Here is a 144,179-nt window from a genome sequence, read left to right as displayed (position 1 = left end):
AAAAGTTTCCATAGTTCTATATGTTTTACTTTTGATGTTAAGTCTTGCCAATACTTACGTTCAAATCTGTCTTACAAAATTTAAATATGTACTCTTCTCTTCCCAAGATACTTATTTTTTTTTTAATTTCATACTTATTTTAATATACCCCTCAGTCTTAAGTCATACTGGTATTGGACAGATAGCTCAAATTATATCATAGGAAAACTCTGTCCAGGATATAATGAATTGTTGAGGATAAAGGTTGATCCTCTTCTGTGTGTTAAATAAAAGTGTTGAGAAGAATCTAGCGGTCAGGCTACTTTTGAAAGAGGTCTCTGCTGCTATGATATATTCAATTCTGTTGTTTTACATTGCTCCTCAAGACCTACCCTTTAAATCTATAGATGAACCAGAAAGGAGTCTCTGTATACTCCTTATAATAATCACTTAACAGGGGTATAGTACTGAAATTTATATAGGAAAAGGTGTACGCCCATCAGGATTTAAAAAAAAATTAGAGCCCATTGTTGTACCATGTACTCTAGCCAGATAGAACTATGCTTTGTTTTTTAAACAAGAATTCTATATGAGGTAGCAGTATATTTCATAATTTTTAATCCCTTCTATATAATAACTAGGACATAGTTGTCATATAGGGCTTATCTATTCTAGGTATTCTATTCTAGGTATTCTTGTAGAATAATACATAGAAGGCTTCCTTAGAGTCTGTGCTTCATCATAAAGTGATATCAGAATATTCTTTGACTCCTCTCTCTCACACACCAAATCCAGTCCATCAGCAGAGACTGTTGGTTCACCTTGAAATGATATCCTCAATCTTTTCACCACCTCCCCCAGTCTCACTGTATTGAGGCTATCTCATCTAGATTATTCCAACAGCTTCTTTACAGATCCACCTACTTCTGCTCTAGACTGTCTCTTTTCCATAGCAACCAGAATAATTCATTTAAAATGATAGTAAGATTATGCCATTTCTCTGCTCAAAACTTGCCAATGGCTTTTGTTTGCACAAAGAATAAAATTCAGAGTCTTTTCCTATTACAACCCCAAGGCCCCTTCATCTCACACCTGGTCGCCTCCCTGATCCCATTTCTTACAACCCCCTCTTGCTTACTTTCCTCCAGCCCTGCCAGCTCCCTGGCCGCTCCCAGGACACACGGTTTCTATTCTACCGGCTGGACCTTGGCAATGCTATTCTGCCTGAAACGCTCTTTTCCCCGACAATGGCATGGCTTTTTCTCTCAATCCCTTTGGGTTTCTGCTTCCATGTTACTTTGTCATAGAGGTCTTACCTGACCACTCTACCTCAGGCAGCACTCCTGTCCTCTCTGTCCCCACAATCTCTCTCTATATAAAATATGCACTTGGGGCTTCCCTGATGGTCCAGTGGTTGAGACTCCACACTTCCACTGCAGGGGCTCAGGTTTGATCCCTAGTCCGGGAACTAAGATTTGGCATGCCACACAGTACAGCCAAAAAATTGAAAAATAAAAATAAAATAAAAAGTATTAAAAATGAAAAAAGTATGCACTTAATCACAGTCTGGACATACTCTGCTGATTGTCTTTCTGGCCACAGTCAAATGTAAATTCTGTGAGAGCAGGGAGTGCACTGTTTTTTGTTCATTGCTTTGTCCCAAGACCTATAATGGTGTAAACACATGATGGATGACTAAACAACAATATTAACTAAGAATGATCTTATGACCTCCCTAAGGCTCTGTAGTGACTGACTTGTTCAGTCACCAGGTCATGTCTGACTCTCTCAGACCCTATGGACTGCAGCACACCAGGCTTCCCTGTCCTTCACTATCTCCCGGAGTTTGCTCAAACTCATGTCCATTGAGTCAGTGATACCATCCAACCATCTCATCCTCTGTCACCCCCTTCCCCTCTTGCCCTCAATCATTTCCAGCATCAGGGTCTTTTCCATTGTGTGTTGGCTCTTTGCATCAGGTGGCCAAAGTTTTGGAGCTTCAGTTTTAGCATTGGTCCTTCCAATGAATATTCAGGGTTGATATCCTTTAGGGTTGACTGGTTTGATCTCCTTGCAGTCTAAGGGACTCTCAAGAGTCTTCTTCAGCCCCACAGTTTGAAAGCATCAATTCTTTGGCACTCAGACTTCTTTATGGTCCAACTCTCAAATCCATACATGACTACTGGAAAAAACCGTAGCTTTGACTATATGGACTAACAGCTAGAATTTACTGTGAACAAAGGACCAGAGTGTGTCCTCATGTCACTGATTCCTTTTCACCTTCAGGGCCATGTTATTAAGTCCCAGTCCTTGCTCATATTTTCATACTAAGTAGTCTTTACTTTGGTGCTAAGGATCACTGACGTTATGTTGAATCTCGTTTCCTCTCTAATGTAAGCTTATTTTATTTTGTTATTATTAGATTGTAGTAATCCCCTTTGGTGGCATTATCATCTCTGTTTGGAAGATAGCATTTTTTTTTCTGCATGTTGTGATAAGTTTTTTTCTTTTTAAGAATAGTATTTGTTGTGAGTTTTTTCCGGAGGCATTACAAAATACACGATATTCTAGAAAATTTGAAAAACCTAAAAATATGTTAAAAAATATTAACTACTATCCTTGTGATGTAGTAGCTACCTAGGATTTTTAGCCAGTCCTGGGCATATGGAAGGATTTCACTTGCCTGCCCTCTTTGAAGTTGATTTTGGCCACGTGATTTGCTTTCCCAGTGAGCTGTAAGTGGTAGGGACAGGTGTCAGTTCCAGGTAGAAGTTTTCATAGCTGTGCTCAATTCGCCACCGTCCTCCTTGTGGTCCCAGTGATCAGGGAAGGGCAAGGCTGCAATCAGTCTGTGTCCCTGATTGACTCTGAGAGCAGAGCATCCCTGACTATGTAAATAAATAGCTGCGAATAAACGTCTCTTAGGTAAAGCCTCTAAGATCATGGGATTATTTGTTACCGCAGTGTAAGGCAGTTTGTGCTGATTGATATAATTGAATATAAAAGAAAAATATGGACATTAAAAAATTGGAAAATGCAGAAGTATATAAAAATGAAAATATGTCAACTGGTGTTAATATCTTAGTATATGTCCCTTGGAATTTTATAAACTTTTGCGTGCTGTTGTTTGCATAACTTTGAAAAATAGGGGCTGTGTTCGAAATAGTCTTCTGTGATCTGTTTTTTTCCCCACTCACTAGTAATAAAGCATATTCTCTGTTATAGGAGATCACAGAGCAGCGCAAGGTTGATCAGAAAGCTGTAGACTCACAAATTCTGCGAAGAATCAAAGCTGTCCCTCAGTTCCAGGGCTACCTCTGCTCTGTGTTTGCTCTCACAAATGGAATTTACCCTCACAAAGTAGTATTCTGAACTTCTTGCAAAGAACCTAATTAAATAACTTGTCCATTAAAAACAAAATCCTATCAATCAAGATTGATTATTGTTATTTATTGTTATTGAAACAAATGTAATAGTTCTATATGTTCAAACTTAAAAGGATGTGCCAGAAATAAAATTTAACAGGAAAAAATAAATAAATAAATTTTCTTTTATGAGTAGACTTTTAAAAAAATTTATTGGACTAGAGTTGGTTCACAGTGTTGTGTTAGTTTCAGGTGTACAGCAAAGCGATCCAATTATACATAAACATACATTCATTCCCTGCTAGATTCTTTTCTCATATAGGTTGTCACAGGGTATTGAGTAGAGTTCCCTCTGCCGTACAGTAGGTCCTCGCTGGTCACTTATACATGCAGCAGTGTATATATGTTCATCCCAAGTTCCTGATGTATTCCTACCCCACCTGTTTCCCCTTTGGTAATCATATGAGCAGACTTTAATGGCTCCATAGTAGTATATTATTCATTCTTCCTTGTGGATCAATTCACTTTGTGTGCTGTGCTTATGGGAAGATTTTTATGGCCATTTGATAGGTAAAGACATCTATGTCTAAAGATATTATTGAAAAGGAATCTCCTGTTTGTACTGCCCAATGATACTGCTTAAGCAAACCTATTAAATGTTCTCTAGGTGACAGTAGCCCAAAGATCACTATTGAATCATTTTCTGCTTAATATTATATAGGTTATATAAAACAATTAAAAATACTCTGTAATAGATCATTTCTGAAGGCAAGGAGTGCTTTGTTAATATTAATAAGCAGGCTAAATTCTTTATAAATAAAGTTTTTAAAAAATGTATTAGATTTTCTTACAGTGGGCCAGAATTGTTGTAACCAATATCCATATATTACTTAAAGCTTCTGTAACTTAATGCTACTATTAATAATAAAAATAATGCTTTGCCATTTAAAGCTGAAAGTAATAAATGGAAAATGCCAAGTTGAATGTAAGAGTTACTTGTACTTTAGCCCTTGGGAATTCATTTCAAGAGCTTCAACAGAGTGAAGCCATACAAAATTTATTTATTGTATTTTTATTTTAAAATTACTTTAAAAAAAATTCTGTTTTTACCATTGCAAAAGGCTGATTTTTGACATTTAAGATTTTGGCCTAGATTCAGTTTAAAGCTTTTGTTTTCAGCATGCCATGCTGAATAAAACTTCCAACTAATTGTTTATATTTCAGATTTGTGCTAGTTATTTGTCTTTGACATGTGGGACTTCAAAATGTAGAATTCCGTTTTAAGAGACTGGTTCCTTCAAATTCTTCTACTTTTGATTTGGAACAGGGAATCTGATGGGCAGTGGATAAAATTCCTTATATCTGAAATGGAGTTCCAGCCTCTTCTTATCTCACAAAGGACTTTTGAGTGTATACAGGTTTTGCTTGTATATTGTAAATTGTTCCTTTACTTTTGTTTCTGTGGCTCCAGGTGCAGCATGTCCTCATCACCAGCCTTCAAAGTGTCAAGTCAGGTTTTGAAAGGAGAATGGATCCTTTGGTTCCCTCTATGCCACTTTTTTTGTTACATAATTGCCTTTTGTGGAAAAGGATGGTGTGTGTGTGTGTGTGTGTGTGTGCATATATTTGTGTGTGTAGGGGGAGAAGGTAGCAGAAAATTTTTAGATGAAGGTGGAGACTCCATGGTAGCAGATAGTGATAACTGGGGCATAGAGTAATCTGACCAAATCCTCATAAAAATGTGGTCTATTTGATTTGTCTAAAAAAGGAAAAGGAAAAATTTTGAAATTCTGAGCAGTGACCTTTCTGTTTTTACTGTATACAGTTTTTCATTCATCAACATTCTAATACAGGATATGGAAGTTTCATTGTACTGTGCTTATGTTATTTTCATGCCTGGGATGTGTAGTTTGTCAGTCTTATGTAAGTAATAAGAAGAGTGTTGTGAGAACCGTGAATTTCCTGGTAATTATCATTAGAAGACTGTGATTTGCTATCCTTTGCTATCTCCAACTTAAGATATATGCACTCCTCCAAGACATGTGTGTATGTGAATTAGGCATGGATTCTAATAGAAGAAACAGTCCATCACCAAAGGGACGGAATGAATTCTGAAAAGAAAATATAGGTTTAGATGTCTGTGACAATGCCTCTTCCTTCTCAGTGGTGTAGAAAAATCCCAGAATCTTCTAAAGAAGCTTAGGAGTAACAGTGATACTCTAAAGGGGGGTAGTTTTTTTGGAATTACCTCTTAAGCAGTTCATTCTGATTCTAAACTTCCAATCTGGACTGTCTGACCTGAAAGAACTCTGTACTCTTTATCTCTGCCAGATCCTAACCCGTACTGAGGAGAGTCCTGTGTGCCTTCAATTCTAGTTTGAATCATGGTTTCCCAGTGGGGAGCATGTCATCTTCTGGCATTCTGATTAATCATTAGTAGTAGTGATGTTGAAAGTGAGTTTTATGATATAGCATCTTTTTTTCCTGGGAGATTGCTGAGAATTGTATACTCTGTATACCCTTTCTGATCTAGGCTGCAGCCTGACTATAAAAATCTGAATCTACCCAGGGCATTGCTATGCATGTGAATGTACATTTGTGTTCCCTCGGGTCCTTTGAAAAGTAAACATTAAGATGGGATTAGACTTGCTAGAGGTTTATTGGGTGAAATGCCTGTGAAGGTTGAAGGTGAAGGATCAGAAAAAGGCAAGAATTCTCAGGATGCAATGCATCTGCTGTCTGTGAAAAGAGAGAAGAAATGATTAAGTACGAGCCTCAGACCCCAGCACGGTTCTGAGGAAGTTTCAACTTCTCTAATGGCAAGTCCCTGAGCTAAAAGTGCCTCTTAGAGGAATCCTATGTTCACAGAAACTGCCTGGTTCACATACCTCTGTGTGCATTCATTGCCTGGGAGCAGCTGGGGGAGGTACAGGGTGAATCTGCAGTGGCTCCAACGAGGTGGCAGATAGGGGTTGTAAATCATGTACATGCCATGCAGCAGGGTCTCCTGAAGGGAGAGGAAGTACCTCCATGACCCGACAACACTCAGACAGAACCTGTGGAGAGCCCCAGGCAGAGCCTGGGGTTAAGGAAGAAGTTCCATGTGGGGCCACTGTGATGAGTTGAACATCTGGTTCCATCATTTGTTAGTTGTTAACAAGTAACTGTACCTCTTGGGTAGCATGGCTCTTCTCATTAAGACAATAATGGTCACAGAGCAGGTTGTATTGATGAAATGAGTCTAAGTTCCTAGTAGGCAATGTTTGTTGCCATGTCATTCTTCTCTTACTCCTCTCCTACTCTTCCAACCCTCTCTGCTGCTTTCTTGTCTGTCTGTCTTCCTGTTAGATGTCCCCTCCCTTCTTCCCTCTCTCTCTCTCCCTTCTTTTTTTCCCTCTTTCCTTTCTTTCCATGGTGAAAGATTGATTTAGGCCAATTAGTTGAATACAGGAGAAACTCATCAGAGTCACAAAATATATTTTGTAGTCTTCTTGCATATGTGTGATCAGGAGCTAGCTGATCAAGTTGACATTTTCTTTACCACTAAATATCATCAAAAAGTTGTCTCATATTTCTACTGCTATATGTGTGTGCGCGTGTGTGTACACGTTACCCAGTTGTGTCTGACTCTTTGCGGCCCCTTGGGCTGTAGCTCCAGTCTCCTCTGTCCATGGGATTTTCCTGGCAATAATACTGGAGGGGGTTGCCACTTCCTCCTCCAGGGGATCTTCCCGACCCAGGGATTGAACACATGTGTGTGTGTATGTGTATGTGTGTGTATGTATATATTCAGTTCAGTTCAGTCTCTCAGTTGTGTCCGACTCTTTGCAACCCCATGGACCACAGCACGCCAGGCCTCCCTGTCCATCACCAGCTCCCAAAGTTTACCCAAACTCATGTCCATTGAGTCAGTGATGCCATCCAACAAACTCATCCTCTGTCGTCCCCTTCTCCTCCTGCTTTCATTCCTTCCCAGCATCAGGGTCTTTTCAAGTGAGTCAGCTCTTCGCATCAGGTGGACAAAGTATTGGAGTTTCAGTTTCAGTATCAGTCCTTCCAATGAACACTCAGGACTGATCTCCTTTAGGATGGACTGGTTGGATCTCCTTGCAGTCCCTGCAAGGGACTCGCAAGAGTCTTCTCCAACACCACAGTTCAAAAGCATCAGTTCTTTGGTGATCAGTTTTCTTTACAGTCCAACACTCACATCCATATATGACTACTGGAAAAACCATAGCCTTGACTAGATGAACATTTGTTGACAAAGTAATGTCTCTGCTTTTTAACATGCTGTCTAGGTTGGTCATAACTTCCCTTCCAAGGAGTAAGCATCTTTTAATTTCATGGCTGCAGTCACCATCTGCAGTGATTTTGGAGCCCCCCAAAATAAAGTCAGCCACAGTTTCCACTGTTTCTCCATCTATTTGCCATGAAGTGATGGGACCAGATGCCATGGTCTTAGTTTTCTGAATGTTGAGCTTCAAGCCAACCTTTTCAGTCTCCTCTTTCACTTTCATCAAGAGGATTTTTAGTTCTTCACTTTCTGCCATAAGGGTGGTGTCATCGGCATATCTAAAGTTATTGATATTTCTCTCAGTGATCTTGATTCCAGCTTGTGCCTCATCCAGCCCAGCATTTCTCATGATGTACTCTGCATATAAGTTAAATAAGCATGGTAACAATATACAGCCTTGATGTACTCCTTTCCCTATTTGGAATTAGTCTGTTGTTCCATGTCCAGTTCTAACTGTTGTTTCCTGACCTGCATACAGGTTTCTCAAGAGGCTCATCAGGTGGTCTGGTATTCCCATCTCTTTCAGAATTTTCCAGTTTGTTGTGATCCCCAGAGTCAAAGGCTTTGGCATAATCAAGAAATAAAATAGAAGCATCCAGAAATAGATGTTTTTTGGAACTCTTGCTTTTTGACCATCCAGCGGATGTTGGCAATTTGGTCATGATCCTTGTCTCCTGTACAATGTCACGAACCTCTGTCCATAGTTCATCAGGCACTCTGTCTATCACATCTAGTCCCTTAAATCAATTTCTCACTTCTACTGTATAATCGTAAGGGATTTGATTTAGGTCATACCTGAATGGCCTAGTGGTTTTCCCTGCTTTCTTCAATTTAAGTCTGAATTTGGCAATAAGGGGTTCATGATCTGAGCCATAGTCAACTCTCGGTCTTGTTTTTGCTGACTGTATAGAGCTTCTCTATCTTAATCGTATGTTTATCATAGACTTACTTATTATATTTTTAAAAAGTATTTATAAAACACATTTTCCCACATCTATACTTTAAAAAAATTATAAGCTCAAAGAAAATACCCAGTGACTTGCTGAATATTAATCCTATCTTTTAAGATTTAGCAAATATGTTTTTGAAGGTGATGATAGTTAGATGGTATTTTATTCCAGATTTCAACAATTTCATTGACATAGAACATTTTGAGTTATTTAAAATGGGTGCCATTAACTGAATTTAAAATTCTGTTTCCTATTATTTTCTCATAGACTAGATGTTTAAATGTGAGTCATTTAAACATCACTGTTTTCTTTTTTGCATCAAATTCAACCTTCTCATTCTGAATTTTAGGACCACCTACAGATCCACCCCTGCTGTCATTTAAAGCATCTTTTCTACTAACTTCATTTGTACTCATCAAGCAGATCATTTTAGCAATTGGTGCCTATTTACACTGAATTATATATTCCATTACTTCCAAAATCCTGACACCCATCTGCAAATGAGAGATTTCTTCTTCCACCCTGTTTTTGTATCCTATTTAATGCCCATGTTATACAAAGTGCTAACTTTTAAGGTCTAGCGTGGGTGAAAAAACTGCTTTCCTTTCATCTATTCTCAGAATTGTTTTCACCCAGCTGTCCTATTCACTGACAAGAAAAAGCCATAAAAGAAGAAATAAAATTTCTATTAACATGCTCCTAGATTGTAAAAGCTTGATATTAAAAGAGAATGAATAAACTACTCTGGAATACATACTAAGGAAGAAGAAAAATTTATAATTTCTGCTTCACATTTCTGGAAAGAAATTTAAAGCATTTTTTCTACCTAATTATTTAATACGACCCTTACCACTCTTTATAGTTTGTGCATATAAACATATATATGTATTAATATTTACCATAACCAGAATCTGGTGGTGCAGAAAGGAAGTAGAGTCACAAGACATGTCTTTTCTTTGCTCTTGATGATGGTTTAGTCCTGGTTAGATATACCCTTGCAGCAAGGTAGATTCTTGGGACCCTTTCTAGGTTAAAGGTATGGAGCTAGCTTAATACCCAGGAAATGGTTCACATGATATTATGAAGGGTCCAGAAAGCCTGGACAATAAATAAAGTATAATAAAAATAATCCTCAACATGTTTTCAGAAAAGTCAAGTTCCAAATCTGGGCATGCTTTAAGTTAGATGTTACTAGTCACCTGGTTTCTCGAAGCTTTAGTTCTTCATTGATGAAATGGTTACAGCTTCCCCTGCCCCACCTTATTGAGAAGGAAGACGTGTCACTCTATGATCTATGGATCATTGATCAATCAGTGAAGTAATCACTCAACAAATTAACCATCCCACAGTTGTCAGTGAGACATCTCTTGTGTGTCATTTATAAACCAGGAATAACAAGTTTCTCCTCTCTTTCTCTTAATGGAACAGTGGGGACTTCTTATGTGCAAAATAATGTTTACACTTTAAATCCTAAACACGTGGCAGATGTTGTTGTGATTAATAATGAAGACACATCTTTTTCCTTGTTCATCCTGATTCTGTTGAGTTGGCCAAAAAGGTTGTTTGGATGATCTCAGGGAAAAACCCAAATGATCCTTTTGGCCAACCCAATACATTTAAAGCCTCTCTAACTTTGTGCTAAGCGGCTGGGATCATCAGGCTATGAGCGTTCACACTGCAGCTTGACACCTCACTCTCTTTGCATGGTATTTGCCGGTCTTGGCTCCTGACCTCTGCCTGGCCTTCATGTTTCCGAACACACGAGGGTGTCTTGGGACACCTAATGCTATTATAATGGCAGCATTCCAGGTAGCTCGGCTCCTCAGCTGCCGTGTGAAATCAACTCATCCCTTAGATCCATCTGTCTTCCAGGCGCTCAAGTCACAACTCAGCCCAGCCCTCCACCCCTCTCGGATTCTGCCTTGGCTCCAGTCTCAGTGCCCAGGAATCAGAACAGTCCCCCCAATATTTTCCAACAGTCAACAATCCCCCAGTGACTACAGTTCCCTCAGTACTCTGGATCCCCTTTAAAATGCAGCGTTGTCTGAAAGGAGTGACTCAGGAAACCATCATCAAATTTCAACACTAGAGCTATCAGCCAAATCATGCCAGATTATTCAGCCAGCATCTTGAAGGAACGTGAGGAAAGCGGGCAGGCAGAAAATGAGTCTGGAGAGGGTGGCAAGAAGAGGTGGTGGGGGAAGGCCTGTCAGAAAATCGTCTGGCCTAGGGCAGATGTGAGTAGGGACCCATGGGGGCACTTCTTGAGGGTGATGCAATGAGAGCGAAGGAGGAAAATGGAAAGGAGATGGAGAGTAACAGAGAAATGGAAGTGTAGAAGGGCTGTGGGGGAGCCTGTAGTCAAAGAGCTCCTTCAACACGCTACTCCTGCCTCTGGTACAGCCTGCATCTCTCTGGGTGTGGATTAGCTGGGCATGGCTTCATGTTTATTCTAGAATGATGGATTCCTTGAGGTCAGGCACTCTGCCTCAGACACCTTTATTCTCAGTACCTGGTAGAGGCCCTGGCAGTATTTTACTTTCTCAGTGCTGCACGAGGAGGAAAACAAGAATGTTGCTGATGACCAGTTCCACCTCAGAGCCCTAATCTTCCCCAGAGAAAGCTCCTCACAGATACGGAGTTCTCGCTTCATGGTAAACTATTTCACCTTTGATACTTGGTTTAGGGTTTTAGTTGTACAAGAAATCAAGTTTCTGCCTGATGATCTGAGGGAGAGTCGTGAGATAAGCCCATCAAGAGAGACTGGGGCCGTGCTAGGGAGAACATTAAACTTGCAACTAGTTTACAAGGATTGAGGCATTACAAAAGGCTTTGCACAAGGAGGTGACAATAGAGGAGTGTAATTTAGAAACATCAGTGTATCAGTGGTTCAGAGGCTGAAGTGGAGTCGTGCCAGCTGGTCTGAATCAGGGCAGAAAAAGTGAAGAAAATAAAGGAAATTGAGGAATGTCAAGCAATGTAATGGGCTTTATATATAGAATTGAAAGCTTTATATATAGAATTTAAAGGAGAAACAAGGGAAAGACATATTCAAAATGTCATGGGGGACTGGCGATATTAGCAGCAATAGAGAAATCAGTAGTATGGACGTTCAGGGGAGGAAGTTTTGTCAGCTAGGGAAAGAAGCACAAAAAAGGAGGCTGTGGATTAGACATCCTGGGTTTGAATTCTTGCTTTGACCTTGGTCAAGTTACCTTTCAGGTTCTAAGCTTCTACAATTCTTAGAAAAACTATGGGTTTTGGACCAGAGGTGCCTTGACCTTCTAGTTCATCACTTTTCCCTCTCCCAAGAAATGGGAGACCAGGCCTATTTCTTCAGGTGTTCTGTGTATTGGGTACTGGAAGGAAGCAGAGAGGACAGATATGAGATGACTTCTGAGTTGAGTATGAGGCTCTGGCAATTGATGGCTTTTTCTAGTCCCAGCATCAGGGGGTGTAGTACCTTGATGTGTGGGCTGCCTACTGTGAGAATTAGTCTCATACTAACTGATGATTCCATGCCTTGAGACTTATTCTTTTTCAGTAGATTTATTGACCTGTGTAAGTGTTTTGCTTGACTCTGACATTGATCCCCTGTGTGACATGTAATGATGGGGATTCCTGTCCTACTTGGCAATCTTGGGAGGATAAAGAGCCTCTGAAGGAGAGATGGATATGAGGAGACTGTCAGGATGTTGACAATACAGGGAATGTATCCAGACCTCAAAATAGGGAGAATCATGGCAGCTAATGAAAGTAAGAAAATCCTGTGAAAAGAAAATAGGTGGGAGGACAAGGAAGAACATAAATGAATGGTAGGGCAGTTTTTTTCTAGCACTGTCTAGGACGAGAAGATGGAGGGCAGAGTGAATTGACTGGAGGGTGGGAGCAGGATTGATTAGGAGGCAGGATAGCAACTTTGCTGGGCAGAAAGGATGGTTTATTTACAGGGAGATACTAGGAAGAGGAAACTCCAATACTTTGGCCACCTGATGCGAAGAGCTGACTCATTTGAAAAGACCCTGATGCTGGGAGGGATTGGGGGCAGGAGGAGAAGGGGACGACAGAGGATGAGATGGCTGGATGGCATCACCAACTCGATGGACATGGGTTTGGGTAGACTCTGGGAGTTGGTGATGGACAGGGAGGCCTGGCGTGCTGCGGTTCATGGTATCGCAAAGAGTCGGATGCGACTGAGTGACTGAACTGAACTGAACTGAACTAGGAAGAGGCAGATGGTGCTGGCAGGATTGCAGAGATACTGCATCAGGACTTTAGCCCTGGAGACTGGGACACTATCTGCAGTGAGGGTCAGAGTGGGGCAATAACAAGAACTCCATCAGTTCCAATCTGGTGCTGACATTAACCTAATTTTCTAGAAAAGTTGTATCTTCCTATTTCTTGACATGGTGCCACCAAGTGGGAAAATGGAGGCTTTCCTCTTACCTTCTCTTGGGAAGTGAGTTTTACTGTAATTGCTTTCTATTTTCATCACTGAGGCAAATACTTGGTGCCTCTAACTTCCTGTCAGTGCCCCAGGCTTTCATGTGGGCAACTTCTTTTAATTCAAATCAATAGGCGAATAAGCCCTGAGGAGTGTGTAGTTAAGGTTTTGAACTGATTGCATCCCCAAATCAAGCAAAGGGCTTCCAGATGCTGCAGTGTGCTGCATAAGTTCAATAAAAATTGCCATGCACATTAGCATCACTGCCTATTGTTATGGGCACAAGCAAATTCCATCTTTCATTGCCCATTTTGCTTCAGTTCTTTGACTTAATGATCCCCATCCCAGAGAGAAACTCTATTAGCATTTGCAGATGTCATTGTAAATGTAGGAGGAAAATGCTTTAGGACAAGAAATAATCAGGCAAAACCCTGGACATTTTGCTGCTTGTTAAAAAAAAAAGTTTCCATTGAATGGGTATAAAGTCCTAGGAAAGTACCAATTAAAGCTTTAGTTACTCATTATATTTTATTCATTCATTCACTCATTCTCTACCTCGTTCTGCCAAGAATTTGAGGAGGCATATAACAAATGCTGATGTGATGAAATAATAAAAAGTAGAAGCGAGAAAGAGAAAATTAGGAGCAGAAAAAATAGAATAATGTAGTTATGACAACAATAGTAAGGCTTCTGAATTGTCTCTGAGCTTCCTAGTAGCCAGAAACAAATGAGGTATATAATCACTGATAGAGCTCTTGTTATTGAAAAGCTGTAAGAATTTTAGTGTCTTAAGGAAAACAAAAGTTTTCCTATCACTGTATTAATTAAAGAAAAAATCCTCATATGGAACTTTAAAATGGTCATTGAATAATGTAGTGTGTGATGGCCTTTATATATTGATTGTAGTTACAAATATCATATGTATACTTCTGGCAATAAACTTTGATAGGATCCAAGAGAATATTAATAATTTTAATGTGGCATAAAAGCAATGCTCAAGGGACTCAATTTTGTGGGAATGAATGCCAGACTTTAGAAGTCCAACTTTATTCAGGCACATCAACTTTGAGGAATGTACAGGCCTCTAAATTATGAATACTTGTATGGGATACTCTGGTTCTGGGCAGGATGGAGAAAGCACATGCTACTCTGTCTCTCCCAGTGAAACGCAGCTACATGCGTGGGATTCATGGAGCAGGTATTTGGAAGCTGTAAAGAGTAAATAGCATTGAGAAAAAGAAGAATTGGGACAAAAAGCAGAATTCAAAAATACCACCTAATTGACAGTATGTTTGCCATTTAGTTTAAGTATCTCCTGAGCTGCACTTAATGCAGCCAAAATCCTAGACATGGGCATTACTCTGGGCAGAGAAAATTCTAGAGAAGCCCTCTAATTCTGGCTAACGAAGTAATAAAGGGTTTTTCTAAAGCCAACAAAGAGCACGGGAACCTCTTTCTGTTATTTATTTATATGTTTATTTATTTATCTACCTTTTCTCTGTTTTATGCACCTTGGCCCTCAAGCAGTCCTGTGGTAGTGGCTTGGTAGAGCTAATAGAAACCTACAGGAGCCAGAATACTAGAGCTAGTATCTCAGTTCAAGCTACTGTAGACTTAAACAGTATTTATATGTTAGAGTTCTGGAGGCTGGAAAGTCTAAGTTCAAGGTGTTGATAGATTTGGTGTCTGATGATGGTACCTGGTTTGCACATGGCTGCCTTCTTACTGACAGAGAGAAAGAGAGCTTTAGTTTCTTTCTTTTCTTCCACAGACACTAATCTGATCATGGGGCCTCCACCCTTATGACCTTGCATGTATGTGTGTGTGCTAAGTTGCTTTTAAGTTTGACTCTCTGTGACCCTGGACTGTAGCCCACTAGGCTCCTCTGTCCATGGGGATTCTCTAGGCAAGAACACTGGGGTGAGTTGCCATGTTCCACTCCAGGGATTCTTCCTGACTCAAGGGTGGTTCATGACCTTTCCTAAATTTAATTACCTCCCAAACACCCTACCTCCTAATAGTATCACATTAAGGGTTAGAGTTTCAACATAGGAGTTTTGTTTGGGGAGATTCAAACATCCAGTCTTGAAAGGAAGAATATTTGGAAATGAAATGACTGACAAGGGATTAATCTCCAAAATATACAAGCAGCTCATGCAGCTCATTATCAAAAACAGCCCAATCAAAAGATGGGCAGAAGACCTAAATAGACATTTCTTCAAAGAAGACATGCTGATGGCCAACAACTTGAAAAGATGCCCAACATCACTAATTATCAGAGAAATGAAAATCAAAACTACAATGGAGTACTATAAGGTACAAGTACTACCTTGTACCTCACAGTACAAGGCCGGTCAGAATGGCCATCATCACAAAATCTACAAACAATAAATTCTGGAGTGGGTGCGGGGAAAATGGAACCCTCTTGCACTGTTTGTGGGAATGTAAATTGATGTCGCCACTACGGAGAAGAATATGGAGGTCCCTTAAAAAACTAAAAATAGAGCTGCCATATGATCTAGCAGTCCTACTCCTGGGCATTTACCTGGAGAAAACCATAATTCAAAAAGGTCCATGCACCCTGATATTCATTGCTGCACTTTTTACAATAGCTAGGACATGAAAGCAACCTGAATGAATGTTCATCAACAGAGGAATGGATAAAGAAGATGTGGTACATGTATACAATGGAATATTATTCAGCTATAAAAAGGAATGAAATTTGCCATGTGTAGAAACATGGATGGGCCTACAGGTTGCCATACAAAGTGAAGTAGGTTAGAAAGAGAAAAACAAATATTATATAATATTGCTTATATGTAGAATCTAGAAAAACTATACAGATGCACTTATTTGCAAAGCAGAAATAGAGACACAGACTTAAAGAGTACAAAAGTATGGATACCAAGGGGGAAGGTGGAGTGGGATGAATTGGGAGGTTGGGGTTGACATGTATACACTGCAATGTATAAAACAGTTGACTAATGAGAACCTACAGTATATCCTACAGAACCTACTCGGTGCTTTGGGGTGGCTAAATGGGAAGGAAATACAAAAGGAGGGAATACATGTATTTGTATAACAGATCCACTTTTCTGTACAACATTGTAAAGCAGCTATACTCCAATAAAAATAAAAAAAATTATTTAATAGCCTGTCACATAAGCAGTAAAACTAAATACCTGTTATTACATCACTGTTTAAATTCAACCATGGCATATTCAGTATGGAAAAGCATAAACCCCCTAAAGATATTCAGGGTGATTTATGGGTAAAATTATGACATGAAAAATGTTATTGTTAAAAAAGAATAAGTTGTTGAAGAAAAAATATAAAAGATGTTCATCATCATTAGCCATCAGGGAAATGGAAATTAAAACCACATGATATCATTATACAACCTGTTAGAATGGCTAAAATAAAAATATCAAAGCTGCTGAGGATGCAGAGAGACTGGAAATCCCATACATTACTGGAAGATATATGCAGTAATGCAAAATGCAAAATAATACAGACAATCTGGAAAACAATTGGCAGGTTTACTTTTTTTAAATGTAAAAGTATAGATACCATATGACTCAGCCATGCCATTCCTGCTTAGCTTTTGATAATTCATCTTCATACAACAACCTAGATATCAAAGTTCATATCTTCTTTGCTCATGATCTCCAAAAACGAGGAGCAACCTAAGGCGATGAGTGAACAGATCAACAAACTGAGGTCCAGCTCTTCAATGTGTGTGCGTGGTAAGTTGCTTCAGTCCTGTCCAACTCTGTGCGACCCTATGGACTGCAGCCTGCCAGGCTCCTCTGTCCATGGGATTCTCCAGGCACGAATGCTGGAGTGGGTTGCCAAGCCCAACTATTTTGTATTAAAATGGATTAGATTATTAACATGCAACAACTTGGCATTTTTCTGAGGGAAAGAAGTCAGTCTCAAAGGTTATATACTATATGATTCCCTTGGGGGGGGGGTGACCTCAAAAAGACAAAGCTGTAGTAGTGATAAAAGATCCACAGTTGCTGGAAGTTAAAGGTTGGGGAGAGTGGGACTACAAAATTGTATCACAAGGGAGTCTTTTAAGGTGATGGAACAGTTGCATCTTGGTTATGGTGATGGTTGAACAAATTTATACATGTGTAAACTTTATAGAACTGTACACAAATGTCAATTTTAGTGTATGTTAATTAAATAAAATTTAGAGGAGTGTAAAAATAATTTTTGTGTCCCCCTTACTAGTGTGGATTTACATTTCCTTGATTAAATATGTAACAGTCTAAGATAGTTGTGTTTTGTACTTACAGCTCCTATGGAACTGAAAAGCAAAAATATACTTGCAAAATAAATACAAATTCCAAAATGGATAAAGTTCAAATCACCATTAATTTAATATGACAGAAAATATTTGGCTGAAACTTACCCTTCTCTCTGAATACAAATCTTACCTGACCATCCAAGCACAGACTCTTTTGAGTTCGGCATGTTTATATTATTTAATGATTCAGTTATTTTACATTTCTATTCTAAGCAGAGCAAATGCTTTATTTATATGGTGAATTGTGAAGTCTTATGACTTTCACTTTGCAAACTGCATCATTGTGTTTCATATTTGCCTAAGGCAATTAAAGTAGCCTTACTTCACACTGATGTGATTGTCAACATAAATGCAGCTGTAGATAGTGAAATCACAAGGCAGAAAAAGCTCATTGTTGCAGGATGACCCTCAGATGATCCAGAATATATTTGTGTCTGTATATGGGAGTGTGTGTGTTTGTATATAAAAGTTGTTGAGAAAATTGAAAATGTTAAATTACAATGTTTTGTGTAGAACTCATGATCACTAATAATATATTGATATTCAGATATATGGAGAAACATTCAACTGAAGCCTTTGAGGGGTTAGGTATAGAAGAGTGATAGTCATTTTCTACATTTCTGAGTTTTAAAGCAATAATTATCTATGTAATATTTACAAGACTATAACCTGGACGCTGTTTGAAGTTGAGGTATTTTCCTCTGGGGTGTTTCTATGGCTTTTTCAGTCTGCTTCTCTTGGTCTCTCCTTCAATCATTGTTGATACCTCCCTGCCATCCTGGTGCTTGCTGTTCCAAGTTCAATGACTCCCTGGTCAGGAGGGTAGGAGAAGGGGACGACAGAGGATCAAATGGTTAGATAGCATCACCAACTCAATGGACATGAGTCTGAACAAACTGTGGGAGACAGTGAAGGACAGGGAAGCCTATGCTTCCTGGGAAGATGTGCTGCAGTCTATGGGGTGCAGGGTTGGATACAACTGAGCGACTGAACAGCAACTGGCCCTTCTACAGAAATTGTTTTATCTTTATCCTTCTCTTTCTTGATTTTATTCTGCAAAGGTTTCTCTTTCCTGGAGTTTTTATGAATGGAATCATAGTTTTGTCTTTTGTGGCTTTCTTCTGCTCCTCATAATGTTTTTGAAATTCATTGTTTGTTTTTTTTTTTTTTGCATGTATTGGTAATTTCTGACTTCTGTTACTGAATAGTATGCCACTTAATAACTATGCCATAGTTTGTTTGCCTAATCAACTTTGGGTTGTTTCTAGGTTTTTACTATTATGACTAAAGCTGTTTTGAACATTTATGTGTATTTATATGTGTAGACATGTATTTTAGTTTTTCTTGAGTGAATACTCAGGAGTACATTTTCTGTGTTGTTTAGTAAGTTTATGTTTAGCTTTGTAAGATATAGCCAGACTGATTTCCAAAGTGGAATACTATTTTACATTCTTTCCAGTATTGTTCAAACACTCCAGTTGCTTCATATCCTTGCCAAAATTGGATATTGTTGGGCTTATCATTTTAGTCATCCTAAAATGAATGTGTGTGTGTATTGGTATTTAATTTTGGCCTTATAGTACTTTTCCATTATAAGCAATGATTTATGAATTGTGTGTTCGATTCTGATGTTTTTCCAAATGGGAAGTTTATCTTGTGATTACTGAATTGTAAAAGATCTTTGGATAGAAGTTCTTTGTCAGATAAATGTATCATGTATGATTTTCCACATCTATGGTTTGCCTTTTCATTCTCTTAACAGCATCCTTTGAAGAACATAAATTTTTTTATTTTCATAGAGGTCAGTTTATAAATGTTTTCTTTTATGGTTTGTGCTTTTTATGTTCTAGCTGAAAAATTGTTGCCTACTATAAATGCATGAGGATTTTTCTTCTCTTTTTCTTCCTTAGACTTTAAAGGTTTCAGCTTTTGAATAATAATTCTATTCAGGTGTATTTGTAGGATGTCCCTCTATTGGAATTTGCTATTTTTTTCCACAATTAGGCTGGGGTTATGGATCTCTGGGAAGGAGATCACTGATGTAGAATGCGTTTTTATCACATCATATCAAGGGTACATACATGCTACCAATAAGGTTTATCAGTATTGATGCTGCCCTTGCGCACCTCTTTTTTCCCCTTTTCCATATTGTACTCTTTTCAAGAGAGTCACTATGGATAGGCTGTACTTAGAGAGAGGAGCTATTCATTTCCTTCAGGTGGAGTATCTACATTGTTTATTGGGATTTTTTTCTGCATGGGAGATTTGTCTTCTCTCCATTGTTGATTTATTAAATCACTTATTTATAATCAATATGGACTCATGAATACTTACTTTATATGTTGGTTTATAATTCATAACTACTTTATTTGTTTTGATGTTCAAAAGTTCAAGGTTTGGCCATTGGGAACTCCTCTGATATACTTTCAGTGTGTGTGTGTGTGTGTGTGTGTGTGTGTGTGTGTTTGTGTCTGTGTGTCTGTGCTTAAACACTTACTTTATGGCAGTACAAGATACCATGAGCTCATCTTTTACAGTTGCCTCAGTCCTAAAATCAGCCCTGGTCATGTTTCATGGAAAGTGGTATTAGAAACAAAGATCTGGGTGTTAGATTTTCTTATTTCTATAGGAGTTTTGTTTCTTTTAGATGACAGAAAAGCAAAAATAAAATTGTGTGTATACCAAGCACTTTATCACATGTGCCTGTAAATATTTCTTTAAATACTAGCTATAGCCATATTAAGCTAACCTTTGGGTTAATTTAATATCACATAACTCTAGTCTGTTCCCCTGTGTGTTTATACCTACCTTCTCCAACAAAGGGAGATATTTATCTTTACGGATCTTGAATGCACATATGAATTCCCGGGGCAGAGCAGGTTGTTACTTGCTGTAAAGTAGATGATGATCACCCTTGTGGTTCTCCTCTGCTCCACTTCTCACCTCTGGAGCAACACTGTGAGAAGTGGATGGACAAACCTCCATGCACAATCTGTGTTGTAGGTGAGGAAACCTCCCCCCCCCCCCAGAATGAATCTGGGTGCTTACATATTTGCTGTCTCCCTCTCTTCCTATAATGAAGTAGAAAAAAACCTTTGCTTCTCCAGGACTCTGAGTTCTTTCCTTCTTCAGAATGTAAAGAAATCTCTCTAAGGAAAAGTTAACTATTGTTTCCAACTTTACAATCAAGGATGTCTCCCTGGTTCCAGACCTTGGCTTCTCTTGAAGCATAAATGCATACCTCTGAGAGGTAGATCTCCCTGGAGTTTTCCGTAGCAGATCAATCATAAATTACCTTCCAGTGCTTGCTTTTAGCCCAAGTTCCAAGTTCAATAAAATTTGTTCAGACATTCCTAAATCTGCAGAAAAATATTTTTTTTTTATAGTCTCACTTACCGATGAGGAAAATGAAGGTCAGATAGGTTAAAACTTGTCAAATATATGGGTGCTAAAGATGGGATGTAAACTGATATATCTGAGTGCAAAGCCCATGTCTTTTCAATAAGTGGCTTTGTTCTAGAAAAGAGGTGTTTCAAGAACACAGTTTAGTCCTTTGCCCTTCCTCTGTTCATATCCCTTTCTCCTCCTGCCCACTTCATATTTCTTCATTAGTTGGCCCCTGCAGAGTTTTGTTTTCCAATATTTATTTGTAGTGATTTGCATTTTTAGTATTTTGGCGCATTTCTTAAAAGTAGTTTTAAATACACTTCGCTTTCTAGAACTCGACATGGTATAGAATGTCTTTTAAAATCCTAGAGACTTTAGAAAAGATTAGATGATAGCAGAACGACGCTTTGATAAGCCAAACCATTATGTCTCTGGGAGTAGATTCCTGGTTTAATGTGAATAGATAGCTCATATTCAGTTTTAAGCATACCAGAATCTTTCCCTGTATCTTTCCTCCTTGGTACTCCAGTGCATTTCGTGCTTATTCGAACCTCATATTTTGTTATTCCTGTTCCCTGAATGATTTGTACTAACACAATAGTAATGCTCAAGGTCAGAGTGTGAGCTGTAAATAGTTATTCAGAAGAGTGTAAAAGCCCCGATGGTATTTTCAGTTAATGAGGTACAAGACAAACTCTATAATTGACATTTTTGCTGCATTCTCTTCAATCCTACTGCAATAGAGAGGGCTCAGGACAACTCTGCAATGTCATGAAGTTTTTCACATTGCTTTAGAGGATTCTGTGCATTTCAATTACAGACTTGTGTTCAGAACCACTATTTAATTCCTGACAATTGCTTGGGTGTGACAATTCCTGGCTTAGCTGTTATCTATTTCCCTGTCCTTTTGAGGATGGTATGATAATGCAGACTCCTTTTATATAATATAAAAGGGCTCTGGACAGTTCTTATAAACGTTCACCTGCAAACTTAATTTCCTGCTGTTGTAGCATTCAAATAAAAGTCCTGGAGTGAGTTTTGTCACAGGATATGAATGTAGACCTATAACTGGAGGACTTTCCTGTCCTGCAGGTGAGAACTAACTGGCTAACTGGCTATAGTGAAATGGCAGGTCTTTTCAAGAAGCACAGCCAGGCTCCCTGAGGTGACACAGCCATCTGCTTAGCTGCAGTGGCCGTGATGCCTGTAGTTAACACAGTTTTGCTGTTGGTGCTCAGACGTTTAGAGCTGTGTGAAGCCTTTACTCAAAGCCATCTGCAGTCATCACTGAACACTGTATGATGGTGTGTCTGCCTCTGATGCTCTTTCCAGCAGCTGCCATGCTGATGGGCATCTGCCTGTCCCATAGTCAGTAGACTACCCCCAGCACTATTTTGACAGTAAGTGACTTCTTGGTTGGTTTCTTAGTGTTCTGTCTTCATTCTCCTAAAAGTCTGACTATACTTCATGGCCATCTGACTGAATGCTGATTGTCAAAGATAACTGTTAATTTCAGATACATTTCTATCAACTTACCCACTGCTACCTTGTTTGAAAATCTCACACTTGTTGAAGGTGCATGAAGCATATGGCTTGAAATCATACTGAGAGGTAAAGTAAATGGTTCTTTTGAAATAAAATATTACAATATTAAATATATCCTTTGCATAGTATAGAAAAAGGGGTTCCTTGGGTGACAAAACTCTATCCCTTCTCTCTACAAGTTAAGCATAAACTATCTACAAGTTAGCATAAACTATCACTTACCTGTCTGAAAAAAACTGTTTCAGAGTTTAGAAATGGTTTTCCCTGTTTACAAATCAACAATGACTCAATTTTAACTTATCCTAACAGTTTGGAAGAGCACCTCCAGCATGTCCTTTTCGTTAGGGAAAGGATAAAACTATCTCCCTTATTGTTCATGTTTTTGTTGGTTCATTCATTCAGTCATCAGTCTACAAGTTCTAAATGAAAATGCACTTGGCAGGAACTCTGTCTTCCCCTACAGAGAAGATGAAGACATGATCTTTGCATTTAAGCAAACCTCAATGTTTGTGGAATGAATGAATGAATGAATAACTTTTTTTTTTTTCTGGTTATGGAGAGTTTGAATATTGGGGGAGGAGGAATGTTGGATATTCTTTTAGCATAAGCTGATCAGAGCTTCTACATAGGATAATAGCAAATTCTACATTATATCTCCATCTGGGTTTGTCCATCCACATAATCAGAAATAATGATAATAACAGCAATAGTAAACAGTAGAAATGGTCTTACAAGACAGGGATCTGTATAGGTAAACACTTTTGTCAGAACTGCAAACTCTTATACTTCGAAAGTTGAAGCTATCACTTACCTGTCCAGAGAAGCAAAGCATTACTCTTATTGTCTTTATGATTTTTATATTCTGATTTTGATCTAGTATAACTGTTGCTGCTAAGTCACTTTAGTTGTGTCCAGCTCTTTGCGACACTATGGACTGTAGCCCTCTGTCCATGGATTCTCTAGGCAAGGATACTGGAATGAGTTGCTATGCCCTTCTCCAGGGGATCTTGCTGACCCAGGGTTTGAATGCGAGTCTCCTGCAGCTCCTGCATTGAAGGCAGATTCTTTACCTCTGAGCCACAGGGAAAGACCCTAGTGTAACTAGGAGGAGCTAATGTTTTTCAGTTGTCCAAGAGGTTTATACATTTAGCAGGCAAGTCGATTGTGTACATTTCAATTCTCAAACATTTTTTGACAATGTCTTATGGACAATGCACTCTGCTATGTTTTCTGAGGAATACAAAAATGGGCAAGGAGGTCAAATGGGGGGAATAAGAATGTGTGTACAGATATCCATAATACAAGATAATATGATAAATCCTTTGAGAGAAGGGAAAAACAATACTTATTGTCACATGGTGGGCAGGAGACCTATTTGGGGGCTTATCAGAGAAGGATTTAAGAAGAAATATTAGCCTTGAAACTGAGGCTTTTTAGGGTTCATTCAGTTAGAAATAAAAGTGGAGGCGATTCAAGACAGAGTAAACCTTAACATCAAAGGTCATTTGTTCCTTTATTGATCAAACATTTATCAAGCACTTACAGTGTGGGGTTGCAGTCCACAGTAACTTGCAGTCTAGCTAAGAAGAAAGACACTTACCTAATAAGCCTGATGAGATGTGATAAATTTGGGGAAAGTAGTATGTACTGAGTATAATGAGAACAGAGAGAAAGAAGCAATGTATTCTGACTAGGAGGGGAAGGAGGTTACATTTGACTGGGGCCTTGGAGAATAACTAGGAATTTTATGGTAGAGGAGAGGGAGAATGGCATTTCAGAGAGAGGAAAGATCATATGCAAATTGTTCAACCTGGGGTTTCTCATAATGTGCTTCCTTGAAGCTCTTCTACCAAAGGAACAAACTGGCTTGCTTATAACATCTACAGGTTCCTAGTCCCTCCTCAGATCTACAATCCCTAATTACAATCTCTCTGAAAGAAACCCAGAATTTACCTTCTAAGCATATTTCTGAGTTTGATAAAAGTTAAAAATTGCTAGTCCAAATGAAGTGCTGTGACTACCGTGGGGAAAAAAAAGAATAGTTTGTTACAATGCACGCTTAAGGCATGTATGAGATGGAATGGCAGAGAGGTGGGAGAGGAAAGGTGTGTTTGGCAACAGACTGTTTATTTGCAGTGTAGTAGGAGCTGTGAGAGAAAACTAGGAGAGTGGTTGGTGCAAAATCACAGAGAGAATTGAATAACGCGTTAATTTTGTTCCTCTGGTAACTGGGAGCAGTTGAAGTTTTTGAGGTAGGTGAGTGGGGTGTGTAAGATGTCACACACACAAAAACACAAAAGGTTTCCGAAGCTATCATCATGCCTTTTAGTTCAGCTCAGTTCAGTCACTCAGTCCTGTCCAACTCTTTGTGACCCCATGGACTGCAGCACGCCAGGCCTCCCTGTCCATCACCAACTCCTGGAGTTTACTCAAACTCATGTCCATTGAGTCGGTGATGCCATCCAATCATCTCATCCTCTGCCATCCCCTTCTCCTCCTGCCCTCAATCTTTCCCAGCATCAGAGTCTTTTCAAATGAGTCAGTTCTTCGCATCAGGTGGCCAAAGTATTGGAGTTTCAGCTTCAACATCAGTCCTTCCAATGAGCACCCAGGACTGATCTCCTTTAGGATGGACTGGTTGGATCTCCTTGCAGTCCAAGGGACTCTAAAGAGTCTTCTCCAACACCACAGTTCAAAACCATCAATTCTTCAGCACTCAGCTTTCTTTACAGTCCAATTGTCACATCCATACATAACTACTGGAAAAACCAAAGCCATGACTAGACGGACCATTGTTGGCAAAGTAATATTTCTTCTTTTTAATATGCTGTCTAGGTTGGTCATAACTTTTCTTTCAAGGAGTAAGTGATTTATTTTGGAGCCCCCCAAAATAAATTATCTTACTGTTTCTACTGTTTTCCCATATATTCGCCATGAAGTGATGGGACCAGATTCCATGATCTTAGTTTTCTGAATGTTGAGCTTGAAGCCAACTTTTTCACTCTCCTCTTTCACTTTCCTCAAGAGGCTCTTTAGTTCCTCTTCACTTTCTGCCATAAGGGTGATATCATCTGCATATCTGAGGTTATTGATATTTCTCCCAGCAATCTTGATTCCAGCTTGGGCTTCATCCAGACCAGCGTTTCTCATGATGTACTCTGCATATAAATTAAATAAGCATGGTGACAATATACAGCCTTGATGTACTCTTTTCACTATTTGGGACCAGTCTGTTGTTCCATGTCCAGTTCTAACTGTTGCTTCCTGACCTGCATACAGATTTCTCAATAGGCAGGTCAGGTGATCTGGTATTCCCATCTCTTTCAGAATATTCCAGTTTGTTGTGATCCACAGAGTCAAAGGCTTTGGCATAGTCAATAAAGCAGAAGTAGATGTTTTTCTAGAACTCTCTTGCTGTTTCAATGATCCAGTGGATGATGGCAGTTTGATCTCTGGTTCCTTGGTGGCTGTGCGTGCTGGAGCAGCCGCTGTGCAGCACTGGAACGATGGCTGTGCTTTGCTGGAGGCAGTGAGGAGATACCTCATGTTCAAAGTCAGAGAAACCCCAGTAAGACGGTAGGTGCTGGAGTGGAGATAATTAATACATGGTTGTTAAACAGATTGCTTTTTTTCCTACAAAGATACATAGATTTTACAGAACTTTAAAAAAATAACCCAAATTTAATGTTTTATATTTTTTGGTTATTTTGGATATTTTCAATAAACATGTCGTAGGTCTTCTTTGTAATGTGCATTTAATGATTGCCATTTTGACTACTGTTTATAGCACAACCTGAATATGCATGAGTTGTCTATTTAATGAGGTCATTTTCAGTTGCTTGAGCCATCAAGTAGAGATGGTGGGCAGGGTGAACTGGCCTATAAATCTGTTGAGGGACCCACCCAGCACTGCAGCAGGCTTGTGTGAGCCTAAGAAAGACCCTCTGTTTTTTGTTGTACGACAGATAGCATCTGCTACACTGGCAGTCTCAAACTTGGGAACTTTAGCATGTTGTAGCTCTGAGGCAGAGAGGGACATAATCTTAGAATGTTCTACAAGCTTCATCTTGTGAATTCTGTGTCATCTCCCCCTTGAAGATCATTTGAAAATGTGACCTAAGGGCTCCTTTTGTTCTCTGAATGTCTGGAGCCATTGTCACTGTGCTCCCATCATGGCCCCTACATTCCTATTTGGAGAATGTCCCTCACCTTTGGCAGAGAGGGTCTGTTTCTTACTTGAAACCTGCCAAGGACGGGTCCTGTCTTGTGGATCAGGGACAATGGCCAGTGGCCTGAATATCATGGTGCCCACCCTTTAGCTTGTACATTTAGGGCAACTGTGCACCTTTCCACGTCTCAACCACAGGAGGCTTAATCTCTGCATAACCTAAAGAGCGACAGAGACTCTGCAAAGCTCTCTAAGTCTGTGCTGAGGGCTGAGAAAGCAATGTAGGGCTCTCTTAGCCAGTCTCAAGAAATTCAAGTTTTCAGAGTATGCCTTAAGCATTTTGATAAAAATTTTAATACTCTATTCTCTGTCCTATTCTTCTCTTCAAAAAGGAAGAAAAGGGTGGTGGGGTGGGGGTGGGGGGTGGGTGGTTGATAAGTGTCCACTAACTGCCATGCAACAAAGCTGATGACCAATTCTCAAGCTTTTCATTGAAGGGTTGGCTGCACACATGTGTCATGGCTGAATACATATGTCGACTTGGCCACACAGTGCCTGATTTCCAAAGTGAAGTGAGTCCCTTTGTTGGCCTTGTGCAGCGTGAGGCACTCTGAGTACCTTCCAGAAACTCTTCCCTTCTAATGAAGATTGGCTCCAAAAAACACAAAGAACATGCCCAACCCCAAGCACACCCCAGAGAAAATAAGGAAACTTCCCAGGGCTTGGCAGGAGGTAGAGGGTGGGGTGGGATTAAAACATGCCAGGATAATCCACATGGATGATTGATCTTTGGCTGGAATTGCAAAATTTTGTCCCTTGTTATGGTCCCTGATGCGGCCGTGGGAGAGGTAGGCCAACCAGCAGGCCCCTGTGAAGGTGGAAAGCTGGGCTCTGATCCTGATGCAGAAGCACTTCTGTTGAATTGCCCTGAAGAACAAGGCTCATTTTACAATACCTGTAATGGAAATATATCAACTTGAAATGAAAATAGTAGGTATTTGGAGTATATGAATCTCTAATAAAATTCTCTAATAAAAAGACCCAAACCTTTCAGGAAGTTCTCTCATGTTTGCAAAACCATTGATGTTGAGAGTAGCTTTTTATGATTTAAACTTCCCAAATGCTGTGTATGTACAACAGAAAATAAATAAGAAAACAGCTGTTGGGATAACTTATTCATACATATCATATATTATACATCACATATACAGTAAACTTGTGATTTGTTTTAGCATTATGGATATTTCCCCCTCCCTATCTCGAGCAGACATCCCTTGCTAGTTGTCCTCCTCGACACCCGGGGCCCTCGTGTGGCCTGGTGGAATCTGTCATTCCTGACAGGTTCTTGCTGGTGGAACCTTGGCTGGTCAAAGAGCCATTGTTGCTAGGAAGTCTTCATGGGTGAGAAACTGGAGGAAGATAAGCTAGAGTAAGGAGGTCAGGTTGAGGGCAGGTACATTCCCAGGGGCGTTCATAGATGCCTTTCTGTAGACAAAAGCCAGTCTGTGCATGAAAATGCATGGGATGGGGGCTTGCTTGCCTCCAGATGAAGGTGGAAGGGAGGGGCTGGTGAGGACCTATTGCACAAGCACCTTACCCCTGAACCCAATGGGGTCCAGGAGCTGCCCACCCCCTGCAGGTTATTCAGGCCAGAGCAATGGTTATTTCTGGAGTAGCTGATGGTGTGCAGAGAGCCCTTCTATGAATATTTTGTGACCCCTGATATCATTGTGGAATTCTGGGAAGGAGTATGGCAGTGATGGAACTCCAATAACAACAGGAGTCACCACATTTCCTCACTGCTTGGCAGGTTGCAATTTAGAGATTAAATGTGATTTAGGAACCTTAAGGAACAGGGTATTTTTTGCACCTATGTTTGTGGAATTCATACACACCACGAATAGCTATAGCACACAGCAGTTTATAGCCGTGATTCACCAAGAGCCAAAAGGGCATTCGTCCCATCTTAAAGCTGAGGGAAGAGAAATTCAGAGAAGTTAAGTTACTTTCCTGGGTCATACCCGTAATAAGTAAAAGTTGAGGCCTGGGACTCACAAAGTCTGACTCTAGATCCAGATTTTTTCTGTCACATGGGGTTGATGCTAATCTAGCACATTGTCGCAAAAGAGTGCTTTCAAATGTGAGAAAAAACAGTCTCTGTGCTAGTAACTCCTGGTCCTTATCAGAGTCATCAGCCCTCAAGGGACATTTCATTTGGTCTCAAAAAGATCACTGTGATCTGAGAATGTTAGATTTGAAAGGAACCAGGGAGATCGCCTGCATATTTCTCAGTTTAGAGATGAGCAAAGTGGAGCCCAGAAGGCTGGTTTGAGACAGAACCAGTGCAGGAACCCAGATGTCGTGTCTCCTAACTCAGGGGTCTCTCCCCGTCACCACGGAGTCTCCCACCACAAGACACAGTGTGATGTCATTTTTTATTAACAACAATAAAGACAAATAGCAGGGCCTCCGAGTGTGTCTGTGAGAAAGTCTGTGGTACTCCTCAGTCACCAGCAAGCTTTCACAGTCAGTTATTTCATCCTAGAGGCTCCTGGCTATTTATAAAACAGACACCCGTGTAGCCACTTGCTTTGTTGATGACAATAGCTGTGACACCCTAAACAGTGAGTGTGGTCTCTGTAGATTGGCAGGCTGAGCTGACTAATTCTTGATTTGTTTCAAGAAAAATACAATACTAATTGGGGCCCTATCCTACCACATACTGCACTAGGACACGCCAGAAAAAAAGAACACTAAAGGAGGAGACAAAAGATCCAGGGTCAGATTCTGGTCCTGTCACTTACTCCTCTGTGACTTTAGGCAAGTTGTTGCTGTCTGAAACCCCCTCTTTTTTAAAAATTTATTTATTTTTCACCTGGAGGATAATTGCTTTACAATGTTGCATTGGCTTCTGCCATACAGCAATAAGAAACAGCCATAAGTAAATATATGTTGCTTCTCTCTTAAACCTTCCTCCCACCTCCCACCCCACCCCACCCCTCTAGGCTCTCACAGAGCGCCAGGTTGATCTCCTAGCATCATACAGCAAATTCCCACTGGCTATCTGTTTTATATCTGGTTATGTGTTTGCTTCAATGCTACTCTCTCAATTTGTCTACCCTTTCCTTTCCTCATTGTGTCCACAAGTCTGTTTTCTATATCTGCGTCTCTATCCCTGCCCTGCAATAGGTTCATCAGTACCATCCTTCTAGATTCCATATATATTTGTATTAATATAGGCTATTTGTTTTTCTCTTTCTGACATACTTCAGTCTGTATAACAGGCTCCAGGCTCATCCTTCTCACTAGAACTGGGGAAGCCTCCTCTTATGACAAGTCAGGGAGATGCCACAGCTGCCCTGCCCACCTTGCAAGGTCACCTTGAAGAGTGCATACTGTATTATATATTGTGATGCATAGGGAAGGACTTTGTGAACCCCATAACATTGTTCATTCAGATGAATAGAAAAAAAGCTGTCTGGGAAGGATCTGCTATGAAGCTTCTCGTCCAAGTTTAAGGTTCTGTGTTAAAGTGTGTTATACATTTTGCATATAATTTCTGCAGCAACTCTGTGAAGTACGTGTCATTAATTTTACAGACAGAATTTGAGGTTCAGTTTACTCAGTTGGCCAGGTGACCACCTGGTAAGAAAAAGAGTTGATTTGAATCCAGTTATTCTGAGGATTAGAACCCTGCTTCATAGCAGATCCTTCCCAGACAGCTTTTTTCTATTCATCTGAATGAACAGAACCCTGATCTTAAGCGAGTGGCTGTCCCACTCTCTGAAGAACCTGGGGGCCTCATTTGCCGTTGGTGGGCCGCTGGCGGCATTCTTCTCCCATAGGATGGAGAACCCACTGGAGAATGGCTGTCGTGGTTGACTGGGCAGAGATGCTGGGTTGCAGTCACAGTGCCTGGGCCCAGTCAGGTCCTTGCTCTGGACGTTTTGACTCACTGTTGCAGATAGTGCTTGTGTTTTTCCATTGTTTATCACAGAAACGTGGTGTAAAAAGCCTCCCCTTTATAGGCCTTGTGAAATAAACTGAAGCGTGGTGTTTGCAAAGATATTGCAATTGATCAGTATGCTGCTGCAGCCTTATGGGAGCTCTGCCCCTGTAGACAGCACTTATTTTTTTTTTTAATGGCCCGAAAGAAACCACCTTTTAAGAAGATCAAATGAGTCACCTGAAAGGAAATCTGCCTTCTTAGTCCCATGGGTATGAAAAGTAGCTTTTAGGTTATGATGTAAATTTTGAGAATTGTTTGCCTGTTAAGACTCCAGGGAAAAGCAATCGATCTATATTGGAATCCCGCCTGGAGAGTAGATTGCATACCGCTGAGTTAGCTTACTTATTGTGGAGAGTAGGGCTGCCTGGTCACGTGAAATTTGGAAAGACCTGGGTTCACACACGGGTGCTGTCACTCACCAGCTGTGTGACTTTGGAAAAGTGAACCAACCTCCCTGAACTTGTCCCCTTGGTGTAAAATACAGACTATCACGTCTACTACAATGACTTTTGAAGGATAGATTAAGTATTCAAAGAAAACAAATTCAGTTGGTTCATAGTAGGCTATCCGTCAGTTCACAGTAGGCTGTTTATTCTCCCAGCCCTGTGGATAGTCAGATCCCTTGACTGTAGTTTTCATTCCGTGAACTGGCGTGTGATTTTTGGGCCAGTCACCTCGTTCTCAAGTTCTTTGTTTTTTAATTGGAAAGAAGGAAGAACATGGACCAGAATTTTTCTAAAGTTCATGCCAGCCCAAATATCTACATGTCTATAACTGATTACTTTTAACCCTACAGCCACAAGAATTTTGGTAGTTACTACTTGAACTACTTCAAAGAGAACTCTTTTCTATGTCTATGACATTTTCCTGAGAATAAAACATAAAGATTCTTTGCAGATAAAACAGGAAAAGGAATACCTTTAATCTAATATCTCGGTATTTCGGATGTTGCTATTAACTTGCTTGGCAACATGTATTTGTCTCACCACTAGACTGTGTGTAACTTGAAGGTAGGTATGTGTATTTTGTGACACAGAACAGAATTCTTAAACCCCAGCAATTTCTCAAAGTGTATTAACTGATTGACTTTTTTTCAGTTTTTCTTTTTGTTTTTTTAAACATGTATGGGTGCCAGGGCTATAGACTTGCTTGGACTGATAAAGAAGTGGTTTTTGGCATTTCCCTAAATATTTATATTTCTATGAACTCTAATTTATGTGTTACGGACTAATTTTGCAAGCAATACAAGGGCTAGGCCATGTAGAACACACACCATTCTTTTTCAGAATTTCTCGGCAGAGATCAAACCTAAATCTATACATTTGACAGGTAAGACATGGGCATCATGTTTCCCGTCCCTCCTTGTATCCTTGTGTTTCCTTGGTCCAAATCCTTCATAGCGTCCTTTTTATTAGGGCATCAAATTTAACTATCACCTGGCTTTAACTCTCTATTTTGTATCAAGTTGGCCTCGATCTTTATTGCAGAGAGCTCTTTCTGACACTACATTTTCTCCTCTGTGTACAGTTAGAAAACCCAACAGACTTGAGAACCCTGGTTATTTTGAGGTTATCATTTCAGTAATTGAGAACTGCCTGAAAGCCTAAGGGGAGTTGGAGAAATTACAGGCCTATAATATCAGGGTTTTTTTTTTTTTTTTTTGAAACAAAAGAGCAGCATTCAGGAAACTTCCAATGCACTACCAGAGACAACATTTAGAGTGATAAAGGTTTAGCGTTTCACTGAAATGGTCTCTGGTTATTTTTATGAAGTCCCCAAACTGAGAACAGATGGTAGTATTTTAAATCCATGCAGACCTTGACATTACAAAGGATGAGAAAGCACTTGACAAAGTCTTTGTGGTCACCATGCTACAGACTGTCCAATTGGGAGATAAAAGAATTGCATGGGCCATTAGCACTTGAGAAATTGAACAACTGTGTAGAGAAGAAAAATGTTGACTAGCGACCCTGGGAGGGATTCTACTTTCCTCAAAAGGAACTTGAGAGAGATAAGATTAAAGAACAGACTAGATTTTGATGTTAAATACTTCTGTTCTCTTTCACGGAACAATTTTTTTGAGCATCCACTATGTGCTTGGCATCATTCTAGCACTGTGGGGAACACTAAGGTGGATAAGACAGACTATCTACTTTTGTGTTTAAAAGAACAGAAAATAACACTCCTTTCTTCCCCTTTTATGTTTTATCTTTGAAACCAATTGAAAATAAGACACTCATCATCTGGCAGTCGAAATAGTAGTTTTATTATTTATGAAGCTGGCTGGAGGACACAGACAAATGGACTTGCTAATGGTAGACCTCAGGGCAGCCCAGTCTGAGAAGAGTTTGTGTTGGCAGAGTGGACATGCTGACTTAGAATCATTATTGTCCAGTCTGTCTTGGCTTTTGGGCCCAGATTGGTAGCTTTTTAATATTACCTCTACTTTGTGAGATTCATAACCCCTACTAATCAGATAATTTATGTCTTCTTTTATTAGGAAAAATGAGTAGAAGCAAAATAGAGTTAGACCTAGAATGTTATATCAGTGGAAGGAACCTCATGGAACTTTTGAGAATGGGGAATGAAGATCTTCACTTAACACTCTCCAACTTTTTTCTCCTAACTCACGAGCCTGAACTCTTAAGTTTATGGTGAAATGACAGTGGATTTGTCCCTCTCACTGGAAGATATCCTCAGTACAGCAGAGATGCCACAGTATAGCACAAAGCCATGCTTTGTGGTGCAGCTCCCCCCACACTTCATTTGGGATATCTTCCTGGGACCATGATGAAAAGTGTAGTTGGGTCATTAAATGGCCTTTGAAGAGGGTTAGAGTAGTAACTTAGGCTAACATATGCTTCCTGTTTAAATATCTTTTTAAATTGTATTCTATAATTTTGTCCATGGTTGTGATATAAACCCTAACAAACAAAACTGACATATGGAGATGCCCCCAATTGGAATGCAATCTATTTTCACTACTGAGTTCCTAGGGGAAAAACACACACACACACACACACACACACACACACACACACAAATAAAGTTCTCTTGTTTTTAAAATCAAGTTCAAATTCACTGAAGACAAAAATGGGCTTAAGGACTTCAGTGGATAAGACTTGACAGTTTTGAACTTGATATAGGGATGATCTGGGCTTGTACTTGCCTGTAGAGACATCTTTATACACCACACTTCATCTCCATGATGTGGTCAGTTTGTAACTTTTTTCCATAAGCAGAGTGCAAGTCAAGGTAGCTAATATTTGCCAAGCACTTCCATGTTCAGGGCATTATGGGTAATACAGACATGACTTAAGATGTAGCTCCTTTCCCCCAGGGGTTTGCAATCAAGCAAACTAGGTAAAATCATTGACATACAAGGTGCCTCTCTATCTGATTCAACCTAAATTATGAACATGATTTTTTGTTTTCTTCTCAGTTCCAGCCACACTGAGACTTCATGTGCTCCTAAAACACAACACCTAATATCATCCCTGCATCATTACACTGCTGTCTTCCATAAATGACTCCTCTTCTGCCTTTTCAGATAGGCGATAGCTAAAAACCAGTTGAAATATCACTTCTTTGGTTAAAACTTTGTTGGTTTTCTGGAAAGAGATATTCAGATTGTCCACTGAGCTCCTCCTGTATTTTTTCCTACCTCTATTGTAGAACTTACTGTCTTTAGATTGAGTGCCTTAGAATAACAATATTTTCTTGTTTATTTGTTCTTCTGTGGTGGATTGTAATGGCGGCTTTGATTCTTTACCTCTCCTTCTATTTTATGCCCTTTACCATATGACTTTAAGAGTCCTCTCACCAAGAAGCAGAGTCTATTTCCTTGCTCTTTGAGTCTGAATTCGGTTGCATGACTTGCTTTGGCTAACAGTTATGGCACAGAATCTAGGAAAAGTATCTGAGTATTTCCTCTGTTCTTATGCTTGTTCCATTCCTTGGAGGATGGGCAACACATGGAGCATGCCAATTTGTCCCAGTTATACTAGCCAAAACCAGCCTAGATCAGCCAACACCTGCTGATCATCAGGCGTGAGCAAGCCAAGTCAAGTAAGAATGCCTCATGTACAGTCCAGACCTGCAGGCTTATTTCTTTACTAAATAGATACTTGTTGCTTTATGACACCGTGTTTTTGGATTAGATGTCAGGTAGCCATTTTGTTGAAATAAATAATATCCTTTCTTTTCCTCCATTAAATAATTGAGTTTTCTAAGAATATGGATTAGGTAACATTCTTCCTTTCTCTTCCCTGGTAGTTAGCATAGAGAAGATGTATTTGCTTGCTGCATGAAAAATATTTCAGATACATAAGTTTAATATACTTATTATATTTATCTTATTGAGATTACTTCAAAGTTGATTAAATTTGATGTTGAAATATACAATAATTTTTTTTTGGTTGTAGCCCATTTCTTTTCCTAATGTTTTCCTTAGGCTAACTTTTATGATGTTTATATATCATATACCAAAATTTGAAGAAGAACAGACATCTAGGAAATAAAGAGCCAAGAGGAAACAAGTTAAGGATGAAATGAAAATGTCGTTGTTAATAAGCTGGTTGACAATGTGGAATAAATAATCTTGCAACCTTCATGTAGCTATCAACCATGATCTGAAAAATATTCCCAGCTACCATATTTATCCTATCAAAATTGCTTTTGTCTGACACTGAACTAGTTCAGGTTATCATTAGGGTAAACCCAAATCTTTAATTCCTCCTTGCTTGTATACACTTTAATAAGCACAGAATTCCGAGTTAAAGAAGCAGAATCAGATGTTTTTATATTTTTCTGCCTGTCTCCTAGTGAAAGTAGCTCAAATTGCTGAGAGTTGGACTTTAGGTAAAATTGATCAGTTTTTGATAAAAGCTGAAACATAATTAGGGTGTTAATTGGAAAGTTGAGAGAGCACTGTGGATAGGAATGGGTTCTGAAAAATGGGTGCAGGGAGTCATGCAAGAGTCTGCAGTTCTCAGCATTGTGGGGCTGCCTATGGGTCACAGCCTTCCCTCTGCTCTTGCACACTGCACTCGATGAATGATACACCCATTCTGAACCTGCAATAAAAACATATACTGCAGGTTTGCGGAAAATAATCAAGAAGGATCTGTCCCTTCAGGTGATTATTACATTTTTTTTTTCCCATTTGACAAACAGCAAGTGAACCTTGCAGAATTAAGTTACTTTTAGAGTCTCTTAGATGTAGGGAAAAACAAAGAAAGCAGCCATTGTGGTATGAATAGAAAATTTAGCTTGTAAGTTTCTTGTTGTCATGCTGGCTGGACATGTTCTGATCTGATAAAAATGAGCTCAGAGAAATGGTTTGCACATCACTGGAAAGAAGCCCCGTGAAGGTCCTCCTCCAGATCTTTGCGACCTCATTCTTGATTCCTGTCTGGTAGCCAGTGCATCATAGTATGGGTTCACGTTGTTTTTTTGTTTTCCATCTGTCTTTTTCTCACTCCAGGATCATTTATAGTGAGATAGTACCCTCTACCCTAACCCATTTGTCAGACCAGAAAGTGAATTCTGTGATTCTTACAGAAAAGCTAAGTTTACTTCAAGGTTTTGTTGGAGGACACTGAAATGGTCATCCTTTATTTATGCTCAGACCCAGTTAGGGCTGTTGATTTTAATTCTCAGCTAGACAGCAGTCACATACAAAGGCGGCTTCTGGGAAGAGACCTGGTATCATAAAAAGAGCATTGGTTTTAATATAAGAAAGATCTGTGTTACAATCTTCACTCTGTCACTTGCTAGTTATGCAGTCTTGGCTGGTTACACAGCCTAGCTGACTCAGTTTCCTTTTGTAAAATAGGGTTAAAATAAGCTTTATGGGTTACTACAAGTCAAGCATTTATAACAGTCATTCAAACCTGTTTGGAGTTCTTCCCTTATTCTCTAGTTCTTTTCGTGTCCTCATGACTAAGTCATATAAACTGAGTTGATCACTGGTTGTGAATGAAGAAATGAAAGCCCACTGCCCAGAATTAGCACCAGATTTGTCAGTATATTTGGTGTTGGAGAAGACTCTTGAGAGTCCCTTGGACTGCAAGGAGATCCAACCAGTCCATCCTAAAGGAGATCAGTCCTGAGTATTCATTGGAAGGACTGATGCTGAAGCTGAAACTCCAGTACTTTGGCACCTCATGCAAAGAACTGACTCTTTTGAAAAGATCCTGATGCTGGGAAAGATTGAAGTTGGGAGGAGAAGGGGACGACAGAGGATGAGATGATTGGATGGCATCACCCATTCAATGGACATGAGTTTGAGTAAACTCCAGGAGCTGGTGATGGACAGGGAGGCCTGGCGTGCTGCAGTCCATGGGATCACAAAGAATCGGACACGACTGAGTGACTGAACAGAACTGAACTTGTCAGTATAATTCTGCACTGAACTGGAGCACCCATCTACCTCAACTTAAGTCTAGATTCTGATTCCTGGGGTACTAGGGTTGGGTTAAAGTTGGTTGGTGAGAAAGAAACCCAGAGATACTAATTCATTAGTATTCTCAGACAATCAAGTCTTCCACATCACTGCTTTCCCCTCTTCAGGCTCAAGAGGTTAATAACATTTTTTAAAAAATGAATTTTCAAGTGCTTGATGATTTCAGTGCAGTTGGTTGTATAATCTGCTTCACCTTTGACCTGATGAGAAATAAAATGCAGAAGTGTAACAGGATTTAACCCCGACTTTCTTAGAGAAATTTGCTAAAACACGTATACACACACACACACACACACACACACACGTGCGCGCGCGCGCACGCATGCTTTTGTTATTTACATTCAGAAGAACAATTCTATTTTCAGTCTGAGAGAAGTGTTTTTAAAGGTAAACTTTATTACCCATTCCATTTCTACTGAACATTGAATTCCAGAGAAAGTGTGCAGGGACACAGTAAAATCTCTGTGATTTGAAAAAGAAAATACGCCAACAGTGAAAGCTATAGGAAGGAGTCCTCACAGATGGGAGACAAAGAATTCTTTACCTATCAAATATTATAGGATGAGATGCAGATCTAATTTCTAGCTAATGCCAATCGTGAGACTAAAACTATTAATATATGGGATGCTGTACTTTCTTCTCTGTCTTGCATTCACACAAACAGTTGACCTGGTTTCTGGGAAGCCACATCTGTGTTGACTGTCATCACCTGCTGTCTGCAGAGTTCCAGGCAGGTAACCTGATCGTCTTGCTCTCCCGCATCTCATGATGGAGTGCAGTGAGACCTAAGAAGGGGATTATGGCAGAAGGAAAGGAACGAAGACAGGAAATTTTTTTGTGTGTGTGGAGGATTTTTTGTAAATTGTAAATTGTAAGAAAACCAGTAAGGGGTCAGGAAAGAGTATTCAGAGAGAAGGATGGAACTTACTGTGAAGGTGTGATTCTTTTGTACAATGGCACAGGTATGTCAAAATGAATGAACTATTAAATCCAGTACAAACTGATTTTTCCAGCTGAAATTCTCTTGGAAAAAAGCAAGAAAGCCTCAGGGAAAGGATTTAAAATGGAAAAAGAAGCCCTTATCTGCCATATATTCTCTGTTTTTAGAGTTATGTCACATTAACTTTAATGAGGCAAAATGTCTATCAAGCTTTAGAACTATATGAGAAATTTTAAGGGGAATGATTAGAGATTCAATTCAAAAAAGATACTCTGGATAGTCAGTTAAATCTTTTCTTTTCCTTCTTATGAAAGCTGCCTTTTTAAAAATAGGAGCTTTTGTATTTTGTGCTATGTGACATAACCTAAGAAAAACTTAGAAAATCCTGTGGTAAAATTTTAAAGTGAAGTGTTTTGAGAGCTAAAAAGAATATGATGTGAGAAATCTTTTGACAGAAAAATGACAGGCAGGTAGATAGAAAAGACTTATGCATGCTGAAGAAAAAAAAAAAAAACTTCCCCCCTAAAATGATACATCATATAACAATGGCCTGGGATGAGTCATTTTCTTTTTATTTCTTAGGCAAAATCTATGTAATGACTTTAACATTTATCCATTAATTTTTTTTCTGCCTGAAGTGTAGTTCAAAACTCTGTATCAATCCTCTGAAGGTTAAGGCAGGTATTTATTAAAAAATGAAAAAGGATTAAAGATTTCAACAACATGTCACAATATAGAAGAGATGTGCAGTTGGAGACTTTCTGAGGAAATAATTTTTCCTGTGACTCTTCTTGGTGAAGGCTTGTAATGATGATAAGCCTGTAATAAGGAAGGAAAGCATTTCAGAACAAACGTAAAAATTTCCTTCCCAGGTAAAAGCAACCAGTTTTGTAATTTAATTCTATTTTGAGCCAATGTCTGGAATTTCAGGAGAAGGGTGAAAAAAAAATTTTCATGGAATTCAGTAAATTGGTTTTGAAATTTGCTTCTTGGGGGCAAAGGACATGTTCCCCTGAGGGAATGTATAGATTACCTTTCTTACTACCCAGCTTGGCTAAATTTGTGACAGCAAAACATGGCATATGAAGGAGCAAGATGGTTTCAAGTGTTTCTTGACAGTTATGATGTCAGAACTGCATATTTTTAGAAAAATTCTCCCCAAAGGAAATATTTAGTTATATGTCATGTTGCTCATCAAGTTATATTACTATGTTACATATAATGGGCTTATATATAATACCTTGTTTCTTTCCATAATCATAGGACATGTGCAAACTCAATGGCTATTCAAAATATTATGAACTGGCTAAGGCATTAGGACTTAGAGACTGTAATTTTCTAATCTCACTTGGGCCATAGCACATTTTCCTGATTAAAGGTTAGAGCTTGGAATACAGCCTTTGTATATAAAATGTGTTAAGGAGTCTTAGAATGTTAAGTTGATTAAATGCGCAGCCCGTTAGGTGGAAATAGATTGATATTTTAAGAACTATAAATAATCCCAAAGCCATGCAGTTGAATGACCGTTGGTTCTTTCCAGAGTGATTACCATGTTACCAATTAGTAGAAACTCATCACAACACTGCCATTTATTGACCAACTACTAGATATTCTAAAAGGCTCAATTTAATTACATTATCTACAGATGAGAAAACAGATGCTCAGAGATATTTAGGACATTTTCCAAAGTCATACCATAGAGTCAGGTTTGAATCCAGATCTACAGTTTTTCAGTATTCCATGATGTTTCACTACATCATATTGCCTGCTAAACTGAGAGGAAAGAGAGCAATTGAACTATTCCAAAACACTCCAAGCTATAGTGATTAGTGTTTATTTCTGTCTCTTGTCCCTGCTGAGATTGACTTGCCAGGGTATGTATGGCAGCTCCACAGTAATGTAGACTTGGGCTCTTTCTATGGGGTTGCTCTGCCATTACAGAGATATGTTGTCTTTGTCCATATATTCAAGAGGACTCAAGACCTTGTCTGCCTTTAGCCCATAGGGGAAAGTGGGCAGGGACATGGAGGAGGGGAGGGAGGGCTTGCTACTTCCCTGTAAGGGCTCAATCGCTTTGACTCATGCCACTGATTTGAGATTACCTACATGATTACGCTTAATGGCAAAGGAAGATGTAAATGAAGGTTTATTCTGAATAACCAAGAGAACTCATTAATCTAGGAGGCTCTATTATGAAAAACAAGGAAAGAGGACTTACACTGGAGTCTACCTGCCTCATTTTGGTGAAGATTCTAAAGTTCCAGAGAGACTATGTACATTAGCCAAGATTACACACAACTTGGTGGCACAGAAAGTCTAGAAACCAGTTCACCTGACCTCCAAGTCTGTGTTCTTTCTAGTTCATCAAATTGGTCAACAGCGTCACTGCTACTGGTAAAAAAAATATTGACCAAATTGGACCACTGGTATGCCAATTATGTTTATTAACACACAAAACATTCCCAAAGAATCTCAAAGATGTTTTATCCTCTTCTTCTATGAGTTAACTTGAGAGTACACAAACATTTGTATGTAATTATACTTCCCTGAATGATGATTTTTTGAAAAGGGTTTTTTTTTTTTTTAAAGCATTTCTGCATAGTGGTATAAATTTAGTATGAAGGATTTTAGTTCCATTTTCTAATGGAGAGAGAGAATATGTTTTGGAATTTATTACACTGTGCATTTCACTTGTATCACCTGACAAATTGTTGGAATTTAATTTTAATTAAAAAATATTGTGTATCATAGCCAATAATCTATAGCTTCATACTGCCATGTAATTTTTTGGAAAGAAATAGAAAATTGAAATGATTCTTGGGTATTGAAAATGTTTATGTGTTTAGTCTACGGGCCAATTCACAATTTAATTCTGATTTTTGAAAGACCCATGCTTTGTGAGCGCAATGGTTAAGAAAAAATTGTATTTATTGTGGTACATTAGCAGCTTAGTGCAAAGCAACCCCCCAAAAGGAATGGCTGAATAGACAATAGATTGTACAGGCAGGCACAGTGAGAAAAAAACAAAAACCGAAGTCAGACAGGGGACTGTTTCAGCAACAACTATCAGCTCTCCACTGTCATCATCTTCTCTTCACTGAAGCATGACTTGTTTTGTATTGCTTGAATGACTTGTGTAAATGTTCATCAATATCAGTGATAACATTTGCTGTGCATACTGTGCTTTATGCCTTATAAAGGCTTTTCCTTTATGAAATGTAATGTCACATGAAAAACCATCCAGTGAGATAAATGGGGAGAAACAATGGCTTCCATTTTTATAGGAAAGGACATCAGTTAAAGAAAAGTTAATGTGAAATATGTTGATTGTCACAAAAGGAGATGCATATTTGACTATGAGTTTAACGTTTGCCACTTGGAGACAAGGTGTTTTGTGTACATAATTGTGTGTTCCTAGAGTGGAGGGGCAGATAACAAAGGTAGAGTTATGACATGACTGTGTCTATGAAGCAACCTCCAGTCTAGTGTTTGAATCATTTCCATTGCTAGACTTTTGGTTCTGTGAGTTCTATTTTTTTTTTTTTTAGTATGAGTAATTTTGAGAATTTTAACTCTAGGAGGCTGGATATCCATGTTGAATTTTACTTTTCTACCCTTTCTTTTACCATGCCCAGAGCTCCTGCCATCTACTGTTTCTTGTAGTATTTGTCTCTGTACTCTTGATTATTGATCTATTTTTTTGTTTAGTTTAAGAACCCTACTTTGTCGTGTATCTCTTCTTTGAAAACCTACCCGTGATCAGGAGATGCAGATGGAAATACAGACAGACACAGGCTTCCCAGGTGGCTCAGTAGTAAAGAATCCACCCACCAACGCAGGAGACATTGGTTCAATCCTTATGTCAGGAAGATCCCCTGGAGAAGGAAATGGCAATCTACTCCAGTATTCTTGCCTGAAAAACCCCATGGACAGAGGAGCATGCAGGGCCACAGTCCATGGGGGCTGCAAAGAATTGGACATGACTGCACACACAGGCATAGACAGAAGCCAGCGTAGATGTGAACTTTGGAATGCCTGGTTGATTACTACTCTTTATTGGAAAACTAAAGTCTGTGTGGTCATGTGGCTAATACAAGATTTTCCCCGTGTGATATGGTTAAAAAAAAGAGGAAATTTTCTTTTTTTCTTTGGATCCATTTGTTTTGACCTCTCAAGAGATCAAATTTAGCCAGGCCAGTGGAAATGACCAAATTCTATGACAAACACTCTGAGAATTAATTTGTTAATACTTTAGCTTCTTAGTTACCGATGCTACCACTAACATTTTTGACTTTTTTTTTGCAAGCTGAATGCTTACACAGACTTAGCTTTGCTTTGGGTCTTATTTGTTCTCTTTGGCAGCTCTCTCAAGACAATTTGCTCTCAGATGATAAGGCTCAAGAAGTAAGAACTATTGATTAAATTTTAGTTGCAGGCTTGGATGAAATAACTAACTTCCTATACTCTCTATCCACCATTTTCTCCATGCTCACCTCTTTTCAAGCAAGGATTAGAAGACAAAATCATTTTGTCATCTTTATCAGAGAACTGCCATGGTAGAATATAATAGGTATTCCCCTAGCTTTAGGTTTGTTAGGTAGTGGAAATCAGCCTTCACAGAGGTCTTTCAGATCTCCACAGACTCTAAGGATCTAACTAGTCATGTCCTTGTTTTCCTAGTCAAGATGGCAGATTCCCTAAAACTATCCATGGATTTGCTGGCAAGTTGGCTCAGATGGCAAAGCGTCTGCCTACAGTGCGGGAGACCCAGGTTCAATCCCTGGGTTGGGAAGTTCTCCTGGAGAAGGAAATGGCAACCCACTTCAGTATTCTTGCCTGGAAAATCCCATGGATGGAGGAGCCTGGTAGGCTACAGTCCATGGGGTCGCAAAGAGTCGGATATGACTGAGTGACTTCACTTTCTTTCTTTCTAGTATAGCTGTCCATGTTCTCTGGGTGACTCTGGGGTAGCTGTCAATGCTTTCAGCTTTTTGATAGGAGGTGCTTGAATATCTGAGCCTGGCTTATAAATGGGCTTCCTGGGGTCATGGCTGAATTTTTGGAATTGGTAAGTTTGTAAGATTTAGCACGCATCCATGCACTCTGCCCTAAATCTATTTTCTGAAGAACTTATTAAAAATGACATACTCCTGGGACCCATTAAAGAGATTTTGATTTGTGAAGGTTTGGGCTGAGGTTTAGTAACCTTCATATTCAGCAAACACTCAGATGGGCGTGATAATTTTGGGAACAACTGCCTCAAAGGCTCTACAGCTATGAATGGAACAGATAAGCACCCTGAAGCTACCAGTTGAAAAGATATGTTTCTCCACAAGTGTCCAGAAACTTGGCAGATTCTGAGCTTAGTAATTAGTTGAATTTCTGCTGGGTGTCCTTTCGGATGAGGTTTAGCTCCAGGCAGAGGGCCTGAGAGGCTATTTAGCTCTTGTTAAGGGCGAATGGTCTGGTGATTTCCTTTAGACACCTGGCTCTGTAAGTGATGTGAGACTGGCAATCTTCCCATGGAAGCATCTTATCTATTAGAAAGGTGGTATAAAACATTTTCCATAATGTTGTTACAATAAATATATAAGACAATGCATACAAAGCAATGAGCAATGTGCCTGGAAACAGTATTGCTCAATAAATGTTATTGTTGAAGGCAACAGATGAAGCTTAGTAACTAGTTTTTAGTAATACTTTACCTTAAAGTTTTTAATATAGTCTTCGGGCATCTATTAATAATTATTTGTGTGCTATGAACAAAGTACTCTGATGTGGCCGATGTTACCTGAATAGAAGAGGTGTATATAAAGATGACCTCAAAGAGAGGTACAGGCCAGCTTTGGTAGGACATTGGCTAAGATGAGGGTTTGGAAACTATGGTTAAGGTTAAGGAGGAATTCAGCATCCTTGATTCTGTGAGTGACTAGTCTCAATTCCAAACTAGGGCTGACGAATCCTCCCAGGTCTGAATAAACCCTAGTCCAGGGTTATAAAAAGGGCAAACTGTGGTTCTCTTATAAATTCTAAGTTTTAATAGTTTTCATAATTTGTTATGATTTTCATTAAGGGTTGGATAACCAACAAAAATGTTTTGAAAATAAAATTGAAGGATGATCCTTCTTCCTTTATTAATTTAGAATTTTGTTAACCAAACATTTGAACAGTTAGGAATAAAAATGCAAGACAAATTCTTAACAAAACTAGGTAGTGTTATAGAGTTGATCCTTGAACAGTACGGCTTTGAACAGCATGTGTCCACTTACATGCAGATTTTTTCAATAAATAAATACTACAGTACTACACAGTCCATGGTTGGTTGAATCCATGGGTGCAGAACCACTAGTATAGAGGGTTGACTATAAAGTTACATGTGGATTTTTGACTGTACAGGGACCATTGCCCTAAACCTCTGAGTTGTTCAAGGGTCAGATGTACTAATACAATTCCTGGTCTGTGAATGTGGAGCTAAGTTTATGGAGGGCAGACAATGGGACTTGGGCATCCATGGATTTCGGTACCTTTGGCAGGTTCTGAAACCAATCCCCCTGCAGATACAAAGGGACCACTGTGTATTTTCCTTGCTGGTGTATGGGGGTGAAAAGGATTTCTTTGAGTTTGATGAATCTTATTGAGGTCTCTCTGACAAGTCTTCCTAATGAGAGAACACTTCCTTTGACAGACTAATCAAAACATACAGGAGTCACTGCCTGAGTTAGAGATGGATACTACATAGATTATTCTTCCTAAAAGAAAGAATTTTTTCCCCTGTCTTTCAGAAGTCAGTGGTGGAGGAGGAAAAACGTTAAAATAAGGTTAACTAAATCTGAATTCTATGGTGCCTGAGAAATCTGCAACCCAGAGATAAAGAATTCACATTTTATTGTAAAGAGACACAATACTGGCTGAAGGGTAAACACAGTTACTTCTGCTTGAAACAGGGTCCTGAGAGAGGAAAGAGGGGTCTTGGAACCAGTTCTATTTCCTAACTGCTCTGAAGCTCCTGCCTGCTTCATTAGTAATGGGCAAGGTAGTGTGTTTAATTAAGAAGTCATTTAAAATAATTTGCAAAGAGCAGGGATGTGTCAAATGCACAAAGTTCCTCATAGAGAAGCACTTCAGGGCTAAAATGATGAGACTGATGGCAGTTTGGGACCTCAGAATCTTGCTTTGGCAGCTTGAAAGAGCACCTAATTAGCACCTGTGGTTCTGTTAAAAATAAAATACAGGCACCAATGTATAGTCTTGGGCCAGGTAATATTCAGTGGCGAAACCCCTTCATGTGCTTCAGGAATCCTGCTCTTCTAAATAAACTAATCAAAATGAGGGTAAGTTCCCTTTACAGGGAAATGAATATCTCAAGTGAAATTGCAAAGAAAAATAGCTCGGCAAGTGAAAGAAGCTGCCAGATTTCGGGGGAGTAATGTCAATGAATAGCAGGTATTCTCTATCAATTTGGTTCTGTCTATTTTAGCTTGTAAAAGATTTTACCCTGGTACCTATAATGTACTGTCTTTCATGATTAAAGAAGGTGATAGTGGCCTATCACTTCAGAGTAGTTTCATTGAAGGGATTTGTGAATCAGAGGGTCCTCTGTTCAAATTTTTAATTTGCCACTCACTAAATGAATGATACTGACTCTTAAAATTCTTATTTTAAATAATGATAAGCTTAGCTTTCATTTTTTTCTTTAACAACATGTAATAGTTTATTCTAGAATTGCTTCATATTATACTGATTCTTTATTATGACTTAAATAAAATTATTATATATTCAGCATATTTTATGTGATACAAAATATCCAGGAAATCTTTTTTTATTGAAGTATTATCGATGTACAACATTATATAAGTTATAGGTATACATATGATTCATGGTTTTTAAAGGTTATCCTCCATTTCTAGTTACTGTAAAATATTGGCTGTATTCTCTGTATAGTACAGTGTATTCTAATAGCTTACTTTACACATAATAGTTTGTACCTCTTAAACTCCTCTCCCTATATTGCTCTTCCCCTCTTCCCTTTCCCTACAGGTAACCACTAATTTATTCTCTTATCTGTTTTTTTGTTATGTTAACTAGTTTATTTTTTTTAGATTCTATACATAGCGATATCATACAGTATTTGTCTTTCTCTGTCTGACTTATTTCACTTAGCATACTACCCTTCTAGTCTATCCATGTTGCTGCAAATGGCAAAATTTTATTTCTTATGGCTAAGGAGTAGTCCATAGCATTTACGTTCCACATTTTCTTTATTCTTTCATTTAATGATGAAGTCTAAATTTGCCTCTGTATCCTCACAATTGTAAATAATACTGCTATGAACATTGGGGTGCATGTATCATTCCAAATTAGTGTATTTGTTCCTTCTGTATATATAACCAGGAGTGGAATCAGGGAGTCAGTCACATGGTAGTTCTATTTTATTTTTTGAGAAGTCTACATTCTGTTTCCCACAATGACTACACCAATTTACATTCCCAGCAACAATGTATGAGGGTCCCCTTTTCTCCACATCCTTTCCAACATTTGTTATTTGTGTTCTTCTTGAGGATAGCCTTTCCAACAGGTAGGAGGTGATATCTCAGTATGGTTTTAATTTGCATTTCCCCGATGATTAATGATATTGAGTCTTTTTTTCACGTGCCTGTTGGCCATCTGTATAACTTCTTTGGAAAAATCTCTATTTTTTTAGCCTACTTTTACATTGGGTTGCTTTTATTCTTTTTTTGTTGAGTTGTATGAGCTATTTTTATATTTGGAGATTAAACCCTTATCAGTCATATCATTTGCAAATATTTTCTCCCCCTCAGTAGGCTGTCTTTTTGTATTGTTGATGGTTTCCATTGCTGTATGAAAGCTTTTAAATTTAGTTATGTGTTTGTTTATGTTTTCTTTTATTTCTCTTGCTTTAGGAGACAGATCGCAAAAGATATTGGTACAATTTACATCAAATAATATCCTGTCTATGTTTTCTTCTAGGAGTTTTATGTTTTCTGATCTTACATCTAGATCTTTAATCCATTTTTTAGTTTATTTTTATATATGGTATTAGAGAATGTTCCAACTTCAGTCTTTGACATGTAGCTGTCCAGTTTTCCCAGCACACTTACTGAAGAGACTCTCATTTCTTCTTTGTATATCCTGGTCAACTTTGGACCACAGTTAACTTCTGGAGGCCCTGTTCTTTTCTGTTGATCTTTGTGTCTGTTCTTGTGCCAGTGCCGTGCTATTTTGATCACTGCCGTTCTGTTTTGGCCTGCAGTTCCTGCTAAAAAGTGAGCTAATAACATTATGGGAATTCCTTTGTATGTTATTTTTTGCTTTTCCCTTGCTGCTGTTAATATTCCTCTCTTTAATTTTTGCCAGTTTAATGAAAATATCTTCCTCTTAAATTAATCCTCTATGGCAGTAGTCCCAACCTTTTTGGCACAAGAGACCAATTTCATGGAAGACAATTTTTCCCATGGACTGTGGTGCAGGGTATGGTTTCAGGATGATTCAAGCTCATTACGTTCATTGTACTTTATTTCTGTTATTATTACCTTGTGATATGTAATGAAATAATTATGTAGCTCACCACAATAAAGCATCAGATCATCAAGCGTTAGATTCTTGTAAGGGGCACGCAGCCTAGATCCCTTACATGTACAGTTCACAGTAGGTTTCCACTCCCATGAGAATCTAATGTCACCACTGATCTGACCGGAGGCAGTGCTCAGGAGTTAATGCCAGCAATGGGGAGTGGCTGCACATACAGACGAAGCTTTGCTCACTTGCCCACTGGTCACTTCCTGCTGTGCCATGGCCTAGGGGTTGGGGACCCCTGCTCTATGGGACTCTGTACTTCCTTGGTCTTGCTATAATAAAGTGTTTATAAACCTTTTCTTATACAGAGTTGCAATTTTCTGACTTACTCAAAGTTTTGTGTACTTTTGCCGTTTTGTTTCTGGTTGAAAAGCTTTCAACATTTCTTATGAGGCAGGTCTAGTGTCCCTCGTACTTCAGCCAGTAAAGAATCTGCCTGCAATGCAGGAGATATGGGTTCGATTCCTGGGTTGGGAAGATTCTCTGGAGAAAGAAATAACCCATTCCAATATTCTCGCCTGGAGAATCCCATGGACAAAGGAGGCTACAGTCCATAGGATCTCAAGAGTCGGACACGATCTAGCACCTAAACCACCACCATTGTTGATGAACTCTCTCAGGTTTTGTTTGTCTGGGAAAGTTTTAATTTCTCCATATGTGAGTGATAACTTTGCCAGATAGAGTACTTTTGGCTGACGGTTCTTGTCTTTCAGGCTTTTGAGAATGGCATTCCACTTCCTCCTGGCCTGTAGAGAGTCTGCTGAGGAATCTGCTGATAGTCTAATGGCGAGCCTTTTTCTCTGGTTACCTTTAAAATTCTTTATTACTGATGTTTGACAATTTTAACATGTGTCTTGGAGAAAATCTTTTTGCACTGAGGTGATTAGGTGTTCTCGTAGTTTCATGGACTTAAATATCCAGTTTATTTCCCAGATTTGAAAAGTTTTCAACTACTATTTCTTTAAATAAACACCCCACTCCATCTCTTCTCCTTCTGGGATACCCATTTTCCTAATATTGCCATTTCTAAAAGAATCAAATAATTCTTGCAGAATGTCCTCATTTTAAAAAAATCTTATTTTTCCGCTTTTCTACAGGTATCATTTCTGTATTTCTATCTTCAAGCTCACTAATTCTCTACTCCTTATGGTCTGCTCTATTTTCAGTGCTTTTCATGCATTCTTCATCTTGTTTATTGAGTTCTTCAGCTCTAGTATTTCTGTTTGGTTCTTTTTTAGAGTTTCAATCTCTTTGGTAAAGTTAAAGTATCCTTTCTGTTCATTACTTTTATTCCTAATCTCATTGAATTGCCTTTCTGAACTTTCTTATAGCTCACTGAGTTACTTTATGATGGCTATTTTGTATTCTCTGTTAATTACATTGAATATTCCATGAATTTAAATTTGGTTTCTGGAGAATCATCTTTTTGGGATAAGGTGTCACTCTGCTTCTTCATGTGCTTGATGAGGTGTTCCTCTGCTGGTGCATTTGAAGTAGCAAACACCTTTAAAAAAAAATTATTCTAATGGTTTAACAGGTTAGAAATTAGAGACCCTTCTTTTTTTTTTATATTATTTTCTAAGAGGTGATTTTATGTACAAGTTTTGGTTTCTCTTAGCTGAACCTCTGGTTATATTATATATATATGTAAGTATATATTTCCACACTTCACTGCCTCCTCAGAGGTATCATCTGGAGGCCCTCATTGCTGTTTGAACCTGGTGTCCCTGGCATCATTGCCTGAGGTACTGAATGGTGCTCACTTCTGCAGCATCCAGCATCTCCTGTTGCTGTGGGTGGGAGGTGGGAGGGGCCGGAGTCATGGGTGCCTCCATGGTTGGAGGTATTGGTTCCCAGGCCCCACTGTACCTGCTGCCCAGTTACCTGTGTCTACATGAGCTGCAGTGCCTGGGAAGCCAAAGTCCCATGTGCTATGTCCCCTGCTGCTCCTGGCTTCTCTGGGGTTTGGGGCTCAGCAGCTATAGCTTGAGGGCTGGAAATGCAAGTACAGCCTCCATTGTTTGCCCCCTTCTGCCTCCTCTCTGGTGTCTAGTCAACTTGTCTTGAGAGGTACAGATGTGTGGAATTCTCTGGCATCCTGGTGTGTTGAGCAGAGACATCTTCATTGAGCTGTGGATGTTTAACTGGTTGTGGATTTAAGGGAAGAGACAAAGGGAGTATTTCACTTCACTGTGGTGCTTATTTTAAAACTTATCTAAGTTTCTTTTTAAAACTTATCTAAGTCTCTGTTTCTTCATTCTTTAATGATAAATACATTCATGCTCACTTCACAGAGCTATTGTGAGAATTGATTATGATATATGGAAGGTACTAAAACTTGTAGCTATTATTACTCATGTTGTCTAACTTTGGGGATTTGTTCACTCCACAAACTTTTTTTTTTTTTAAGAAAGTAAAGTGAAAGTTTATTTAAGCGAGAATATACTCCCAGAGGGGGCTTCCCAGGTGGCACAGTGGTAAAGAATCCACTGCCAATGCAGGAGACACAGGAAATATGGGTTTGATCCCTGGTTTGGGAAGATGACTTTGGACTAAATAAAAATGTGATTAATATTCATTAGGACTTTTGCTAACTTTCCTGGGCAATTAAAAAAACTGGTTATATTCTGCTTTACTTTTCTCATTGGGGAATCTCTATCTTTTACCTACTAGGATTCATGTTGTCTTTTGTGCTGTGCTTAGTCGCTCAGTTGTGTCTGACTCCTTGTGACCCCATGGACTGCAGCCCACCAGGCTCCTCTGTCCATGGGGATTCTCCAAGCAAGAATACTGGAGTGGGTTGCCATGCCCTCCTCCAGGGGATCTTCCCAACCCAGGGACTGAACTCAGGTCTCCCGCATTGCAGGCAGATTCTTTACCATCTGAGCAACAGGAAAGTCCAAGAATACTGGAGTGGGTAAGCCTATCCCTTTTCCAGAGGATCTTCCCAACCCAGGAATTGAACCAGGTCTCCTGCATTGCAGGCAGATTCCTTTCCAGCTGAGCTATCAGGAAGGCACATGTTATGTTTTAATCTTATATAGGTAACACCAAGCAATGGCTGTGAAAGTTCAATCACATTATGTGTGTGTGCATGCTAAGTCACTTTAGTCGTGTCTGACCCTTTGCCACCTCATGGACTGTAGCCCACCCAGCAACTCTGTTCATGGGATTCTCCAGGCAGGTATACTGAAGTGGATTGCCATGCCCTCCTCCAGGGGATCTTCCCAACCCAGGGACTGAACACTTGTTTCAGACATCTCCTGCATTGGCAGGCAGGTTCTTTACCTTTAGAGCCACGTAGGAAGCTCCAGTTGCATCACAGTCATTTGGAAAGCTTGTTGAAACATAGATTTCTGGGCCCGACCCTCCAGAGATTCTAATTCATTGGATCTGAGGGTGTGTGGGCAAGAATGTGTGTTTTGAACAGATTTCCAGATGATGCTGATGCTAATTTGGAGGCCATACTGTGAGAACCACTGGATAAGAGTAATCCAGCCTAATTTTTGTCAGGTGCTACAATTACACTAGCCCTAACTAGTACTTGTATAATACTTGAGGACAAATAAAGTCTCATTTTATCCTCTGGTAACCTTGGGAGGTAGGCATTATTAGATCTGATTTATAGATGAAGACCGCTAACAATTTCTGGTTTTTCTTTTTTAAGAGGCTGTGAGTTCTTTGAGGTCAGATTCCATATCATACTCAATTTTCTATCCTCAACACATAGCAGGGTTCTGGGAATAAATGTTTGCAGAAAGAATAGCAGGATTGGCTCCGGAGTCACACAAGAGTTCATGGCAGAGCTCAATTTTAAATCTGGACTCAATCTAGTGCTTTTCTACTCTTGGGTATACAAATCAAAAAGCAAATTTACTCTCATACTTGAGAAAATGTAGTAGTTTTTCTGTTTTTTTCCCCTGAAATCCTGGGTTTACAAAATGAGGTAGTCAATGTGCCAATGTAATTAAAATTTGTTTTGAACTGTAATGTGCTGGAGAAGACTCTTGAGAGTCCCTTGGACAGCAAGGAGATCAAACCAGTCAATCCTAAAGGAAATCAATCCTGAATATCCATTGGAAGGACTGATGCTGAAGCTAAAGCTCCAATACTTTGGCCACCTGATGCAAAGAGTCAACTCATTGGAAAAGACCCTGATGCTGGGAAAGATTGAGGGCAGGAGGAGAAGGGGATGACAGAGGATGAGATGATTGGAAGTCATCACTGACTCAGTGGACAGAAGTTTGAGCAAATTCTGGGAGATAGTAAAGGAGAGGGAAGCCTGGCGTGTTGCAGTGCATGGGGTCACAAAGAGTTGGACAGAGCTTAGTGACTGAACAAAAACATTAATGTTAACCACTGATGAACAACAGATCAGCGATGTTGTACACATTTATTCTGTTCTCTTTCATTATGATTTCTTTGCCAAATGCTTTGTGCAGTAGTTCAGAACAGTAGAAATGATTTTTCAAGCTGAAACCATAAAAAGTGATCATAATAATCAGTAGGGAAAATTACACATCAGACATTAAGTATTCTCTTACTATCAATTATGAATGTATAAGAAAACTTAAAAATGACTAATATTCACTTAATACATTGTAACTTGGAACATGAGAAATACTTGAAATTATTTGATTGAGAATTGTTTTACTTCTTTGTAAATAACTTATCAGACATAGTTTGAACAGTCTTTGCTTTCTCATCATGTAACTTAATATATGGAGTGAGCATCTTTCAATGTCTTGGAAAATCATCATACTCCTTTCTCAGTTTAGGCTGGTTTCCAACATTTTATCCTTTGTACTTCGGCCTTGTAAAATAACCCTGAGAGTTCTTTTAATGTGAAATTTGTTTGGCTGGTGTTACCTCTTCTGGATTATCTTCATCCTTCATTTCAACCATTTCCTAACTTATATTGATAAATTCTCCTTCATTAAGTTTCTCTGGCCACACAGCCAGAGTCTTTTAAATGGTGGCAGTGTCAACCTTCCCATGGTCAGTTATTTCTTCTATATCTCATTGGAATCTGGGTATATATTTTGCAAAAGCATCTTTATCTGAGCTAATACTTCAACATATGGCTTAAGATTAATCAATTCATGCTGACATAAAACCAGCCTTTACTGGCAGCTAAAGGTCTTTCTTTAGGCTCCTAGTAATTATGGTTTCTTTTGATGTGGCAACTGGGTTCCTTGCTCTGGCCTGAATGGTAGCCAAGCTGATTGGGATTTGTTTTTAATTATAGTCTTCAAGCCAAAGTAGAAGTAAATGTCTCACTTCAATGACATAAAGGAGGTTTTCTGTTTCTAATGCAGTTTAACTTAAAAAATGTCAAAATGAGTTTACCTTGCATTCTGTATTCATTGGACCATTTCAGTGTGGGTTATACTTTATCTTCTTGCAGGCCTAGGTCTCAGCATATCTTTGTCAGCATTTTCTAATCATGTGTAATTTTACTTTACTTTATGTTTGCTGCACTTTCATCTTTGTCTGCCAATTCCTTCTTTTGAGTATCCATTTTTATAAAATATCATGTGGGTTTATTGCTTGTCAATAAGGAGGCAACACAACTACATGCTTTACTGTCTGTGTATGACCTGATGACAGATATAGTTTGATGAATAATTGATGGAATGTGGAAGAAGTGATGTTGTGAATCATTGATCATGATTCCCATTGGTTTCTATGTAGTGGTTTGTAGACTGAAAATCTAGTACTGAAGTTTGGACTTTATACAATTACTATACTCACAGTTTTTGTATTGTGTCTGGAATTTGGGCCATGCTATTAATATTATTTAACTGAACTATGATAAATAAATTTCATGCTTATTGAAACTGTGCAGTGTGAGAATTCCCTAAAGTAGAGAATGTTTATCTGCATATTGGATGGAAAATATAATTTTGAAGCCATCCATTGTAAAATGGTTCTCTCCAATATTCTCTTAGTTGTTTAAAGAAACAAGCTTCTTTCTTTGGCCTCCAGAATGACTGATTAAATTACAAAAATCTGACCCACATATTCTGGTATAGCTTAAATATACATTGTATTAGAGCAAGGGAGGGAGAGAGAGAGAAAGAGATCTATAAACTCCATTTGTAATTTAAATTCAGTGTAACATAAATCATTTAAAAGTTGGATGGGATATACAAGGATTGTAGAGATCATTTAAAAGTTGGATATATATGGGGACTATGTTAACATTTGAGTAGTTAAGATTTGTGCTATTCTAGCCTTCTTCTACAAAAAAAATTTTCACGACCCAGATAATCATGATGGTGTGATCATTTACCTAGCGCCAGACATCCTGGAATGTGAAGTCAAGTGGGCCTTACGAAGCATCACTACCAACAAAGCTAGTGGAGGTGATGGAATTACAGTTGAGCTATTTCAAATCCTAAAAGATGATGCTGTGAAAGGGCTGCACTCAATATGCCAGCAAATTTGGAAAACTCAGCAGTGGCCATAGGACTGGAAAAGGTCAGTTTTCATTCCAATCCCAAAGAATGCTCAAACTACTGCACAATTGCACTCATCTCACATGCTAGTAAAGTAATGCTCAAAATTCTCCAAGCCAGGCTTTAGCAATATGTGAACCGTGAACTTCCAGATGTTCAAGCTGGTTTTAGAAAAGGCAGAGGAACCAGAGATCAAAATGCCAATATCTGCTGGATCATCGAAAAAGCAAGAGAGTTCCAGAAAAACATCTATTTCTGCTTTATTGACTATGCCAAAAGCCTTTGACTGTGTGGATCACAATAAACTATAGAAAATTCTGAAAGAGATGGGAATACCAGAACACCTGACCTGTCTCTTGAGAAACCTGTGTGCAGGTCAGGAAGCAACAGTTAGAACTGGACATGGAACAACAGACTGGTTCCAAATAGGAAAAGGAGTACATCAAGGCTTATATTGTCACCCTGCTTATTTAACTTATATGCAGAGTACATGAGAAACACTGGGCTGGAAGAAGCACAAGCTGGAATCAAGATTGCCGGGAGAAGTATCAATAACCTCAGATATGCAGATGACACCACTTTTTTTTTCTTTTTTCTCTTTTATTTTCTTTTAAATTCCCTATTACTCCCACATTACTCCTTAACTTTCATTTTCATAGATTTTTATGATTTTTTTAATTAGGAAAAAAATGTTTTTCTTGTTTTTTTTTTTCCTTTTTCTCTTCTTTTTTCTATTTTTCTTTTTCTCTTATTTCCTTTTAAAGTCCTCTATTACTCTTCTACTACTCCTTAATTTTCATTTTCATTACACTATAACCTTGCAAAAAAAAAAAAAAAAAAAAAAGAGAGAAGCCCTATTTTTAAACCGAACTTCATATATATTTCTAAAATTTATTTTTGTGTTTTGGTTTTTTTTTTTTAATATTCTATTTTTAAGAGTCTAAACTCTACTCTAGATTTTTAATCTTTGTTTTTCAGTATATGATATAAATTGTGGACATTTAAGAATCCAATATTCAGTTCCCATTTTTATTCAGGAGTGTGTTGATTACTCTCTCCAAATCTTGACTCTCCGTTTTCTACCTCAGAACACCTCTATATCCTCCTTTCCCCTTCTCTTCCCAATCCAATTCTGTGAATCTTTGTGGGTGTCTGGGCTACGGATAACACTCTGTGAACAGACAACTGCGTAGACCTGTCTCTCTCCTCTTGAGTCCCCCTTTTTCTCCTCCTGCTCATCTCTATCTCCCTCCTCCCTCTCCTCTTCTTCATGTAACTCTGTGAACCTCTCTGGGTGTCCCTCACAGGGGAGAATCTTTTCACCATTAACCTAGAAGTTTTATTATCAGTGCTGTATAGTTGGAGAAGTCTTGAGACTACTGGAAGAATAAAACTGAAATCCAGAGGCAGGAGACTTAAGCCCAAAACCTGAGAACACGAGAAAACTCCTGACTACATGGAACATTAAGTAATAAGAGACCGCCTAAAAGCCTCCATACCTACACTGAAACCAACCACCACCCAAGAGCCAATAAGCTTTAGAGCAAGGCATACCACACAAATTCTCCAGCAATGCAGGAACATAGCCCTGAACGTCAACATACAAGCTGCCAAGGTCACACCTAACACATAGACCCATCTCAAAACTCATCACTGGGTACTCCATTGCACTCCAGAGAGAAGAAATCTAGTTCCACGCAGCAGAACACAGACACAAGCTTCTCTAACCAGGAAACGTTGACAAGCCAATTGTCCAACCCCACCCACTGGGTAAAACCTCCACAATAAAAAGGAACAACAGACCTCCAGAATACAGAAAGCCCACTCCAGACACAGCAATCTAAACAAGATGAAAAGGCAGAGAAATACCCAACAGGAACATGAAAAATGCCCACCAAGTCAAACAAAAGAGGAGGAGATAGGGAATCTACCTGAAAAAGAATTTAGAATAATGATAATAAAAATGATCCAAAATCGTGAAAACAAAATGGAGTTACAGATAAATAGCCTGGAGACAAAGATTGAGAAGGTGCAAGAAATGTTTAATAAAGGAGAAATAAAAAAGTCAATTAAAACTGAATAATGCAATAAATGAGATAAAAAACACTCTGGAGGGAACCAAGAGTAGAATAACGGAGACAGAAGATAGGATAAGTGAGGTAGAAGATAAAATGGTGGAAATAAATGGAGCAGAGAGGAAAAAAGGAAAAAGAATCAAAAGAAATGAGGACAACCTCAGGGACCTCTGGGACAATGTGAAATGCCCCAACATTCGAATCATAGGAGCCCCAGAAGAAGAAGACAAAAAGAAAGGCCACGAGAAAATACTCGAGGAGATAATCGCTGAAAACTTCCCTAAAATGGGGAAGGAAATAGCCACCCAAGTCCAAGAAACCCAGAGAGTCCCAAACAGGATAAACCCAAGGCGAAACACCCCAAGACACATATTAATCAAATTAACAAAGATCAAACACAAAGAACAAATATTAAAAGCAGCAAGGGAGAAACAACAAATAACACACAAAGGGATTCCCATAAGGATAACAGCTGATCTATCAATAGAAACCCTCCAGGCCAGAAGGGAATGGCAGGGCATACTTAAAGTAATGAAAGAGAATAACCTACAACCTAGATTACTGTATCCAGCAAGGATCTCATTCAGATATGAAGGAGAATTCAAAAGCTTTACAGACAAGCAAAAGCTGAGAGAATTCAGCACCACCAAACCAGCTCTTCAACAAATGCTAATGGATCTTCTCTAGACAGGAAATGCAGAAAGGTTGTATAAATGTGAACCCAAAACAACAAAGTAAATGGCAACGGGACCACACCTATCAATAATTACCTTAAATGTAAATGGGTTGAATGCCCCAACCAGAAGACAAAGATTGGCTGAATGGATACAAAAACAAGACCCCTATATATGCCGTCTACAAGAGACCCATCTCAAAACAAGAGACACATACAGACTGAAAGTGAAGGGCTGGAAAAAAATATTTCACGCAAATGGAGAACAAAGGAAAGCAGGAGTCGCAATACTCATATCAGATAAAATAGACTTTCAAATAAAGGCTGTGAAAAGAGACAAAGAAGGACACTACATAATGATCAAAGGATCAATCAAAGAAGAAGATATAACAATTATAAATATATATGCACCCAACATAGGAGCACCGCAATATGTACGGCAAATGCTAACGAGTATGAAAGAGGAAATTAATAGTAGCAAAATAATAGTGGGAGACTTTAATACCCCACTCACAACTATGGATAGATCAACTAAACAGAAAATTAACAAGGAAACACAAACCTTAAATGACACAATGGACCAGCTAGACCTAATTGATATCTATAGGACATTTCACCCCAAAACAATCAACTTCACCTTTTTCTCAAGTGCACACGGAACCTTCTCCAGAATAGATCACATCCTGGGCCATAAATCTAGTTTTGGAAAATTCAAAAAAATTGAAATCATTCCAGTCATCTTTTCTGACCACAGTGCAGTAAGATTAGATCTCAATTACAGGAAAAAAATTGTTAAAAATTCAAACATATGGAGGCTAAATAACACACTTCTGAATAACCAACAAATCATAGAAGAAATCAAAAAAGAAATCAAAATATGCATAGAAATGAATGAAAATGAAAACACAACAACCCAAAACCTATGGGACACTGTAAAAGCAGTGCTAAGGGGAAGGTTCATAGCATTACAGGCTTACATCAAGAAACAAGAAAAAAGTCAAATAAATAACCTAACTCTACACCTAAAGCAATTAGAGAAGGAAGAAATGAAGAACCCCAGGGTTAACAGAAGGAAAGAAATCTTAAAAATTAGGGCAGAAATAAATGCAAAAGAAACTAAAGAGACCATAGCAAAAATCAACAAAGCTAAAAGCTGGTTTTTTGAAAAAAATTAACAAAATTGACAAACCATTAGCAAGACTCCATAAGAAACAAAGAGAGAAGAACCAAATTAACAAAATTAGAAATGAAAATGGAGAGATCACAGCAGACAACACTGAAATACAAAGGATCATAAGAGACTACTACCAGCAGCTCTATGCCAATAAAATGGACAACTTGGAAGAAATGGACAAATTCTTAGAAAAGTATAACTTTCCAAAACTGAACCAGGAAGAAATAGAAGATCTTAACAGACCCATCACAAGCAAGGAAATCAAAACTGTAATCAGAAATCTTCCAGCAAACAAAAGCCCAGGACCAGATGGCTTCACAGCTGAATTCTACCAAAAATTTAGAGAAGAGCTAACACCTATCTTACTCAAACACTTCCAGAAAATTGCAGAAGGAGGTAAACTTCCAAACTCATTCTATGAGGCCACCATCACCCTAATTCCAAAACCAGACAAAGATGCCACAAAAAAAGAAAACTACAGGCCAATATCACTGATGAACATAGATGCAAAAATCCTTAACAAAATTCTAGCAAACAGAATCCAACAACATATTAAAAAAATCATACACCATGACGAAGTGGGCTTTATCCCAGGAATGCAAGGATTCTTTAATATCCGCAAATCAATCAATGTAATACACCACATTAACAAATTGAAAGATAAAAACCATATGATTATCTCAATAGATGCAGAGAAATCCTTTGACATAATTCAACACTCATTTATGATTAAACTCTCCAGAAAGCAGGAATAGAAGGAACATACCACAACATAATAAAAGCTATATATGACAAACCCACAGCAAGCATCACACTCAATGGTGAAAAATTGAAAGCATTTCCCCTGAAATCAGGAAGAAGACAAGGGTGCCCACTCTCACCACTACTATTCAACATAGTTTTGGATGTTTTGGCCACAGCAATCAGAGCAGAAAAAGAAGTAAAAGGAATCCAGATAGGAAAAGAAGAAGTGAAACTCTCGCTGTTTGCAGATGACATGATCCTCTCATAGAAAACCCTAAAGACTCTACCAGAAAATTACTAGAGCTAATCAACAAATATAGTAAAGTTGCAGGATATAAAATTAACACACAGAAATCCCTTGCATTCCTACACACTAACAATGAAAAAACAGAAAGAGAAATTAAGGAAACAGTACCATTCACCATTGCAACAAAAAGAATAAAATACTTAAGAGTATATCTACCTAAAGAAACAAAAGACCTATACATAGAAAACTATAAAACACTGATGAAAGAAATCAAAGAGGACACAAACAGATGGAGAAACATACCATGTTCATGGATTGGAAGAATCAATATTGTCAAAATGACTACACTACCCAAAGCAATCTATAGATTCAATGCAATCCCTATCAAGCTACCAACGGTATTTTTCACAGAACTAGAACAAACAATTTCACAATTTGTATGGAGATACAAAAAACCTCGAATAGCCAAAGTAATCTTGAGAAAGAAGAATGGAACTGGAGGAATCAAGTTGCCTGACTTCAGACTCTACTACAAAGCCACAGTCATCAAGACAGTATGGTACTGGCACAAAGACAGAAATATAGATCAATGGAACAGAATAGAAAGCCCAGAGATAAATCCACAAACCTATGGACACCTTATCTTTGACAAAGGAGGCAAGGATATGCAATGGAAAAAAGACAACCTATTTAACAAGTGGTACTGGGAAAACTGGTCAACCACTTGTAAAAGAATGAAACTAGAACACTTTCTAACACCATACACAAGAATTAACTCAAAATGGATTAAAGATCTAAATGTAAGACCAGAAACTATAAAACTCCTAGAGGAGAACATAGGCAAAACACTCCCTGACATAAATCACAGCAAGATCCTCTATGACCCACCTCCCAGAATATTGGAAATAAAAGCAAAACTAAACAAATGGGACCTAATGAAACTTAAAAGCTTTTGTACAACAAAGGAAACTATAAGTAAGGTGAAAAGACAGCCCTCAGATTGGGAGAAAATAATAGCAAATGAAGAAACAGACAAAGGATTAATCTCAAAAATATACAAGCAACTCCTGCAGCTCAATCCCAGAAAAATAAATGACCCAATCAAAAAATGGGCCAAAGAACTAAACAGACATTTCTCCAAAGAAGACATACAGATGGCTAACAAACACATGAAAAGATGCTCAACATCACTCATTATTAGAGAAATGCAAATCAAAACCACAATGAGGTATCATTACACGCCAGTCAGGATGGCTGCTATCCAAAAGTCTACAAGCAATAAATGCTGGAGAGGGTGTGGAGAAAAGGGAACCCTCTTACACTGTTGGTGGGAATGCAAACTAGTACAGCCACTATGGAAAACAGTGTGGAGATTTCTTAAAAAACTGGAAATAGAACTGCCATATGACCCAGCAATCCCACTTCTGGGCATACACACTGAGGAAACCAGATCTGAAAGAGACACGTGCACCCCAATGTTCATCGCAGCACTGTTTATAATAGCCAGGACATGGAAGCAACCTAGATGCCCATCAGCAGACGAGTGGATAAGGAAGCTGTGGTACATATACACCATGGACTATTACTCAGCCGTTAAAAAGAATTCATTTGAATCAGTCCTAATGAGATGGATGAAACTGGAGCCCATTATACAGAGTGAAGTAAGCCAGAAAGATAAAGAACATTACAGCATACTAACACATATATATGGAATTTAGAAAGATGGTAATGATAACCCTATATGTAAAACAGAAAAAGAGACACAGATATTCAGAACAGACTTTTGGATTCTGTGGGAGAAGTCGAGGGTGGGATGTTTCGAGAGAACAGCATGCATATTATCTATAGTGAAACAGATCACCAGCCCAGGTGGGATGCATGAGACAAGTGCTCCGGCCTGGTGCACTGGGAAGACCCAGAGGAATTGGGTGGAGAGGGAGGTGGGAGGGGTGATCGGGATGGGGAATACATGTAACTGCATGGCTGATTCATGTCAATGTATGACAAAACCCACTGCAGTGTTGTGAAATAATTAGCCTCCAACTAATAAAAATAAATGAAAATAAATTAAAAAAAAAGATTACCCGGAGAAATATCAATAACTTTAAATATGCAGATATCTGGGAGAAATATCAATAACCTCAGATATGCAGATGACACCACCCTTCTGGCAGAAAGTGAAGAGGAACTAAAAGCCTCTTGATGAAAGTGAAAAAGGAGAGTGAAAAAGTTGGCTTAGAGCTCAACATTCGAAAAACTAAGATCATGGCATCTGGTCCCACCACTTCATGGCAAATAGATGGGGAAACAGTGGAAACAGTGTCAGACCTTATTTTTTTCAGCTCCCAAATCACTGCAGATGGTGATCGCAGCCATGAAATTAAAAGACGCTTACTCCTTGGAAGGAAAGTTATGACCAACCTAGATAGCATATTAAAAAGCAGAGACATTACTTTGCCAACAAAGGTCTGTCTAGTCAAGGCTATGGTTTTTCCAGTGGTCATGTATGGATGTGGGAGTTGGATTGTGAAGAAAGCTGAACGCTGAAGAATTGATGCTTTTGAACTGTGGTGTTGGAGAAGACTCTTGAGAGTCCCTTGGACTGCAAGGAGATCCAACCAGTCCACCTTAAAGGAGGTTAGTCCTGGGTGTTTATTGCAAGGACTGATGTTGAAGCTGAAACTCCAATACTTTGGCCACCTGATGCGAAGAGCTGACTCATTGGAAAAGACCCTGATGCTGGGAGGGGTTGGGGGCAGGAGGAGAAGGGGATGACAGAGGATGAGATGGTTGGATGGCATTACCGCCTCGATGGACATGAGTTTGAGTAAACTCCAGGAGTTGGTGATGGACAGGGAGGCCTGGCATGCTGCGATTCATGGGGTCGCAAAGAGTCAGACACAACTGAGCGACTGAACTGAGCTGAACTGAACTGAGCCTTCTTCTTATGTTTCTTCCTTCCATGAGTATTTCAGTTGTATAAATAAAATGGACTGTGTCAGTGCTCAGTGGTGACCTAGGTTCCTTGAGGGAGGGGAAATTTGAACTAGCCTAAGAGATCATTTATCTAAGTCCTTGAGTTTTCATTTTTTTCTGTGTAACAACTTTATGCAGTGTGTGTTGCCCTGCTATGATGGAACAGCTAAAGAAATTTTAAGGCATTCATTCATTTACTGACAAGAATAGTACTTGGTACATAGTTGGCATTTTATAAACATATACTTTATGTAGTCCATACTGGGCCATGAGGCTACAAGAATAATTCACACACTGTCCTTTTGGGCACAGAAGAAACCTCCCTGTCCCATGTGTCCCTGCATGCTCAGTCACTTCAGTTGTGTCCAACTCTTTGTGACCCCATGGACTGTAGCCTGCCAGGCTCCTCTGTCCATGAGACTTTCCTGGCAAGAATTCGGGAGTGGGTTGCCATGCTCTCCTCCAGTGGATCTTCCCCACCCAGGGATGAAATTGCATCTTCTGCATATCCTGCATTATAGGCAGATTCTTTACCTCTGAAGTCACTGGGGAAGCTCCCCGCCCCCAGCCCTGGTACCATGACTTTTTGCTAAATCTCCAGTATTGTACAATGATAATACTAATGACATTTCTAATTTATTCAGTGCATGTGATATACTGTCAACTCTGTTAAACCTTTACTGACATTATTGCTGTAGTTATCTGAAGCCAGGATTCAAGATGGACTCAAGGTGATTCACTTGCGTATCTGGAAAGTTTGCCTGGTTATTGGATAAGGACCTCTGTTCCTCCCTGCTGTGCCTCTCCATGGAGCTATTTGAGTGGCCTTACAATATGGCTGCTGGCGACCCTCAGAGAGAGTGATCCAAGAGGTCAAGACAGGAGCTGCAGTGTTTGTTATGCTTAGCATTGAATGTCATGCCTTGTTACTTCCTTAGTATTCTGTTAGTTTCACAGGGCTTGATTCAGTGGGGGAGGGCCCTGTACAATGTTATCGGTACTAGGAGGGAGTTTTATGTTTGTGAGACATAAATTATTATCAGTATCCCACTTTATAGATAAGTAAACTGTGGCACAATTAGTAAGTGATAGAACTCTGATTTGAGTGCAGGCATTCTGGCTCCAAAGTTCATACTCTTAATCATCACATTACCAGGTAAGTTAGACTTCAGTATTGACTATCATTATTAGATACTGTTTGCATTTATGCTAGGTATTATGAGCTCTTTGTTCTATTTTTACTGGTCTGTTTTTCATTCCTATATCAGCAATACCACACTGTTTTTGTTTTGTTTTTTTTTTTTACCATAGATTTGTAACTTAATATCTAGGATGACTCCCCCAGTTCATCCTTCTTTATGAGATCCTTGGGTATTCTTAGATCACTGTATTTCTATATTCATTTTTGAATAACCTGTAGAATTCCATGAGAAATCATGCTGGAGCATTGATTGCAGTTGTACTGAACATATAGATCAATATTAGAAGAATTGATGTCTTTATGATTATTTTGTCTTCTTTTCCTCAAACGCTGGATTCTTAAATATGACGTATATGTCCGTTGGCTCTGCTATCATTTCACAGATCTGGTGACTTTTCTGTTAGTTCACTCAGGTCAGTGCTTGGCTATGCCAGCTTTCTTTTAGTGGTAGTCACTTAATCTTGTAAGAAGTTGTTTGCAGTTTCAGTCTTTGCTTGTCCTAGTTTCCTAATTTAGGAAGAATATTGCCCCCACTTGTATTTTGTTATGTGGTAACCTGCAGTTCTTGGACAGTTCCTCTCATTCTTACTTTTCTATTTTTATAGCCCTTTACATCCTGAAAATACCCTTCACTTCAAATCACTTCAACTTTTTGCTTATTGTATCTGTCCACCACAAAGCCCCTTCTTACCTCTCCATATTACTGGGGATTTAAAAGAGGTTTTGTCAGCTCTGCCTAGAGGAAGAATTGGGAAGAGGATAGGGGAAGGGAGAGGTATGTTGTGAAGGGTTGGACAAATGGGTGAAGGGGTAACAATAGGTATTTGAGTGATGAGCTCTGAGCCAGTGACTGTTGCCATGAGGGTTCATTTGTGTGCAGAGCCTTGAGTGTGTCTTTTATCCTTGGAGCGCATACTTGTCATACTTTGCACTCCTCATCTCACACCTCTTCAATCTCTTAGAGTGCCTGGTAACCCATGGAGAAACAGCGCTCAGTGAACACCTATCTGTCCTGCAATATGAAAGCACATTTCTTTTGGTTTCACTTTATGTAAGTGACATTGCATTATTCTTTAATCCACTGACTAAATATGATCAGTGAACTTTCTTATTTATGATGAGTTTTCATAAATAAGAAACCCAGTTTTGGAGGGAGAGGGCAAAATCCTAAAAGTGACATTAATGCTGTAAGTTCTTAGGTATCCTCTAGGTCCCTGTAGAGGTTATTTAGATAATGGCTCCTCACTGAATTGAAAGAAGGCATTTAGAACTCAGCAGTAACTTTCTCAGGGCCTCCCCGGTGGCGCTTATGGTAAGGCACCCCCCTGCCAGTGCAAGAGAGATAAGTGATGTGGGTTTGATCCCTGAGTTGGGAAGACCTCCTAGAGGGGGGCATGGCTACCCACTCCAGTATTCTTGCCTGGAAAATCCCAGGAACAGAGTCTGGGTGGCTGCAGTTTATGGGATCACAAAGAGTCAGACACAACTGAAGTGACTTAGCATGCATGCATGCAGTAACTTTCTGAACCCTCAAATCTGCCTCCTTGTTTTTTGTGTATAAGAAGTCTCCAGTGAAAGGGGTCTCTACATACACAAAGCTAGCATTTTTATTTTATTTTTATTTATTTATTTTTTTAAAGCTAGCATTTTTAATCTTAATTTTGCAAGGACTCTGATCTTAACCAGAGTATTTAAAAATATATGTTAATAATGAAATTCAATAACCTAGGGAGGGTCCTATGGAGTTCTAGCAGCAGAGTCATTGTGGACAACATTTCTTGTGAAACTTTAATGCTTATACCGCTGGGAAGACGCTGAGACAGTGCTGACTGAAGAGGAAGGTTCTCACTGTGTGAGGTGTACCCATTGATGTTCAGTGTTTACTGGCATAATGGAAGCACTTGGGAACAAATATTCCCTTGTTTGTGTGAAGCCTCATTTAGAGCCAAACCTTTCTTCACATACTCTATTTGCAAGCAAATTTTTGGTGGAAATGCAGCAATTCTCTAAAAGAGCAAATTCTGTATGTATCTAAAAGTATTTGCTGAGTTTCAGTGCTTTTTTTTTCTTTTTCGCCAAGGGCAATTCTTTTTACTTTTTCAGCCTTCTTTCTCTCTATGTTTAGTTCATATCCTTAGGTGAACAGAAAAGATGGAACAAAGAAACAGTTTCCAGATTTATGCTTTTGGTTGGATAATTGGCATCATAAAGAATGAAACTTCAGTGCAGCTTTGAAAGCATGGCTTTCATATGTTTGTGTGATTGGGTGCAGAGCTGAAGTTCATCAGTGTAAATTGTAGCTCTCCCTTTTCACTTCTGGAATGTAGCCCATAAGTAGAAGGTATATTGGGAATTACCTTCAGTTCAAAATTTTTTCTTGAAAATCTTTTTGCCTCTTTAGAGCTAAACATTTTTTGTTCTGAGGGTCCTAATAAGATGAGTGAGTTAGGTGTCTGATGCTTCAGTAAGCATGACCTCCCCTTGGTGTAACACAGACAGAAATGGGGCCCAGCCTTGTCTCCTGGTGCAGGCAGGGACACCAGGGCCCCTGGAGACAAAAACTAATCACTTAAAGTTGGAGCCATTGTGGTCCTAAACAACTGGGGTGTGGTTAGCTTTTTTTCCTCTCTGAAAACTTATCCTCACTGCTTTCCTTATCTTCTCTAGATAAGAAGAGATTCTACGATTCAGAGCTAGGGTCAATTTCATGTACCACAGTCATACTGTTGTCTCCATTACTTGCGAAAGAAGCAGAAAGAGAGACAGGAAAAGAAACCCAGAGGCAAAAGGGCCAAGGGTGTGCAAGTCAGGCTGGTGGAGGGAAGAAAGTGGGGGAGGGAAGGTGGGCAGCAGATGTTCTGCCTGCTTGATGATGTTGGACAAGTCAGTGAACCCTTGGCTTCACTGTCCTCATCCACAGATTTGGGGTTTTCAGTTTGGGTTCTTTCCTTTGGTGTATAAGAATACATGACATCTTAAATCCTTCCTGGGCGTCTCTCAAAAGTCATGGACAGCCTGTCATCTGTGGACCAGCAGAATTGGCATCACCCTGGAGCTTGTTGGGAAGGTTGACTGTCAGGCCCCCTCCAGTGTACTTTTACCAAGTCTGCTGGCTGATCCATCTGCCTATTGTAGTTTCAGAGGCTGTTCCATGGGAGGTCTGTGACTGCCTTGTTTTAGATTAAAAACAGTGAAACCAACACCGGCCAACCAACCAGTCAAACAAAAGACCTTAGGGATTTAACTTATCCTGAGGTCTCTTCTGTATTATAGGATCTTGGGGCTCTGGGGAAAATTGAGTGCCCCCCCACCCCAGTATTCAGTATATCCCAATACTGCTTGTCCTCTAAGTGGCTAAGGCCCTAGGGGAAGGCTGTTAGGTTTAGCATCCATCTCCCGCCTCAGTGAAGATGTGCCAAAACTGGCCTCTGGTTCTGTGCTTCTTTGTTTTTTTCAGAGTACCACCAAGTGTCCAGTGCCAGGCTTGTGTTCCTCGTGGTTTCCCTCTGTGGCATGTCACATTCATGATGCACCTTTATACTTTCCATTTTTCACAGCATCCCAGAGCAGGAGGCAGGCAGGCTCCACTGCCCCTCTGCTGAGAGCTAAGAGGTCACAGCAGGTCACAGCAGCTGAAGAACTGACCAGAAGTCCCGAGGTCTCTACCTCCAACTCCCGGCCTCCTCCTGCCTATAGGTGGCCACAGATTTAAAGAGGGCACAGACTTCCATTAGGGCTGCATTTACCTTTTGGTGGCATATAAAACCCCTTTTTCTTGTGAGATAGGCAGGTTTTGTGCCTGTTCTGTAAGGTCTGAGACATGGACAATATGAAGATCAGTATTAGAATATTTCCTCCCTGAAATCCCAGGTGCCTGGGTAGTGCCGCTGGGCCATGTGACCTGTTTGCATCTAATGTGCACCCAGGGAGCAGGACGGTTGCCTGCTGCGGGATTCCTAGTAGGTGCTCCCTGGGCTCCCCACCCAGCTCAGCTGCAACGACAGCCTCAGGGCTGGCGGTGAGGATGCTGCTGGCTTTTCCCTCTCAACTTGCTTTCTTTTATCTACTTTCATCTTGGGAGATAAGATTCCCTCCCACACTTGGTACTTTGCCAAGCCCACATATTTTACTTGTTTGAAAAAGCTAGAATCAATATTTTGCTACCCACTCATCAGGCTGGAAATACATTTTTATTTTCAATTCTCCCTTTCACATAGGGTTCTGTAGGGGGGGCTCCTGTTTTTTTTTTTTTTTTTGCACCGAGAGGAAGAACCTGCAGAGCTGTCTCCTGTGGATACAGGACTGTGGCTCAGATGCATTTCTGCTCTTTAGGACGACAGTGTCTGCTGGGCAGAGCAGCTGGGAACAGAGCAATTAAAGCATCTTGTTGGCAAGATGTTGAAATGTGAATCATTAGCAGGTATACTGATCTTCTGACCCACAGCCCCTCTCAAAGCCGATTAGAAAGCTATTTCTGGTCTGCTTTGCCTTCATTTAAGCATGTATTTCATGCTTTCTAAGTTTTGATAATTTGGCATGTCCAGCTAATGAATCTGTCAACGTATTGGAGCAGAGTTGAAAGAGGAAGATTATGTCAAGATTTTGCAGCTGGTGAAAAATGGCAGTAAGATTCCCTTTGAGTCCAAATGAGAGCTGGTGGTCTGGGAAGGGTCTTTCCCAGGGAAGGCTTGTGGCATTCCTGCCACATATCAGGAAGGACTATTGTAATCAGAATTGCTGAATGATCTCGGGAACTTGATTTTGCAGTGAGATATTTTCTGTGATCCAGAAGGTGCTTCTCTGAATTTAAAGCAGACCCTCTGTGGCAACTTGGTCTGATTTTCCTCCAGACAGGTGTGGGCAAAGGCGGGAGAATTCTGCTGTTAACTCTCACTGCATGTGCAGCCTTGAGGTTTCGCCATTTGTGAGCAATATAGCCTATTTACCTGCCTCGAAGAGATAAATTTGGTGCTCTGTACACAGTAGGCATTCTGGAAATGTTACTTGACTAATGATTTAGTTTGTTTCTGGGACCAAGTTGGAAAGAAATTTTGTTAGCAGGCATAGGCAATAGGAAAAATAATTGCAGGTGTTTAATAAAAATTCAGGGAAGCTAAGCTACTTTGGGACATCACATGAAATAATTGGTTAGATAGAAGTTTTCTTTTAGAGAATCCACAGATGAACTCATTTTAAATAGGTGCTGGCAAGATGTTGATACAGGGTACACCAGTAAAATAGTGAGTTCTCCTTATCTTTTTCCAAGGTCAGGAACTGGTCTACTGAGTGAAGAGGGGAAACATTATTATTATCCAGGTATTTTCTTATAGAAATTGTTACACCCCCCAACCCCCGCTGAGGAGACTGTAGAGATACTGAAGCTGGTAGAATCACTCTTTTGCAATTAAGATAACAGCCAAATTCTTTTTGTATTATGGTCTGAAAAGCCCAGTATGATTTGGTGTTTTCTTACTTTGAAACCTACTCATATATTTCTGCCCTCTCACTTGATTCCATCTGTACAGGCCCTTTTCCCACTGTTTGAGTGGTCTCAGTATTGTTGAACCTGCTGGACAAAGGCAGGTTCAAGATAAGTGTCACTTTTTCAGAAAAGTATTTACTATCTTCCCATTAGAAGCAGAAGTCTCTCTTTTGCACTATTTCAAGAACATCATAATTTTCCATATAGAATGTATCAAAGCTTATATTTATCCTTTCACTTCTTTCAAGCATCATAATTTACTCACTCATGTCCAACTCTTTGCGATCCCATGGACTGCAGCCTGCCAGGCTCCTCTGTCCATGGAATTCTCCAGGCAAGAATACTGGAGTGGGTTGCCATTCCCTTCTCCAGGGGATCTTCCCCATCCAGGGATTGAACCCAGGTCTCCTGTATTGCAGACAGATTCTTTACCATCTCAACCACCAGGGAAAGTCTAATTTTCCATACAGAATGTATCAAAACTTATATATACATATATATACGTATATATAAGTTCTTTTTTCAGGATGGGCTATAGAGAATAATTTGTGCATGTGGTGTTATTCCCTATGGAGAGGTTGCCACTGGGAGATCACTCTGCAAATGTGGGGACACATCTAAGGTATTTGGGACACAGTGAAAGGAGGGCAGTAATAGGCTGGTAAGAATGGTGCTGGGTGCTACACTAACTTGCTTTCCTAATTCAGCTCAGCCTGCTGGGTGCAAAATAGGGCTGAGGCTAACCATCTCACAAGGCTTTTATGGGGACTGTAATTGGGGAAGACTTTTCACGTATGGTACTTAATAAGTGTACAACCAAATCTTAGTTTCCTTCAGATGGCTGGCCTAGAAAATTCCTTCAAAGAGCTGTTTCTTGAAAGGGTAAGATGGTAAAAGACTTCCATACTGGTATAAATGTGAACTTTGCTGGTAGAAAGGTCACACACACCATTTTTGTGAAAAGCAATTTGGTAATACATACTAAGAAACTCAAAATTTTTATACCACTGGTCCCTGTGATTATACCTCTGCAAGTCCATCTTAATTTAAAAATGTAGGAAAAAGTTTATATTTAGTGATGTTCATCACCACATTGTTACGATTATAAATTGGAAGCATTTAAAATATCCAACAGTAAGTAAATGATGATGTAATGTGTGATGTATCTGCAAGATGGATTATTATGCAACAATTACAAGTAATGCTTTCAAGGAGTTGTTAATAACTGATGAAATACTGGAAATGATGACAATACTGTTAAAAAGAGTAGACTATAAAATTATATCATCCCAATTTTATTACAAAATGGACTTAGTACTACATATTAAGAATATCTGGGCATTTACCATAGATTTATTATATGCTGGGTTTTGTTCTCAGGGATTTACACATACTAGCACCAGAATAAGCACTATTGTCATTCACCTGTACATGTGAGGAACTCAAGGGTTAACCTGATTAGTGGTTTTCCCATAAATTTTTAATTGCTAGAATTGGAACTGAAATGTGGACTCCTAATTTAGCTATCTACATTCAAATATATTGCCTCCCCATCCGTCCATTCATTCTCTGTCTGTACAGCAGCAGACAAATCACCTTGAAACAAAAATCTGATTGTTTGATTTTCTAGGACTCCTAGGATAAAGACCAAAATTCTTATCTAACTATAGAGCCTACGCTCTTAACTAGGACTGTTAACTGTTCTCCAGATGATGTTGTTTTTTTATCCTATTGGGGAAGTTATGGAAAAATTTTTTTTTTCTTTTTTATGTTGTTCTGCATTTCCCAAGTCAATTAACATATATTGTGTTTATAATGGGAGACAGGGTGTGCAGGGAAGCAATGGCGGTGACGGTTTCTAAGAAATCATTTTTGTTTTTTAAAGGAAGAAAGCAGAGCACCACAGCTGTGCCCTAGAAGGTCCTGGAGGGTGGTAGATGTGGGCACGAATCATAGACATTTCACTGGAGCTATAGCTGAGGCTTCACTTGTGACATACAACACCCTCAGCCCTATCTGCCTGTTCCTATCTCTCCCCTTGTTGACAAGAATAGCAGCTTCATTGAGGCCTCTGCAAGGACACTCACTGGAAACCGTGGATGGATCAGCCCTGAAAGAGCAAACATTGTGTTAGATTAAGGATACCTCATTGCTGAGTTCACTGCTCTCATGGGCGTTGTCTCGGGAAGAAGATCCGCTTCTTAAACTTAACTCCCTGGCAGTGTTGCGGTGTTCTCAGATGGGCACCGTTCTTAGTAATCACCCCAAATTACTATTTCTCTTCCACCACTTCACCCACTGGACACATACCTATCGAGTGAATTCAAGTCTGTCACCAATAGTCAGGTATTTCCCACTTAGGTATCTCTTGGATCCATCCGTTAGTCTCCATCTCATGGTCACCATTTCGGTCCAGGTCACCTTCTACTGGCCACTGCCGGCATCTCACTGATCTCCCCACATCTAAATGTCCCGTCTCACCACACAGCCACTCCCTCTGTCCACACTGCAGCAGAGAAATTATCTTGCAGCTCAGTGTGATTTTTGATGATGTGTTTCCTAGTGATGTGAGGATGAAGAGCACAATTCCTGGTTCTGCAGCGCCTGTTGCAGGACAGGTCTTTACTCTCTCCATCCTCTGTTCTCAATGGGCTCCGCTTGCCATGTCTGCTCGGCTTGCTCAGCCTCCGCAGAAGACACTGTCCATCCCTTCCCCCACCCCTGAGGTTTTCTCTGCCTGGAGCACGCTTCCTCATTCTTTCATCAGACTTAGCTCAGTGGCTGCTTCTTCAGGGAAACCCCTGAATCTTCTTCGCTAAAGTGTTTGTCTTGATTTTGTTTCAGTTTTCTCAATTACATACCCTGAGTACTACTCACTGTGACAGTCATCCTGGTTATATCTTGACATCGGCTCACTTGGCTGTGATTATTTTGTTGGTATGTGTTTCCCCCACTGAGTTATAAGTTCCATGAAGGCAGGGATTATGCATGGTTTTGTTCATGTGGTATACTCAGCCCAGCATAGCCCACAACACATTAGACGGTTAGTACGTGTGTTTTGGATGAAGGCACAAATGCCCACACTGTAGCAGGCATGGCATCAGATCCTGGTAAGGAAACCTGAATGATGCATGGGACCTTCTCCCAGGAGCTCACAGTCTAGAGAGACAGGCTGTTAAGTGAGTGGGTTAGTGTACCTGGACATGGCTGCTATGACTGTGGTGAGAACTGGGTCTGTGGGAGCACCTGGGAGGTGCATCCCAGGTGCAGTGATGGTTTAGGAGAAGGTGTTTGAGATGAGTTTTGAAGAACAAAGAGGATCTAATGAGGAAAAGGCCTCGGAAGGGGACTGTGGGTGGGTGAGGGACAAGCCCCCTAGAAGAAACAACACAGGAAGTCTGTGCAGATGGGGTCCCAGGAAGAGTGTGGAGTGTAGTGTGTAGAGTAAGTGGTATTGCTGCCTGTTATTAGTAGAAGTCTGAGCCCTGCTGCCCACCGCATCTTGGTATCAGGGTCTCCAAAGAAAATACACTGCAGTCACTGCAGTCAAGCACTGGGTAGGATGTCTTTTACTTAAGTAGAGAACTACATGTGTGCTCGGTCATGTCTGACTCTTTGTGACCCCATGGACTGTAGCCCGCCAGGCTCCTCTGTCCATGGGTTTCTCCAGGCAAGAATACTGGAGTGGGTTTGGGTTGCCATTTCCTCCTCCAAGGGATGTTCTCAACCCCGACCCACGTCTCCTGCATTGCAGGCAGATTCTTTACCACTGAGTGACCACGTGGAGAAGAGGCAGAGCAAAATCAACCCCAGTGCGTAGGTTGCCTACAGTCAGCAGGCCCTGCTGGGCAGCTAGTACAGTTTGGTTGATCTTCTCAGCCCCTGTCCCCTCCCCAAAGGGGACAGATGAAACAGTGGGGCTGGCCATATGCTGTGTGATGTGCATGCTTAAGCAGAACAAAGGAGCAGAGGGAAGGTCTTCCTGCGCAAGGTGGCAGATTCAGCAAGGCCATGAGGACTCGTCTCTTGGTGAGGATGTTTCTTAGGCCCAAGGTTTACACTTACTTGGCCCAGTAGGGTCAAAAGACCGCATGCAGGGAACTGCTTTTCTCAGCAGAATGGTGTATCCATCCTGTATTGATCTATTACATCATTCTTGAGGCGAAGTCTCTATCTTTCCAGGAAAACTCATATTTTTTCAAGGAGCAAAAATTCTGGGAAGATCTTGAACTTTAATTCAGCTAATTTCTGAGTGTTAGCGAAGGGTCTTTATGTATTTCTCTGGTATCATTTAAGTTTCATTTTTATTCAGAAATACATGTTGGCATTCAAGTAAACAAAAGTTCTCATAATGAATTGCTCCCCTCAATCTCATAAGTAATTGGAAGTAATTGGAAATGAAATAAATCTCCTTTAAGCTTGGTCTGGGTGTACTGCAAAAAACAGGCCCTACTGTCTCTAGACTTTAGCTCCCGGGTCCTGAGTTCAGCTTTGGCATCATATACAGTTTCAAAACTAGTTTTTTCCTGTGTTGGTATCTGAGTTTCAGAAAGCTTGACTTCTCCATCTATGCCACCATCGAAAGCATAGACTCTGAAGGTAGATATCCAAGGTTCAGAGCCTGGTTCCACTGCTTATGAGTAGCGAGAACTTCAGCAAGTTACTTTAACTCTCTGGGCCTCAGTTTACCATATCTTTAAAGTGGGAACAATAATATTACCATATAGGCATTTTATAAGGATACATTGATATACGTACATTTTTTACAATGAACCATGCACTCAATAAACTTTATAAATATTTAAGTAGGCAAAACCTTTTGGCAAATTCTAAAGGCTGTGGACATGCCTATAATCATTCATTAAAGGCTAGAGTAAGTGTCAGTTGCCTGTGTGATCTTTGAATGGATTTTTAGGTTAGGCAGTCTTCCAAAAGCAGTTACTGACAAGCTTACCAGATGGAATTTAAACATCTCCAGGTTAGAAGAGGTAGTTGTAGGGGTAGAGACTGGGTGGGAGCTCAGAGACAAAGCCCTTCCTGGACAAGGCAGACGAGGCGGAAAGAGTAGCAAGCCAGTCTCGTGCGTGGATTGGTCAAGATCACAGGCCTCCAAGTTGTGTGCCGCCTGAATTTGTCTGTTTGTGTGGTTTCTACCCCAGCACAGCAATGCATACTGTGTGCTGACTGCCTGATGCTCAGGGTGAGTCAGGCACAGGGTCTGCCTTCGCAGCTCCTGTTTGGTGGGGGCATCTAGACGTTTCCACAGATAGCAGTTCTAAACCACATACACTGTGCTAAGTCTAGGTAGAAAGCAGTTTCCTGGAGAGATGCATTCCAAGTGACAGAATACGAGAAAGCTCTTGGCGAATGTAGCACCTGGGCCCACCTTCACTCGGGTGAGGGAGGGAGATTTCAGTAGGTGCTTTCAGAACAAGAGGATGTGGCAAACAGAAGGTGCAGCTGAAATAAAAGGCTGGTGGCTGGGAATGGAAAAAATTCACTTTACTTTTTTGGGCTCCAAAATCACTGTGGATGGTGACTGCAGCCACAAAATTAAAAGACACTTGCTCCTTGGAAGAAAAGCTATGACGAACATAGCATATTATAAAGCAGAGAAATCACTTTGCCGACAAAGATCTGTATAGTCAAAGCTATGGTTTTTCCAGTAATCATGTATGGATGTGAGAGTTGGACCATAATGAAGGCTGAGCACTGAAGAACTGCTGCTTTTTTTTTTTTTTTTATTAGTTGGAGCCTAATTACTTTACAATATTGTAGTGGTTTTTGCCATACATTGACATGAATCAGCCATGGATTTACATGTGTCCCCATCCTGAACCCCCCTCCCACCTCCCTCCCCATCCCATCCCTCTGGGCCATCCCAGTGCACCAGCCCCGAGCAGTTGTCTCGTGTATCCAACCTGGACTGGCGATCTGTTTCACACTTGATAATATACATGTTTCGGTGCTGTTCTCTCAGATCATCCCACCCTTGCCTTCTCCCATAGAGTCCAAAAGTCTGTTCTATATTTCTGTGTCTCTTTTCCTGTCTTGCATATAGGGTTATCATTACCATCTTTCTAAATTCCATATATATGCATTAGTATACTGTATTGGTGTTTATCTTTCTGGCTTACTTCACTCTGTATAATGGGCTCCAGTTTTATCCATCTCATTAGAACTGATTCAAATGTATTCTTTTTAATGGCTGAGTAATATTCCATGGTGTATATGTACCACAGCTTTCTTATCCATTCATCTGCTGGTGGGCATCTAGGTTGCTGCATGTCCTGGCTATTATAAACAGTGCTGTGATGAACATTTGGGGTGCACGTGTCTCTTTCAGATCTGGTTTCCTCTGTGTGTATGCCCAGGAGTGGGATTGCTGGGCCATATGGCAATTCTATTTCCAGTTTTTTAAGGAATCTCCACACTGTTCTCCATAGTGGCTGTACTAGTTTGCATTCCCACCAACAGTGTAAGAGGGTTCCCTTTTCTCCACACCCTCTCCAGCATTTATTGCTTGTAGACTTTTGGATAGAGAACTGCTGCTTTTGAACTGAGGTGCTGGAGAAGACTCTTGAGAGTCCCTTGAACAGCAAGGAGATCAAATCAGTCCATCCTAAAGAAAATCAACCCTGAATATTCACTGGAAGCACTGATACTGGAGCTCCAATACTTTGGCCACCTGATGCAAAGTGCCGACTCATTGGAAAAGACCCTGATGCTGGGAAAGATTGAGGGCAGGAGGAGAAGAGGGTGACAGAAGATGAGATGGTTGGATGGCATCACCTACTCAATGGACATGAGTTTGAGCAAACTCCAGGAGCTAGTGAAAGAAAGGGAGACCCAGTGTGCTGTAGTCCATGGGGTCGCAGAGTCAGACATGACCTAGCTTCTAAACAACAACAAGGGAACACCAAGTCAGTCAGTCAACAAGACTGTAGGGTTGAATGGAGTTACAATCACTTGTTATGTGAAAAGAGTCTGGGATCTCTCTTTGTTTATTTATTCCTAGCACAAGAGTGCACATCTGACTTGCATAATGAAATCCTGACTCATCTCTCCTCCTCCTTCTCACCCACCCCCTTTTGTTTGTCCTTTCTCTTCCCCTCAAGTTTATGCTGTGCTGATGTAATTCTCCTGTAATAGGAGACAACTGGGAACTGACAAGGAGGGACTGAAAGATCGTGTCATCAAAGGCAATAAGAAGATTCATTTGAATGAGTGTCTAGCTCATAATTCCCAAAGCCTGCTCTTTTGCAAATACAAAGTAATGTGTGGTCCTCCAACCTGCTGGGCGATGTCCATTATCCTATCTGTCTTCCTTTATCACTTAAGTTCACTCTGTGGTTAACCACTATTTTAAATCCATCTTTCTTTCCTGGAACCATTTTCTCGTTTTACTGGGACAAAGGAATCTAAGCTGATAGCTTTCTGCGAACAGCGTGAAAACCTTTTAAGTTACACAGAGTTGATGGATTTTCACCCCTTCCTCTAAATACAATACATATGCTATCCCTGGGGTTCACTTAATGCTTCCCTGCTGATGATGAAACTGCTGCCTGACACAGACGAGGACCCAACACACCGCATCGCTGCACACTCTTGTTCAGATTGCAGTCTAACCAGTGAAGCCGAAATGAAGAGTCTAAGCCCCTGATCCTGGAGGCCCAGAGCAATATTAAATGTTGTGCTTGCTGATGCTTCTCCTCTTGAATGTGAAATACATTTGCCACAGCCTTCAGATCCCAGTGTCCTAAGTGGTCGGATGATTCTGAATTGTGTACCGTGGACAAGATGCATGGGGCTCAGGGGAGAGGCTTTGAAAGAAAAAATAATGTGGATGCTGAGTGCCTCCACCTCCGGGAGAGTCCTTACAAGAAAGTCTGCCTGTTTTGGGCTAGAATGAAGTTACCATTCTTTTGTTTGCCCACTGGGAAAATAACCCTAGCAGTCAGCCTATCGTTCTTGGGCTGGTTGCATCTATAATTTTATGTATGAGAAATCTGACAAGAAATAGCATTAAATGAACATAAAGGACCTTGGATTGGATAGCTCAGAGCCAAGAAAACCAAACAAAACAGACTGAGTAAAAACATGTCTTGTGCCACAGACTATTCTGTGTACCTGACTTGACCACTTCCAATAATGTTTTCACATCTGACAGTAGAGTGATTTATAATTTAGAAAATGCTTTCATTGATTTTATCTTGACCAAGTCATGCCAATGAATCAGGGAGAGAGGCTAGGCAGAGATATGATCTCCAGGGGACTGGTGCAGAAACAGAGGCATAGAAAATAACTGAGTGGTCCAAAGTAAGAGGCAACACTATGCCTGAAAGTTAGACGTTCTGATTTAAACCCAATATCTGTTTCTCAGCTTGCCTCCTAGTTGAAACACCTTTTACCCCCTGAGACCCTCTGTGGAGAAGGTGCCCTTCTCAAGGTCTTCTGGGAAAATCTCCCTGCCTACAGTAAGCTCCATGTCTGGCTCCTACATTTATTATGTGAATCACCAAATCTGGCAAATATGTGGCGTTTTTTACTCCCTATTTTAAAAATAGTTCTTTTTATTGTTGACTTATCAGAAAGCAAGCTTCCCAATGTGACATTGTTGGACACACAGCAAGCATTTAACAGACCCTGACTGACTTGTTATATATTTTTGCTAGTATCATGGAAACTGTACATAAATACTAAGGAACAGGACTTTACATTGAGTGAAGTGGTACATTAAAGTGATTTAAACATTTTTTACCTATCACTTTGATTCTCCTAAATGTCATCAACCTCATGAAATACATTTCCTGGACTGTCCAAATGTAAAATAAAAATATAAAATTTGGATAGTGGTCTGTAGTCTTTTTTGAGCTTTAAGAATCTCTGAGAATATGTTGCAAATTATGTGTTTGTAGGCAAATCTAGGATGAGACAGAAAGAGATCTGTGGAAGCCCTTCTTGGGCCATAACTAATGTTTTTATGTTGCCTGATAGTGGCCACTTCCAAGCATAATGCAACTGCAACCAAAGGAAGGATAAACGTCAACTTTCTCGAGATTGCCATGGTGTTCCATCAGATTCTTCCACATTCCATCAGATTCTTCCACATTCGCTTTTTTTCTTGTCAGTTCTGCAGTTCTCCCTCCTGTGTTTTTGGAAAGAAGAGATAATAGCACTCCTCTAAAAATTCTACTCCTGACAGTCCTTTGCTGTATTCCTACCCCATGCCAGACACTGTGCTGGCTACAGTGGAGATGCAGATGTCTTGGGATGTGTTTCCTGTCCACAAGAGGCTTTCAGTCTACCATTTGTAAAATACATAGCCAGTGGGAATTTGCTGTATGATGCAGGGAGTTCAAACCGATTCTCTGAGACAACCTAGATGGGTGGGATGGGGTGGGAGGTGGGAGGGAGGTTTAAGAGGGAGGGGACATATGTATACCTATGGCAGATTCATGTTGATGTATGGCACAAGCCAACACAATATTGTAAAACTGCTGCTGCTGCTGCTAAATCACTTCAGTCATGTCCGACTCTGTGGGACCCTATGGACAAGCAGCCCACCAGGCTCCTCTGTCCACAGGATTCTCCAGGCAAGAATACTGGAGCGCATTGCCATTTCCTTCTCCAATTGTAAAACTACTATCCCTCAATGAAAAATAAATTTTAAAAAGAGTCTTGCAATCTAGCTTGTGATTTTAAAAGTCTATAAATTCTGCCTGGGGGAGAAGTGTAAGACTTCTAGGAAATCTTACAGTTGGTGGTTTAAAGCACGTGATCATCCTCCAGGTAGATGGTGTTTTAGCAAAGCACTTGCTGGCTCATGCTCAGGTTCAAAGCCAATGGAGAGCACAGTCTGCTTAAGGCACAGTGACTAGTTCAGTGTGGCATGGAGTCAAGTGCTAGGTGAGGAAGTGGGTCGGTGGAAGGGCAGTCAGGGCTCAGACGGTAAAGGGTCTTGAGACCTAAGATGTGTGCTCTTTGTTCTACTGTTGTAGAGCTAAAAGCTGTTTGGTGATCCTTTGTATTATGGCTGGGTTAGACTACTGCCACTTGCTACCACTGGCTACACAAAAGGACTCGTTGACTTTTGTCGTAATCCAGATGCTAGAAACACAGCCATCTGAACAAAAAGACCCGCCTGTCCGTTGCTGGATGTATGAACTATAAAAACTTTTCAGTGCCGTAAGAACATTACCTTGGATTTGGAGGATGTTAACACAGCTGTTTACAAACACTGTCAATCCATAAGCAGCGGGGGAAAGCCACAGAGTGATTTATCTGGCTACCTGAGCGGTTTGAAAACAAGTTAGTGACGTAGTAGACACACTGCTGGTATTTTAAGCAGCAGCCAGAACCTGTTGCCGGCTGAATGGGCATGTAGTCTCTGTCTCTGATTGCTTATGCATCGTATAGCTCTGTGCTGAATCCTTGCCATTTGCCCATTAAATTCAGTGGACATAGTATATTTTTTGCATTCATTTATTTATTCTCCAACATTGATGGCAGGTCCAAAAGGCCAGTTCCCATTAAAGTCTTGTGGGTAAGTGGGTCGCAAATCACTGGACTCATCCTCATCAGGGCTTCTCTGTAACCAGCTCCATCCAGTACCAAATTGTTATGTATATGCAGAGAGTGAGCTATATTCCCTCATCATTTAACTGTCTTAGAATTTGGGGGATGCAAGTTACAGCTACATCCCCCCCATACCACTTTGAGATTATTAAGTTGATTTACCATTGCTTCTTGGAAACTATGTACAAAATGTCCTGCAGAAATTAAGTCTGTTAGTCCTGTCAACCAGTTCTGGGGTACCTAGAGCTCTTATCAGTTCAATTCGGTTCAGTCACTCAGTCATGTCCAACTCTTTGTGATCCCATGGACTGCAGCACTCCAGGCTTCCATGTCCATCAACAACTCCCGGAGCTTTCTCAAACTCAAGTCCATCGAGTTGGTGATGCCATCCAACTATCTCATCCTCTGTCATCCCCTTCTGCCTTCAATCTTTCCCAGTATTAGGGTCTTTTCCAATGAGTCAGTTCTTCACATCAGGTGGCCAAAGTATTGGAGCTTCAGCTTCAAAATCAGTCCTTCCAATGAATATTCAGGACTGATTTCCTTTAGGATTGACTGGTTTGATCTCCTTGCAGTCCAAGGGGCTCTCAAGAGTCTTCTTCAACTGTGGATCACAACAAACTGGAAAATTCTTAAATAGATGGGAATACTAGACCACCTTACCTGCCTCCTGAGAAACCTGTATGCAGGTCAGGAAGCAAAGAGCTCTTATGGGTGAGGGAAATGATGAAATAAGATGAATGGTCGAGCTTTAGGAAAGTTTAAGAGTTCAGTTGTTAAGCTTGCTTTGCCAAAGAGCCCGAGAATGTTCTGTGTGGCATGTTCCCAAACAAGGAGCCATGGTAGAGAGACTGATATATGTTATATTTTACAGCCAAGGGATCACAGATGACAGGGTAGACAGTGAGCATAATCCAGGTCAGAATGCCACTGTGATGCCTGGTTGTTTAAATCAGCCCTATGGTAAGCCTGCAAGTGTCAGGCCTTGGTTCAGCTGTCTGGATGTAGTACTGGGAGGCATTGTGTCCGGTGTGTCTGCTCTTGATTCATTTGTTAGACTTCCTCTGTAGGATTGTAGGACTTGGAGGAACCTCAAGTACATTATCTATTCCATTTTTTCCTCATCTTCCTCTTTTTTGGACCATATTTAAGCCATATTGGGCTTCTCTGGTGGCTAAACTGGGAAAGAATCCACCTGCAATGCTGGAGACCTGGGTTTGATTCCTGGGTTGGGAAGATCCCCTGGAGAAGGGAGCAGTTACCCACTCCAATATTCTGGCCTAGAGAATTCCATGGACTGTATAGTCCATGTGGTTGCAGAGAGTCGGACACAACTGAGCGACTTTCATTTTAAGCCATATTAAATAAGTGGATACTATTCTTTTCTGCAGCTCGACAGAAAACTGTCTGCCTTGGTAGTGCATAGTGCCTAGCCCATGAAATATTTGCTTAGTTTGTGAACACTCCTCTTGAATCCTCGCCTCCATCCCCCGATAGCTGTTGAAGCTGGCCAAAGCCAACTTACTTTTAATTTTCCTCTCAATTCATATTTTCATGTCTTTGAGTAGATATTTTTTTAGAGTTTAATATTTATTAAGTGCTTATCATATGCTTTGCGCTGTAGTAACTTATTTAACAAGCCTGATCTCTTCTTCTCTCCTGACAGGTAGGAACTCTTATTTTCACCATTTTCAGTATGAGAATACTGAGGCTTAAAGAGGTTAAATAACTTGTTCAGAATTACATAGCCAGTGATTCGTGGAGCCTGAATTTAAGTTCGTATGTGTCTTATTACCCTGAATTCTCATATTTATGCTATATGACCTCTAGCCATGTGATATGATGCTTCAAGTATTCTTTACCGTGTATCAGTGTACATATTTTGCTAATACTTTGCAGACCTTTTAAAAAATTTTTTTGAAATAGTTTTATTCAAACCATGGATTGTAAGTTATTATCAAATTATGACCAGTGTACATGTGTATGTATGTTTGTTTATTTAAAGGAAATAAACTAGAATAGAATATTATAAAATGAAAAACAATAGAATATACTGATGTAGTGATGATAGGTATATTTTTGTGAAACATTAGTTGTAGGTGAATATATTTTATAGCTGCATATGTGTTGTTGAATCAATGCAAAGTGCATTTATTTCTGTGCGCGTGGTAAATTTTAAAGAAGCAATGTGTGATATAAAAGCAGTATAAGTTCCTTGCTATCTAGACACTTAGATTTCAGTGGGAAGGGAGTATATATATAAGTGTTGGCAAGATAACACAGCAGTGGGTTATTCAAAGCCAGAATCTGCATCTGTAGATAATAGTACAGTCATAATCTTCTTCTGATACTCCCCATTTACTGATTATTATCTTTAAGGATGTGTATGATGGTCTTTGAACATCTCAAGAACAAGGATGCAGCTTGTTGTTTGGAATCCTCAGCACCTTGAGCAGAGAAAGTGCTCTGTGAGTGCTGATTGAACGAATGGAAAGAGGACTGAGGATGGTAGCCTCCTATGTAAAGATCATTATTTTAAAATAGCACATCTTGAGTTTAGCGGAACTCCTACCAGCTCTCTCATTTTATGCGTATTTCTTCCTTTTTAAAATGAATCACTTTCTACAATATGTGAAAGGACCTGAATAAGCTACAGAAATTTCCTGAGGAAGCGTGTAAGATGGGAATTGTCATGGTGGCTCCTGGTCTGTCTTGACTCAGCTGGAGGCCTCTCACATCAGCTTCTCCAAGCATGTGATAGAAAATGTATTTATGAGTGAATTGGGTCAAGTTTACCTAAAGAAAACATGCTAGACACATGTCCTTTGGTATCTTAGTTACTTAACCTTACAACTCTGTGTCAATTGCTAGAATTAATTTAAAAGCAGAGTTAACACTTTATGAGTCAAAAGACTTTTGGAAATAATCTCTATTTCCTCTTTAGCAGAGTTATATAAAGGTGGTTTTGTAACATTCTCATGATCTTCTCAGAAAATATATTATGCAGTTTTGCCTTAATTGCTATTTAAATTTGTGTCAAGTGGATGATTTAATCAAATTCCACAAACAAAGAGATTAAATTTTAGTGGGGCCATAGGGTTGTCTTTTTAAAAAACTGGTGTAAAAATAAGTAAGAACAAGTGAGGCATGATTCAGGAGACACCATCTCTGGGCATACTGAGAGAGAGCACTTAGAAATTTGATTTGAGGTTCTATTTTTTTTTAAATTTAATTTTATTAAAAATTAAAAAAAAATTGGAGAATAATTGCTTTACAATGTTGTGTTAGTTCCTGGCGTACAACAGCATGAATCAGCTATTTGCATATATATATATATATATATATATATATATATATATATATCCCTTCCCTCTTGAACATCCCTCCTTGAAAATAGGTTCATCACACCAAATGGTATGCAGACATAGAGAATGGTCTTGTGGACACAGGTAGGTGAGGAAAGGGTGGGATGAATTGAGAGAGTAGCGTTGACAGATATACACTACCGTGTGTAAACTAGATAGCTCGTGCAAGCTACTGTAGGGCATGGGGAGCTCAGCTTGGGGCTCTGTGATGACCTAGATGGCTGGGATGGGGGAGAGGCGTGGAAGGGATGTTCAAGAGGGAGGGGATGTATATATGTATACTGCTGATTTCTTGATACCTAAAAATTTCTTTATTGACTTTATTTTTTCAAATTAAACATACTCTCTGAACAGATATTTATTAGTTGCCTGATGTTTACCAAACACTGAGCTGAATGCTGATGGATCCCTGGAACATGAGATGCAAACCTGCCCTCATAGAGCCAAAGAGGAAGCAGATGTACGAGGTGGTTCTGGTACAGACCTGTGTGTGCATGTCACAACAGAGGTGACACCGAGTCACAAATGCCTGGGTGAGGGAGGGGCAGTCCCTGAGATTGAGTAGTGTGTGGGGCTGTGTGGGGCTGCTTCTCAGAGGAAATGGGGTTCAGCTGAGGGCTGAAAAATGAATAGGAGAGTTTTCTGGGGCAAGAGAAGGGGAACCCAAGAGGCAAGAGAGGAGAAAGGGCGACTTGTATGTGTTGCTTCCTGAGAATTTCTGGAGTAGTTCCATGTGACCAGAAAGCAAGAATGTAGGGTGAGGATGCAGAGAGGTGTGGCTGAGAGAGACGGACAGGGTAAAGCCTTTTCTAAACCATGTTCTGGAGTTTTTAACTAGATCCTGAGGGGAAAGGGGGAGCTTTGAAGGATTTGTATTAGAGGAGTGACAGGACAGTTAGCCCAGTAGAAAGTAATGGTGCTTCTCAGCAGCCTAGAGACCGCCTTCTCCTTTTACTCTGTGGGAGAGAACAGTGGCAGTGTTTCCCTCCACCTCCTCCTCAAGCTGAATTTTCCAACGATGGGCTGAAGGGAAGGATCAGATACCATGTCTGCTAGACCCAGAGCCTCTGTGGTGATAGACAGAGCAGGCAGTCACAACAATACTTCCAATTAGATCTCCTAGTGTTTTATAAAACTCTCTACCTGGAGAAAAAAAAAATTTTTTTTCACTGTAATAGAAGGGGAAAAATGGTAACGCAGCAAGAATGTTTACAGTCCTGCATGATAGATGGGTGACGTTAAGCCCATTGGCCTTTGTTTAAAAATGATGCTGTGATTAACAAATATTTTCTCCACCTTCACTGAAGGTATAAAAAAAGAAATGAATTTATATGGCAAGCTCTTTCTTTGTTATACATACCTGTTATACATGTCTTAAAGGCGTTCGTTGTACATATCTGCCTGCTGTTTCTACTTATTTCTGCCTGTAGGTTTTATATTAGTCATCCTAGACTTAGGCCCCAAAGAGAAACATGTAAAATTAGACACAGGTACAGACTTTTTTGTCTTCTGACTTCCCTAGTGTGGTTTTCAGTTTGCTCTGTTCTGCTTCATTGCACCTCTGGATCACTTGGTTCTTAATCGTTCTCATCGGCCTTTGCATTTCTGCCTTCATCCATCATCCTTTAAAGGTCTTAGCACTTTTCAGAAAATGATTTTCATGTGTATCTTAAAGGTGCTTGGAAAATCATCGTTATGGTTGTTGTTTAGTTGCTAAGTCATGCCAGACTCTATGTGATTCTTTGGACTGTAGCCCACCATGCTCCTCTGTTCATGGGATTTCCCAGGCAAAAATACTGGAGTGAGTTCGCCATTTCCTTCTCCAAGGGATCTTCCTGACGCAGGGATTGAACTGATATCTCTTGCATCAGCAGGTAGATTCTTTACTGCTGAGTTACTTGGGAAGCCTGAAAAATCATTAGAAGCCAGCATTCTCTCTCTAGCAGTAAACCACTCCTTCCTTTCTCCTGTCTCTCTGCACTTGTTTTTGCGAATCTACTTGAAATCTCAGGCACATATACACCACTATGTGTAGGTCAATGGATGTTACTTGAATGACAAAACAAAAAACAGTTCTCAACACATGTTAAGGCAAAAATACAGCAATACATTATCACTCAGGGGAGCAAGAAAAGATCTGGGTACATCATTCTCAAAGAAACCATCACACACACACAAATACAGTGTCTTAATTAAGAAAAAAATCTTTGTTGAATGAGTAAATTACTAAAAATGTCTTGAGTGGTAAGATAAACCAGAGCTGGTTTATACAGCTCTGTGTATGACCAAACTGCTTGCCAGGTCTCCTGATACTTCTGTTTGTCCTGACATCAGTTGTCCACTTGCTTTTGACCTTTTGACTTTTGGAAGCTATATACTTCTAGAAAATGCTGAGGCCATCAGATTCTGGTTCTTGCCTTAGATCCGGCCTGTGTCTGGGCTTACTTTATAATCTTTACCTTCAACCCTTAGCCTAACTCCTAGCCCTCTGCCAAAGTTTACTGGTAACTATGGTTTTGGTGTTAATGTAGGGGCTGGGTCTTACCAAGATTGTGAATAGGAGTTTGCCAAGCTCTTTCTGGATATTGTTAGTGCTGGCTCTTCTTCACTTCTGCATAGCTACATGGCTAATTCCTTCCCATCATGCAGACCTCATCTCCTAAATTCCATCTCCTGTGCTTATCCCAGTATTTCTGACTCAAGCCTTCATTGCCTAGCCTGGGGAAACTAAACTGCTGCTTCAAAAATGGACTCATGATGGTGCTTATTTTTCACATAATTTTGAGAGTATCGATGTGCTTGGTCCAGGTTATTGGAAAATTCTACTCCATTGGGTCATTCTTGTATCCAGGATCCTCTCATGTTTTTCTGTCTGATATACCCAAAGTATTGGAATAATTAGAGCTGGATTGTCTCTGAATTCAGTTTGTAGCCAATGAGAAGAGGAGCGGGAGCATGGAGGAAGTCTAGAACGCAAAGTGGAACATGTCATTTCCTCACCTATTTCATTGGTGAGGGCATAATCACATGGCCACCCTTGCTTCAAAGGAGCCTGGGAAATGTAGTTTGTTGGGCATCCATATGCTCAGTACAACTCCACTTCTACTGTAGGATGGATTCCTTGGAGAACTAGTATTCCTCACACCACTGAATTACTCTGTTATCTTAATACTCTGTTTTATTTTCTTTACGGAAACTATTGTTATCAGAGATGATTTTAAATTAATGAGTTTATTCATTTTTCTCGTTTACTCTCTCATTAGAATATGAGATTTATAACAGTAGCACCATGCTCTGTCTTTGTCTTACCTCTGCATCTTTAGTGCGTAGAAAAATGTTTGTCATGTAGAAGGTATTCACAGAAGTCTGAGGTCTCTGAGACTGGAGAACCACTTGCTAAAGTTGAGAGCTACAAGATTTTCATCAGCGATGCCTCCTTTTTCACATCATCTAAGAAGCTCACACATCAGGGCAGTTAGAGGGTCAAACTTGAGATCGTATGCTGGAGCTGCATTTAATTGAGTTCTTGCCCTCTTAGAAATGACAGACCGCATCTTGAACTGGAAATGTTTGGTCACTGACTCCTCAGAAGAACAACAGCTACGTTGTTGGATTAAATCCATTTATCAGGCATACTTAAATCAGGACTAATTCTGTACTTCAGAATACTGATGTCATGTCTCTGAAAGATGGGGACAAGATCTCAGTTTTCATCATGGTTCATTACACTTGCTGGGGCATCTACCTTTTTAGCAATCAGATCATGCTCTTTCTGTTTGAGGTCTACCTCAGGGCGTGCCTGACATGTACAGATACTAAATAAATGAGAACCCTTTTTCAAGGGAAGGAGGAAAGTTTTAATCAGATCTTCTCTATTAGCATCTCCCTGGCTTTCCCTACTCCTGTCTCTTCAGCCTGACTATGACCCCACCTAGATCAGCTCTAGCTCCTTGCCTTACACTCATCTACAGCTTGTCTTTTGGTTTGTCCTGATTTTATCTGGTCTTAACTCTCCATTTGGCATTCATTCTTAAAACGAATCATAAACACTGGTGTTTATGATTCCAATGTTGAAATAAAATGGCAAAGAGGAGATAAATCTAGACTGTAAGCTCTATGTGAGTAGGGTCAAAGTCTATCTCAGGTATTATTATACATCGATTACCTAGCAGAACCTGTCACACAGCAGGTAAGTGAAAAGGTAAATGAGCACTAGCAATGAAGAGATATGCATTATACTTTGAGAAATGTACAGTGAAGGAAACACTAAGATGCTAAGATGAAGCAGAAAGGGTACTCAGAGAAGACCTTGTGTAAGAGACTAATCTGAGCCTGCAGAAGAAAAGAATCTAAGGTGACATACTAGAGTTGCTCAAAGTGCAAAGTTTGGATTCAAAACATAGTTCTGTCAGTTATACTATGAGCTAGTCTGCTCCATCTGTTTTAACAAAATACATAGCCCAGGTGGCCTAAACAACAGACATCTATTTCTTACGGTTGTGGAGGCTGTGCTGTGCAAGATCGGGGTGCAGGATGATTGGTTCCTGTAAGGGGACTACTCCTGGCTTGCAGTTGACTGCTTTCTTGCTGTGTCCTCACATGGCAGAGAGAAAGTTGACTCCAACTCCCCTACCTTATAAAGCTGCTAATGTCACCATGAGGACCCACACTCATGACCACATCTTAACCTTATTATCTCCCAGCAACTCATTCCATCATCACATTTGCAATTAAGGCTTCAACATATGATATGGAGGGATACAATTCAGTCTATAACCTGATCTATATAAAATTGTTCAATTTTTCCACTTGGTTATGCTTCATTTTTCTCATCTCTAAAGGAAAGATCATAATAGAACTTACCTCATAGAATTGTTGTGAGTATTAAAATGAAACAATATTCTTAAAGCTCTTTTGAAAAGAGCCCAGACACATAGTAAGTGCTATTTGAGGATTTGTTAATAAACAAAAATGAGGTGCATGTCAAGTAGATGAAAAAGTATGGACACAGCTTCTGAGACAATGCTCAACAATCTCTGATCATAGGAAGGAAGCTGATGTGAGAAGAACAATGAGTAATCGTGAAGAAAAGCTTGGGATGAAGTGGGAAAGGTGGCCCCAGGCAAGAACAACTCAGACCTTAAGGTCCTAGTATTGTAGGTGTGCTTTGTTGTAAATGAAATGGGAAGTTGTCCTATTTGAATCAGGAAAATAGGCTATAGGTATTATGACACTTTACCATGAAATATTTTAGCAGGCATCTCCAAAAACTAAAGACATTGTACTATATGACCACAGTACCGTTGTCATATATAAGAAAATTGGCAAAAATTTACTAACATATCTAATTCATATTCAGATTTACTCAATGTTCCCCACATTGTCTTTTATGTATTTAAGACTACCAACATTTAAAGATCAGGTAGGCAAGCAGAAGCTATGAAAAGGGATAGAAAATAAAGGTCTCCACAGAAAATAAAGCAGGAAAGCCTGATTTCAGGAAGGCCAATAGAGAGATGATTTCAAGGATGCAAATCTGTTAATACCATGCCCTTTAGCAGGTAGCTCTTTGTCCTAGAAAAGCTGGGTCAAAGGCTATTTGAAAGACAATGAACAGCATGACTTACTGATATTCTTTCAGACTAATGATTTATGATAAATTATAGGTATTCAAATATCAATTGATTTGATAGAGAATTAAAGATGAGAGGAGATAAAATCCAGTGTTATTTGGTGCAGGACTGTAAATTGACCTTTGCTGATTAACTTGTACTTTATCATTATATTCGGTAGTTTTATAATGCTTTTCTCCTAGCAACTGACCCAATTTCAGTGATTTTTCTCTTTAGATTTTTCACTCCCTGCTTGTTCCATTAAATATGTCATTAATTTCATGTTATTTATAATCCCTATTCTTTACTCCTCTTACCAATTAGAATGGGTCATATAATTTACCACTCAAATTGAAGCACTTTTTAAAGTAAAAGGGGATACATTAGTAGTTACACAGAACTAGAGGTATAAGGTAGACTGTTCCATACAAGCTAGTTTGTATGGTTGCCCCATCTGTGGACAAACTGCCTGTGCCCTTCTTCCTTTCTCCCTCATCTCTCCTTTATAATTTAATATATCAGGAATGGAAGACTGCCCAGGAACTCCTGACTGAAAAGCAACCTCTCCATATAGCTTTAAAGAAGTCCTTGACTAAAACACACAAAACCACAACCTTTCAAAAATTTAAACACTTTAAAATGGTTTCTAATCATATCTTACTTTTTCTAATATTCCTGATTTCTAAGGTTTTCCTCCCTTCTAAGTTTCTATTTAATGCTTCATTTATGGAATTTCTTTGCAGTTAGTTTACTTTGACTAATCTGCAAGAGTCACTACTAAGCCCTTGGCTTAAAAATACACAAGTTAAGGTATATTAATACTTCAAATATCTATTACCCTATTGCATATATTGGGTTGGCCAAAAAGTTCATTTGATTTTAAGTAAAAATAAAGACATATTTTTCATATTCACTGAGAACTTTATTGAGCAATGTAGTCACTAACTGAACAAATTTTTGGCCAACCCAATAATTGATGGATTACATCCTTGCAGTAAAGTGATTATAGTCTTGTAGTAAAAAATGAAGTCAGGTTAATGGAAGCACAGTTTCCAAAAGCATTTGAAAGAACCTTGCACATGATACGCTACCAAGGTGCAAAAGCCTTGTACATGATAAACTTGTTGAATGAGCAAATGAGTGAGCCGGATTGTGGTGTTGAGTTTTCTTAAATTTGTAGAATACTAGGCTAAACTCTCATTTTCTTATAAGAAATATATTAAAAGACACAGTTGTACACAAAGGAAATTTATTCTTTCCTTCATCTTTTCTACATGATTATTCTTTTAATTTGAATCAAAACAAGTATGTGGTTAAATATGTACTAAGAATTCCAAAAGCAGTAGATTTTTGGGTTTCCCCTCAAAGTACCATTAAAAAAGGATCATACTGTCACATTCTGCTTTGAAACATGATTTTAGTAGATCAGCATAACCAGTGGTGTGTGGTTTTTTTTTTTTTTTAGTTTTCATTTTCTTCTCTATTCTTTTAAAGACTATTTTTTAGAGCAGTTTTAGGCTTACAACAAAATTGAGAGGAAGGTCCAGAGATTTCCCACATACCCTTTGAGCTCCCCATTATCAGCATCATTCACCAGATTGGAACATTTTTCTTTTTTTACGCAAGAATGAGCATGCACTGACATATTATAATAATTTATAAAGTTCATAGTTTACCTTAGGATTCACTTTTTATGTTGTATGCTTTATAAGTTTGGACAGAAGTATAAATACATGTTGTTGTTCAGTCACTCAGTCACATCTAATTCTTTTGTGTTTCCAGGGACTGCAGCATGCCAGGCTTCCCTGTCCTTCATTACCTCCCAGAGTTTGCTCAAACTCATGTCCATTGAGTCGATGATGCTGTCCAACCATCTTATCCTCTGTTGCCCCCTTCTCCTCCTGCTCTCAATCTTTCCCAACATCAGGGTCTTTTCCAGTGAGTCAGCTCTTTGCATCCCGTGACCAAAATATTGGAGCTTCATCTTCAGCGTCAGCCCTTCCAATGAATATTCAGGGTTGATTTTCTTTAGGGTTGATTGGTTTGATCTTCTTGCTTTCCAAGGGACTCTCAAGGGTCTTTTGCAGCACCACAGTTTGAAAGCATCAATTCTTCAGCATTCAGCCTTCATCAGCCAACTTTCATATCTGTACATAAGTACTGGAAAAACAGTAGCTTTGACCATACATACCTATGTTGGTAAAGTGATGTCTCTGCTTTTTAATATGCTGTCTAGGTTCGGCCTTCCTTTTTAACACTACACAGAGCATTTTCACTGCCCTAAAAACCCTCTATACCCTGCCTATTCATTTCTCCTCAACCCTGCCCACCATAACCACTGATCTTTTGTTGTTGCCATGGTTTTGCGTCCCAAGTGTTTTTAAAATATTGTTAGCAACTGGTCTACTCCAAATTAATTTGGAAGGACTTCTGTTTTGCAGTTGTCTATCAGTACTCAGCATCTATTTGCATTGTCTTCTGTATTACTGGGCTTCCCTGGTGGCTCAGATGGCAAAACATCTGTCTGTAATGCAGGAGACCCAGGTTTGAAACCTGCATCAGGAAGATCCCCTGAAGAAGGAAATGGCAACCCACTCCAGTACTCTTGCCTGAAAAATCCCATGGACGGAGGAGCCTGGTAGGCTACAGTCCATGGGGTCACAAAGAGTCAGACATGACTGAGTGAAGTCACTTTCTTTTCACATTCTGTATTTCAGGGGTTGGTAAGCTAAATGCTATTTCTGCTAAGTCCCTTTCCTATTAGAGTTCTGGGTATGATTTAGACTTTACCATTAAGATGGACTCACGTGAACTTTAGGTGACAGAAAGAAGGCAGAGGCCATCTTTTTGCTGCCACGGTGGCTGCAGCAAGTCAGATGGGTATGTTTACTGTGGCCAAACTCCATGTGCCCGTGGGGAGTTACCATCATCGTAGATGTAGAGGCAGCAACAGCACCAGTACCAGCACCAGCCCCAGTTTTCTCATCCCTGGTTTCTAGCCAGAGTTGTGTGACCTTGGAGCTAGTGGTCCAGTGGTGGTCCCTTGATTTCTCTGCTCCTTTCAACAGTTTATAGGCACTGAATTTCTACATTTCATTCAGAGGAGTTATGATCCCCAAAGGGGTTTTGTTTTCTTATACTGAGTCTTGAATGATATAATTTTATATCAATAGTATTCGGTTTTTGTATTTATTTAAAGAAGTACTTCTCTATGGAACATGTAAGTTGGTTATAAGATTTATACACATTTCTGGATAAAGAGTGTACGGAACTTATGGAACGCATACACATATGCATACATATATTCTTTATGTCTATATTTCATATAGATATAATTTCCTACTCTCTCGGAGGGTTGTAGAAATGAATACTTGCAGAAACGTTATATGAGAGTTGAGACAGTTTTATTTTGATGGAGGAGAAGAGTAAGAGAGGTAAATAAATGGTGGACCACAGGGGACTGGGTTGCTAAGTGTCATCCTGTGAAGGGCCCATAAAGTCCATAACATTCTCAGACATTGAAAATAGGATGGTAGTCCTCCCATATTCCCTATCTGTCTGTCTGTCTATCTGCCTATGTATCATCTATCTTTGTATTGGTCCATCCATCCATTCATCTATCAATCATCTATCTACCTCTCTGAATATATGTGTGTAAATGTCTCTCTATATAAATAACTAGGTAAATGTTTCTAAAAGCTTTTGCCTTTCTCCCTCTGTATTGACTACTCTGATGCTTTAAAAATATATCAGAAGTCAAATTCTTAAGTTTTCACTCTTTTGGACTCCTGCTCTGCCAGTGCCCTGAGCAGAGTGAAGTCACTAAGTTGTGTCCAACTCTTTGTGACCCCATGGGCTATATAGTCCGTGGAATTCTCCAGGTCAGAATACTGGAATGGGTAGCCTTTCCCTTCTGCAGGGAATCTTCCCAGTCCAGGGATCAAACCCAGGTCTCCTGCATTGCAGGCAGATTTTTTACCAGCTGAGCCACAAGGGAGGCCCACGTATACTGGAGTGGATACCCTATCCATTCTCCAGCAGATCTTCCTGACACAGGAATTGAACCAGGGTCTCCTGCATTGCAGGTGGATTCTTTACTAACTGAGCTATCAGGGAAGCCCAAATGCATCAGACTGTGGTCAAATCAACTTTAGAAGGAACAAAACTCAACAGATTTCTTTACTTAAGAAGTCTCAGTAACTATAACATGCTTCTGTGCTCTGCATTTCTCCAAGAGGTCATGAAATTCACAGATTTTCTCAGGCATCTGACCTCAAAGAACACCCTTTATACACAGAGCAATTTTGTGGTATTACATTCTACAAGACATGTTTTGCAATTAGTATAGACCAAAAGATTCAGATGGACAAAGTGAATTTTTGATTTTTAAAAACCTTTTCTTCAGAATAGTAAATAAGAGATGAATTGGCGTCTCTTTTCTTTTTTAAACCCTTTTAAACATCAGTTGGATCACTCATATTGAACATACTCCTCCCAAGTAGCCACGGGCAGACAGCCACTTTCTCGAGCTTCGCAGAGGTTCTAAATCAGTTTCCCAGCGATTTGTTTCTGCCTTCATTTCTTAGAGTCAGTAGTGGGCAGGAAATCAATCTCGTATAACATTGGACACTGTTAGCAATATCAGCAAGCTTTTCTCACTGGGCTAGCATTCTGAAGAGGGGAAAGTAGAGTACAGGGGTCTTTGTGGGATGAAGACTTCCCTAAATAAACTCTAAATTAAGTAAGCCTCCATTAAGTGTGGGTGCTGTTTCAGTGCTATGTGAAGTGAGTAAAAATGCAGATGTTCAGTCCTCTTTTTCATCACCTCCTTCATATGAGCCTTACTAAGGAAATTCTGATTGTATTTTCTACTACTATGATAATTTCCCTAACCATATTCTCAATCCTTCACTAACATTCTCTTTGTGTTGTTCTCGTTCAGTTGCTAAGTCATGTCCAGCTCTTTGCAGCCCCATGGACTGTAGCACCCCAGGCTCCTCTGTCCTCCACTCTTCTGGAATTTACTCAAATTCATGTCCATTGTGGTGATGCTATCTAACCATCTCATTCTCTGCCATCCCCTTCTCCTTTTGCCTCAATCTTTCCCAGCATCAGGGTCTTTTCCAGAGAGTCAGCTCTTCACATCAGGTGGCCAAAGTATTGGAGCTTCAGCTTCAGCATCAGTCCATCCAATGAATATTCAGAACTAATTTCCTTTAGGATGGACTGGTTTGACCTGCTTGCAGTCCAAGGGACTCTCAAGGTCTTCTCTTCAGTAGTAACTGGCAGTAAGGGAGTGGAAAGTCTGTTTGTGTTAGTTAATTTAAAAAGAAGCAGGCATGGGGGTGCAGGAGAGTAAAAAATCCTCTTCTAAACGTGTCAAGCATGAGTGCACTATTAGATGTTAAAATGGAGATGTTGAGTAACTATAGGACAGAGGTGTCTAAAGTTAAGGTAAAATTTGAGGCAGGTCACATGTGGGAGCTATCAGTGTAAAGATGATCTTTAAAGCATGTGGAATAACCTAGAAATGTAGTTAGGTAGGGCAGAGAAAAGACTTAAGGACTGATTCCTGAGGGCAAACCAGCCTTGAGAGATTCGGAGGTGGAATAGGATGCAGCAAAAGAGGCAGAGAGAGCTGACCAAGGTCTTGGAAGGAACAAGAAAATATGCTATGCTTGGGAAGCCAAGTGGAAGCAAAGTGTCAGGAAGGAAGAAAAAAGTCCTGTCAGATTCTCTGGTATCAAATAAGATGAGGTGACCTCCCAGGTAGCTCAGAGATAAAGAATCTACCAGCCAGCACAGGAGATGCAGGAGACGTGGGTTCGATCCTGGGTGGGAAGATCCTCTGGAGGAGGAAATGGCAACCCGCTCCAGTATTCTTGCCTGGAGAATCTCATAGGCAGCGGAGCCTGGTGGACTGTAATCTGTAGGGTCTCTAAGAGTCAGACACGACTGAGCAAGCACAAGGTCTAAGAACTTTCCATTGGATTTGGCAGTGTTGGGGTCATTGGGAATGCTGAAGAAAGTAGTTTCTAGGAAGGAGGCATCCTCTGTATATTGCCAGCCATGGATGATATATAAACTGCTTTTCCAAGGGAGTTGCTCTGCTGACTTCCACCAAAGATTGGCCCCTATAATTATCTTTGGATCAGAAGCTACTTTAATCCACATAAACGTTTTGTTCCTTGTTTGGTGACTGCATGTCGATGGATTAGAGATAAAAGGAATTTATTTTGTGGCTAGAATTTTTTTCTTGTGATCTTTTGATTTAAACTTGGTTCTGTACACAGAGGAAATGCGGGATGTGTGATGAAAAGCTGTAAAATAAACATTTGAAATGAAACCCTGATGCTGAGTTTTTCAAATGGTTTTTTCATTTTAATGAGGCTTTTTCTTTGGCACCAAAGCATCTCTATTTTGTCCTAGACTGCTTTCTAGCTAGTACTGTGATAACAAAATAAACTTAATTTTATATACTTTAATATGATTTTTTATATTGAGATGGCTTTACATTGTTCCAATCCTTTATTCTGGGAGCTGACTTTTTAAAAAATCATAAGAAGGTAGGGTAATAAGGATGGTATCATGTCCATCTCCCAGTTTCTAGATGAGCTACAATTTAAGAAATTAGACTGAGCTAATTGTACATCCTAATATATGTGCTGCCAAAGCAAGCACAAATTATGCATCCTAATATTAAATATCTCCAGGAAAGGATATTAGAAATGTACTAGGAAATTGTAATAGCTTTTCCTGAAACATTCAAGCTTTTTCTAATAAATATTGTAATTCCAATTTCAACTGAACTGAGGTTACACTGAGCAGTCAAGAATAGCTTCTCAATACCATTTGTATATTCAATATTTTTTTCTACCTCATATTTTAGTCTATGTGTCAAAATGGAGAAAATGAGTTATGTTGTTTCTCCGTTACTCTTGTTTTTTTGGGGGGAAAATAAGACTGCCTGAAAATGGACTAAGATTTTCAATGTCACCACCTCCTATGCCTGTTTCTTCATTTGCACAGTAGGCTGAGTTTCCCCTTAGGCATGTCCTCTAAGTGTTAGGAAGTCTGACTAGATTATTAGACTCATTAGGTACCCTTCCTCTTAGTAGTCTCCTTGTACTAGGAGAAAGTTAGTTTGCTCAATTTGTAATTTCAAATCGGAAAGAAAGACTGTCTGCTATATTTGTTATTTGAATTCTGTGAGGAAGTTTAGGCAGCAGACACCCAGCTAGCTTCAAGAGCATTTCATATTAGGTGTAAAGCTGGATCCTTAATGTTACCAACTCGCATGCTGATATTAGCTTTTCTTGCTCCCTAACATTTATCATGGTAGAGCCTTTGAGCAAACCTCTAATGCAGTTTCCAAAGATAAAGAAACTGCAAGGTCTACTTAAAGCATTCTTTTTTTTTTTTTTTTGGTGAGTTGTGAGATTGTGAGATAATTTGCAAAATAGCAGTGCCTGGCAGGATAATCAAATAGGACTGATTTTGGGCACATACATTTTCAACCTCAGTGATTTCTTGTTTTGATTACAAACATACCTCTAAAGGAGTGGCTGAATTTTGTCATTTCATATCCTGTAGATGGCAATGTTGCACTTGAAAAATAAACAGATAAATGTGTAAAGAAAGCTAAGCTTCCCAGGTACAGCATTACTTAATAACCAGTGAGGGGGAGCTTTAATGCCAACTCAAGGTATACAGTTCGGGAAATATATTTCAATTGTAGAGTATGTATGGAATAGACAAATATCTGTAAATGCCAGTATTTACATTTTAACTTGTGCATGGTTTGAGAGAATGTTTGGTTTAGCCGTGCCCCTTTTTTCTAAGCTGTCTCCTTTTTCTTTAGGAATGCTTCATTTCAGGACTCCTACTTAGGTGGATTTCACATTGCTGAAAGATGAAGAATCATCATTGCTGAAACCTACAGACTTTAAAAATATACACGATTTAGTGAAGCCACTGTGCAACCAGGCAGACAAAGAACCCAGGGACAAACACATGTGGCCTTCTCCTGGTGTTCAAGGGCTGCTGGCCTGCGCCCTGAGGAGTCAGGCATTGAGGTGGGAGGCTAGTGCCTTCTCAAACACCTCAATTTGTTATTCTCATTCCGTAGACTTGATTTCAAAAGCAGCCAAGAGACAGCCAGATGAGAATGTTTTAATTAAAATATAAACCCTCAATAAGGTAGATATGCTAAATCACTTGCTTTTAAATGGAGATGAAAAATTCAAATGCATGTAAAGGCATACTGCAAACTTAGAGCAGGAAAATGTACCCTGAGAATATTAGCTCTAGAAACCTAATTTCTTGCCACTTGGAGCTTAAGCTCCCTTTTTTATGACCATAGAGTAAAGGCACATGAACAAACAGAAGCATGGTCTTGTTTTGGCCCATTTTTTGTCCATAAACTGTGAAATCTCCAGCACTATTCTTATTGCTCAGAGTATACATTTGTTGGTAAATTTAATCCAGACTAAGAAGCAATTATATGCTGTTTGATAAGAATGGGAGAGGAATAAAAGTAGACTGGGGTTGTGGAAAGATTTTGAAAATGGGTTTTAAAAATTTTGGTATAGTTTCAGATGAATGAGAAAAGCTTCTTTAGGAATAAAATATATGCTAGTCTGATTTTTTTTCTTCTAAATCATGTCTTTGTTTACTGAATATGAATATGAGCTGTTAGGAATTTCCGGCCATACTCCATTTTATTGTCCATTTATGCTCTGACTTCCCCTCTTTTATAAATGCATGAGAAGTTGTGTAGAGCACAGGTATTGAGGTTGGATGGCTGTGAGGTGACACTTGGCTATTCCCGCCTCAGCCTGGTGACTTGGTGTAAGTCACTTGATTGTGGTGAACTCTATTTTAATCAATAAAATAGTAAAAATATCTGTACCCTTTAGGTATTTTGACTCATAATACCTCTTCAGTAAGCAGTAGCTTTTGTGGTTTTTCTTTTCCTCTGAGAAATAATCTCTCATCATTTTTTCTCTTTTTGGCAACAGAAGCATTACACAGAAAGTATTCAATAAAGATTTGTTAGAATGAGTCACTGAAAAGGTGAATTAATTAATACTTGAAGAAAGTTTGTTCAGTGACATTCATATCAGACAGTTCCCTTCCGCTTCTCTCTCTAGACTCAAGCTTAAGCAAGGAGTAACCAGATTGCAAAGTTCTGTAATTAAACCATACAAAGAGAGGAAGCAAAGCAAAAGAAGCCAATATATTTAAAAATTTATTATGGCATGTAAAGTGGAATCACAGAAGTTTTCCTATTGAGTAGAATTTCTAATGATGTTCATACAGGACTCTGAAGTCCTCAATCTATGAATGGGAGCCCTGACTTTTGCATTCTAACCAGGAAAATAAGCAAAACCTCAAATTCCACATCAAAAGAAAGGTTAATAATTTATTTGTTTGTTCACTTATTGTGTGCATGTGTATGTTTTTGCTTTAAATCAAGGAGACTACTGGGATTCTGTTCTGTATGTGAGTGAGTTTGGAGAGCTTTATAAAACACATAGAAAACACTAACTGGAGTCTTTCAAAGAGAATCATTTGGGCCTAATATGATTTTAGAGGATGCAAATCTTTGTAAATTAGTTTTTTACTATGAAGTGAATGCTTCAGCTAATGATCACAAATAAATCTAATCCTATAAAAAGTGTGGCCCAGCTGAGAAGTCTGTGATTACAAATTGGATTCCGGATATAAATTCTTCTTCTTTTCCTGGGTTCAGTGTGTTTAGTGAAACAGCCTGCCAATAAGGAATAATGCATTTGGATAACTTGCTTTGAAGCCAAAAACAGAAGGCAGGCTTTTAACTTTTGAAGTAAAATACTGCCTCATGTACATGCTTGATATCTTGAACACATTAGTTTCCATCAATGAAGAACATCAAATGTCTCTAATATTGGGAAAATGCTTGCCCCATGTCTGGTATTATGTTAGACGACTTACATGGTTGATCTTTCCGTGGGTACCTGGTCCTAATAGGTGAACGCTGTTATCATCAACCTTACTTTAGAGAGAAAAAGATTGCTGACGAGGTTAAGAAAGGAGTCTATGGCTTCTGGGCAGGAAGTGGTATGTTTGGGCCCTGAACCCAGGCCATTTGACCAATTTGACATTTGTAGGCTAGAGACTGGACTCTTGATGATACTCTCTCTCTAGCAAACATGTTTCTGTGAAATGTTTCTCAATATGCTAGTTGAAAGAGAGAGTATTAAACAGAGGCAGTATACGTGCATGTTTCTTAGTCTGGGGTATGGTTGCTTCTCTGGTTGTGTGTCTTTCTCTCTGGTCCTATGTTCCTTCATCTGGATATATTATGCTTCTCTAGAGCTTATATTATTACACAGAATGAATATATCATGCCTCCAGCATGAATCATTTTTACTTTCATGTTGATTATGTCAATGTCATAACATTATTACTATTGCATGTTTGTGTAAAATTATTTCCAGTGAAAAAGATTGAAAAATACTCATAAGTTTAAAAAGTTTCATCTTATTCTTTGTGTTGACATAAGCTTGAAGACCAAAAAGTAGCATAGCTTAGCTATAGCCCTCTGGTTTTAAAAGAATTTTTATTACTGAATTCTATTGAAGTATTGTATGTTCGGCTTTCATGGTGGTCAGATATAATAGGAAGTTTCTGTGGCATTAAAAAATACCAACACTACTGCTGAGGTCTTCATTCATTACCTTGTTCAAAACCCCTTGTAAAAGAAATTCTTACAACATATTCCTCCAAAAGCTGGGAACTTTCCCAATGATTTCAATGTCTGCTTGATGACATTGTGCTGTCTTTGACCTGAATTGCTAGGAATTTAGCATTAAGGTTTGAATCATTCTTATTTTACACGCAGTCAAGACTTTATATAATATTTTTCTCCTTAGCTCTCCTGCCACAGTTCAAAATATTTTTTCATAAATTAATAGTCTTGAGTTTCTTCATATGTCTTTATTTCTAATTGCCCCTGAATTCTATTTGGCAATGAAAAGGCTACAAAAGAAATACACATAGAAAGAAACATTTATAAGGTATACATTTGTTTTGCCAGTTCATGTGAGTAGAATTTTCTTCAACAGGGTAAGCAATATAATAAAATTTCAGTGTATGCCTGACAACTTTCTTACTCTTTTTTATTTTTGATGTATGGATATAATGGTTGTGAAATTATCTTCCACAAACCATACTTTAAATTAAGTATTTCCTGATTCTTTTAAGATTTTAATTGATATTTGTTCATGACCTTGTAGATGATACTGAATGTTTGAAAAGAATAAATATTAACTAGACATAGTGATCCTAAAAAAATATAATATATTTTATTATATTTATATAATATATATTTATATATATTTATTATATATATATTATATTTTATAATATAGTAATATTATAAAAATATAATAAAATTATGATAAAAGGAAGAGAGTTTATATTATACTCTTTGTTAATTGGGAAAATCATGTCTCATTCTATAATATTAAGTGTTCTCTGTTTTAAGAAGAAAATATTCACAACTCAGTGGGGTGACATAGCTTTTTACATGTTTCCTTTAATTAAAATTTGCATTTTCCTACTCAATAGTACAAGATCTGTGTTTACAATTATGTGTGAGATAAAGGGAAAAGCTTTTTGCCTTTAACCAACTTACTTTTTGAACTAGTCATGATTCAGTTATCATTTATCCTTTATTTATCTGTATATTCAATTCACAATTAAATCCTGATTATCCAAAACTCGTAAAGTTAGTGATTTCTCATCTGTTGCTCAAATTGTTTAAGTGTACTTTGTTTAGAAAAAAAAAAAATTCATGAATATACAAAGCAAGATAATTTTAAAAGGTGTATGCTAAGTCATTTCAGTTGTTTCTTTGCGACCCTTTGGACTGTAGCCTGCCAGGCTCCTCTGTACATGGGATTCTCCAGGCAAAAATACTGGAGTGGGTTGCTATGCCCTTCTCCAGGGAATCTTTCCGACCCAGGAATTGAACCCAGAAACCAATTCTAAAAGTATCATGACATTGAGGATGCTTGAAATAAGTTGGTCTGTGTCTGTGTCATCAATGCTTCATGAAACTCTGACTCATTTCATTAGTAGAAATATCTATCCAGCAAGTCAATAAAGAGTGCTGAGAGCATTTGTGAAATGCCATTGACTTTTGCAATTGCAAGAAATCCATCTCCCTAAACATGAATTGTGCTATGTATGTGTGTCTTCCAATAACCATCTCCTCATCAAATAATTTCAATGTCAGTAAATAGAAGGGAACATGAAAATCCCCAGTGTCTATTCTTCCTTTCAGAACAAAAACTCTGACCTTGCCACATCTATAGAAAGTTAATATACCTGGAAAATTCAATACAGCTCTTTTGGCTAGAACTGTAGCTTTAGTTTACATTTTGGAAACTATTGTAAAGGTAATTTGACGTCTTTATTTCTAAAAAACACATTGTATTAATAATTGCAGGAAACATGTGAATGAAGTAATCTTTTCAATCAAATTCTTGTGCTTTAATGGAATGACTATTATGTCTTTAATGACTTGGAACCATTTTCCTCTTCCTGGAGAGGACATTATGCTTTTGTTAGATAGTGATTTCCCCCCACCCCCACCCCTCAGTTATTTCCTCCTCTCCTAAGTGCCAGAAATGTCCTGAAAAGAGAAAACAGGGCACACTGAAGCCATTTTCTCAGAATATATAATCTAGAGCATTTTTGTCTTTTTGTTGTTATTGTTGTTATTATCTTTGCTTAGGACAATATTCTTTTATGTTTATTATGCATTATTCCTTTCAGTACATTTGGAAATTGGGGGCATTTATTTTCTTTATTTTACAAAAAGAGGACACACGGGCAAAAGATTCAGAGGGTCATTGGTAGCTAGGCTGGTAAAGAATCCGCCTGCAATGCAGGAGACCTAGTTCAATTCCTGGGTTGGGAAGGTCCCCTAGAGAAGGGATAGGCTACCCACTCCACTATTTTTGGGCTTCCCTGGTGGCTCTGCAGGTAAAATATCCGCCTGCAATGTGGGAGACCTGGGTTTGATCCCTGGGTTGGGAAGATCTCCTGGATAAGGGAATACCCATTCTAGTGTTCTGGCCTGGAGATTTCCATGGACAGAGGAGTCTGGCAGGCTGCAGTCCATGGGGTGGCAAAGAGACTTACCATTTCCAGTCTTTGAAAGACACCGTAAAGGGAGCTTAAGTATCAGATAGGTGATATGGAAGATTCTACTCCTATGCCTGGAAGACCCTTTTAGAAATGTATGTGATAGATAACTCTAAATTTTCCTCTATGGATCTGCTTGATTTTCACCCACACTGAAGCTTTTTTCTTGGAAAGATTTCTCCCCCTCCTACAGAAATATCTCTATGCACTTGTCTCTATCACTACATGTGTTACTCTAAATTCTCACTGTTAAGTTACTTGCACACATTTGCCACTAGTCTTGAAGGTGTTACTGTCTCAGTGTATCTGACTCTTTGCGACCCTATGGACTGTAGCCTGCCAGTCTTCTCTGTCCATGAAATTTTCTATGCAAGATTACTGGAGTGGGTAGCCATTCCTTTCTCCAGGGGACTTCCTGACCCAGCGATTGAACCCAACTCTCCCTCATTGTGGGCAGATTCTTTACTGTCTGAGCTATCAAGGAAGCTTAAGTGGCTTAAAAGTACAGATCATCACTTATTTGATTTTGCATCTCTGGCATTTAGCACGGTTCCTGACAATAGTCAAGTTGAATGAATGTAGAGACATTTTTAGACTCTCTTAAATATGTGATTTGGAAAGATATTTGAAGGAAATCTATTTGTGGTGTTTTGGTTTCCTCAGCTTCATTTTTATACCTTTTCTAAACTCATACAGAGTGTTGGGTTATGTGGCATAATATGTGTACATTTGCTGTAAAGACAGTTTATTTGCAAATCCTTTATTGAATAAAAATGCATCCCTTAGGATCACAGGAAAGATATTTTGCAAGATTATTGTTATTGTTGAAAAATTATTGAATGTCAGTTTCTATATCCATTTTATTTCTTGTAGTACCAAATATTTGAGTGGTAATAATATTTATTTTTTTCACTTTACCATTCCCATGGAGGCTTTAGATAAAAGCCTGACAATCAGTTGAGCTAAAATGAAAAAGACAGACAATTCCAAGTGTTGTTGAGGATGTGGAACAACTGGAACACTCAGGCACTGTTGATAGGAGTATAAATTTGTATAAAATATTTTGAAAACCTGTTTCGTAATATCTCTAAAGCAGAATATAGGTATGCCCTGTGACTCAGCATTGTTGCTGTTAGGTATATGACACATTGAAATGAATACATATATTAATCAAAATATATACAGATGAATGTTCATAGCAGCCCTATCTATAATTGTTCTAAATTAGAAATATATCAAATGTCCTCAACAGTAGAATCGATGACTATTGTATATAAATATAGTAAAATACTAATGTAGCAATTAAAGTGAATGAAATGCGGCTGCATGTAACAATATGGATGCATCTCACACACACAACAATAGTGTTGAATGAAAGAATTCAGAACTAAATGAATGCATATTATACAATACCCTTTATCACTTTTTGGCCTTTTGGCTAAGATCCAGTGTAGTATATGATACCATTTCTATAAATTTCAGACAGTAACAAAACAAATCTGTAGTGGTGAAGCCATCATAATAAGCAGAGGGACATGAAAGAGGCATTTAGGGGGTTGCCAGTGTTCCATTCAATAAGTTGACTAGGGGTATCCGGGTATGTTTAATTTGTTAGAAGGTTTTGAATTATAAAACTGCAATCTCTGCACTTTTCTTCATTTATTATACATCATTAAAAGTTTCAAGATGAAATGAAGTTAGAATAAAGCATCAAAATCATGATCCAGCAGTTAGTGTCCAAATGGAAATTTTCTGTCTTGAATAAACATTTCAGAATTCCACCATCCTTTTATTAAATGGGAAAACTTTGGCCTATGTTAATGAAGCCAAGGTTTCCTGAACCTTTAGGCTTCTGGTATATTGCTATTCTGTTGACCAACTTGCGAAACCCCTCGGATAGTCATGTTAAAACCAAGACAACAGGCCCAAAACAGAGTCACTTATGCAAAGCCCCACATCACCAAACTGGTACTTAATTTAATTACAGTTTCAGCTCTTCCAGAAATGGAGTCTTAAACCAATTAATGAGGAATCACCTGATCAGCACCAGTTAAGAAATCTGCCTGCTAAACTCCTGCCATCCCCTGAAGGAAGATAACCTTGAAATAATCAACCTATTTTTTCCCCTATTATAACTTCCTTGTTCCCGTTCCCTTTTGCCTATAAAAGTCTTTCATTTTTTTAGTTCCTCAGAGTTCCTTTCTACATGCTAGATCGCATGCTGCCCGATTCATGAATCATTGAATAAAGCCAGTAAGATCTTAAAAATTTACTCAGTTGAATTTTGCTTTTTAGCAGTAGTGATAAAGTTTCACCTCCCACAGCTCCAAAATATTAAAAAAGAGTAGATATGTATCATATTGGACTATCAAATAGTTTCTGATCTTTTTCACTCACCACTTTCTCAGAAAGACTTCAAGCAGCTACACAAGTGATATACTACTCAGGCCATGTTAATAAAATGGCATAATTAGTGATGACATTTTAATATGAAAGGCCATTGAACTTCGTGTATTTTGTAAATTGATGTGTTTTCTTTGAGAATGTGTAGCTCAGTGGTAAAGAATCCGACTGCCAGTGCAGGAGAGGAGGGTTTGATCCCTGGATTAGGAAGATCCCCTGGAGGAGGAAATTGCAACCCACTCCAGTATTCTTCCCTGGAGATTCCCATGGACAGAGAAACCCCATGGGCTACATTCCATTGGGTTACAAGAAGTCAAATGTGACTAAATACACACACACATTATTTACAGGTTTTCTTTTTTAAAAATAAATTATTCCTAGTTAGAGAAATATATATATATATATTTTTTTCCTGAGTTAGAATTTCTGTGTTCATGTTTTACGGATCAGTAGCAAACAAGAAAAAGTTTCAAGAGACTGACCATTTGTAGAGAAATTCATGGTAACTTTAGTACTTATTAGCTATAAAAAGATTAAAAAAGATAATAAATTGGTTGCTTCTTTGTCAAGGTCCAAGGAAAGAAGTGCTTTCATTAGCCTTCTTATAGGCAGATGAGAAATGAGGCAGAAAACACTTATAGAACAACTAGGAACAATCTAAAATATGAAGTTCTGATAGGAACTTGGGTTGCTTCTAACTATGAAAAGGTTTGAAAAGCAACTTCTGACAAAAAGGAAACAACAAAAAGAGAAGTTAGGGAGAACTATGAAAGTAGCAATATGAAAAATGATCATACAGTCTTTGCAGTTTAGCTTGGTCTTTGAGACATGCCATATTGCATAGTTTAATTTTGAAAGGTCATTTAAATAGAGTTAATTGCCTCTTTTAAGTTGGATAGCCAACAAGGTTTGTTCAAATGTTTTGTGTACCTTGGGCCTTAGAAGTAAAATGAAGAATTTAATCCTTCTTAGAACTGTCCTAATAGGTGAGAGTCATAAATATTTCAAAGTATTACAACACCAGACAGAATAAAAGTTTATCAACCTGGCCAGATAAATATTGTCAAGGAATGCAAGTTAGAAATACCTTGCTGTTGTTGTTCTTTAGTTGCTCAGTTGTGTCTAAATCTTTTGCTACCCCATGGACTATAGTAGCAGGCTACAGTCCTGCTCCTCTCTCCATGGGATTTTCCAGGCAAGAATACTGAAGGGGGTTGCCATTTCCTTCTCCAAAATACACCTAGCATTATAGTAGTTTGTGAAGGGAGGAAGAGAAATAAAATTTACAATTGTGGGTTCAGATTTTTATACCAAGTATTAGACATACATAATATTATGTTGTGTATGTGTTAAGTCACTTCAGTTGTGTCTGACTCTTTGAGACCCTGTGTATTATAGCCTGCTGGGCTCCTCTGTCCATGGGATTCTCCAGGCAAGAATACTGGAGTGGGCTGCCATTTCCTCCTCCAGGGGATGTACTCAACCAGGGATTGAACCCATGTCTCTTACGTCTCCTGCATTGGCCGACGGGTTCTTTACCTTTAGTGCCACCTGGGAAACCCGGTATCATGTTAGTATTACTTAAAGAAATTCTCGGTTCAATTTAAGTAAATTGTTAGAACTTTTATGTTGATTACCATTGTTTCAATGACATGACTCTTGACTGGAAGGTATAATACACGCTCAGCCCTGTCACTGGTTAGCAACACAGCGATTTATGTATTTGCCTGTATTAGGGACAATTAGGATGCCTAATGTACATTAAATGCACCAAATGTATTCATAAAAATCCTGAGTGATAGCAATATGGAAATTTCCAAACTCAGTTTTGGGAAAATGTGGGCTGAATAGAGACTACTTTCCATTATCTGTGATAATGAGGATTTGGTACAATATAAAAATAAAATTCATGTTTTAGCCTCTGATTCCAGCCTCTTTACTAATAAATTTTTACTACAAGCACTAACAGATGACAGATGTGGTTGACTTGTCTCCTTCCTCTTTCAACTCTCTAATGAGCAATTAAATAACCTGAAGCAGAACAATCAAAAGGTCTGGAAAATTCACAAGCCAGTTAATCCGTTTCTAAAAAATGAGGGTTAATGGTACTTAGCTCTGTAGTTCGTCAAGAATTCCCCAAGCATCTTTCTCAGAATGACTTTGAAAAAGGGGACACCCAGTAATAGCATAATTTTCAGTAATGGTACCATTTACCTTGTCTATAATTTACAGTATCTTTTCAAGTATTTTCCTACTCAAGCATTACAATTCTAAGCATTACAATTCACCAATATAGAATCTTTCTTTGGGTAGTAATCCTCTTTAGATTCTCTTTCCTTCCTCTTCCCTTCCTCCTTCCTTCCTTTCCTTCTTCCCATTTTTTCTTCCCTCTTTTTCTCTACATAGTCATCGAGTGCTTGGTATGTAGCACACACTGCTGGGTATGGACATGTAAAGATGAATAAATATAAACATTTTGATCTAATACTGAGTACTGTCTTCATAGTCAGTCAGAAATGTATAGCTGTAAAGTAAGGTATCTAGTTAAGAGAAAGATGCCTGGGTATTTGGGGAACATTTAAGAAGGGCAAGTTAGGATTAGGGCTGGAAGATCATTCCAGGTGAAGAAGACAGCAGAAGCAAGAGTAGTGCTTGAGACAGCAGAGACTATAAGGAAAGCAAGAAGCAGCCCAATGTTTCTGTACTATGAAGTACAAAGTAAGGTTGGTGAGTGGTAAGATGAGAAATTGAGATGAGAGTCTTATAATACATCCTAACGAAATTAGGGTTTTTCTTGAAGACTTCAGGGATTCCCTGAAGGTTTTAGAGCAAGGTAAGAACATGATCACCTTTGCATTTCAGAGCAGCACTAGCAGTATTGGAAACTGCAACCAAAACAAGGATGGTAGCTGAATTGCGGTTATGAAGCTGATGTAGGAGGGCAGGTTCTGACAGACTGTGACATTGGGCCATGGAGCTAAAGGACTGGTATGCTATAATGCATATTTAGGAGGCCAAATGAAAGATACTTGGTGACAGATTAAGCATGAGGATGAGAAAGGGGCAAAGAATAATAGTCATGTTTCTGTGCAGACTCTGATGTCACCAAGTGAGTTAAAATAAGAGGAGTTTAAGGATAATATGAATGGAAGTGCTGCTTATAAGTTGCATTTAGGATAAACTAGTAAAATATTTAACAGAGAAGAAACTTTATATGTCTGTACTTTTAGGGAGATATTTGTGCAGAAAATATACATTTGGGAATAGGGAATGTTTTCATTTCAGGTGAAATGATTTAAGTGGATGAAATTTCTCAGGGACTGAAAAAGGATGGCAATGTTCAGGAATCTCCTAAACACCAGCACTTTAAGGACAGACAGAAGGAAAGTTATACAAGGAAAAGAGAAAGTAGGCAGATAGGAGGCAGAAAAGCACACTTAGGCCCTAGTTGTTTTTTAAAAATCTTTTTATTTTATATTGGAGCATAGTTGATTAGCAATGTTGTGATAGTTTCAGGTGGATAGCAAAGAGATTCAGTTATACATATACATATATCTATTCTTTCTCAAGTTCTTTCCCCATGTAGATTGTTACATAGTATTGAGCAGAGTTTCCTGCTCTATAATAGTAGGTCCTTGTTGGCAGGCAGTAGTTTGAAGAGATTTGGACATAAACAGAATGGAGAACTTAATGCTTACTGCAATCAGGTATTGCAGGTAGTCCTATTGGCCATTTTATAGGGGATGCTTGTTTGGGACCAAGGACCCTGAGCAAGTTGGATTTTGCTTTACTGACCCAAAGAAGTTCTAGAAGAAGAAGTAAAGACAAGACCAGGTCATACCAAACCCAAACAAAGTATTTTATTTCTGGGTGGAGTATTGGTTCCATCCTGCAGTGTAGGATTCTAATTTAGGAGCTTGTCCATACTTGAATACTTATTCCCTCAGAATAGGCTGCTCCAAGGCAGGGCTTTTAATTTTTTTTTTTCTTTTGAGTCTTACACCCAGTTTCATCCTTCTGTGTTTTATCATTCAGATAATGAAGAAATGTGCATCCGAGGAAAATCAAGTGAAGGAGAGAAAAATTTTGAGTTCTCCCTCAGGCCCAGGCTTCCTGTGTCTCCCTCCGAGTCTTCTAGATGAAGACTTTGTATATTAAAGGCAGTTACAGATACTCTGAACATTGTTTGAAAGAGAATTCAAACTAAATCTAATGTCTGAGAGAAAGAGGGCAAGATCCACCATGGCTCATCATGATGTAAATTCTCTGCTCTAATAAACCCATTAGACTTAGGTGTACTGAGCCAGGAGTATCCCCCATCGAATGATATCTATCCAGTAAGAAAACCTGTGATGTATATTCATTGAAATTTGTAATTATACTGTCACAGAATTTTTAAAAAAATAAATTTTGGACCAATTTTAGCATGGTAGAATTATTGTGAAGATAATATAGAAAGTTTGGTAACTAAAATCCATGCTTTATTCACCTTTACTCTGTTTTCCCTTACTGTTCCTTTCCTGCTTCAGGATCCCACCCGTGATACCATGTTACACTTCATGATCAAGAATCCTTAACCCCTCTTGACTATGACAATTATTCAGAATTTCCTCTGTTCTGCTCATCTGGAGAGTTCCAGGAGTTAAGGTCTTTTGTGGAATGTCCCACAGTTGAGATTTGTCTGATGTTTTTCTTCCAGTTAGACAGGGGTAATATATTTTTTGTAAGAAAACCACAGATGTAAAGAGCCATCCTCATATATCACATCAATAAAACTTAGCATTGCTATGTTTAGTTCAGATACTCAGACTCTGCGACCTCATGGGCTGCATCATGCCCGGCTTCCCTGTCATTCACCAACTCCTGGAGCTTGCTTAAACTCATGTCCGTTGAGTCAATGATGCCATCCAACAATCTCATCCTCTGCCATCCCCTTCTCCTCCCTCCCTTCAATCTTTCCCAGCATCAGGGGTCTTTCCCAATGAGTCAGTTATTTGCATCAGGTGGCCAAAGTATTGGAGTTTCAGCTTTAGCATCAGTCTGTCCAGTGAATATTCAGGACTGATTTCCTTTAGGATGGACTGGTTGGATCTCCTTGCAGTCCAAGGGACTCTCAAGAGTCTTCTCCAACACCACAGTTCAAAAGCATCAGTTCTTCAGTGCTCAGTTTTCTTTATAGTCCAACTCTCACATCCATACATGACTGCTGGAAAAAACCATAGCTTTGACTAGATGGACCTTTGTTGGCAAAGTAATGTCTCTGCTTTTTAGTATGCTGTCTAGATGGTCATAGCTTTTCTTCCAAGGAGCAAGTGTCTTTTGATTTCCTGGCTGCAATCACCATCTGCAGTGATTTTGGAGCCCAAAAAAGTAAAGTCTGTCACTGTTTCCATTGTTTCCCCATCTATTTGCCATGAACTGATGGGACCAGATGCCATGATCTTTGTTTTCTAAATATTGAACTTTAGGCCAACTTTTTCACTCTCCTCTTCCACTTTCATCAAGAGTTTCTTTAGTTCTTCTCTTTCTGCCATAAAAGTTGTGTCATCTGTGTATCTGAGGTTAGTGATATTTCTCCAGGCAATCTTGATTCCAGCTTGTGCTTCATCCAGCCCTGCATTTTGCATGATGTATTCTGCATATAAGTTAAATAAGGAGGGTGACAATATATACAGCCTTGACATACTCCTTTCCCGATTTGGAACCAGTCTGTTCTATGTCCAGTTCTAACTGCTGCTACTTGACCTGCATACAGATTTCTCAGGAGACAGGAAAGTGAAAGTGAAAGTCTTTCAGTCATGTCTGACTTTTTGTGGCCCCATGGACTCTACAGTCCATGGAATTCTCAAGGCCAGAACACTGGAGTGGGTAGCCTTACCCTTCCCAATCCAGGGATTGAACCCAGGTTTCCCTCATTGCAGGCGGATTCTTTACCAGCTGAGCCACCAGAGAAATCTGGAGGCAGGTAAGGTGGTCCGGTATTCCCATCACTTGAAGAATTTTCCACAGTTTGTTGTGATACACACATTCAAAGGCTTTGGCATAGTTAATAAAGCAGAAATAGATGTTTTTCTGGAATTCTCTTGCTTTTTCAATGATCCAGCAGATGTTGGCAATTTGCTGGTTCCTCTGCCTTTTCTTTGGAGAAGGAAATGTCAACCCACTCTGGTATTCTTGCCTATAAAATCCCATGGATGGAGAAGCCTGGTAGGCTTATAGTCCATGGGATTGCAAAGAGTCAGACACGACTGAGTCACTTCACTGCCTTTTCTTAACATTGTTAATGTTAACCTTGACCAAACACAACTTGCAGTATGTTTGTCAGGTTTTTCTACTGTAAAGTCACTCCCTTTCTCTCTTTTCATACTATACTCTTTGGAAAAAGGTCACTGTGTGCAGCCCATACTTAAAATATAGGGAATTACTCTTCATCTCCTTCAGGTGGGATGTATATATATATTATTTAGAATTATTCTGTAAAGAATTTCTTTCTTTTTTTCTTTTTCTCTCTCTTATGTCATTAATTTACATCAGTTTGAATTCATGAATATTATTTTACATTTTGGGTTATAATCCAATACTTTAATTTTTTGCTCAAATTGTTCCAGCTTTGGCCATTAGGAGCTCTTTCAGCATCCATTTGATACACTCTCATCATTGTGTTTCTTTGAGGGCTTCCTTACTTTCTGACACTTCAAGATGCTCTAAGCTCATCATGTAAGACTTAGGAAATACACAGTCAACATTTCTGTAAGGAACCTTGGGTCCTTTTATTGGAGAATGGTATTATAAACCAAGATTTGGGTGCTAAGTTTGCTCCTTGCTGTTGTACTCTCATTGCTTTTAGCCTCTTTCAGCTAACAAAACAAGAAATATATTTCTATATGTAACCATCTTTATTTGTATTAAGCTGAGCATTAGTTTATAGTGATGTCTCCTATTCTAATTCACTACCATATAGAACATTTCAGCTTCCCCCCTTTGCTTATTTGTAACCTCCCATTCCATCATCCATCCAGCATCCATTTATTGTTCAGTCTCAGTATAATATTACAACAGTCATTTTGGAATTGTTGACCTGTATTTCCACAGGAAGTAACTTTATCAACTGGAGTACCATGTCAACCACAGTTCCTTTTGCCTTTCTTCTTTCTGAAGCTACTTAGGTCAGCAGTTTATTTTTCCACCCTCTTCAGTGAAGCTGTCTCCATCTTGATCGCCTAAATGAATTTTTAAAAAATTGAATAAAACTCACTCTTTGTGCTGTAAAGTTCTTTGGGTTTTGAAGATGCTCAGTGTCTCATATTATACATTATAGTATCATACCACTCAAGAAATTTTTTTACCACTCTAAAAAATCCCCTATGTTTTACCTGTTCAACCTCCTCCTCCCACTACCACCACCAAACATCTGGCAAATGCTGTTCAGTTTACTGTCTCTATAGTTTTGCTTTTCCAGAATGTTCTAAAATTTGGATGATACTGTACAGCTGACCCTTGGACAACATGGGTTTGAACTGCATACGTCTACTCATACACCTATTTCATTCTTCAGTAAATATACAGTTTAGGCTTTGTATCTGCAAATTGAACCAATCTGTAGTTGGTTGAATCTGAGGATGTGAAACCTGAAGATATGAAACATTTTTTTCATGTATCATGCTAATGGTATTTCATTTAATTTCTCATCACCAAACCCAAGGTCATGCAGATTTTTCTGTTATGTTTTCTTCAAGAAAATTGATAGCTTTGAACTTTACATTTAGGTACATGATCCATTCAGAGCTCATTTTTGTGAAAGGTCAGTGTCTGAATTCATTTTTTGGCTTGTGAATGATCAGTTGTTTTAGCACCATCTTTTATTATTTTTCCCTTGAATTCTTCACTCCTTTGTAAAAAAATCATTTGACTATGTTTGTGTGGGTCTTTTCAGGGTTCTCTGTTCTGCTCCATTGAACTGTGCCTATTCTGTGGCCAAACCACACTATCTTAATTGCAGCAAACTTATGTAAACCTTAAAATTTGATAGTGTGAGTTTTGTTTCTAGGTTTGTTCTTCCTCTTCAGTATTGTGTTGGCTCTTCTAGGTCTTTTGCTTTTCCATATAAAGTTTAAAATCAGCTTGTTGATTTCTACAAAATAGCTTGCTGGGATTTTGTATTTTAAATATACAGACAAAGTTAGACTGGACTGCCATCTTTTAACATTGGGTCTTCAAATCTATAAACATTGAAAGTCTTTCCATTTATTTAGATCTTCTTAGATTTCTTTCATTAAAGTTATGTACTGTTACAGAAATAGTTCTTATAATATTTTGTTAAACTTATACCTAACTTTAATTTTCTTGGTGGTGGCTATTGTTATTTTAAATTATAATTATTCATTGCTGGTTGTGGTATGCATAATGATGGCTTTCCAAAGATACCCATGTTCTAATGTTCACTTCAGACTTGTGAGTATTTAACCTTATGTTACACAGTTGACTTTGAAGATATAATAAAGCTAAGAATCTTGAGATTTGGAAATTATCCTGGATTAGTTGACAGGCCCAATGTAATCATTAAGATCCTTTGGTTCAAATGCTATTTAGATGCTGTTTAATCTCCATGTATTTTGTGATTTTCCAGTATATAAGTGTCACCGATAGCTACTGTTTATATTATATAGTTTGATTCCTTTGTGGTCTGAGGTCAGTGGTTGTATGATTTCTTTCTTTTTATTTTATGGCCCAGAATGTGGCTTAACTTGGTGAATGTTTCATGTGAGCTTGAGAAGAATGTATGTTCTTCTGTTAATGAATGAAGTAGTCTATAGATGTCCATTATCTCCAGCTGAAATTGTTGTTGTTTTTGAGTTCAACTGTGCCCTTACTCTGTGCCACTGGAGCAGCGGCTGCACAACTGGCGGGTGGCTGCATGGTGCTGGAGCAACTGTGCGATACCCAACGTCCAAGGGCAAGGGAAAAGCCCCAGCAAGATGGTGGGGGGCGGAATCGCATTTAGAATCAAACCCCATACCCACCAGAGATGCTCAGAGGGCTCAAACATACCTTGTGCACACCAGGACCCAGAGACCCCACAGAGACTCAGACAGCACAGTGTTTGGATGTCTCCTGAAGAGGTAAGGTTAGCAGTGGGCTGCTGCGGGGGTAGGGGCTCTGGGTGCAGTAGACCTGGATATGGCACAAGCCCTCTAGGAGGAGGTTGCCATCAACCCACCATAGAGCCTCCAGAACTTACACAGGACTGGGGAAACAGACTCATGGAGGGCACAAACAGAACCTTGTGTGCACCAGGACCCAGGAGGAAGGGGCAGTGACCCCACAAGAGACTGACCCAGACTTGCCCATGGGTGTCCAGGAGTCTCTGGCAGAGGTGTGGGTCAGCAGTGACCTGCTGCAGGGTTGGGGGCATTGAATAGCAGTGTCTGCATGGGACATTTTGAAGGTGATCATCATTATCTTCATTACCTCCAGCATAGCTTGGCCTCAGGTCAAGTAACAGGGAGGGAACACAGCCCTGCCCTTAAACAGAAAATTGGATTAAAGATTTACTGAGCATGGCCCAGCCCATCAGAACAAGACCCAGTTTCCCCCCTCAGTTAGTCTCTCCCATCAGGAAGCTTCCTTAAGCCTCTTATCCCTGGACTGTAGCCTACCAGGCTCCTCCATCCATGGGATTCTCCAAGCAAGAATACTGGAGTAGGTTGCCATTTCCTTCTCCAGCCATCAGAGGGCAGACAGAATGAAAACCACAGTCACAGAAAGCTAACCAATCTAATCATATGGACCACAGCCTTGTCTAACTCAATGAAACTTTGAGCCATGCCTTGTAGGGCCACCCAAGACAGATGGGTCATGGTGGAGAGTTCTGACAAAACATGGTCCACTGGTGAAGAGAATGGCAAACCACTTCAGTATTCTTGTCTTGAGAACCTGATGAACAGCATGAAAAGGCAAAAAGATAGGACTCTGAAAGATGAACTCCCCAGGTCAGTAGGTGCCCCATATGCTTCTGGAGATCAGTGGAGAAATAACTCCAGAAAGAATGAAGAGGCAGAGCCAAAGCAAAAACAACACTCAGTTGTGGATGTGCCTGTGATGGAAGCAAAGTCCAATGCTGTAAAGAGCAATATTGCATAGGAATCTGGAATGTCAGGTCCATGAATCCAGGCAAATTGGAAGTGGTCAAACAGGAGATGGCAAGAGTGAACATCAACATTTTAGGAATCAGCGAACTAAAATGGACTGGAATGGGTGAATTTAACTCAGATGACCATTATATCTACTATTGTGGGCAAGAATCCCTTAGAAGATATGGAGTAGCCATCATAGTCAACAAAAGAGTCCTAAATGCCGTACTTGGATGCAATCTCAAAAACAAGAGAATGATCTCTGTTCATTTCCAAGACAAACCATTCAATATTACAGTATTCCAAGTCTATGCCCCAACCATAATGCTGAAGAAGCTGAAGTTGAATGGTTCTATAAAGAACTATGAGACCTGCTAGAACTAACACTCAAAAAAAGATGTCCTTTTCAGTATAGGAGACTGGAATTCAAAAGTAGGAAGTTAAGAGATACCAGGAGTAACAGGCAAATTTGGCCTTGGAGTACAAAATGAGACAGGGCAAAGGCTGACAGAGTTTTGCCAAGAGAATACACTGGTCATAGCAAACACCCTGTTCTAACAACACAAGAGAAGATGCTACACATGGACATCACCAGATGGTCAATACTGAAATCAGACTGATTATATTCTTTGCAGCCAAAGCTGGAGAAGTTCTATACAGTCAGCAAAAACAGGACCAGGAGCTGACTGGCTCAGACCATGAACTCCATATTGCCAAATTCAGTAGGGAAAACCACTAGACCATTCAGGTATGACCTAAATCAAATTCCTTATGATTACATAGTGGAAGTGACAAAGAGATTCAAGGGATTAGATCTGATAGACAGAGTGCCCGAAGAACTATGGGTAAAGATTTGTGACATTGTATGGGAGGCAGTGATCAAGACCATCCCCAAGAAAAAGAAATGCAAAAAAGCAAAATGGTTGTCTAAGGAGGCCTTACAAACAGCTATGAAAAAGAGAGAAGTGAAAGGCAAAGGAGAAAAGGAAAGATAACCCATTTGAATACAGAATTCCAAAGAATAGCAAGGAGAGATAAGAAAGACTTCCTCAGGGATCAATGCAAAGAAATAGAGGAAAACTTTACAATGGGAAAGACTAGAGATATCTTCAAGAAAATTAGAGATACCAAGGGAACATTTCATGCAAATATGGGCACAATAAAGGACAGAAATGGTATGGACCTAACAGAGACAGAAGATATTAAGAGGTGGTAAGCATACATAGAAGAACTATACAAAAAAGATCTTCATGAACCAGATAATCATGATGGTGTGATCACTCACCTAGAACCAGACATCCTGGAATGTGAAGTCAAGTGGGCCTTAGGAAGCATCACTACCAACAGAGCTAGGGGATGTGGTGGAATTCCAGTTGAGCTATTTCAAATCCTAAAAGATGATGCGGTGAAAGTACTGCACTCAATATGCCAGCAAATTTGGAAAACTCAGCAGTGGCCACAGGACTGGAAAAGGTCAGTTTTCATTCCAATCCCAAAGAAAGGCAATCCCAAAGAATGCTCAAACTACTGCACAATTGCACTCATCTCACACGCTAGTAAAGTAATGCTCAAAATTCTCCAAGCCAGGCTTCAACAGTACATGAACCATGAACTTTCAGATGTTCAAGCTGGTTTTACAAAAGGCAGAGGAACCAGAGATCAAATTGCCAACATTTGTTGAATCATCAAAAAAGCAAGAGAGTTCCAGAAAAACAGCTACTTCTGCGTTATTGACTATGCCAAAGCCTTTGATTGTGTGGATCACAGCAGACTGTGGAGAATTCTTTAAGAGATGGGAATACCAGACCACCTTACCTGCCTCCTGAGAAATCTGAATGCAGGTCAAGAAGCAACAGTTAGAACTGGACATGGAACAACAGACTGGTTCCAAATAGGAAAAGGAGTACATCAAGGCTGTATATTGTAACCCTGGTTTTTTAACTTATATGCAGAGTACATCATGAGAAATGGTGGACTGGAGGAAGCACAAGCTGGAATCAAGATGGACAGGAGAAATATCAATAACCTCAGAGATGCAGATTATACCACCCTTATGGCAGAAAGCAAAGAAGAACTAAAGAGCCTCTTGATGAAAGTGAAAGAGGAGAGTGAAAAAGTTGGCTTAAAACTCAACATTCAGAAAACTAAGATCATGGCATCTGGACCCATCACTTCATGTAAAATAGATGGGGAAACAGTGACAGACTTTATTTTTTTGGGCTCCAAACTTACTGCAGATGGTGACTGCAGCCATGAAATTAAAAGACGCTTGCTCCTTGGAAGAAAAGCTATGACCAACCTAGACAGCATATTAAAAAGCATAAAAAGACAGCATATTAAAAAGCATATATATGGAATTTAAAAAGATGGTAACGATAACCCTATATGCAAAACAGAAAAAGAGACACAGAAGTATAGAACAGACTTTGGGACTCTGTGGAAGAAGGCAAGGGTGGGATGTTCTGAGAGAATAGCATTGAAACAAGTATACTATCAAGGGTGAAACAGATCTCCAGCCCAGGTTGGATGCATGAGACAAGTGCTCAGGGCTGGTGCACTGGGAAGACCCAGAGGGATGGAATGGGGAGGGAGGTGGGAGGGGGGTTCAAGATGGGAACACATGTAAATCCATGGCTGATTCATGTCAGTGTATGGCAAAAACCACTACAATATTGTAAAGGAATTAGCCTCTAACTAATAAAAATAAATGAAAAAAAAAAAAAAAAAAAGCAGAGACATTACTTTGCCAACAAAGGTCCCTCTAGGTAAAGCTATGGTTTTTCCAGTAATCATGTATGGATGTGAGAATTGGACTATAAAGCAAACTGACCACTGAAGAATTGATGCTTTTGAACTGTGGTGTTGGAGAAGACTCTTGAGAGTCCCTTGGACTGCAAGGAGATCCAACCAGTCCATCCTAAAGGAAATCAGTTTGAATATTCATTGGAAGGACTGATGCTGAAGCTGAAACTCCAATACTTTGGCCACCTGATGTGAAGCACTGACTCATTTCAAAAGACCCTGATGCTGGGAAATATTGAGGGCAGGAGAAGGGGACGACAGAGGATGAGATGGTTGGATGGCATCATTGCCTCAATGGACATGAATTTGAGTAAATTCTGGGAGGTGGTGATGGACAGTGAGGCCTAGTGTCCTGCAGTCCATTGGGTCTCAAAGAGTTGGACACAAATAAGCAACTGAACTGAACTGATGCCCTTACTGATTTTTTGCCTTCTGCATCTATTTCCAATAGAGGGGTATTGAAGTTTCCAGTTATGATAGTGGGTTTATCTATATCTCCTTGCAGTTCTAAGTATTTGCTTTACATAGCTTGATGCTCTGTTGTTAGGCATGTACATTCAGAATTTTTATGTCTTCTTATAGAATTAAACTTTTTATCATAAATGATGCTTTTCTATATCTGTGATAACTTTCCTTGCTTCCAAGTTTGCTTTGTCTGAAATGAATACATCTCCTCTTGCTTTCCTTTAATTAGTGTTATCATGGTGTATATTTCTCCATCCATTTAGGTTTAATCTATATGTGTCTTAATATTTAAAGTAAGTTTCTTGTAGATAACATGCAGTTGAGTCTTGCTTTTTGATCCACTCTGACATTCTCTGTCTTTTCATTGGTGCTACTGGAAATCTCTGTCATGGAAGTGAACTAAAGTCTACAAGATCACAAGGTAAGCAACCTTGTATTAGGAATTCAGAGGTTTAGGTCCAGTGGTTCTGTGGATTTGAGGAGGGTACATATCTATTTTATTTTTTTTACTAATACAAAACTGAAATTTAGCATTTCTTTCCATTATAAAATAAGCAACAAATAGAACTAGCAGTACCTGTGGCATTGATATCTACAGGACTCAGACATATTTTTATATCACATTTACAGTTTTTGCCAATATTCACAGTATAATTTCTGCTCAACACTTTGAAAAATATGCTAGTTAGTAGACTCAAAACTTGATCCTGTTATTTATTGCATCCGTGATGAAGCACATATATAACCATGTTAAAAAAATGAGCTATATTTAGATATAATTGATTTCCTTTTAAAATCCTATTTTTATTTTATAGAACAAAAATTATACTGTGGAGGCATGGTAAGCAGAATAATGGCCCCCCAAAATGTCCCTACCCTAGTTTTTTATACTTATGAAGTTGTTACCTTACATAACAAAAGGGATTTTGCAATATATGGTTATGGTTAAGGACCCTGAAATGGGGAGATTATCCCAGATTATCCACATGGGTCCGGTCTAATCATACAAGTGCTTAAAAGTGGAAGAGAAAGGAAGAATGTTGGGTTAGACAGATGTGACCTGAGGACTGCACCTACTGTTGCTGTCATTGAAAGTGGAGAAAGGCAACCGTGAATGAAAGAAAGGCGTGGGAAAGAGCCTCAGCTTCAGGCAGCAAAGAAAGGGAATTTTGGTCCTAACACTGCAAGGAACTGAACTTGCCAACTATCCACATGGGGAGGAAACAGATTATCTCCTAGAATCTGCACAGATTAATTTTAGTCTAGTTAGACCCACACAGGACCTCTGACCTACAAAACGGTAATAAAACGTCTGATGTTTTAAGTCATTAAGTTTGTGATAATTTGTTACAGCAGCATTAGGAAGCTAATGCAGAAGGAATCTCCATGTTTCATCAACATTCTTGTGGTGTTCATGATACATAAAGGTTAAAAATTGTGCTGTAGTTTACCTCAATGTCACAGTTCCAAAGTCTTTTGAAAGGTGAAAATCCTGGAATAAAGTGCTGATGGTGCTTAAGACACTCCAAATTTTGGTACTGAAAATGATAATTACACCTATGCTAATAAAGCAAAATGTCTGTACTCACTTTCTTCCTTACCCCTTCCAGTTTGGTTCCTTTATTTTCTAACTCCAGGTCTGTGCCTAATTATTATTACAATTCAATCCCCCCCCCCACCCGATATTGTGTGCATATACAAACCTAAGCATCCAACTTAAGAATAGCTTTTAAGAAATTGATTGCCACAAGCAATCAGTTGAATATAAACTTATATTTGAAGAATGCATGGGATTCTTCTATGGATGGGAAGATTGTGCCAGCAAAATCTAATGAGGAAAATGATGTATTAGAAATACAGAAGAATAATGGCTTGTTCTGAGTTTGCTTCTCAGGTTGGAATAAATTGCATTTTGTTATAATCTCAATAACCCTTGGTAAGAGTAACTATAAAAATGTATATTGGTGCTAAAGCAGCATCACCGTGTACTGTTTATGAGAATGCATTTTTTTTAGAGCAATAATCAGAGGACCATGAAACTCTTTAGGCAGCCATTAAAATTAGGGAGTGGTAGAAATCTAAATTATAAGGCTGTAGGAATATTGCAGTATTCCTACCAGATAACAGAAAAGTCGATAGGCAGTTATGTGAGAGGAGACAATTCTTGAAACACGGATCATTGATGTTTTTTAATGTACTTTTTAATTAGCACCTTTCTTTCTTATAGTTTACCAAACTGTACTATATCTTTTATTCATAGCTTTGCATTCCTAGGGTTGTTCAACTCAGCGCCTATAAGAAAACAATATTGCCTTTTTAAGTATTTGCTCCTAGAATTGGCAAGGTTTTAGGTGAGAAAAGATGACATGCCATTAACTGACAATTTGTCATCTTTCAATGAGTGCTTATCTGAAGGTAAAGTTCCGTTCATTGTACATGATCCAGGTGAAGACCTACTTCTTTTAGATATTTTACTGCTTTATCCCTCTGTGGTTCTCACTTTCTCTGAAAATCTCACAGTATTTATCATAGATAAATGTTGCTGTGTCGCAAGCGTGCATTCATTCATTCCTTCAGCCAACCAGGCATTCAATACTATTTGAATATCTGATTTGTGCTTGTCTCAGCGCTCTGCAGATGGGAGGGAGGATGGGAGCCTGACCATGTCCTCAATCTAAAAGGGAGCCTTATGTGAAAATAGATAATTACTGTATGCTGTGATAGCAGATAATAGAACCTGGAAGAGCCTATCACATATTGACAATTATATGTTTTTGGAGATATATCTTCTCTTTAGCTAAAGTGTTTTTTTTGCTTTATCTCCTAGTATTTCTTATACTTATCTGCACAAAATCCCTCTTAATTAAGTCTTCTTGGTAATAAGTTGTTTCTCTTTGCTCTTATTATTCTGTATGTTCTAGTTCCTTACTGTGCGCAGTGAGAAGACATTTCTTATTAGTCATCCCAGTACTAGTATTTTGAGTAAGAGGATGGTGGTTAAAAAAATCACAGGCTCTGGAGTCAGATTGTCTGGATTTAAATCCTGACTTGGTATCTGGGCATCTTTTTAACACTTCCCTGGTGGCTCAGAGGTTAAAGCGTCTGCCTGCAATGCGGGAGACCTGGGTTGGATCCCTGGGTCGGGAAGATCCCCTGGAGAAGGAAATGGCAACCCACTCCAGTATTCTTGCCTGGAGAATCCCATGAACATAGGAGCCTGGGGAGGCTAGAGCCCACAGGGTTGCAACGAGTTGGGCACAACCGAGAGACTTCACTTTCACTTTCACTTTCAAGCTATGTAAGGGGCTTCCCAGGTGTCTCAATGGTAAAAGAATCTGCCTGCCAATGCAGGAGATGCAGGAGATGTGGGTTCGATCCCTGGGTTGGGAAGATCCCCTGGAGGAGAAAATGGAAACCCACTGCAGTATTTTTGCCTGGAGTGGCTACAGACCATAGGGTTGCAAAGAGTCAGACACAAATGGATGACTGAACACGCGTGCAAGCTGTGTAAATCCTCAGTGCCCGCGTTTCCTCATCTATGCATGGGCAGTGCTTAGACCATTGTAGGTGTTGTTAATGTGAAACAGTTTGAGACGGCTGACTGTTGGGGAGACCATACTCAATATCTGCCTTTAAATTATTCTGTGTGATATTGCACATTTACTCTGTGGGAGTTTCATATAGTTTTGCTTTTTCCTCTCAATGTTGTGGCACCGCATTGGGTGAAGTTCAGCTATGATATTGGTGTTCTAAAATAATAGCATGCCATTTAGTATTCACGCTGACGGAATTTGTTGTTAAGGATCACACACAGGGATGCCAAGATAAGGCAGAATTCGGAACAGTGCCTGTCCTATGCTGGTCAGGAGCCCTGTTACAGTTATGACCTTCTTGCTTTCCCACAGGCTGAACTCTGAGAACCACAGGACAGCCAGGCTTGAGTCTGGCCAACTTGGAGGAAAGTCAGACAGCCAGAATTCTAGTGTGATGGGAATCGTGTGAGGAGTCATGAAACCCAGATATGGGATATATGATTCTGTAGGTAAGGATGTGAGGGTGCTTCCTTTTAACTGTCTTAATCCCTCAGAAAGATTTGAAAATAAGCTGAGTGCTGGTTTGTTATTTTTCCCTCATGGTCTGTATGTCTTTTCAACAGGCACAATGGCTTTACAAATCCTTTCTCTTGTAGTGTTCATTTCTTCTCTATTTGGGAAATATCTGGAGTCTCACAGTGGTACTTGTGGCACCCCATCACATCTCCCCTCCTTCCGGAATTAAAAAGAGAGAAAAGCACCTGTGTACCTCTGAAGCTTTGTCAGATTCTGGCACAATTCAGCGTCTGCAAATGTTATGGGATGGTGTGCAGATAGACGCCAAGGGGCATTTGTCAAGCCAGGGGAAATGCTATTCAACCGAGACCCTCATTTCCAGCTCTCTGCTGTGGAGTTGCCTTGAGAATCCTTGTGAGCGAGCACGGTTTGGATAGGGTGGTGGCCTGGCCATTGGAAAAAGAGTCTGAGAATAAACAGCAGCTAAGTGGCACAAGGGCCAGCTGTCTGTTTAAGTAATGCCCTGTAAACGTCTACAGGTAGCTGGGCTAAACTCAAGGATCTCATTTTATTCACGGCTGCTAACCACCACTCTGTACCACCAAACTGTGGAGAGAAGCCTTTGGGGTTTTGCTTTTAAAACTCTGTGTCTCATGTCTTCCCCAACCACTGCCAAAGTATTTTGCATATTATCTCTGGCTCTTTTCATGTTTGTTATATTATTAGATTTCTTTTATTATTTACGAGTCATAAATGAATCTGGAATCTTTAAAATATTTATATATATTATATAAATGCATATAAATACTTTAGGTCTGTTTCCTAGACAAAGCACGTATTTTTCAATCTGAGTTACTCTAGCTTCCTAGTTCTTGCAGCACTCTAAATTCTAATCTCAATTTCATATTTCCTAATTGAAATCTTCTCTATAAAGAAAACAAAAGAGAGAACACATTTTTTAAGGTGTTCCCAGGTGGAGCTTGGATAGCAGGGACGTGCAGGTGTTCACACATATTTGCCTAAATCAAAAAAACTTGTTATACACTCTTGTTTTTGAAGGAAAATGAAGAATGACTATTTTTATGTTTCAGGAAGAGAGGACTGGAGTGACTAATCTTATTTGCTAATTGCAGATCTGCATATCACACACACTGGGGAACTTACCCCAGATTTCAGTGACTCGTGGACCTTTTCTCCATGGTCCTTGAATCTCTGCCCTCTCTCTTGGCTCTGGAGGATTATGCCATGGTTTTCCTCCTACTTCTCAATGCTTTTCTGTCTTCTTGGGTGGCTTGCCCACTTGTGTTCACTTTCTTATTTTATGTTATCCTCCGTTTTCACTCTCAGGTCGTTCTTTTTCCAATATGTCATCAATATTAAATGTACCTATTCTGTGGTTTCAAAGTTCAATTTTTAGATCTTCTGCCCTAACATCTCTCTTGAGCTCTGAGTCTATACTTTCACATACTTGATGGAATTTCCACCTCACACCCACCCAGTCTAACACTGGGCTCACAACTACGCTCTGGGTTTTGACATTTTTGTACCAAAGTTGTTATCCCAGGTACTTAGGGTCCAGAGATCTTTGTTAAGCTTCCTATGGTTTATCTTGACTTGTGCTCAATTATGTAAAAATGATTTAAATTATGAGAAAATATTATTTTAATTCTTCCTAGGTAAGTTTGAGTTCAAAGGTTTTTTGTTGTTAAATTTTTAACAATTCAGTGTCTAAAATTCTTGTTTGTTATGACCTTTTATGAAAAACTGCAAAGTACTTTAAAATACACATCTTCTAAATTCCTGAAAAGGTGTTAGAGGTCATTTAGAGAAATGATTTATTATATTACACAAACAATATGATACAGATAGAAGTTATGTATGTTTCCTGGCCGTTTGTGAGGTTATGCCTCTGCTGAATATAATGAGAAAAGTGTGACTGCTGACTAATGACATTTTCTACATTTTTCTAGGTATATTCACATCCATTTCTTTCTTCATCACATTTCAGATCTTCAGACCCATGACAGTAACACTTGGGAATTTCATGCTTTATATTTGTAAAAGTTCATGTTCAAAAGTTTGATCTTAAGTTTATCTGACTCAAGTATATTGATTCTTCCAGGGACCTTGAGTATGTGTCTTTGGGTCTCTTCATACATTGTTTCCTGTGGATAGAGTTACGGTCTCAGACCCTGTCATGTGGCCAGTCTCAAAAACTCAGCCAAGTTTTTGCAATAATTAACCCAAGAATAACCCAAGAATAATCATAAGGTAATGGACTTTAGCAGCAACATAAATTATCTTAGTTCAACAATTCACATATTATGATATTGTTAAGGAGATGTTGTTCCATTTTTAGAACAACTTTATTATATGATGAAAAAGGAACTGAGAAAATTTATAACTTCTAGAAGTAAGGGACATATACTTAGATATGGGCATAGTCTTGGTGAGGGGAAGTTTCTTCCAGTAAACTGATAAAATGTGATTCATTTCTCCAGACAAACATCTTTAAATAGATCTATACAGTAGTAAGTACCTAATGGCTTATGTATCTGTAATTCCTCACAGTCATCTGAAATGAACCTGTGGTGATGATTACAGCTAATATAATTATGATTTTTCCACTACAAGCAAGGCATAGTTCCTTTAGGACTTCTGAAATGCCCTTTCGTACTCCTTTCAGGAAGGTAAAGTAGTTGCTTTATCAAATTCATGTTTACAGGAAATGCATTCTTTTAGTAGATCAAATAACACTTTCTGTGGGTCAACTTGTCTCTGTCTTCACTTCTCCTAGGAGGAAGGAATTGTAAAGACCACAATAGAGATTTTCACTTGGTTAGCCACTATTGATAAAAGATAAATGAAAGAGAATAATCATGTAATCATGACTCTTCTACAAATATGAGATGAATACACATCAAACATTTTATTTAACTCATTAATTACTAAAGGAACTAGAAAGGATAGTAAAACTAATCAGAACAAAGGAGACTCTAAAAAACTACCAAATATATAAGTTCATCAGAAAGGCTTATTGAAATTTGCTTAACAGAAGCAAAACTGGCTTCTTAGATAGTGGGAGATGGGAGTCAGTTGAACTTCTATTGGACAGAATTTATCTGTATGCCTATAGCCAAGAATTACTTGGATTACCATCAGTGTTCTACGAGTTACTAAACATATTTATGAAACTGCCACAAATTGTTGTGTGCCAGAATGCAGGCTAAGCACTCTGTATTTATTATCTTATTTAACCCTGATAACCCTCCTATGGAGTAGGTGAGAGGTTAAGGATTATGACTGCAAGAATACAACTAGGGGGTGGGTGGCAGGGTAAGGACAGACATTGCGGTCTCCTTGAATTCAGAGGCCATATCCTTTGGCACTAAACTGTGTGGCCTCTGTGTCTAGAGCTGATGTGATGAGAACAGGGCTGAGTCTGTGATAAGTGTCTGTGGGTGTGAGTGTGGTATGAGAACAGCAGGATGAGGTTTTCCCTATATCATTGCACAATCAAGAAAAAAGGACATTATCTGTTTTTGCCCAGCTTAGATTTTTTACCATCTGTGCTTCTGTACAATAAAAAAATTGCAGTGACTCTGACAATCAAATCAATACTTCTATTAACTGCAACATGCAATTTGAAGGTTCAGGAGGTGATTGGATTATGCTTTATAAAATTATTATCCCCTGTCAGCGGAGTCTGCTACCATAAAGGGACAGAGGAGCTTTGGAAGTGTGTCTTGCCTGCAAAGAGGTCATTGTGCCTTTCACACAATGGCATTTTGGCCCTTTAACTTGCTCGCGGACTGAGGAGTTCAGAAATAGGTGCTGTCCACTCATAATCAATCCTTCAAACCTTTGTATTTTCAGGACAGCCAGGCATTTTTATTTTCCTCACCTTTCAAAACTTCCAATACCTTTAATATGTGACTTTTTCCCTCAGAAGTTGTTCCTCCTAAAGTGTCTGCATCTCTACTTTAGTTTTGCTTCCAGTTTTGAACTTAGCGTGCTCTCCTGCAGTCATTTCTCTCCTTCTAATTAACCTGACTCGATTACATGCACATTCCCTATTCTTAGCTTTATTGTATCATCTGCATAAATTATGAAAGTTATTTCAGCTTTATCTCAGACCTCCTTCAACACTTACCTCCTAAGAGCTCTTTGTTTCTTACCATTATCCCTGATTAGTCTCACATCTCTCTTTTTCTAGCAGTGACCTGGCAAGAACATAATTTTTTTTAATGTTGCTTTCATTTAATTCTTTTCACTAAGGGGCCAATATGCTCTGATCACAGTGCCACTCTGAATTCTTTTGATTGTCTCTTTCTAACATCCTACTAATATGAACTGAAAGTTAAAAAAAAAATCAAATGTGTGGAAAACTAAAATAAATATTATAAAGATTTAGACATTTATTTAACTCTTAAAAATGTACTTCCTCCAGTTTTGTTAGTCCAAGTTCTAAAAGGTACCTTTCTGGTAAGAAATAATTGCACAAATTGCATAATACAACAAAAAAAAATATTTTCAAGAATTTAATTTTTATTGTGATTACTCCAATAGAATAGTTTATGGATTTCTTTTCGATTTTAACTTTTCTTTTTGGAAAACATCAGACATTTGCAGAAGTGGTATAGTATGATTAGCCATCTCTCTGTTTTAGCCATTTTGAACTCATGACAATCTTGTTCTATCTACACTCTTAACCATTTCACCTTTCTCCCTGGAGTGTTTTGAACAAATTCTAGACATCATGTCATGTTAAATGAATACCGGAAAAAATAATATACCACCATAACCACAATTAAATAATTTCTTAAAATCTTGAAATAATAGTGTTCCAGTTTCTTTATCTCATTTTTTTATAGTTTGTTCAATCAAATTGAAGCAAGATTCATAAATTGTATTAGTTGTTATATTCCATGTAGTTTTAACATGTAGTTTCTCTCACATCACTTTATTTCCCCCAACTTATTTGAAGAAACCAAGTCATTTGTCCTGTAGATTTCCCATAGTCTCGATTTTGTTGGTTACATTCACATCGTGTATTTAAACATCTCTTTGGCATTTGTATTTTCTCTACATTACTGATTAGATTTACAGTTTTGACCAATTTCAGTTTTAATTTTTTTGGGAAGACTGCTTCCTAAGTGGTATTGGGTCCTGCCTTGGGATATAACACAATGACTGGTTATCTCTCTTTTTATGATGTTAGTGGCTATTGTTTGTCTCAGTCTGGATCTATTAATTCACAGTGGTTGCAACAGAATGATTTTTTGTTGGTTTCTTCTTCATTTATTAGATGATGCTTTTGTAAAGAAAAATTTTCCCTTGTCTATGGTTTGAAAACTCAAAGAGGAAGGTTTCCTGTGGATAATGCTCAATTTTTCCATTTAGTTGCCACTTTCTGAATAAAGAAATTTTTCTCTAGAATAATCTGGAAGTAAGGTTTGAGACTTTTTCATTCTTTTAAAAAGTCAGTATGAAACTCATGAATTTATATATGTTTAATGTGCATCAATTCATTATAATTAATATTTTTATGGATATTATCAGATTTTCCTATCTTCTACCATGGGAACCTACACCTAAGTCCATGTGATTTGCCCCAAAAGTCTTTCCTTAATTTCACGTATAACAATACATTCTGTGTTCATGTTATACATTTCCTTCCCCAGGTCTGCAATCGGTCATGTGTCCAGAAGCCTAGCTACTTTTAGAGGCAATGGTATTGAAAGACTGCTTGTATTGGGTTTTCATTCATAAAAGCATATTTACTGTGGTATTTATTTCATACCTTTTCATTCTGACATTACCTGTTTTAGCTAAATCAACACCTACACACCCAGAAGGTATACCTAGACATAAAAGCAAATTTCTGTAACCATTAATGTAAGATTTCATCTGAACATCCTTTGTTAGATTTCATCAACATTTTGATTTTTCTTTGATCTCTGTCTCTTATTCCAGATTTTCATACTTGCCTCAGAAACTTCTTGAATTCCAGATTCATTTAAACTCTTTCTATTGTATTTAGATTTTGTTTCCTCCTTGGTTCTCGGTAGCTTTGTTGCTTTAGCCTGAACCTCACAGAATCCCAATCCAATGAGCTGGAATAAATCCATATAAATTTTGTGAGGAGTTAGTTGGAAAATATCAGAAGAAAATGTTTGGGGAAGGGTATTCCTTCTGTTCATTAATATCAAGCAAAAGGATTTTTTCTCTACTTTTTTCAGGTTATGCAAAGTAGAGCCTTCTTTTTTTGGGGACTATTACTGGATTTTAATATAGCTGGGTTAAACAAATAGACATTTACTCACAAAGACAATTGTAGAATGGCCAGTAAAATAAAAGGCAGATAGTAGATTCAACTCTCTTATCCCAGTTCAAAACAGGCACTTCAAATATTATTCCTGCAAATCCAGAACCAATAATACTATTAAGAGTAAGAAGAAGGAACAAAAATTAGTCCTGGCTGTGTATGAATGAATGAATGACATATATACACACATATATTATATATATGAAGTTTAAGGGTTAGTTGTACCTTTTACCAATAATGGGATCAGAGAGGCTGAGACAGACAGATTCAGTGCCTCATATCTAGTAAATGGCAGAATAGGGAAACAAACTCAGTTCTGCCTTTTCACTCTGCCATGCTACTTCACAAGATTGGGAACTGGCTTCTAACTCAAAGCTTTGTAATTAATTTGATATTGACTATGATCATACAATAACTGCCTATATTTTTTCCTGGATAGATTTTGCTAATTTCTAGTCCTCTCCCATACTTCCTTTTACTCAATCACACTGCTTGGGTTTCACCTCTCCCTGCCGGTTGATCTCTGTCCTGACCTGATCTACTGAACCCTCCACCAACTCCATGATCCTTGTCTATGTGCCATGGCTTACTGAGAGCCTGCATCAGCCCCAGGAACTCAAACTTAAACTCCATCTTGTTAACTCTTTTGGCATGATCTAACAGCTTTGGTCAAATTCCCGAAAGTTTCTCCTTGACTTTATCAAGAGCCATGTCCTCTTGGAGTGAGATTTTATTTGTTTAGATAGAATGGAGTACATTGAGCAGAGCTGCTAATATGGGGGAAATATCTTATTTTCTCTGCTTGGAGATTTTTAGTTGGCTTCCACTGCAGTGAGAAGGTAGAGAATTGGCAGATGGAATGAAGAAAATAGAAAACTCAGAATAGACTTCAGTGGGGAAACCACGTTTTATCATTCATTTATCCTTGTCTACTGATCTATATAAATTTATCCATTTATTATTTATTTATTTATGGAGGGAATGAAGTCATTTGCAATAAGAACATAAATAAAATAAGGTTAGTGCAGAAATAATAAAGGCAAGTTCAGAGAAAACATAAAATAAAAGTACAAAGTCAAGAGAAAAAAGAACATGCATATACAAGTAATAAGGATTTATAAGGTTGTTGTAAATTATCTTTAAATTTAGCTCTCTGTTTCTTACAAGTAAATTTGGAAAGATATAGTCAGTAACACAATTCTTGTTATCAAAAATAGAGATGTCTACCACTTACTTAGGGGAAGTCATGCTTCTCCCAGCAATGAATTAGAAAATTTATTTCTCACTTTGTTCTTTATATGGGAATGCTGAGTGATTTGGTGGGTAGTGTTCAAAACATTATTTTAATAAAAAGATAACTCTTTCCTTTTGAACTAAGATATACATTGACCTCATGAGACTGCAAAGTAAGCAGATGAAGATGATTTAGTGAATGGTTGAATCCATAAAAAAGCTCAAATCTTTAGTCACTTCAAGTCTTGTTTGATGTAAGCATAGATATTAAGATTGTTCAAAGATGGTCATACGTTTTACCTCCTGCAAACAAATATCACTTTTTTCAACCAAAGTTTCAAGGATGTGGATAATTTAAAATTGTTCTATTGTCTAAGAGGTTCTTGAAATGCTTGTATTTGGTGTTATTGGTTAAGGGTACATGCACATTCGAAATCTGATGAGCAAGCTAGCATTGCCTAGGTAAATCTCAGTATTGTAGTTAGATGTACAGCAAATTGTTGTTATATTTTTGGGAGGGTGAGTATGGTCTGGACATAAACATATTAAGCTGTTATCAATGATTAACATTAGTGAGAGAGAAGTAGGGAGGAAAGTTTCTAATTTCATTTTATACTTTTTCCACTGCTTGGATTTTCTCCATTGTTTTCTAGATGGCAGGATAGTATTTACTTCTATTTTCCCCTTTGTTTTTATGTAGCCAAAAGTTTAGTAAATGCTCAAATGAATGAATAAATAAATTGAATAAAATACTGAAGATTTTGACAGTTATCTGGATGGCACTGCTTCCCACTCTTAATAATGGAGATGCTACCTAGGTACCTATCTGGGGAGAAAACAAAACTAGGTCATAGCATTTATAAAGCTGTCTCACCCTGGAAAAAGTGACATAAATGTGTGATAGAAACAATGTAAACTTGAAGGACATTGTCTCTAAAGAAAGTTCATTTCAGTTTACCACAGTGATTGCATGTTCACTAGGCACTGGGGGATACAAGAGAGAGAATCATATTCCGTGTTAAGACTCCCTGCTGGGCTTTCATGACCCCTACAGAGGAGGGCCTCTGTTCATTTCTCTGAGCACACCACTTACAGGCTCTCAAAGCCCTGAGACCTCAAAGGGCTTCCTGCAGCCTGTGGATCAGTGGCCTCAGACCCTAATCTAAGCTGAAGACATCCTGCTGTGTGATGCTCTGTCCTGTCCCACTGTTCCACCCCCACCCTGCTGCTCCCCACTGTCTACAGAGTTTCTGGAACCTCTGAACATTGCTGTTTACCTCTTATCTTAATGAAGCCAATTTTCCCAACGATAGGACTCCTCCTCTTGACCCCATCAGGAAGAGACTGCGTGTAGTTCTTTGATCAAATTCCCCTTCAGAGAACTGAGGCTCCTTCTAACTCTGAATTTATAGGAGATAATTTTTCCTCTTTCTTAGAAAAAATATAAATTTATAATGGTTTTGTTACTTATTGTTTTTAATAAGCTCTACAAATATCTGTGTGTACCTTTCTGTGAAAGATACATTTTGCATTAGTGCAGAGAAGGAAACGTGTTTTCAAAGTTGCTGCAAGAATTCAGCTCAGTTCATTCACTTGGTCTTGTCCGACTCTTTGCGACTCTATGGACTGTAGCCCACCAGGCTCCTCTGTCCGTGGGATTCTCCAGGCAATAATGCTGAAGTGGGTTGTGGTGCTGTCCTCTAAGGGATCTACCCCATCCAGGGATTGAACCCACATCTCCTGTGGTGCCCACATTGTAGGTATATATATAATATAAAAATATACAGAGCATTATGTAAATTCTGAAGTTGAATATGTCTTATAAGGAAACAGGGTGTTATGTAGTTTCACGAGTCAGAAATAGTTTTTGAGTCCAAATGAGTCTTTCTAGGTTGGAAAGCAGATTTGCTTATCTTCACATTGCTGTGTGGGCTTCCCTGGTAGCTCAGCTGGTCAAGAATCCACCTGCAATGCAGGAGACACCAGTTGGATTCCTGGGTCAGGAAGATCCCCTGGATAAGGGATAAACTACCCACTCCAGTATTCTTGGGCTTTCCTGGTGCTCAGACAATATAGAATCCCCCTGCAATATGGGAGATCTGGGTTTGGTCCCTGGATTGGGAATATCCCCTGGAGGGGGCATGGCAACGCACTCCAGTGTTCTTGCCTGGAGAATCACCATGGACAGAGGAACCTGGCAGGCTAGAGTCCATGGGGTTGCAAAGAGTCAGACATGACTGAGCACCTAAGCACAGCACACATGTTGCTGTACACACCATTAGTCCTCACTCAAGTGAAAAACTACTGCCCTGAGAGTCTCATGTGTTTGGTCGTACTCTCTGTCTCTGCATCATTGTCATCTGGAACATCCAGATGCATTTTAAGTGCTAGTCTCAAAGTCATTATCTCCATTCCTTGTCCTGCCACCATTCTGTCCTAGAACATCACTGACACCTACCTCTGCCTTATTTTTGTCAGTATTGGGTCCACATTCTATCCACATGTTCCTTTACAGCTCCTTTGGGCATGTTGGACTCTTCTCATTCTAGAGACTTCTTTTCTTGGCATCTGTGACATCTCCTAGTTTTCTCCAATCCTCTGAATGGTTTGTCTTGATCCCTTTGAAGTTCCTGATTCTCCGCATTTCCCTTAAGTGTTGTTCCTCTGTCAGTCAGTTCAGTTCAATTGCTCAGTTGTGTCTGACTCTTTGTGACCCCATGGACTGCAGCATGCCAGACTTCCCTGTCCATCATAATCTCCCAGATCTTACTCAAACTCATGTCCATTGAGTCGGTGAAGCGATCCAAGCATCTCATTCTCTGTCATTCCCCTTCTCCTCCAGCCTTCAATCTTTCCCAGCATCTGGGTCTTTTCCAAGGAGTCAGTTATTCACATCAGGTGGCCAAAGTATTTGGGTTTCAGCTTCAGCATCAGTCCTTTCAATGAATATTCAAGACTGATTTCCTTTAGGATGGGTTGATTGGATCTCCTTTCAGCTCAAGGGACTCTCAAGAGTCTTCTCCAACACCACAGTTCAAAGCATCAATTCTTCAGTGCTCAGTTTTCTTTATAGTCCAACTCTCACTTCCATATATGACTACTGGGAAAATCATAGCTTTGACTAGATGGACCTTTGTTGGCAAAGTAACGTCTCTGCTTTTTAGTATGCTGTCTTGATTGGTCATAGCTTTTCTTCCAAGGAGCAAGTGTCTTTTAATTTCATGGCTGTAGTCTGGTTCCTCTGTCTTTTATAAATCCAGCTTGTACATCTGGAAGTTCATGGTTCACGTACTTTTGAAGCCTGGCTTGAAGAATTTTGAGCATTACTTTGCTAGCATGTGAGATGAGTGCAGTTTCTCAGACTATCTCATTCTACCTGTGTTCCTTGAACCACCTCATCCCTCACATGTCTTCAATAAGTCTCTGAATACTGATGAAGACAAGTCTATAGCCTCAGCACTTAGTCCTGAACTCTAGGCCTGTATCCCTAGATTTGGAGGTCTAGGAGAGGTCTTCAACTCAATATGTCTTCGTTGCTTTCCACACCACCCCTGCCTCACTGCCCATTCTATTGATCTGGGGGAATTTAAGCTTTTGTTCTTTATATTTTTCCTATCTCAGTATTGATATTTGGTTTCTGAAGTCATGAACCTGGAATTTATGTTCACTTTTTTTGCCTTCTCATGTCTCACATAATCAGGTCCTGTTGATTCTCCCTTCTAAATACCTCTACAGAGGAAAGCTGAATGCTGGAAAATTAATGCTTTTGAACTGTGGTGTTGAAGAAGACTCTTGAGAGTCCCTTGGACTGCAAGGAGATCCAACCAGTCCATCCTAAAGGAGATCAGTCCTGGGTGTTCATTGGGAGGACTGATGCTGAACCTGAAACTCCAATACTTTGGCCACCTCATGTGAAGAGTCAAGTCATTGGAAAAGACCCTGATGCTGGGAGGGATTGGGGGCAGGAGGAGAAGGGGATGACAAAGGATGAGATGGCTGGATGGCATCACCAACTCGATGGGCATGAGTTTGAGTAAACTCTGGGAGTTGGTGATGGACAGGGAGGCCTGGCGTGCTGCGATTCATGGGGTCGCAAAGAGTCGGACACGACTGAGAGATGAACTGACTGTTGACTGATAGTCTTTTTCAAATGTGCTGTATTTTTCTGTCTGTCTTGCTATTACCCATTTGTAGCTAACTACTATTTCTAAACAAGATTACTGCAATAGATTTTGCTGCCTCCTGGCTCCATCTAAACCTCTCCACCACAAAAGCCATTATAATATAATTATGCCACTATCTTTAAACAGTGTTTGTTTTATCTTAGCCTAGATTCCTAGCTACCTAATTCATTTTTAACTACTGTCATGACCTGGGCATTGTCTACCTGCCTTATTTCCTGCCATGCCTTTCCTTGGCAGCCTCTAAGGCTCAGTCCGTATTGTCCTTTCTGCTTAGAAATTTCTTCCATTATTCTCTCCTCCATGTCGCTACTAGGCGTGCCTTCAAGTGATTGACTTCCACTTACTTTTCACTTGCTTTTAGGCATCATTTCCTCTGGGAAGTCTTTTTTGATAACTTCCTGTCCCCTCAGTCAGTCACCTGTCTCTGATTAACTCCTAATCACGTCACTTACCCTTTAGTAACTGCCTGTTCATTTGTCTTTTACACCCACTATACATAAATGCTTCAGGTTCTTTTCTTATCTCATTCACTACTGCTTTCTCACTGCTTGGAAAAGTATTTGGAATGTGGTAGGCACTCAGTAGAAAAGGACAGAATGAATACATTAAAAAATAAATTAATCAATGCTGTTACTGGAATCTAGCAACATATGGAATCCAGTAATTATGCATTAGAATCCCTTCTCCATTCTTATTAGCTCTGTATTTGAGATATTTATTAATTCTCTTAAATGCAAATTAAATGTACATTGTTGTTCAGTCACTAAGTTGTGTCTGGACTCTGTGACCCCATGAACTGCAGCATGCCAGGCTTCCTTGTCCTTCACTATCTCCCTGAGTTTGCTCAAACTCAAGTCCACTGAATCAGTGACGCCATCCAATCACCTCATTCTCTGTTGTCCCCTTCTCCTCCTGCCCTCAATCTTTCCAAGTATCAGGGTCTTTTCCAATGAGCCAGCTCTTTGCATCAGATGGCCAAAATATTGGGGCTTTAGCATCAGTCCTTTCAAAGAATATTTAGGATTGATTTCCTTTAGTATTGCCTGGGTTGATCTCCTTGCAGTCCAAGGGACTCTCAAGAGTCTTCTCTAGCACCACGATTCAGAAACATATATTAAATATGCTAAATTATGATATATATATCATATATGATTCATAAACATATATTAAATATGCTAAATTATGATATATATCATATACATATATGATATATATATGATTTCTTCTTGTCATCCACCAGCATCATGGAATGATTCTGCTAATGAGATAGATTATAAATGAATAAACAAACCCAATGATAGCATGTGAGGAAAATACTGTGAACAAAATGGGCTGGAATAGAACTATATGGGGCTCAGAGAAGGCCTTTGTGAGGGGGGACATTAAAGCTGAGATTGGACTGAGAAGAAGGAGGCAGGCTTGTAAGAACCAGGGAAAGAGCATTCCAGGAGGAAGGCAGAGCAGATGAGAATTCCTCAGAACTAGGTGCTTCCCTTCCCTTGTATGTGAGTTAGGACAGAAATGGCAGCTCTCACCCAGGATGGCTTTAGGGTTTGCATCACATCAACCATATAAAGCATCTGTCCCACATTCTGGTTAATAGTAAGCACTAAACAAATGTTTCCTAGTAGTATTATTTAGAATAAACGACATCAAGTTGGCTGTTTTTTGAGGGGAGACTTTAGTCATACTCTACACTCTGACCCAAATTTGGTTATTCTCTGTCAAATCAATTCACATAAATTATTGGGTGCCTACTGTGTGTAACTGGTGTGCTGGGTGCTATGGGAGGCTAAGGAAATATCAAAGAACTGAAAGCTCTGTTTTATATTATACATTTCACTTCTATTTTTTTTACTGTTTTGTCTCACTACCCTTTCTAAAAGCTTCTTCCCAAGTATATGTGTGTATGCACATGTGTGCAGACACACATGCACCTTTATATATTTTTCTTCTGTTTGACTACTTGGAAATTCAGTATACATGGCTTTTCTTGGTGATGACCTTATAAATCATTTGAATCACAGTTGGTATTTCTGAACATTTGAAATACCCACGGCAAGGAAGCCTTCACATTTCTGAAAGAAAGGCTGCCACAAATACTGAACTTTATTGGAAAAGGAGCCAGATTCTAATGGAAAATATAAATGCTATCCAAGAAAAGTCTTGAATTTATATATTAAGAATATTTTTGTACCTAATAGCTACATGTGACTGCATCTCTTTTCTTCATGTAGGTGTCCACTTCCAGGAAAATATGACTGAAATGTTAGAAATGTAAAATTAATTTACACCTTGTATAGTTCATTTGGCTCCTGCAGATTCAGTAATTACTTTATTTGTATGTAACTGTGTCTGTGGCCTATTTTTGACAAGTTTGGACAAAATATCTGCTCTACACAATTTGTGGGTTTGTGATGCTGCTGAGAATAAATACAAGGATAAGAGGTAATAAAAGGATAATGAAAGACTTTCAAGTGTTATTGTGAGGGATTATGCATTTATTTGTGCTGAAGATGTGTCAATCCTGGACTTTTATTAAAAATGAGAGTATATTTTTAGGTTAATGGCTTCTTTGATAGAAACAAAGTTAAAGAAAATGGCTTATTTTAATTACAGCTCTTAAAAACATAGAGATTGCAGATTTAAGGATGTTTTTGATTGCTCTGAAACTTGATTGCAAAGGACCATGTTCTTCAACAGTAAAAGACTAATCTAAACATGCCATCTGAAAAAAGCACCTTGAAAGCTTACCTTTACTTTGTTATCTGTTATTCAGTTGTCCTTTTGTTTCCATCTCACTTCTTTCAAAGACAAAACCATAGTCTAAACTATCCCAAACAGGAGGAACCTATTTTTTAAACTTGAGTTTTTCCTAATAAAACACTTGTTTGTTATGTGTATGAAATAAAATGAAAGAACCTTTTTAGTAGATAGTTGGTGAGGCAGATTGCAAAATAAATTTCATCAAGTTTATGACATAGTGATTCTATATTGAGACTTGTTTCTCTGATATGAGAATGACCTCTTTTAATATGGGCATATATAAGTGTGTGCATACATATAAATGCATGCCTATATATGTGCATAAATATAAATATGTGTTAATGTGGCATAACTATATGTATTTAAATCTTGAGACATCTTAGTGATTATTTATATAATTTCTAAATTATTTTTTAAGTGGCATTGCTATTAGATTTTCAGATTTATAAGTTGGAAATATCTGAGGAACAGGTGTTTCATGAAGTATCAGAATTTAATGTGAAATCTGTTGTGAATTACTATGAGTAATTGTCTTTGGAAATGCAATGTGTTGGTAAATCTGTTGCTAGACCCTGAGAACATTAGTAGGACATAGGAGAACAACTAGTGTTTATTTATTAACTCAATATTCAGTTTCCTTCTCAACAACAATTGAATTTTAATAATATCTGAAAATTAGGGGACTTCTCTGGTGGCTCAGACTGTGAAGAATCTGCCTGCAAAGCAGGAGACCTGGGTTCAGTCCCTGGGTCAGGAAGATCCCCTAGAAAAGGAATGGCTCCCCACTCCAATATTCTTGCCTGGAGAATGCCATGGACAGAGGAGCCTTGCGGGCTACGATCCCTGGGGTCACAAAGAGTAGGACACAACTGAGGGACTAATACGCACACACACAGTGTTAAACACTATGCTAAATTTCAGAGAAGCAAGCTGCAGTTGCTCTGGATTTCTATGGCCTATCACAGAGCCAGATCCCCTTTTCTCTTAGTATCAGCATGCTCTTTGCACAGCTACCCTCTCTTACTTTTTGGTTCTGATGAGACAGTGGTCATGAAGCCAATGTCCTCAGACTCCACAGTGATAGGTATTTGACTCAGGGTGATCTTTTCCTAGCACTTGGCTTAGTGGTAATTTGTCGATGACAGTAATTTGTCAATTTATAGAAGAGTTAATCTGTGGATACTTGGGAAGAAAGATTTACTGTCCTTTGGGATTGCTCATTTGAGATCCCACGATCCAGGATGAATCAGTAAACAACAGGAGTTTCTTCTTTAGTACTAGGTTTCTGTCTCTTTCAGTCAAAAGTCTGGGTAAATAAAATTGTGTAGGCAGATGTATAGGAAGTAAAGGTCTAGCTTTTAAGTAATTCCATCTGATTAGATAGACTTATAAAGCAATGAAAGTGAAAGTGTTAGTTGCTCAGTCATGTCCAACTCTTTGTGACCCTGTGGACTGTGCCTACCAAGCTTCTGTCCATAGAATTCTCCAGGCAAGAATATGGGAGTGGGTAGCCATTCCCTTTTCCAGGGGATCTTCCTGACCCAGAGATCTAACCCAGGTCTCCTACACTATAGGCAGATTCTTTTCTAAAGCGCTGTTTGTGGTATGTTCGCAATGTAAGGGAACTAAAGAAAAGAAAGAAACTTGGCTTACAATGGCTTGTGAAGCCTTCTCTGAGAATAATATTTGAGTTGGATTTTAAATTATGCATAAATAGTAACCAAGGCAGATGAGAGAGAGGAGCACTTACTAAAACTAAACAAATAGCATGTAAAAGTCTAGAAATCAGAAGATACATAATGTGTTCATGGATTGCAATAAGTTCTATATTTCTGATGTTCATAAACTATGAGGAGAAATGGATGATGTCTGGTGGTGGGTCGGGTAGGTTTTGATAGAATTTGACTGGTATGTACTTATGAAAAAATCTGCCTACTCTCAGATATAATAATAATACTAGAATTTCTAAAATCCAGGGGAGGCTTCCCTCATAGCTAAGTTGGTAAAGAATCTGTCTGCAATGCAGGAGACCTGGGTTTGATTCCTGGGTCAGGACGATCCTCTGGAGAAGGAAACTGCAACTCATTCCAGTATTCTTGCCTAGAGAATGAGGAGAGGAGCCTGGCAGGCTACTGTCCATGGGATTGCAAGAGTTAGACATGACTTAGTGACTAAACCACATATTTAAAATCCAGATATAGTGAAGATTTTTAAGATAGTCAATATTTGAATGTTAAAATCTTTGCATCACCTGATGTGAAGAGCTGACTCATCAGAAAAGACCGTGATGCTAGGAAAGGTTGAAGGCAGGAGGAGAAGAGGACTACAGAGGATGAGATGGTTGGATGGCATCACCAACTCAATGGACATGAGTTTGAGCAAGCTCCAGGTGTTGGTGAAGGACAGGGAACCTGGCATGCTGCAGTCCATGGGGTTGCAAAGAGTTGGACATGACTGAGCAACTGAACAACAACAAAAATCTCTTACTTCTTCCTTATCTTCCCCTGAGTATGTCAGCTAGGTTATCAGCCTTTTCACTTGCTGACCAGAGTAATGGGTGAAGCAGGGCATTGCTAAAGGCAGAAAGGACAGATTACAAAGATAATTGGAGCAGAGACTATGTCTTAGTTCAGGCTGCTGGAACAAAATACCATAGGTAGGTGGCTTATAAACAATGGAAATCTATTTCTCATAGTCCTGGAGGCTGAAGTTCAAGATCAAAGCACCAGCAGATTTGGCATCTGGTGAGAGCCTGCTTCTTGGTACACAGATGACTGTCTCCTGGTTCTGTCTTCACATGGTGGGAGAAATCTGGTCTCTTCAGCTCCTTACAGGATTATAGCATATGAATTTTGAGGGACACAAGCATGTTGGTCATAACAGACTACTTCTGGAAAAGTGAAAGAATGGAAAGCAAAAGAGAGATGGAAAAAAAAAGGAAGCAGGGAAAATAGAGTTTTTGAGGGTTTTGAACATATGCGCCTAGAAGCTAGAGACTAGAGACTCTGCGTAGCTATGATACAAGGTTAGAGAATGATTAAGAAAAAAAAAAAAAAAGGAAACTGTTTAAAACCACTGCTGTGTGTTTTGAATATAGTTTCCCTTTGCTGCCTCTGCCAGACATATAAATAAATTTTTTCAGTGATTTTCTTTCACTGTCTTTTTAAAATCAGCTCAATGTATTTTTTTAAAGTTGGGGTGTAATGGCTTTACAATGTTGTGTCAGTTTCAGCTACACAACAATGTGAATCAGCTATAAGTATACACATATCCCCTCTGCCCTGAGCCCCCTCTGTCCCATTCCACCCCCTTAGGTCATCCCAGACCCCATCCCCATGACCCCTTAGGTCATCCCAGAGCGCCAAGCTGAGTTCTCTGTGTTACATACCAGCTTTTCACTAGTTATCTATTTTAACAGGGTAGTGCATATATTTCAGTGCTACTCTCTCAGTTCATCCTACCCTCTTTTCCTTCCACTCCCTGCCATGTCCATGAGTCTGGTCTCTATGTCTGCATCTCTTTTCCTGCCCTGCAAATAGGTTCATCAGTACCATTTTTCCAGATTCCGTATAAATGTGTTGTGTGCTTAATCACTGAGTCATGGTCTACTCTTTGTGATCCTATATGAACTGTAGCCCACCAGGCTTCTCTGTCCATGGAATTTTCCAGACAAGAATACTAGAGTGGGTGGTCATTCCCTTCTCTAGGAGATCTTCCTGACTGAGGGATCAAACCCAAGTCTCCTTCATTGGCAGGGGGATTCTTTACCACTGAACCATCTGTGAAGCCCATATATGCATTAATATGTGATATTTGTTTTTCTCTTTCTGACTTACATCACTCTGTATAAGAGACTTTAAGTTCACCTTCAGTTCAGCTCAGTTCAGTTGCTCAATCATGTCTGACTCTTTGCAATGCCATGGACTGCATCATGCCAGGCCTCTCTGTCCATCACCAACTCCTGCAGTTTACTCAAACTCATGTCCATTGAGTCAGTGATGCCATCCAACCATTTTATCCTCTGTTGTCCCCTTCTCCTCCTGCCTTCAATCTTTCTCAGCATCAGGGTCTTTTCCAATGAGTCAGTTCTTCACATCAGGTAGTCAAAGTATTGGAATTTCAGCTTCAATATCAGCCCTTCCAATGAATATTCAGGACTGATTTCCTTTAGGATGGACTGGTTGGATCTCCTTGCAGTCCAAGGGATTCTCAAGAGCCCTCTCCAACACTATAGTTCAAAAGCATGAATTCTTTGGCTCTCAGCTTTCTTTATAGTCCAACTCACATCCGTATGTGACTACTGGACAAACCATAGCTTTGACTCGATGGACCTTTGTTGGCAAAGTAATGTCTCTGCTTTTCAATCTGCTATCAAGGTTGGTCATAACTTTTCTTCCAAGGAGCAATTGTCTTAATTTCATGGCTACAGTCACCATCTGCAGTGATTTTTGAGCCCAAAAAGAACAAAGTCAGCCACTGTTTCCCCATCTATTTGCCATGAAGTGATGGGACTGGATGCCATGATCTTAGTTTTCTAAATGTTGAGCTTTAAGGCAACTTTTTCACTCTCCTGTTTCCCTTTCATCAAGACGCTCTTTAGTTCTTCTTCACTTTCTGCCATTAGGGCGGTGTCATCTGCATATCTGAGGTTATTGATATTTCTCCCAGCAATCTTGATTCCAGCTTGTGCTTCATCCAGCCCATTGTTTCTCATGATATACTCTGCATGTAAGTTAAATAAGGAGGATGACAGTATATATAGACTTGACATACTCCTTTCCCGATTTGGAACCAGTCTGTTGTTCCATGTCCAGTTCTAACTGTTGCTTCCTGACCTGCAGCACTTTCACAACACTTTCATCATCTTTTAGGATTTGATATAGCTCAACTGAAATTCCATCACTTCCACTAGCTTTGTTCTTAGTGATGCTTCCAAAGGGCCACTTGACTTTGCATTCCAGGATGTTTGGTTACATCACTACAAATGACTCAATTTCATTCCTTTTTATGGCTGAGTAATATTTCATTATTTATATGTACCTTATCTTCTTTATCCATTTGTCTGTTGATGGACATCTAGATTGCTTCCATGTTCTGGATATCATAAGTGGTGCTGCAATGAACATTGGGGTACATGTGTCTTTCTGAGTTATGGTTTTCTCAGGGTATATGCCCAGTAGTGGGATTTTTGGATTATATGGTAGTTCTATGTTCAGTTTTTTAAAGGAAATTTCATACTGGTCTCCACAGTAGCTGTATCTATTTACATTCCCATTATCAGTTAAGAGGGTTCCCTTTTTTCCACACCCTCTCCAGAATTTATTGTTTGTAGATATTTCAATGGTGGCCATTCTGACTGATGTGAGGTGATACCTCATTATAGTTTAGATTTACATTTCTTTGATAATTAGTTGAAGATCTTTTCATAGACCTCTTGGCTATCCATATGTCTTCTTTGGAGAAATATCTATTTAGGTCTTTTGCCCATTTTTTGATTGGGTGATTTTTTTCTTTTTTGATATTGAGCTGCATGAGCTGGATGACTATTTTGGAGATTAATCCTTTGTCTGTTGCTTTGTCTGCAAATATTTTCTCCCATTCTGAGAATTGTCTTTTCATCTTGTTTATGGTTTCCTTTGTTGTGCAAAAGCTTTTTAGTTTAGGAAGTAGGTCAAAAAGATCTTGCTGTGATTATGTCAACTAATGTTTTTCCTATGTTTTCCTCTAAGAGTTTTGTAGTGTCCGGTCTTACATCTAAGGCTTTAATCCATTTTGACTTTATTTTTGTGTATATGATGTTAAGTTGTGTTCTATTTGTTACTGAATGTATGTTTCTTTTTGGTGAGACACCTGATAAAGCTATCCAATTTTTATCAGCTTATATAAAAGTAAGAGACTTCTCTACATAACTTCAGTTGAGAAAAGGTTACGTTTACATTTTAAAATTTAAGTAAGGCTAATTATATGGACATGTATGATGGTTAATTTTATGTGTCAACCTAATGAAGCCAGGGTACTTAGATGTGCTATGAAGGTATTTTTTAGATGAGAGTAGCATTTAAATCAGTAGACTTTGAGTAAAACAAATTACCATAATATAGGGCTTCATTTAAAACATTAGAGGCTTTCAGAGAAAAGAAGTCTGAGGTCCCAAGAGGGCTTGTGTATTTTCTCCAGTGCCTGTATCCTAAACTCAGTCATCTTGATTCTATCAGTCTGATGGTGAAAGCAATCAAGATGAAAATGCCAAGGAAAATCTCTTTAAGACACAGGTGTATAGAACAGGCTTTTGGACTCTATGGGAGAAGGCGAGGGTGGGATGATCTGAGAGAATAGCATCGAAACATGTATATTATCAAGTGTGAAACAGATCGCCAGTCCAGGCTGGATGCATGAGACAAGTGCTTAGGGCTGGTGCACTGGGATGACCCAGAGGGATGGGATGGGAGGGAGGTGGGAGGGGGGTTCAGGATGGGGAACACATGTAAATCCATGGCTGATTCATGTCAATGTATGGCAAAAACCACTACAATATTGTAAAGTAATTAACCTCCAACTAATAAAAAAAATAAAGGAAAAAAATAAGAAAGAAAAAACAAAAGAAAATCTCTTTAAGGAGACATGGGAATATTTCTTCCCAAGAGCCTCAGTAGTTGATCTAAAAACCTTTTGAAGATGGAGCCTCTTCTAAGCAGAAACTAGACACAGTCCCATTTAACAAATTTAAGAGAGAATCAAAATAAGGTGAGTCCAAAATGAGGACAAACTCCAGGAGAATGAGCTATCTGAATAAAAATGATTTGCATGTCTTCTCTCCAAAGAAGATGGTTTAATTATTGGCATCAGCACTTTAGACCAATAATGTAATCATTTTTAATCTTGATCACTGTTAATGTTTCCTTCAGGTTCAGAGCTTATTGGTGGGTTCAGGAGGGTGGGAGAAGGAAGATCTTTTGTGTTCCTGCCAGAATTCAAAGTAAAATTTAAATACCTGGAAAACTCTATATATTGTATCATTCACTTTTCCCCAAATCCCACAACTCTATAATGTTTTAAAAATTTCTTTTTGTCCATAACATATCCTTCTGCACTGACTTTTCAGTTAAGGACTTCCCTTGTGGCTCAGATGGTAAAGAATCTGCCTATAGTGCAGGAGACCCAGGTTTGATCTCTGGGTTGAGAAGATCCCCTGGAGGAGGGCATGGCAACCTACTCCAGTATTCTTGTCTAGAGAATTCCATGGATATAGGAGCCTGGTGGGCTACAGTCCATGGGGTCACAAAGAATTGGACACGACTGAGTGACTACAGTTAATGTTCCCTTAACAGCACTGGCGATATAGAACAGATCAGAAGTAATGTAACTAATTTAGGTGCTGGACAAAGGATTGAGCATACTTCCTGAATTCACATAGAGATAAATTTTTTTTAGCTATGTCTCAAATCTTCTAAGGAAATCAAATCAGTAAGTTAACGTCAAATGTTTTTGAGATAGTTGCTGAGACATACCCAAAGGTTTTTATAGACATATTTAAAATATAAAGAGAGAACAATATGTAAACTTTAGTTTATGGCCATCAAGCTGGATCCAGTATTAAACAGCAGAAACAGAAAATCTTCCATCTAATCTTCCTGAAGTTTACATTACTCATCCTTATAGCTACCACTACACTTAATGAAATCTTCTACATAGACACTCAGTTTTTTTTGGAATGAAATTTTAGTAGACACTCAGAAATTTTTGGAATGAAATTTTTAAATGGTGGGGTGGAGAGGGAGGTGGGAGGGGGATTCAGGAGGGAGGGGACACATGTATACCTATGGCCTTTCATGTTGAGTATGGCAGAGACCATCACAATACTGTAAAGTAATTATCCTCCAATTAATATAAATAAATAAAAATTTAAAAATGTTTAAAAAATGATTCATAATTTCAAGATGATGCTGGTGGTTGTTATACTGATAAAGGTAATTATCATCTGAATAGCACTCTGTACACATTCAGGATTTTATAGTGTGCTCTTCAATGAAATAAAAGAATATTTTCTGTACTCTTTAATAATCTCAGCAGTCAGTGCTTATTTGCTGTGTCCTCATGTAAGCACTTTCCTATGCTCAGCTGGGAATGAGTAGCTTTATTTAAGAAAGTTCCTGAAGAATGCTGACCCTTTATGACCTCTTTAAGAGCAAAGAACAGCAAAGCTCTCTGGTGTTACTGGTTGGGAAGAATACTATTGAAACAATGCAATGGCCTTTCTTTTCAAAGAAAAGGTACTCATAACTGGAAAGATGTCTTGGGTGTTGATGACCCCACAAAAGATTAAAGTTAAACTCTAAAGCAAAAAATGACTCATATCAGACAGTACTTTGAAACATTTGTTCTTCCCATTTGCAATCAAAGTTCTCAAAGACTTGTTATAAATACTGCAAAGTAATTTTGTAATATATGACAACTGTATCATTTAAATACACAATATAGTTAAGGTGGATATCATAATCACTGTCATTATTTAGTGCAGACTGGGCATAGGGAAAGGTATTAGGCTTTTTATATTCAAATATTATTAATTCATTATGTG

The sequence above is a fragment of the Dama dama genome, chromosome 19 (genome assembly GCF_033118175.1).
Source record: "Dama dama isolate Ldn47 chromosome 19, ASM3311817v1, whole genome shotgun sequence".
NCBI classification, from domain to species: domain Eukaryota; kingdom Metazoa; phylum Chordata; class Mammalia; order Artiodactyla; family Cervidae; genus Dama; species Dama dama.
Note: the sequence above shows the minus strand (reverse complement) of the source record.